The sequence below is a fragment of the Hyla sarda genome, chromosome 5 (assembly GCF_029499605.1).
Source record: "Hyla sarda isolate aHylSar1 chromosome 5, aHylSar1.hap1, whole genome shotgun sequence".
Classification (NCBI taxonomy): Eukaryota; Metazoa; Chordata; class Amphibia; order Anura; family Hylidae; genus Hyla; species Hyla sarda.
The window spans coordinates 146,957,858-147,102,036 of NC_079193.1; the positions used below are offsets into that span (position 1 = coordinate 146,957,858).

The 144,179-nt window shown below is 44.6% G+C and overlaps 1 protein-coding gene across 1 annotated transcript; it reads left to right on the plus strand.

Annotated features, from left to right (window-relative positions):
- Positions 1 to 29,131: 29,131 nt before the first annotated feature.
- Positions 29,132 to 103,085, plus strand: SFRP4 (secreted frizzled related protein 4). The gene is made up of 6 exons (XM_056518433.1): positions 29,132 to 29,912; positions 62,152 to 62,232; positions 63,134 to 63,199; positions 65,308 to 65,506; positions 80,139 to 80,202; positions 102,218 to 103,085. The coding sequence occupies exons 1-6, from the start codon at positions 29,471 to 29,473 to the stop codon at positions 102,395 to 102,397; spliced, it is 1,032 nt and encodes a 343-aa protein (XP_056374408.1). The 5' UTR covers positions 29,132 to 29,470; the 3' UTR covers positions 102,398 to 103,085.
- The last annotated feature ends 41,094 nt before the right edge of the window (positions 103,086 to 144,179 follow it).

Here is a 144,179-nt window from a genome sequence, read left to right on the forward strand (position 1 = left end):
AGTATCTGAAAATGTTCATAAGCTTTAAAATGTCAGTATCAGTAAAATAAGTGTTACGCCGAGCGCTCCGGGTCCCCGCTCCTCCCCGGAGCGCTCGCAACATCCTCGCATTTGCAGCGCACCGGTCAGACCTGCTGACCGGGTGCGCTGCAATACCTCTCTCAGCCGGGATGCGATTCGCGATGCGGGAGGCGCCCGCTCGCGATGCGCATCCCGGCTCCCGTACCTGACTCGCTCTCCGTCAGTCTTGTCCCGGCGCGCGCGGCCCCGCTCCTTAGGGCGCGCGCGCGCCGGGTCTCTGCTATTTAAAGGGCCACTGCGCCACTGATTGGCGCAGCAGGCTTAATTAGTGTGTTCACCTGTGCACTCCTTATTTATACCTCACTTCCCCTGCACTCCCTCGCCGGATCTTGTTGCCATTGTGCCAGTGAAAGCGTTTCCTTGTGTGTTCCTAGCCTGTGTTCCAGACCTCCTGCCGTTGCCCCTGACTACGATCCTTGCTGCCTGCCCTGACCTTCTGCTACGTCCAACCTTGCTCTTGTCTACTCCCTTGTACCGCGCCTATCTTCAGCAGTCAGAGAGGTTGAGCCGTTGCTGGTGGATACGACCTGGTTGCTACCGCCGCTGCAAGACCATCCCGCTTTGCGGCGGGCTCTGGTGAATACCAGTAGCAACTTAGAACCGGTCCACCAGCACGGTCCACGCCAATCCCTCTCTGGCACAGAGGATCCACCTCCAGCCAGCCGAATCGTGACAGTAGATCCGGCCATGGATCCCGCTGAAGTCCCACTGCCAGTTGTCGCCGACCTCACCACGGTGGTCGCCCAGCAGTCGCAACAGATAGCGCAACAAGGCCACCAGCTGTCTCAACTGACTGTGATGCTACAGCAGCTACTACCACAACTCCAGCAACAATCTCCTCCGCCAGCTCCTGCACCTCCTCCGCAGCGAGTGGCCGCTTCCGGCCTACGATTATCCTTGCCGGATAAATTTGATGGGGACTCTAAGTTTTGCCGTGGCTTTCTTTTGCAATGTTCCCTGCACTTGGAGATGATGTCGGACCAGTTTCCTATTGAAAGGTCTAAGGTGGCTTTCGTAGTCAGCCTTCTGTCTGGGAAAGCTCTGTCATGGGCCACACCGCTCTGGGACCGCAATGACCCCGTCACTACCTCTGTACACTCCTTCTTCACGGAGATTCGAAGTGTCTTTGAGGAACCTGCCCGAGCCTCTTCTGCTGAGACTGCCCTGCTGAACCTGGTCCAGGGTAATTCTTCTGTTGGCGAGTACGCCATCCAATTCCGTACTCTTGCCTCCGAATTATCCTGGAATAATGAGGCCCTCTGCGCGACCTTTAAAAAAGGCCTATCCAGCAACATTAAAGATGTGCTGGCCGCACGAGAAATTCCTGCTAACCTGCATGAACTTATTCATCTGGCCACCCGCATTGAAATGCGTTTTTCCGAAAGGCGTCAGGAGCTCCGCCAGGATATGGACTTTGTTCGCACGAGGCGTTTTTTCTCCCCGGCTCCTCTCTCCTCTGGTCCTCTGCAATCCGTTCCTGTGCCTCCCGCCGTGGAGGCTATGCAAGTTGACCGGTCTCGCTTGACACCTCAAGAGAGGACACGACGCCGCATGGAGAATCTGTGCCTGTACTGTGCCGGTACCGAACACTTCTTGAAGGATTGTCCTATCCGTCCTCCCCACCTGGAAAGACGTACGCTGACTCCGCACGAAGGTGAGACAGTTCTTGATGTCAACTCTGCCTCTCCACGCCTTACTGTGCCTGTGCGGATATCTTCCTCTACCTTCTCCTTCTCTACTATGGCCTTCTTGGATTCCGGATCTGCAGGAAATTTTATTTTGGCCTCTCTCATCAACAGGTTCAACATCCCGGTGACCAGTCTCGCCAGACCCCTCTACATCAATTCTGTTAACAATGAAAGATTGGACTGTACCGTGCGTTACCGCACGGAACCTCTCCTAATGTGCATCGGACCTCATCACGAAAAAATTGAATTTTTGGTCCTCTCCAAATGCACTTCCGAAATTCTTCTTGGATTACCGTGGCTTCAACGCCATTCCCCAACCCTTGATTGGTCCACAGAAGAAATCAAGAACTGGGGTACTTCTTGTCTCAAGGACTCTCAAGGTTCCCAGTACTCCCTGCCGTGACCCTGTGGTTACCTCTGTAACCGGTCTTCCTAAGGCTTATATGGACTATGCTGACGTGTTTTGCAAAAAGCAAGCTGAGACTTTACCTCCTCACAGGCCTTATGACTGTCCTATTGACCTCCTCCCGGGTACTACTCCACCCCGGGGCAGAATCTATCCTCTGTCTGCTCCAGAGACTCTTGCCATGTCAGAGTACATCCAGGAAAATTTAAAAAAGGGGTTTATCCGCAAATCCTCCTCTCCTGCCGGAGCTGGATTTTTTTTTGTGTCCAAAAAAGATGGCTCCCTACGTCCTTGCATTGATTACCGCGGACTTAATAAAATCACGGTAAAGAACCGCTACCCCCTACCTCTTATCTCGGAACTCTTTGATCGCCTACAAGGTGCCCACATCTTTACCAAACTGGACTTATGAGGTGCTTATAATCTCATCCGCATCAGGGAGGGGGATGAATGGAAGACTGCATTTAACACCAGAGATGGACACTTTGAGTATCTGGTCATGCCCTTTGGCCTGTGCAACGCCCCTGCCGTCTTCCAAGACTTTGTTAATGAAATTTTTCGTGATCTCTTATATTCCTGTGTTGTGGTTTATCTGGACGATATTCTGATCTTTTCTGCCAACTTAGAAGAACACCGCTAGCATGTCCGCATGGTTCTTCAGAGACTTCGAGACAATCAACTTTATGCCAAAATGGAGAAATGTCTCTTAGAATGTCAATCTCTTCCTTTCCTAGGATACTTGGTTTCTGGCCAGGGACTACAAATGGACCCAGATAAGCTAGCTGCTGTATTAGATTGGCCACGCCCCTCCGGACTCCGTGCTATCCAACGTTTTTTGGGGTTCGCCAATTATTACAGACAATTTATTCCACACTTTTCCACTATTGTGGCTCCTATCGTGGCTTTAACCAAGAAAAATGCCAATCCCAAGTCCTGGTCTCCCCAAGCGGAAGACGCATTTAAACATCTCAAGTCTGCCTTTTCTTCTGCTCCCGTGCTCTCCAGACCTGACCCATCTAAACCCTTCCTATTGGAGGTAGATGCCTCCTCAGTGGGAGCTGGAGCTGTCCTTCTACAAAAAAATTCTTCCGGGCATGCTGTTACTTGTGGTTTTTTTTCTAGGACCTTCTCTCCGGCGGAGAGAAACTACTCCATCGGGGATCGAGAACTACTGGCCATTAAATTGGCGCTTGAGGAATGGAGGCATCTGCTGGAGGAATCAAAATTTCCAGTTATCATATACACTGATCACAAGAATCTCTCCTATCTCCAGTCTGCCCAACGGCTGAACCCTCGCCAGGCCAGGTGGTCGTTGTTCTTTGCCCGTTTTAACTTTGAAATTCATTTTCGCCCTGCCGACAAGAACATTAGGGCCGATGCCCTCTCTCGTTCCTCGGATGCCTCTGAAGTAGAGCTCTCTCCGCAACACATCATTCCTCCTGACTGTCTGATCTCCACTTCTCCAGCCTCCATCAGGCAAACTCCTCCAGGGAAGACCTTCGTTTCTCCACGCCAGCGTCTCGGGATTCTCAAATGGGGACACTCCTCCCACCTCGCAGGCCATGCGGGCATCAAAAAATCCTAGCAACTCATCTCTCGTTTTTATTGGTGGCCGACTCTGGAGACGGATGTTGTTGATTTTGTGCGGGCCTGTACTGTCTGTGCCCGGGATAAGACTCCTCGCCAGAAGCCTGCTGGTCTCCTTCATCCTCTGCCTGTCCCCGAACAGCCTTGGTCACTAATTGGTATGGACTTTATTACAGACTTACCCCCATCCCGTGGCAACACAGTTGTTTGGGTGGTCGTTGATCGATTTTCCAAGATGGCACATTTTATTCCTCTTCCTGGTCTTCCTTCAGCGCCTCAGTTGGCAAAACAATTTTTTGTACACATTTTTCGTCTTCACGGTTTGCCCACGCAGATCGTCTCGGATAGAGGCGTCCAATTCGTGTCTAAATTCTGGAGGGCCCTCTGTAAACAGCTCAAGATTAAATTAAACTTCTCTTCTTCTTATCATCCCCAATCCAATGGGCAAGTAGAAAGAATTAATCAGGTCCTGGGTGACTATTTACGGCATTTTGTTTCCTCCCGCCAGGATGACTGGGCAGATCTTCTACCATGTGCCGAATTCTCATACAACTTCAGAATCTCCGAATCTTCTGCTAAGTCCCCATTTTTCGTGGTGTATGGCCGTCACCCTCTTCCCCCCCTCCCTACCCCCTTGCCCTCTGGTTTGCCCGCTGTGGATGAAGTGACTCGTGATCTTTCCACCATATGGAAAGAGACCCAAAATTCTCTTTTACAGGCTTCATCCCGGATGAAAAGATTTGCCGATAAGAAAAGAAGAACTCCCCCCATTTTTGCTCCCGGAGACAAGGTATGGCTCTCCGCTAAATATGTCCGCTTTCGTGTCCCCAGTTACAAACTGGGACCACGCTATCTTGGTCCTTTCAAAGTCTTGTGCCAGATTAACCCTGTCTCTTACAAACTCCTTCTTCCTCCTTCTCTTCGTATTCCCAATGCCTTCCATGTCTCTCTCCTTAAACCACTCATCATTAACCGCTTCTCTCCCAAACTTGTTTCTCCCACTCCTATTTCCGGTTCTTCTGACGTCTTCTCCGTGAAGGAGATTCTGGCCTCCAAGACGGTCAGAGGAAAAAAATTTTTTTGGGTGGATTGGGAAGGCTGTGGCCCAGAAGAGAGATCCTGGGAACCTGAGGACAACATCCTAGACAAAAGTCTTGTCCTCAGGTTCTCAGGCTCCAAGAAGAGGGGGAGACCCAAGGGGGGGGGGTACTGTTACGCCGAGCGCTCCGGGTCCCCGCTCCTCCCCGGAGCGCTCGCAACATCCTCGCATTTGCAGCGCCCCGGTCAGACCTGCTGACCGGGTGCGCTGCAATACCTCTCTCAGCCGGGATGCGATTCGCGATGCGGGAGGCGCCCGCTCGCGATGCGCATCCCGGCTCCCGTACCTGACTCGCTCTCCGTCAGTCTTGTCCCGGCGCGCGCGGCCCTGCTCCTTAGGGCGCGCGCGCGCCGGGTCTCTGCTATTTAAAGGGCCACTGCGCCACTGATTGGCGCAGCAGGCTTAATTAGTGTGTTCACCTGTGCACTCCTTATTTATACCTCACTTCCCCTGCACTCCCTCGCCGGATCTTGTTGCCATTGTGCCAGTGAAAGCGTTTCCTTGTGTGTTCCTAGCCTGTGTTCCAGACCTCCTGCCGTTGCCCCTGACTACGATCCTTGCTGCCTGCCCTGACCTTCTGCTACGTCCGACCTTGCTCTTGTCTACTCCCTTGTACCGCGCCTATCTTCAGCAGTCAGAGAGGTTGAGCCGTTGCTGGTGGATACAACCTGGTTGCTACCGCCGCTGCAAGACCATCCTGCTTTGCGGCGGGCTCTGGTGAATACCAGTAGCAACTTAGAACCGGTCCACCAGCACGGTCCACGCCAATCCCTCTCTGGCACAGAGGATCCACCTCCAGCCAGCCGAATCGTGACAATAAGGGTCAAGTGTTGGTACAAAGGTACAAATTACCCATGACAACAAACCGTTACAACAACCGTTCCTTCCCTACTTTGTTTACATTCTACTGGAGTATGTAAAGACATTAGTATAAATGCCACATGAACACTTGCCATTATTTATCACCCTGATGCCCCAGGAAAAATGCATATAGCCCTGTGAAGGACATTTTCATTAATGCCCCAGGAAAATTTCTATAGCCCTGTGCAGAACGTTTTCCCTAATGCCCCAGGAACTATTTTGTTTGTTCTAACCAATGTCCATTAGGCCATTTCATTACCATCTGCCCTCCAGGACGTCACGCCGAGGACGGCTTTACTCTAGAGGGGGAGTTTGTGGTGACCCTGTACAGAATCAGTACCACTGTGTGGCAGAGCCTGCTTCAATGTCCGTCTTGGGCCCACTCTCCTCAGGACTCTCTTTATTTCATAGTCTAATGCAATGTTATATAATGGTTAATGCATGAGTATTTTCTATGCACATGTTACTTTAAGAAACCTGTTGTTAAGGACCTGGTTGTTAGGGTAGTATGCGGAGGTTAACCAGGTGACTTGTCCGGTCAATGGGAACTCTCTATATTGCTCCCATATATAGTGAGGTCAGAGTTCAGTTCAGTCTCTCTTGGTTTCTCAAGCTGTGGTACAGTGTGAAGTCTGTTTGTGAGGTGATTCTGACGGAGGCCTGAGGCCTAGTCCAGCAACCATGCACCTGCAACCAGTTAACCCCACTACCCAGGGGAAAGTCAAAGCCTTGCGGTAAGCACTACAGTCCGATAATCAATTCAAATCAAGTTTGTCAAGTCCAAGTAAAGCATGGGTGGCCATACAAGTCAAGTCAGTCATATCCAGCACCTATATACATCAACTATATACATCATCTATAAGTCCCAGCAAGCCGATAAGCTTCCCAAAGTTCACCCTGCATCTCCTTGATGCTAATCTGAGGTGTAACGGATTATACAACCTTTCCAACCTCAGTAAAGCAAGCCAGGTATCCGTAACCTTGCATCGAAGTGATTATTTGCCCCGTGCCTGACACAAGAGAAGCTGGTCTACCTTGGATGGTGTATAGGTCAACCACGCCCTGCCACCACGAAACGGTTAATTACACATTACCCTCATCCGACACCCCACAACATTGAACACTGTTAAACAGCCTGTGCACTCACTACTTTACATTGTAGCAGAGAGTAATTTCTTTAGTGTTATCACATGAAAATACACAATAAAATATTTACAAAAAATGTGAGTGCTATACACACTTATGTGAGATACTGTAGATAATAAACAGATTATCAAATTATTCTTGCTTTCTTAACAAATTTGCTTGCCTGTTACCTTTTGGTTTGTCTTGTAATAGACACATGTTACTGCACTAATCATATACAATGAGCTACAGTATAACATTAAAGGGATTGTACAACTTACTGAAAGTTTTGTCAGAACTTGCTTCCAGCGCTGCTGTTTTGGTCCTCTTTGCTGGCTTTGTTTACAGCTGCAGTGATGATGTACCCTTATGCCATGTCACCACTGCAGCCAAAAGCCTAACTTTGATTGGTAGATTACTGGGTCTGAGCATCTACTAAAAATATTCCAGTATCATAACCCATATCATGACCCATATCACACAAGTGAATTCTAGCACATCCAGAGGAAGTACTGACCAAATCCTGTGTACTGAGACCAATATTACCAGTATACAAAGAGGAATATTATCACAATACATATTACAACCAGACTGTTACTAACCAAATCCTGTATACCGAGACCAATTACTGTATACCAGTATTTATATATATTTATTTAAATATATGGGGGATAATATTCCTCCATATATTAGTATAACTGGTAATATTGGTCTCAGTATATAGGATCTGGTCAGTAAAAGTATGCATTTGTATTCACTTCTTAGCAGATACTGCAAGAGAGGAGAGGAGGCTTTTAGATAACTTTTAAAGCAAACAAGGGACGTGAGTTTGAGAGCTTGTGGGTGTGTGTTTTCATACCAAATGTGTTTAAAGTGTGGGGATTTAAGATTAAGGGACATTAGTTTCTGGGAGTTTAGAGGGGAACCAATTGTATTAATTGTAATATTTACTGTCTGATTAAGTCTGTTTGATTTATGTGCTCTCCCTATTATTCAAATGTCCTCCTTGTTTGACAGTGCTGTTCAGTGTTCATCTGTCCATGTTAGGAACTGTCCAGAGGAGGAGCAAATCCCCATAGCAAACCTATCCTGCTCTGGAAAGTTCCTGACACGGACAGAGGTATCAACAGACAGCACTGTGGTCAGACAGAAAAGAAATTCAAAAAGAGAACTTCCTGTGGAGCATACAGCAGCTAATAAATACTGGAATGATTACGATTTTTAACTAGAAGTAATTTAAAAATCTGAAAAATAATTGAATACTAAGCGCTGTATTATACACACAAGTTACAAACTGATCTGTAGATAGTATGGTTGCTGATAAAAATCAGTGGTTGCGGTGTAAGTGTAATGATCCCACAGCAATGCTGTTACAGCGCGATCGCTGTGTATTGCGTTGAAGGAGGTGCCGCTCTGCAGATACGTGGGCTCCCTGAAGTGGTGTTCCAGAATTTGCAAGTGGTTCTTACTGAATTGACTCCCGGATGTAGCGGGTTACTTCTTTTAATGTTGTTTCCCAGAGTGTTACTTCATGAAGGGTTCGGTCTCTAGGAAGGAGCGTGGATTGCAGTGGGAGCGCGCCCCGGCTGGTGGCGCCTCTACCAACTTGCACGCACGCTACGATCAAGTTAAGGTTCCAACTGAGTGTGTTGTGAGTGAGGTCACTATGGTATCCTCAGCAGTCCACAAGGCTATCGATGTACGTTTCGGAAGTCTCGGCTTCCTTCGTCTGGATTGCCTTAATGGACCATTAGTTCTCTCTTATAGCTGTGCGCTCCTGGTGTTAACTCCTCCTTCCTCATCAATGAACCTGATGTTAACTCCTTCCTCGTCAATGATCCTGATGTTAACTCCTTCCTCGTCAATGAACCTGATGTTACCTCCTTCCTTGCCAGTTTTTTTCTCCACACATAGTTCAGAAAGTTATATTCCTATAGGAATGCAAATAGTTCTAGTTCGGCATTCAAGCCGTGGGGAGTCAGGGAATTTACATTAAAAATCCACTTAGTTTCACAGCGGGATAGTAATGAAATGTAGTCGCCTCCCCTCCAATGGGGGGCCACCATTTCTAATCCACAGAATGTCGAGGACTTCACAGATTGATGGTGCATTGTTTTATAATGTAAGGATAGAGGATGACCCTCATATCCTCTCTGAATATTATATATATGTTCTTTAATGCGAGTACCTATTTGCCTTTTGGTGCGCCCCACATAGATCTTCTCACAGGGGCATATTATGACATAAATTACCCCTTGTGACTTTGAGTGTATGTGGCTTTTTATTTTATATTCCGTTTGTTTTTTACTGTCCATTATGCTCAATTTTGGTTGTTTATTGTCCATAGCATTGCAAGCTTTAAACCTTTTGCACGGATAGAAGCCATTTTTTAAATGTAAAAAATTATTAGCACTGTTTACATTATTTTTATGCATTTCTGTTTTATTCTTTATGGTGGGTGCTATAAAGTTCCTTATGTTTTGGGCCTTTTTGTACATAAAAGATGGTGCTCTCGGAATCATTTCTCCCAAAATTTTGTCCTCCAATAAGATATCCCAGTGTTTTTTTTTTACAATTTTCTGGAGTTTGAAGCTGTGTTTGTTATATTGGGTTATTATAGGAATTTTTATATATCCATCTGAATCTGTCCCTTCTTTTTCCTTAATTTTTTTGTTTTTGGTGGTTATTCATTTTTCTCTATCAGTGTGTAATATTTGTTGTTGGATAAAGCTCAGGTTTTCTTCGTTATATCCTTTACTAATAAATGTCTTCTTTAGTTCCTCCGACTCATGGTTATATTTGGATTCCTACATGCAGTTCCTGCGGAGCCTTAGGAACTGGCTCCTGGGGATGTTCCTCAACCAGATGGGTAAATGACAACTATCCATCTGTATGAATGAGTTGCTGTCAGTAGGTTTCGAATATGTATGGGTAGTTATTTGATTATCTACAATATTTATGGTGAGATCTAAAAAATGGACTGTAGTCTGACTACAAGACGCTGTAAAGGTTAAAAAGAAAAGATTTTTATTAAGATCCGCTAAAAACGTAGACAGACTGTCAGGTCCTCCTTTCCATATAAATAAAATATAGTCAATAAACCTACGCCAGAGGACGAAATTTGGGCTCAAGCTACCCCCTGGGAAAATGGCCTCCTCCTCCCATAATCCCGCATATAGATTTGAATAGCTTGGCGCAAATCTCGTCCCCATAGTGGTCCCCAAGTTCTGGTTAAAAAACGTGTTTTCATACTTAAAATAATTATGGTTTAATATAAAATTGATACATTCACCAATAAAATTAATTTGACTTGGTGGCATGTTTTTTTTGTTTGTTTAAAAAATGTTCTGCTGCCTTCCTGCCTTGTTCGTGTTCTATCACTGTGTACAGCGATGTAATGTCCAAGGTCCCTATGATGTAATCTTCCTCCCATTCAATATCTTTAACCCCTTAAGGACCAGGCCATTTTACACCTTAAGGACCAGAGCGTTTTTTGCAATTCTGACCACTGTCACTTTAAACATTAATAACTCTGGAATGCTTTTAGTTATCATTCTGATTCCGAGATTGTTTTTTCGTGACATATTCTACTTTAATTTAGGGGTAAAATTTTATGGTAACTTGCATCCTTTCTTGGTGAAAAATCCCCAAATTTGATGAAAAAAATGAAAATTTTGCATTTTTCTAACTTTGAAGCTCTCTGCTTGTATGGAAAATGGATATTCAAAATAATTTTTTTTTGTTTATATATACAATATGTCTACTTTATGTTTGCATCATAAAATTGATGAGTTTTTACTTTTGGAAGACACCAGAGGGCTTCAAAGTTCAGCAGCAATTTTGAAATTTTTCACAAAATTTTCAAACTCGCTATTTTTCATGGACCAGTTCAGGTTTGAAGTGGATTTGAAGGGTCTTCATATTAGAAATACCTCATAAATTACCCCATTATAAAAACTACACCCCCCAAAGTATTCAAAATGACATTCAATAACTGTATTAACCCTTTAGGTGTTTCACAGGAATAGCAGCAAAGTGAAGGAGAAAATTCACAATCTTCATTTTTTACACTCACATGTTCTTGTAGACCCAATTTTTGAATTTTTGCAAGGGGTAAAAAGGAGAAAATTTTTACTTGTATTTGAAATCCAATTTCTCTCGAGTAAGCATATACCTCATATGTCTATTTTAATTGTTCGGCAGGCGCAGTAGAGGGCTCAGAAGGGAAGGAGTGACAAATGGTTTTTGTGGGGCATGTCACTTTTAGGAAGCCCCTATGGTGCCAGGACAGCAAAAAAAAACACATGGCATACCATTTTGGAAACTAGACCCCTCGGGGAACGTAACAAGGGGTAAAGTGAACCTTAATACACAGGTGATTCACGACTTTTGCATATGTAAAAAAAATAATATTTTTTTTACCTAAAATGCTTGGTTTCCCAAAAATTTTACATTTTTAAAAAGGATGATAGCAGAAAATACCCCCCAAAATTTGAAGCCCAATTTCTTCTGATTCAGAAAACACCCCATATGGGGGTGAAAAGTGCTCTGCTGGTGCACTACAGGTCTCAGAAGAGAAGGAGTCACATTTGGCTTTTTGAAAGCAAATTTTGCTCTGGGGGCATGCCACATTTAGGAAGCCCCTATGGTGCCAGAAGAGCAAAAATAACCCACATGGCATACCATTTTGGAAACTATACCCCTCGGGGAACGTAACAAGGGGTAAAGTGAACCTTAATACCCTACAGGTGTTTCATGACTTTTGCATATGTAAAAAAAAAGATTTTTTTACCTAAAATGCTTGGTTTCCCAAAATGTTTACATTTTTAAAAAGGGTAATAGCAGAAAATACCCCCCAAAATTTGAAGCCCAATTTCTCCCGATTCAGAAAACACCCCATATGGGGATGAAAAGTGCTCTGCTGGCGCACTACAGGTCTCAGAAGAGAAGGAGTCACATTTGGCTTTTTGAAAGCAAATTTTGCTCTGGGGGCATGCCGCATTTAGGAATCCCCTATGGTGCCAGAACAGCAAAAAAAAAAAAAACACATGGCATACCATTTTGGAAACTAGACCCCTCGGGGAACGTAACAAGGGGTAATGTGAACCTTAATACCCCTCAGGTGATTCACGACTTTTGCATATGTAAAAACATTTTTTTTTTTTTTACCTAAGATGCTTGGTTTCCCAAATATTTTAAATTTTTAAAAAGGGTAATAGCAGAAAATACCCTCCAAAATTTGTAACACAATTTCTCCCGAGTACGGCGATACCCCATATGTGGCCCTAAACTGTTGCCTTGAAAGACGACAGGGCTCCAAAGTGAGAGTGCCATGCGCATTTGAGGCCTAAATTAGGGACTTGCATAGGGGTGGACATAGGGGTATTCTACGCCAGTGATTCCCAAACAGGGTGCCTCCAGCTGTTGCAAACTCCCAGCATGCCTGGACAGTCAACGGCTATCTGGCAATACTGGGAGTAGTTGTTTTGCAACAGCTGGAGGCTCCGTTTTGGAAACAGTGGCGTACCAGACGTTTTTCATTTTTATTGGGGAGGGGGGCTGTGTAGGGGTATGTGTATATGTAGTGTTTTTTTACTTTTTATTTTATTTTTTGGTAGTGTAGTGTAGTGTTTTTAGGGTACAGTCACATGGGCGGGGGGTTCACAGTAGTTTCTCGCTGGCAGTTTGAGCTGCGGCAGAAAATTTGCCGCAGCTCAAACTTGCAGCCGGATACTTACTGTAAACCTCCGCCCATGTGAGTGTACCCTGTACGTTCACATTGGGGAGGGGGGAACTTCCAGCTGTTGCAAAACTACAACTCCCAGCATGTAGGGTCTATAATTTCATGCTGGGAGTTGTAGTTTTGCAACAGCTGGAGGCTCCGTTTTGGAAACAGTGGCGTACCAGACGTTTTTCATTTTTATTTATCCGTACATGCTGGGGGTTGTGGAGTGACACCCGCAGCAGGCGCCCTGATTGGTCGGCCGGGAAACCGGCCGACGAATCAGGGCGATTGTGAGGTGGCACCAGTGCCACCTCACCCCTGCTGGCTATGGCTGTCACTGGAGACCCGATTGACCCGGAATCGCCGCAGATCGCTGGACTGAATTGTCCAGCGTTCTGCGGCCATCGCCGACATGAGGGGGCATAATGACCCCCCTGGGCGATATGCTGCGATGTCTGCTGAACGATTTCAGCAGGCATCGGGCACCGGCTCCCCTCCGGCTAGCGGCGGGGGGGGCGGGAATGGACAGGACGTACTCCTACGTCCTCGGTCCTTAAGGACTCGGAAACGGGGGCGTAGGAGTACGTCCATTATCCTTAAGGGGTTAAAAAGTTGAAGTACATGGGCCGTGTCTTTAAGGTAGGCAGGTCATTCGCAAACACATGGCTGAAGGTGTGTATCAATGTATTTGGACAAATTGACCGTAATACAATCGATCCCTGAGATGATTGGTCTCCTCGGGGGGTTCTCTAATTGCTTGTGGATCTTCGATATTTGGTAAAATATGGGGATTCTGGGATTTGTGGTGTTTAAAAAATCCCATTCTTGTTTGGTTAAAATCCCCATAGTTGTTCCCCTCTCTATTAGTTCAATCAATTCCTTTTGGTATTTGCTGGTCAGGTCACTTTTTAGTTGTTGATAGGTTTTCTCATCTCCCAATATTCGGGTACATTCTTCGTGGTACATGTCATAGTTGAGTATCACTATACTTCCCCCTTTGTCCGCTGGGCGGATCACTATATTGTTGTTTCAATGCCTGTTGTTCTTTAAGGATTATGTTATTTTTTTGATATTTATGATTTATTTTGATTTTTCTGAGGTCTCTAGTGACCAGGCTTTCAAATGTTTGCATAGATTCTGAATATTTATGTTGTGGAAAGAATACAGATTTTTTTCTTTAATGATGTATGGATATATGGGGTAGTATTCGAGTTGGTGGATGTTGTTTCTGATATTTTTGGATTTTTTATAAAATACTTTTTAAGGGTTAGGTTTCTCATAAATTTCTTAATACCTATATATGCATCTAGTTTATTTATAGGAGCAGTTGGTGCAAATTTTAGGCCTTTTTGAATTAGCCTCTGTTCTCCAGGGGGGAGGTTATGGTCACTTAAATTGAAAACTTGCTGTTGTTGATCTTGATCCTGGTTCGTAAATATCTTTTTTTGGGAGCATTTCCCGCCCCTTTTACCTCTTTTTCTGTGGTGAGCCCCCTTCTTTGAAAAAAATCCTGTTTAATGATTATTTGTTTTGGTGGAACGTGGATTTTTTGTTTCGGTCTTGTGTCTCCTGTTTTGTCTTTATATTGTGTCATGTTCGTGCTTGTATTGATGTCTTCTTGGTAAAGTGGGGAATACCTATTTTCAGTATTCACATTATAGTGTGTTGGTTTTTGATGGGTATTGCTAACACTTGAAATTTCTGCTGACTTTTCTATTTCTCTTGTAGTTTCTATACTCTGAGAAGTGGGATTTTGACTCGCTATAGGGCCATGGATGGTAAGGATGGACAGATTCAGAACATCAGACTGTATCTATAGTTTCTAATTCTTCATAGTTGAAAGATTTTTCTGTTTCTTTATTATAATCCACACTTATATCCGTGATGTCTCTATTTATTTTACACAGTTTTTTTGTGATTATGTCATCTTCTTTCTGCCTAATTCTATGTTGTATATTCCTTGTTAATTGTTTAATTTCTTGGTGATCAGTATACGGTCTAATATTATCAAACAGTTGAGCTATTGTTTGTTTATTTTTCAATAGACCTTTTTTGCGCTTGTTAATAATGAAAAGATCAGCCTGTTTAGAGAATTCATGCATGAGGTTATCCCACTCTTCAAGAGTATCCGGATCCCCTAGATCTCCTGAGAGTGCTTTGTGTATGACTAGCCCCTTGGGTACTGTATCCTTGTCTAAGTATTGCTCCAATGTTGCTATTTCCCACATATATCTCATCTCTGTGATGAGTAATCTCTCTAGTTTTTTTAGATTCAATTTTGCCTCCACAATCTCATCTATTGTGGTGGTAGGAAATTGTGTATTGGTAGTGCTTAATTTATTTTTGTAATAGGTCTGTATGTGGGTGATTCGGTCTCTGCGATCAATCCAGAGATCCATCCTGCCGCTTGGTGAATATAAGAGATTATACAGGTATTAGAGAATAAAAAAGATAACTAGCGCTGGATGGGTCTGGTTTGATGTGTGATTGTACTGCTGCTTTACTATAAATGTGCTCCCCTATGGAAGCACACTGTGTAGAAAGTAATATACTGAAAAATAATTGAATAGTAAGTGCTGTATTATACACACAAGTTACAAACTGACCTGTAGATAGTACGGTTACTGATAAAAATCAGTGGTTGCGGTGTAAGTGTAATGATCCCACAGCAATGCTGTTACAGCGCGATCGCTGTGTATTGCAGTGAAGGAGGTTAAGGTTCCGACTGAGTGTGTTGTGAGTGACGTCACTATGGTATCCTCAGCAGTCCACAAGGCTACCGACGTACATTTACAAATCTGTTCCACTTTCTGGAGCCGGTTGATTTAACCCCTAAGGACTCAACCCATTTTCACCTTAACCCTTTAAGGACCCAGGGCATATGGGTACATCCTGGCTCCTTGGTACTTAAAGGAGCTCCAGAATATAAAAATTGTCTCCCATACTGCCGGCAGTAAAAAATTCGACATACCTTCCTTCACTCCCCCCGGGGCCTCGGGTTACCGACTCCGGTCTCCGCCGCGCTCCTCTTCCTGGTTGCTGGTGGTCGGCGAGTCATTCTGAGCACAGGCCAATCACCGGCCGCAGCAAAGTCCCGGCTCGGCCGGTGATAGGCTGAGTGATAGTGTGATGATTTTTTCGGCCCCGGCAGCAGGTGCCGGTGTAGTGAAGGGTTTTGTGTCTTCAAGCGTTCTCACACTGCCGCTCAGCCTATCGTCGGCCAAGTCGGGATTTTACTGCGGCTGATGATTAGCTAAACGCAGTATGACTCGCCAACCACCAGCAACCAGGAAAAGTATCGTGGCAGAGACCAGAGCCGGTTACCGGAGGCCTCGGGGGAGTGAAGGAAGGTATGTACATCTTTATTTTTTTTCTGCCGGCAGTATGGAGGACAATTTTTATATTCTTGAGTTCTCCTTGAAGGACCCAGGGCATACCTGTGGGAATTCCAGTCCCCGCCGCGCATCGGGCAAGAACCAGACCAGGATGCCTGCCGAAATCATTCAGCAGGCATCCCGTGCAAACCCCTGGGGGGGTCCCGAGACAACGACCATGTCAGCGATCGCCGCAAATCGGCGGTCAGTTCCGACCGGCGATCTGCGGCGATTTCGGGTCACATGGGTCTCCAATGACCTGATGACTCGAAAAATAAGGAGGATCGGGGGTGTCTTGGACACCCCCGATCCCCCTGAAGGGATAGGAGTGAGGTGGCAGGGGTGCCACACCCCCTCCCATTGACTTGCATTGAGGGGGCGGGTGTGACGTCACACTGGGGCGGAGTCGTGGCATCATGATCTTCCGTTCTCGTGGTCGGGATGGTATTAGCCTGAGGGCCTCCAGCTGTTCCGGAAGTCGTTACAGGTGGGTGCAGCATGGTAGAATGCGGGGGTAACCAGCGGCGGGACCCCCGCCATCAGACATCTTTATGTTTGCATTAAAGTTGACATGTTTTTACTTTTGGAAGACATCAGAGGGCTTGAAAGTTAAGCAGGAATTTTCCAATTTTTCACCAAATTTTCAAAATGTGAATTTTTCAGGGACCAGTTCAGTTTTGAAGTGGATTTGAGGGACCTTCATATTAGAAATACCCCAGAAATGACCCCATTATAAAATGACCCCAAAATAAAAAAAATCTTATCCCCTATCCAATGGATAGGGGATAAGATGTCTAGGGGTGGAGTACCCCTTTAACGAAAAGTCAAATACCTGTGGGGTGTTAAGGCTCACTGGACTCATTGGTTCCTTGAGGGGTGTAGTTTCCAAAATAGTATGCCTTGTGTTTTTTTTTTTTGTTTGTTTGTTTGCACCATAGGGGCTTCCTAAAAGTGACATGCCCCCAAAAATCATTTCAGAAAAACTCACTCTCCAAAATCCCATTGTCGCTCCTTCCCTTCTGAGCCCTCTAGTGCACCCACATAAAGTGAGATATTTCCTTACTCAAGAGAAATTAGGTTACAAATTGTAGGGTGATTTCTCTCCTTATACCCCTTGTAAAAATTCAAAAACTGGGTCCACAAGAACATGTGAGTGTAAAAAAATGAAGATTTTAAATTTTCTCCTTCACTTTGCTGCTATTCTTGTGAAACACCTAAAGGGTTAACACACTTACTGAATGTCATTTTGCATACTTCGAGGGGTGCAATTTTTATAATGGGGTCATTTGTGGGGTATTTCTAATATGAAGGTCCCTCAAATCCACTTCAAAACTGAACTGGTCCCTGAAAAATTCAGATTTTGAAAATTTGGTGAAAAATTTGAAAATTCCTGCTTAACTTTCAAGCCCTCTGATGTCGTCCAAAAGTAAAAACATGTCAACTTTATGATGCAAATGTAAAGTAGACATATTGTATATGCGAATCAATATATAATTTATTTGGTATGTCTATTTTCCTTACAAGCAGAGAGCTTCAAATTTAAAAAAAATGCTAAATTTTCAAATTTTTTCAGAAATTTTGGAATTTTTCACAAAGAAATAATGTAAGTATCGATGAAAATTTACCACTAACATAAAGTAGAATATGTCACGAAAAAACTATCTCTGAATCAGAATGAAAAGCACCCAAGAGTTATTAATACTTAAAGTGAAAGTGGTCAAATGGTGACTCAAAACAATCTTTGTTTTTGCATGGACATAGAAGAAGGATCGCACTCATCAGGAATTCAACTCTTTATTCTGTCACCAGTACACCAGGCGAAAACATAAGTGGAGGCGGGGGGGACAGGAGCTCCTGAACAAGTTGTTTCACGCCTGTTTGGCGCTTCCTCAAGCCGGTGAATGACTTCCGTCTCCGGGCGACACCTAAAATAGGCGTCACATCCGGAGACGTCACTCATCACGTGATACATGTAAACAGAGGATATCATGTGACTCCCAAAAGTAAGTCCTGGCTCCGCTCGTAAAACAAGCTAAAATACACATTAAACATAAATATGTAGACCATAACAGAATCATGTAAAGGCATTAATGATCTACACTAGCATTGAATAATGGCAAAATGTTCCCAATGATGATATATTATAACAAAGGTGCTAATTCTACCCGGTCATTAAAGCCCAAACTACCCGTAGCTTCCAATTTAAGGATCCAGTGAGCTTCACGACGTAAAAGGTAAGTCTGACGATCGCCACCTCCTGGGAGATCTCTCACCCTTTCTATACCCGCAAACTTAAGGACACTTGGATCCTTTTGGTGGGCTTCTTCCATGTGGGCAACTAACCTAGGGACACCAACTCCGGTCCGTATTGAACGCAAATGTTCACGGAATCTCACATGGAGGGGTCGATTGGTTTTGCCCATATAGAAGAAGCCGCAGGGACAAAAAATGCTGTAGACCACGAAAGAGGTACGACATGTGATTAAATCAGTTATTTCATACAAAAAAAAAAAGAAAGATTAGAACAGCAAAAATGGGGACAGAAAGACTCATTGCCAAACAGAGTAAAACTAACTCCAAAATGTTCTTAAACTATATAAATAGTAAAAAGGTGAACATTTGAAAGTGTTGGCTAAAAAGTGATGAGGACGAAATTATAGAAGGCGATGAGGAAAAAGTGCAGCTATTAAATAGTGATGAGCAGCAGGGCCATATTCAAATTTGCGATTTTCGCGAATATATTGACGATTATGACAAAATTCGCATATGCGTTAACTTTTTTTTTTTACAAGGCGAAAATTTGCATAAAAATTTGCATGTGAAAAAAAAAACAAATATTAATCATTACGAATATATAGCACTATATTTTAAATAGTCGCAAAATCACAAAGTGCTGATATTCGTGATAAAAATTTGGATTATGAATACTCGTGCTCTACACTAATATTAAACACATTGTAGGTGTAAGTGAAGCATTTTTCTACACCTTTTTTTGCGTGCTGGTAATGTGTAAGAGCAACAAAATTTATTAAATGGTCGCAGGGCAAAAATGGCTTAAGTTGCAGCACTGCACCAACTATGAACAAATCTACACACAAAACCACCTCTAAAGACAATGATAAATGCCTTCCATTCTTCTTCAATGTATTCAGTGAGGAAAATAAAATGCTAGGTAAGATACAGAGGTATAAGGTAAACATGTCCCATGTGTAACCCAAGAAGAAGTATAGGGCTGTATAAAAAAATATAAATGGACAAATCACCAGAACCAGATGGAATTCACCTCTGCAAGGGAGTAAAAGGGGTACTCCGCCACAAACATCTTGTCCTCTATCAAAAGGATCTGGGGACCCCCACGATCTCCGGCATGGAACCCCGTCATTCAGTGCAAGGAGCGAGCTCCATTCTGTGCCCGATGACGGGCAATGCACCCGCCATGCCCCCTCCATTCACTTCTATAGGAGGTGGTGAGATGTCATAGCCGTCACGCCTCCTCCCATTGATATGAATGAAGGGGGCGTGGTATAAAGTCTGACACCGCCGCTGCCGACATGGAGATCGCGGGGGTCCCCAAATGTAGCAAATGTGGTGCCAAAAGGTGACTCCGGGAATTATAGGTCTCCTAGTTTATCCTCCTTTGTATGTAAATTGTTTGAGGTTCTCTAAGAGATGCTATTTTGGAGTACCTTAATAAATGTATCACTCCTTATCAGCATGGGTTTATGAGAGATCGGTTCTGTGATACTAACTTGATCAGCTTTTATGAGGAGGTGAGCTCAAGACTGGAATGGATGTCACATATCTTGATTTTTCCAAAGCATTTGATATGGTGCCACATAAAAGGTTGGTAGACAAAATGTGAATGCTTGGGCTGGAGGATAATAATATGCATAAGCGGGTAAGTAACTGGCTCAGCGACAGGAAACAGAGGGTGGTCATTAATGGTACATAATCTGGGTGGTTGACGGTTACTATTGTGGAACCATAAGGATAATTTTTGGGTCTTTTGTTTTTTAATATATTTATTAATGACCTTGTGAAGGGATTGTATAGCAAAGTATGAATCTTTGAGATGACACAAAGCTCTGTAAAGTTGTTAACACAATAGAGGACCGTACACTGTTACAAATGGATCTGGATAGGTTGGAGGTTTGGGCTGGGAAGTTGGGGTTGAGGTTCAACATTGATAATTGTGAGGTGATGCACATGGGGAGCAAAAATCGAGGCTGGGAATATGTATCAAATGGCAAAATACTGGGGATGACTAACATGGAAAAGGACTTAGGAGTTTTAGTTAACAGTAAATTTTACTGTAGTGATCAATGTCAGGCAGCTGCTGCCAAGGCAAATAAAATCATGGGGTACGTCAATAGGGACATAGATGCCCATGACAAGGAAATAATTCTACCAATGTACAAATCACTAGTCAGACCACACAGGGAATACTGTGTACAGTACCAGTGTCCAAGAAAGATGTAGTGGAGCTGGAGAGGGTTCAAAGACGGGCAACCAGGGTAATACGGGGAATGGGAGGACTACAGTACCCAGAAAGATTAACAGAATTAGGGTAATTTAACCCCTTAACCCCTTAAGGACGCAGGACGTAAATGTACGTCCTGGTGAGGTGGTACTTAACGCACCAGGACGTACATTTACGTCCTAAGCATAACCGCGGGCATCGGAGCGATGCCCGTGTCATGCGCGGCTGATCCCGGCTGCTGATCGCAGCCAGGGAACCTCCGGCAATGGCCGACGCCTGCGATCTCGCGGGCGTCCGCCATTAACCCCTCAGGTGCCGGGATCAATACAGATCCCGGCATCTGCGGCAGTTCGCCATTTAAATGAACGATCGGATCGCCCGCAGCGCTGCTGCGGGGATCCGATCATTCATAACGCCGCACGGAGGTCCCCTCTCCTCCCTCCGTGCGGCTCCCGGCGTCTCCTGCTCTGGTCTGTGATCGAGCAGACCAGAACGGAAGATCGCCGATAACACTGATCTGTTCTATGTCCTATACATAGAACAGATCAGTATTAGCAATCATGGTATTGCTATGAATAGTCCCCTATGGGGACTATTCAAGTGTAAAAAAAAATGTAAAAAAATGTAAAAGTAAAAGTAAAAAAAAAGTGAAAAATCCCCTCCCCCAATAAAAAAGTTAAACGTCCGTTTTTTCCTATTTTACCCCCAAAAAGCGTAAAAAACATTTTTTATAGACATATTTGGTATCGCCGCGTGCGTAAATGTCCGAACTATTAAAATAAAATGTTAATGATCCCGTACGGTGAACGGCGTGAACGAAAAAAAATAAAAAAAGTCCAAAATTCCTACTTTTTTAATACATTTTATTTAAAAAAAAAATATTAAAAATGTATTAAAAGTTTTTTTATATGCAAATGTGGTATCAAAAAAAAGTACAGATCATGGCGCAAAAAATGAGCCCCCATACCGCCACTTATACGGAAAAATAAAAAAGTTAGAGGTCATCAAAATAAAGGGATTATAAACGTACTAATTTGGTTAAAAAGTTGGTGATTTTTTTTAAGCGCAACAATAATATAAAAGTATATAATAATGTGTATCATTTTAATCGTATTGACCCTCAGAATAAAGAACACATGTCATTTTTACCATAAATTGTACGGCGTGAAAGCAAAACCTTCCAAAATTAGCAAAATTGCGTTTTTCGTTTTAATTTCCCCACAAAAATAGTGTTTTTTGGTTGCGCCATACATTTTATGATATAATGAGTGATGGCATTACAAAGTACAACTGGTCGCGCAAAAAACAAGCCCTCATACTAGTCTGTGGATGAAAATATAAAAGAGTTATGATTTTTAGAAGGCGAGGAGGAAAAAATGAAAACGTAAAAATTAAATTGTCTGAGTCCTTAAGGCCAAAATGGGCTGAGTCCTTAAGGGGTTAAGGACTGAGGGCATACCCGTGGGAATTTCGGTCCCCGCGCTACCGGGATACCTGCTGAAATCATTCATCAGGCATCCCGTGACAACGAATGGGGGGGGGGGGGGGTCAATTCAGATCGTCGATTTGTGGTGATTCCGGGCTGATCGGGTCTCTGGTGACCAAATAACCTGGAAAATAGGGATGATTGGAGATGTCATTGGAGACATCTCCGATCATCCTGAAGGATAGGAGCGAGGTGGCAGTGGTGCCACCTCCTCCTATCCCTTGCCATTGGTCCGTTAGGACAAACCGACCAATGACAGTTGGGGGCAGGGGGTTAAAGTTGAAATTCCCGCTCTGCCTGCCCCTGGATGTTGGGGCAGAGTGGGGAGAAGATCACAGCGGGTACCGGAGTCCACGAGGTAGCGGCGGGACCGGTAATCGCGGTGGGCAACGGCGGGATCAGTGGCGAGATCGGTGGTGATAAGGAGGTGGCGGCCATAAGGAGGCTGCAGCGGAGGCAGCGGTGCAGGCAGCAGTGAAGTTTTGCAACATCTGGAGGGCCAGAGTTTGGAGGCCACTATACAGTGGTGCTCAAGCTGTAGCCCTCCAGATGTTGCAAAACTACAACTCCAAGCATGCTCAGGCTGTCCAGGTATGCAGGGAGTTATAGTTCTGTAACATCTGACCCTTCAGATGTTGCCAAACTACAACTCCCAGCATGCCTGGACAGTCTCAGCATGCTGAGAGTTGTAGTTTTGCAACATCTGGAAGAGCACAGTTTGGAGACCACTATACAGTGGTGTCCAAACTAGCCCTCCAGATGTTGTAAAATTACAACTCCAAGCATGCTTAGACTGCCCATGCATGCTGGGAGTTGTAGTTTGGCAACATCTGGCCCTTCAGATGTTGCCAAACTACAATTCCCAGCATTCCTGGGCAGTCTGAGCATGCTTGCAGTTGTAGTTTTGCAACATCTGGAGGGCTACAATTTGGACACTACTACACAGTGGTCTCCAAACTGTTTTCCTCCAGTTGTTGCATAACTACAACTCCCAACATGCCCTTTGGCTGTCTGGGCATGCTGGGAGCTGTAGTTTTGCAACAACTGGAGGCACACTGGTTGGGAAACATTGTCTGTTTCCTAACTCAGTGTTTCCCAACACGTGTCCCTCCAGCTGTTGTATAACTATAATTACTTGCTGTTCTGGCACCATGAGGGCTTCCTAAATGCAACATGGCCCCCAAAAACCATGACAGCAAAATTTGTTTAAAAAAATCCCACAGTTTCTCTTTCCCTCTTGAGCCATGTTGTGAGCCCGCAGAGCACTTTATGTGAACATATGAGGTATTTCCATACTCAAGAGAAATTGGGCTACATATTTTGGGGGGCTTTTTCTCCTTATACCACTTTAAAAAAAAAGGGGCTACCACAACAAGTTAGTGTAAAAAATGCAGATTTAGATTTTTCTCCTCCACTTTGCTGCTATTCTTGTAAAACACCTAAAGGGTTAACAAACTTTCTCAATGTCATTTTGAATACTTTGAGGGGTGTAGTTTCTATAATAGGGGCATTTATGAGGTATTTCTCACAGAAAGGCCTCTCAAATCCACTTCAAACTGAAAAATTCAGATTTAGAAATGTTCATGAAAATTTTGAAAATTGCTGCTATACTTTGAAAATTGCTGCTATGTCTTCAAAAAGTAAAAACATGTCAACTTAAAGTAGACATATCGTATTTGTGAATAAATATAAAATGTATTTGGAATATCCAAGCAGAGAGTTTCAAAGTTAGAAAAATGCAACATTTTCAAAATTTTCATGAAATTTGGGATTTTCCACCAAGAAAGGACGCAATTAACGACAAAAATTTACCACTATGTTAAAGTAGAATATGTTACGAAAAAACTATCTCAGAATCAGAATAAGTGGTAAAAGCATTCCAGAGTTATTAATGCATAAAGTGACAGTGGTCAGATGTGCAAAAAAGGGCTCAGTCCTTAACCTCTTAAAGACCAAGGACGTCCGGGGACGTCCTGGCACCCTGTGCCTTAAGGACCAAGGACGTCCCCGGACGTCCTGGTGTTTCCCCGGTCTCTGCCGCCTGCTGGGCAGAGATCGGAACGGCATTCCTGCTGAAATCCTTCAGCAGGCATGCCGTGCAAATGCCGAGGGGGTCATCAGACCACCCCATGTTGGCGATTGGCGCAAATCGCGAGAGAATTTACACTTTCGATTTGCAAAGATTCCAGGTCATACGGGTCTATGGTGACCCGGTGACCCGGAATAGAAGGGGGATCGCGGTTGTTCATGACACCCAGAATCCCCCTGTAGCGATAGGAGTGAGGTGGCAGGGGTGCCACCCCTTCTATCCCTGCTATTGGTGGTCTAGACGCGAGCACCAATAGCAGATCGGGGGCGGGGGCTTTACTTTCGGTTTCCTCGTTCTGCCCACTCAAAATAGGCGGGGCAGGATGGGGAAACCGACAGGCACGGGGCGCCGAAGTCCACTCACCCACCGGCGACGGCAGCGGGCGACGGCAGCGGGCGACGATCGGCGGCGGCAGCGGGCGACGATCGGCGGAAGAAGAGGGCGGCGACGCAGCTCCCTGGATCCTACAGAAGCCGGTGAGTTACTTAGCAACATCTGGAGGGCTACAGTCTGAGACCACTATAGTGGTCTCTAAACTGTAACCCTCCAGATGTTGCAAAACTACAACTCCCAGCATGCCCAGAGAGCTTTTAAGGCATGCTGGGATTTGCAGTTTTGCAACAGCTGGAGGTCTACAGTTTGAGACCACTGCACAGTGATCTCTATACTGTGCACCTCCAGATCTTGCAAAACTACAACTGATAGCATGCCCACTCAGCAGTTTGCTGTCCGGGCATGCTGGGATTTGCAGTTTTGCAACATCTGGAGGTCCACAGTTTGGAGACCACTGTGCAGTGGTCTCTAAACTATAGCTCTCCAGATGTTGCAAAACTGCAAATCCCAGCATGCCCAAACAGCAAACAGCTGTCTCGGCATGCTGGGAGTTGTAGTCGCGTACCTCCAGCTGTTGCATAACTACATCTCCCAGCATGCCTTTCAGCGATCAGTACATGCTGGGAGTTGAAGTTATGCAACAGCTGGAGGCACACTGGTTGGAAAATACTGAGTTAGGTAACTGAAGGTTTTCCAACCAGTGTGGCTCCAGCTGTTGCAAAAGTACAACTCCCACCATGCACGGTCTGTCAGAACATGCTGGGTGTTGTAGTTTTGAAACAGCTGGAGGTCCCCCCCCCCCCCCCCCCCCCCAGGGTACATTCACACAGGCAGTTTTACAGTTAGTTTTCTGCTTCAAGTTTGGGCTGCGGCAAATTTGTAGCACAAACTCCTAGCGGTAAATTCACTGTAAACGCCCGCCAGTGTGAATGTACCCTAAAAACACTACACTACACTAACACATAGTAAAGAGTAAAACCCTACATATACACCCCTTACACTGTCCCCCCCCCCAATAAAAATGAAAAACATATCGTACGGCAGTGTTTCCAAAACGGTGTCTCCAGCTGTTGCAAAACACTGTCTGGCATGACTGTCCAGGCATGCTGGGAGTTTAGCAACAGCTGGAGGCACCCTGTTTGGGAATCACTGGCGTAAAATCCCCCTTTGTCCACCCCTATGCAATCCCTATGAAATCCTCAAATGCGCATGGTGCTCTCTCACTTCAGAGCCCTATCGTATTTCAAGGAAACAGTTTAGGGCCACATATGGGGTATTTCCGTACTCGGGAGAAATTGCACTACAAATTTGGGGGGCTTTTTATCCTTTTACCCCGTTATGAAAAGGAAAAGTTGGGGGTCTATACCAGCCTGTTGATATAATTAAATTTTTGCCCCATACTTTTTATTTTCACAAGCGGTAAAAGCAAAAAAAGACCTCCAAATTTGTAACGCAATTTCTCCTGAGTACGGAAATACCCCAGATGTTGGCGTAAAATGTTCTGCAGGCGCACAACAAGGCTCAGGAGTGAGAGTGCACTATGTAAATTTGAGGTCTAAATAGGTGATTTGCACAGGGGTGGCTGATTTTACAGCGGTTCTGACATAAACGCAAAAAAAAAAATACCCACATGTGACCCCATTTTGGAAACTACAACCCTCACGGAATGTAACAAGGGGTATAGTGAGCCTTAACTCCTCACAGGTGTTTGACAGATTTTTGGAACAGTGATCCGTGAAAATGAAAAATTTTATTTTCCATTTGCACAGCTCACTGTTCCAAAGATCTGTCAAATGCCAGTGGGGTATAAATGCTCACTGCACCACTTATAAAATTTTGTGAGGGGTGTAGTTTCCAAAATAGGGTCACATGTGGGGGGTCCACTGTTCTGGCACCACGGGGGGCTTTGTAAATGCACATGGCCCCTGACTACCATTCAAAATGAATTCTCTTTCCAAAAGCTCAATGGCGCTCCTCCTCTTCTGAGCATTGTAGTCCGTCCGTAGTGCACTTCAGGCCAATTTATGGGGTACCTCCATACTCAGAAGAGATGGGGTTACAAATTTTGGGAGGTATTTTCTGCTATTAACCCTTGAAAAAATGTGAAATTTGGGGGAAACACACATTTTAGTGAAAAAAATGTTTTTTTACATATGCAAAAGTCATGAAACACCTGTGGGGTATTAAGGCTCACTTAATTCCTTGTTACGTTCCCCAAGGGGTCTAGTTTCAAAAATTGTATGGCATGTGTTTTTTTTTGCTGTTCTGGCACCATAGGGGCTTCCTAAATGCGACATGCCCCACAAAAACCATTTCTGAAAAACGTACTCTCCAAAATACCCTTGTCGCTCCTTCGCTTCTGAGCCCTCTACTGCGCCCGCTGAACACTTTACATAGACATATGAGGTATGTCCTTACTCAAGAGAAATTGGGCTACAAATTTAAGTATACATTTTCTCCTTTTACCCCTTGTAAAAATTCAGAAATTGGGTTTACAAGAACATGCGAGTGTAAAAATTTAAGATTGTGAATTTTCTCCTTCACATTGCTGCTACTCCTGTGAAACACCTAAAGGGTTAAAATGCTGACTGAATGTCATTTTGAATACTTTGGGGGGGTGCAGTTTTTATAATGGGGTCATTTGTGGGGTATTTCTAATATGAAGACCCTTCAAATCCATTTCCAACCTGAACTGGTCCCTGAAAAATTTAGAGTTTGAAAATTTTGTGAACAATTGGAAAATTGCTGCTGAACTTTGAAGCCCTCTGGTGTCTTCCAAAAGTAAAAGCACATCAATTTTATGATTCAAACATAAAGTAGACATATTGGAAATGTGAATGAAAAAAAACATTTTTTAGAATATCCATTTTCCTTACAAGCAGAGAGCTTCAAAGTTAGAAGAATGCAAAATTTTCAAATTTTTCATCAAATTTTCAAATTTTTCACCAAGAAAGGATGCAAGTTACCACAAAATTTTACCACTATGTTAAAGTAGAATATGTCACGAAAAAACTGTCTCGGAAGCAGAATGAGAACTAAAAGCATTCCAGAGTTATTAATGTTTAAAGTGACAGTGGTCAGATGTGCAAAAAACGCTCTGGTCCTAAGGTGTAAAATGGCCTGATCCTTAAGGGGTTAAAAAATAAATAAATAAATGATAAAACAAAAGATAGCTTAAGGGCCATCCTAATAACTTTGTGTAAATATATCGGGGAATAGTACAGAGATCTCTCCATCATTAAGTAATATCCAGGACTGTATCTATAACAATGGGGCATAGGGGAAAGAAGGCTAGAGGTTGGCCAGCGTAAATCTGGTGACAGGTTCTATTTAAGAGTTTTATGTACTACAGCTCAGACAAAAGACACAGGAAACCAACATAGTAATACAGTGGTCCCTCGACATACGATGGTAATCCGTTCCAAATGGACCATCGTTTTTTGAAACCATCGTATGTTGAGGGATCCGTGCAATGTAAAGTTTTGGACAGTGGTCTACAACCTGCGGACCTCCAGATGTTGCAAAACTACCACACCCAACAGCTGTCCGGGCATGCTGGGAGTTGTAGTTTTGCAACATCTGGAGGTCCGCAGGTTGAAGACCACTGGTATTGGAGGTTATACTCATGTGTCTCCGCCGCTCCGGACCGTCACCGCTCGTCACCGCTGCCCTGGATGTTGCCTTCTATCGCTGTCGCCGCATCCCCGAGGTGTCCCCAATGCTCCGGCAAGGTCTCTGCTTCCCCGGCATCCTCGCTCTCCGTCGCCGCCATCATGTCGCTACGCACGCCGCTCCTATTGGATGACGGGATGGCTTGTGCAGCGATGTGATGACGACGCTGGAGAGCGCCGACGTTGCAGGAGATCCCAAAGAGGACGCGCTGGAGCCCCGAGGACAGGTAAGTGATCATCAGTGGACCACACGGGGCTCCGTAAACGGCTATTCGGTGGCAACTGAAGCAGTCTGCGCTGCCGGATAGCTGTTATGCGATGGCCCCGACATACAAAAGCATCGTATGTTGATGTTGCCTTCAACATGTGATGGCCTCTGAGAGGCCATCGTATGTTAAAATGATCGTTTGTCGGGGCCATCGTAGGTCGGGGGGTCACTGTACTGTGCCATTTCTTTTGCAGGTTGGTAACCTCTAGTTTAACTTTTAATCTTGGTTACAACTAACATGTTCTGCAGCAGTTTACAAGTGGTCAAGTGGCAAAAAGAAAGTATCCAAAACAAATGAGAACGGTGCCTTCACGAAATAGGTCACTATGTGAGGGTATGGATTACAGTGATATATCACTTACAGAAAAAAAGTGCACCATAAAGCACTCCTCCCTATGCCCCACCAGTCCCTTATTGACAGGACTGCTGACTGCACGCACATAATGGGAAACCCTTCTTCTATGTGTCCTCGATATCAATGAGGATATCAGTGGAACGGCAGTATTACAAGATGAAAGTCATGTTACCAGCCTCTCTATCACTAGTTTTGATGCTCTCAGTGGGGTAGAATAAACCTACTGACATCCAGCCTATGTGTTATAAAGGCTGTAGGGAATCCAGCTGCAGAATAATGCCCATGGTTTAAAATAAGATATTCAGTAAGAACATTTTCCTGTCTATTAAGTGTAAAAACTGCAGAAAACAAGCTGTCCCTCTAGTGGTACATCACAGTATCACAGACAGTTCTCCACGCCAAGTCTAAGAAGGGAGGAGAGGACCTAAGAGCTGATCTTGGACATAATAGTCTCTGCTATTATAGGATCCTTATATTTTTCTTAGCTTTGTTCTGCTGCAAAATCTGGAACAGGTGAAACAGACTCTGGTTTCTTTGCTAATGCAGAAGTTCAAGAACAGAAGAGTTGGGAGGAGGAGACTGCAATTGAACTTGGATAAGAAGTGAAATGTAGTGATGTCGCCCTGGGATTAAACGAATAGGATGATGCTGCCATGTAAGAAATAGATGTGAAGCACGTCATTGTGGCACTGCTATAAAGGTGGTTACTTGTACAATGCACATGGGTATCTACAGTGCAGTGTGGACTGCTGGTGGGAAGAAGTTTTTCATCTACTAATTTACTGCTGAGAACAACCTGCAAGGGCAACAACTGGCTAAAGTGCATTACATCTTCTTCTACTATGATGCTGCTACTTACAGCTGCCCTCTGTCTACTAGAGCTAGGCACAGGGGTCCAACCAGCACCCTGTGAGACTGTCAGGATACCCATGTGTAAAGAGATGCCATGGAATATTACCAGGATGCCAAACCATCTCCACCACAGCACCCAGGAGAATGCTGTACTAGCTATTGAACAGTATCAGGAACTTGTAGACATTAACTGCAGCCCTGTCCTGAGCTTCTTTCTTTGTGCCATGTATGCACCAATCTGCACCCTGGAGTTCCTTCATGATCCTATTAAACCATGTAAGTCAGTGTGCCAGAGAGCCAAAGATGGATGTGAACCCATCATGAAAAGATACAATCACAGCTGGCCGGAGAACCTGGCATGTGATGACCTGCCAATATATGATCGAGGTGTGTGCATCTCCCCTGAAGCCATAGTCACTGACATCCCAGAAGGTAAGGAACCCCATATTCTCTTTGTAAAAAATTACATTTGTCAATTACTTGAAATAACTTTCTAAAGTTAGTGCACGCAGAAGACACAATAGTGCACATGTGCGACTAATGCAACTCCACAGTATAATTATTTATGTATTAAACCTAAAGCTTAATTTTTGTATTTCTTGTTAAGGTAGTATTGTGTATAAACAATTACCAAATTGCAACACGTGTGTCTTCCAATATAAAAATGTCAGGTTGTCAAATGTGAAAAGATCACTTCATGACCCATATCATATCTATGATCTGTAAAAACATAGCAATGATATACTGGTTAGTGGTTCATTTATTAAATGGGCACTGTCAGATCCAAAAACTTTCTTATGTTGTACATCTTGGCAAAACATTAGCATTTCTAATATACTTCATAAGAAAATATAATTTTCTTTTTTTACAGAAATGATGGCTTATAAAATCATGGCTTTGTCAAAGCTGAAGCACAGGTATAGACAAAGTCCAGAAGATGAGGGTGGACTATAACTCCTCTGTGCTCTCTCCTGTCCGATAGGACTCCTCTGTGCTCTCCCCTGTCTGATAGGACTCATCTGTGCTCTCTCCTGTTCGATAGGACTCCTCTGTGCTCTTTCCTGTCTGACAGTACTCCTCTGTGTCTGATAGTACTGCTCTGTGCTCTCTCCTATTCTATCAGACAGGAGAGAGCACAGAGGAGTCCTATCAGACAGTAGAGAGCACAGAGGAGTACTATCATACAGGAGAGAGCACAGAGGAGTCCTATCAGACAGGAGAGAGCACAGAGGAGTACTATCAGACAGGAGAGAGCAAAGAGGAGTACTATCAGACAGGAGAGAGCACAGAGGAGTACTATCAGACAGAAGAGAGCACATAGGAGTACTATCAGACAGGAGAGAGCACAGATGAGTACTATCAGACAGGAGAGAGCACAGAGGAGTGCTATCAGACAGGAGAGAGCATAGATGAGTGCTGTCGGACAGGAAAGAGCACAGAGGAGTCCTATCAGATAAGAGAAATCACAGATGAGTCCTATCAGACAGGAGAGAGCACAGAGGAGCCCTATCAGACAGGAGAGAGCACAGATGAGTCCTATTAGACAGGAGAGAGCACAGAGGAGTGCTTTCAGACAGGAGAAAGCACAGAGGAGTCCTATCAGACAGGAGCGATCACAGAGGAGTCCTATCAGACAGGAGAGAGCACAGAGGAGTACTATCAGACAGGAGAGCAGAGGAAGTACTATCAGACAGGAGAGATCACAGAGGAGTACTATCAGACAAGAGAGAGCACAGAGGAGTACTATCAGACAGGAGAGAGCACAGAGAAGTACTATCAGACAGGAGAGAGCACAGAGGAGTCTTATCAGACAGGAGAGAGAGCACAGAGGAGTCCTATCAGACAGGAGAGAGAGCACAGAGGAGTCCTATCAGACAGGAGAGAGCACAGAGGAGTACTATCAGACAGGAGAGAGCACAGAGGAGTCCTATCAGACAGGAGAGAGCACAGAGGAGTACTATCAGACAGGAGAGAGCCCAGAGGATTCCTATCATACAGGAGAGAGCACATAGGGGTACTATCAGACAGGCGAGAGCACAGAGGAGTACTATCAGACAGGAGAGAGCACAGAGGAGTGCTAGCCCACCCTCACTAACTGGATGTTGTCCATGCCTGTGCTTCAGCTTAGACAAAGCCATGATTTTATAATCCATGATTTCTATAAAAAGGAAATAGATTTTTCTTATGAAGTATATTCGAAAAGTCAATGTTTTTTTTAACAACATTTTTTTATTATTTATATCATCAATAAACATACAAATAAAGAATCAAATCAAGAAACTGTCAAAAAGAGACAGGCAAAATTAACAGTTAGCAAGTAACAGTTGCACAATTGAAAACATTGACAATCAGGAAGGGTACCACATGTAAAAGTCGAACATCCTGACAATTTTCCATACTCAAAGGGAGATATGTAACTACTTTACTGCATCAGTATCCCTGGGCAGGTAAGAGCCAAGAGAGAATGTGATGGTTGCTATGACATTCAACCTGAACATGGAACTATACACATATAAATATCATAGTTATATACTTAGGCAATCTTAGAACAGTAACAGTAGTCTAGTAGGGCGTGAGAGAACCATCGTAACCATCATGAAACTCTGGACAAAAAAAAGATTAAGGCTCAGAACAGTCTTAGAAAAGTTAATGTTTTGTCAAGATGTACAACAAAGTTTTTGAATCTGACAGTGCCCATTTAAAGTGCGGCAGTTAATACAATGACACACGTGTACACCATATCTATATATATAAAACTCAACGTGTGTGTGTGTATGTCCCAGCATCACGTCCAAACGGCTAAAGATATTAACATGAAACTTGGCACACGTTACTTATAACAAACATAGGCTTGGTGATTTAACCCTTACTGACCCCCATTTGCCAGGGGCGGGGTTTATGTTTAAAGTCCCATACAAGTCAATGAGAAATATATGTTACTGCATAACTTCCAAACGGCTGGAGATATTTTGATAACACTTGGTCACATGTTACTTATATGTCCACTTAAAATATAGGATGGTTAATTTAACCCTTAACTACCCCCATTTGTGAGGGTCTGAGTTTTTGTTTAAAGTCCCATGCAAATCAATTGGAAATGTATGTGTTCACATAACTTCTGTACGGCTGGAGATATTTCAATACCTGGTACACATGTTACGGGTTGGGATAGGAGGTCGACATAGGAGGTCGACATAAGAGGTCGGGATAGGAGGACGGGATAGGAGGACGGGATAGGAGGTCGGGATAGGAGGTTGGATAGGAGGACGGGATAGGAGGATCTATATGAAAAAAATGCCCTAGGGTAGTAAGGGGCCAAAATCAGATTCATTAACTAAACCCCAAGGCCGAAGCCCGGGGTGTAAACCCCTATTGCTTACCCCTTAAAAATTAGCTTTTATTAATGTTTATTAAAATATGATTCCCACAACAAAAACCATTAAAACTGACAACCATGTGATCCAAATAAGTCAGTAGATGCGTCTATAGGATCAATGTCCTCTCAGATACTAGGTAGCCCTGCAGTGGCTGCCTGTTAAGGGGATCACTCTGGTGTCGCTTAAAACATGAACACAATTGCCGCCTCTACATGTTTCGCCGCCTCCGCGGCTTTCTCAAGAGGCAATGGTGGCAATGGCTGTTGCCACCATTGCCTCTTGAGAAAGCCGCGGAGGCGGCGAAACATGTAGAGGCGGCAATTGTGTTCATGTTTTAAGCGACACCAGAGTGATCCCCTTAACAGGCAGCCACTGCAGGGCTACCTAGTATCTGAGAGGACATTGATCCTATAGACGCATCTACTGACTTATTTGGATCACATGGTTGTCAGTTTTAATGGTTTTTGTTGTGGGAATCATATTTTAATAAACATTAATAAAAGCTAATGTTTAAGGGGTAAGCAATAGGGGTTTACACCCCGGGCTTCGGCCTTGGGGTTTAGTTAATGAATGGGATAGGAGGATGGGATAGGAGGCCGGGATAGGAGGTCGGAATAGGAGGTCGAGATAGGAAGACGGGATATGAGGACGCGATAGGAGGACGCGATAGGGGGATGGTATAGGAGGTCGGGATAGATGGACGGGAAAGGAGGACGGGAAAGGAGGACGGGAAAGGAGGATGGGAAAGGAGGTCGAGATATGAGGACGGGATAGGAGGTGATGATGGGAGGACGGGATAGGAGGTTGGGATAGGAGGACGGAATAGATGGAATGGATAGGAGAAAGGGATAGGAGGATGGGAAAGGTGGACGGGAAAGGAGGTCGAGATATGAGGACGGGAAAGGAGGATGGGAAAGGAGGACGGGAAAGGAGGACGGGAAAGGAGGACGGGATAGGAGGATGGGATAGATGGACGGGATAGGAGGATGGGATAGGAGGACGGGAAAGGAGGACGGGAAAGGAGGATGGGAAAGGAGGTCGAGATAGGAGGACAGGAAAGGAGGTCGAGATATGAGGACGGGATAGGAGGACGGGATAGGAGGACGGGATAGGAGGTCGGGATAGGAGGTCGGGATAGGAGGTCGGGATATGACAACAATATATGAGGACCGGATATAAAGTCAAAAGCTTCCTCCTTTGTTGATTTTCGTCCCCAACAAGGATTAGGAAGGAAAAACCGGGCAACGCCGGGTACTCAGCTAGTTATGTATAAAATACAGAAACATTTATCTAGGAGAGAAATAATGTAGTCTATGGGGGAGATTTATCATTCAAAGTGTACCCTACTCTTTTTTTACCGCTATTTTGTCTGTCTAACTTTTTCCGTTGCAGCGTACAATTTATCATAAGTGTGTACTGTAGATGATGAATTCCCCACCGCTTTGCACGGGCAGAAAAAGCTCTAGCTTACGAGGTTTTGTACGTGAACTTTTGGTCGGCGTACTTTAGCACCAGGAAATAGGGGTTTGCGCAATTTTTAGCATCTTATTCTAAAAGTCATATATGAAAAATAAAGGTGCACTGCATATCTAAATGGGAAATAGGTGTACTGCTACTCAAAAACTTAGGAAACGTCTACTAGAAAAGTCGCACAAATGTGGCTAATATTATATGACTGCGCCATCACAGCGCCAATGATAGATGAAAAATAACGTCTATATTGAAAGATAAATCTCCCCCTGTATTTGTTATTGTAGAAATGTTTCACAGGTAACACAATAGATCTTGATGTCACTGGCTTTAAGGTCAGGCTAATACATGTAGATAAATTACATAACTGTCTAACACAAATAAATAATGACCTTTAACAAATAAATACACTAACGCGTCATTATCTTTTTTTATTAATGGGATTTTCCAAGATTCTAATATTTTCTTAAACCCTAGTCGATTAAAAGGCTTATCCAGGGTAAGAAAAACATTGCTGCTTTCTTCCAGAAACAGCGCCACACCTGTCCTCAGTCTGTGTGTGGTTTTGCATCTCAGCTTTATTCTCTTAGCTTAGCTGAGCTGCAATACTACACAAACTGTGGAAAAGAGTTGTGCTATTTTTGGAAGATAGCTAGATAGATAATAAAAAAAAAAAAAAAATTGCAATGTACAGTATAGGAATACTTGTCCTGTGCCCTTCCTGCCAGGCTCTGATCAAATGAATTGACTAGGTGTCAGTGAAGTTGTGTCTCCAGTGACATAACATAATTCATTAAAGTGTACCTGCCATTATCAAAAACTTTTTATATAATGTAGAAAATACCATTATATGTATATTTGCAATATACATTGGTTAAAAAATGTGCATATTTTTGTCCCTGCAGCTATTGTCTGCGTGTCTCTTCTCTGTGAGGAGACCAAATACAGGAAGTGTGGGTGGACAAGCAAGGCTCTGTGCAATGAGGACAAGTAGGGATCTGTGCAATGAGGACAAGCAGAGCTCTGTACACTGAGGTAAGCAGAGCTCTGTGCAGTGAGGACAAGAAGGGCTCTGTAAACGGAGGACAAGCAGGGCTCTGTACAATGAGAACAAGCAGGGCTCTGTACAATGAGAACAAGCAGGGCTCTGTGCACTGAGGGCAAGCAGGGATCTGTACAGTGAGGACAAGCAGGGCTCTGTACAATGAGAACAAGCAGGGCTCTGTGCACTGAGGACAAGCAGGGCTCTGTACACTGAGGACAAGCAGGGCTCTTTGCAGTGAGGCTCTATGACATGCTCCTAGCTCCCACAGCAGGATGATTGAAAAGCCAGGAGCCTGCACAGAGCCCTGCCTGTCTTGGTCAAGGACTTTCTTTTGTACATTATGATATATATATATATATATATATATATATATATATATATATATATAGTTATGGCTGTAAATGTTGGCACTCCTGAAATATTTCAAGAAGATTAAGTATTTCTCACAGAAAAGGATTGCAGTAATACATGTTTTGCTATACACATGTTTATTCCCTTTGTGTGTATTGGAACCAAACCAAAAAAGGGAGGAAAAAAAGCTAATTGAACATAATGTCACACCAAAAATGGGCAGGACAAAATTATTGGCACCCTTAACTTAATATTTCATTGCACACCCTTTGGAAAAAATTACTGAAATCAGTCGCTTCCTATAACCATCAATAAGCTTCTTACACCTCTCAGCCGGAATGTTGGACCACTCTTCCTTTGCAAACTGCTCCAGATCCCTCTTATTGGAAGGGCGCCTTTTCCCAACAGCAATTTTAAAATCTCTCCACAGGTGTTCAATGGGATTTAGAACTGGACTCATTGCTGGCCACTTCAGAACTCTCCAGCGCTTTGTTGCCATCCATTTCTGGATGCTTTTTGGCGTATGTTTGGGGTTATTGTCCTGCAGGAAGACCCAAGATCTCGGACTCAAACTTAGCTTTCTGACACCGGGTTGTACAGTGCGACCCAAAATCCATTGGTAATCCTCAGATTTCATGTTGCCTTGCACACATTCAAAGCACCCAGTGCCAGAGGCAATAACACAACCCCAAAACATCATTGAACCTCCACCATATTTCACTGTAGGTACTGTGTTCTTTTCTTTGTAGGCCACATTTAATTTTCGGTAAACAGTAGAATGATTTGCTTTACCAAAAAGCCCCATCGTGGTCTAATCTGTCCACAAGAAATTTTCCCAGAAAGATTTTGACTTACTTAAGTTAATTTTGGCAAAATGTAGTCTTGCTTTTTAATGTCTGTGTGTCCTCCTGGCTCTTCTGCCTGTTACTGAGCTGGATGTGGATCCTTAACCTGTGTGGCTGATGACTCGGATCGTATCGGGGAACGGAGTCTAAGGTGCCGCTGGTCTTCACCAGAGCCCACCGCAAGGCAGGATGGGCTTGCTGCGGCAGGCGACACCCAGGTTGCTACCCCTGACACGGCTTGATTACACAGGTAGCTGGGCAAGGTGAGGTACCGAAGGATAAGGCAGTAGCGTAGTCAGATGTAGCAGAAGGTCAAGGCAGGCTGCGAAGGTGCGAAGTCAAATAATGTAGCGGGAAGGTCTGGATACACGGATAAGGCAAACAGGCAAATGGAATGCTTAATCTCAGGCTAGGGGCATTGAAGATCGGGCAGGGAAGTGGGCGAATTTCAGAAAATGTATACTGTAGTGACAGTAATTATGGGCGTACTGGCCCTTTAAATTTCAGAGCTCTGGCGTGCGTGGGCCCTAGGAGATGGGGACGCATGCGCCGGAGCTGAGACTCAGAGGAGGAGGCGGCAGTGGAGCATGGTGAGTGACGGACTGGGATTCGCATGCGGGCGCGTCCCGTGATGCGAATCCCAGCCCCGCCAGCAGACGGGGACACAGGGACTCTGCACTCACGGCCGGTGCTTGCGGCCGGAGCACACAGTGTAACAGTACCCCCCTTTGGTCTCCCCCTCTTTTTGTAGGACAAGAACTTCTGCATTAGGTCACGGTCTAGAATATTATCTTGTGGCTCCCAAGACCTTTCCTCTGGTCCGAATCCTTCCCAATCTACAAGGAAGAAACATTTTCCTCTGATAAGTTTGGAATCCAGAATTTCCTTGACAGTAAAAACATCGGTACCTGAGATGGGAGTAAGAAAAATGTCCTTTTTAGAGAAGCGGTTATGGATGACAGGTTTCAAGAGGAAGTCATGAAAAGAATTCAGGATCCAGAGGGAGGAAGGCAGATGAAGAGAATGAGCCACTGGATTTAAACATTTCTTGACCTAGAAAGGACCCAAATAGCGAGGACCCAGTTTATAGAAGGGTACTTTGAATCGGATATATTTAGATGGCAACCACACTCGGATTCGGAGGGAGAACACCTTTTCTTGTCTGCTTGAGATTTCATTCGGGTCGTGGCATATACGAGTTTTCTTCAGATGGAGGTGAAATTCTGTACTAATTCATCTGCCATAGGGACACCGGAGGGAGAAGACAAGGGAAGGGGTGGACGTGGATGAAGTCAATAGACTACATGGAAAGGCGAGGTCCCAGTGGATTCGGAATCCCTATGGTTGTAAGAAAACTTGGCTCAGGGAAGTAAATTGGTCCAATCGTCCTGACGAGCCGAAACAAAATGGCGAATATAGTTTTCCAAGGCTTGGTTCACCCTTTGGACTTGTCCATTAGATTGAGGGATGTAAGGGGAAGATGTGGTGGAGAAAAAGTTTAGCAAGTTGCGGTGCCGATGGTAGTTCTGGCAGGGGTACAAAATTAGTCATTTTAGAGAATCGGTCTACTACAACCCAAATTACTGTATTGCCGCCAGAGGAAGGAAGGTCGGTAATAAAGTCCATGGCAATATCGGTCAGAGGTCGCTCTGGAACTGGCATAGGTTGTAAAAGTCCTGCAGGTTTGGAACGAAAGGTCTTGTCCCGGGCACAGACAGAACAGGAACAGACGAAGTCAACAACCTCCTGTTTTAAAGTTGGCCTTTAATACTGTCGGGATATGAGTTGTAAGGATTTACAGATACCGGCAAGACCGGCCAACAATCAGGAATGACCTCATTTCAAGACTCGAAGTCTGAGACTGGGAGTTATGAAAATCTTTCCAGGAGGCAGGTGCTGAAGAGTTGCTGGTGCTGCAGAAATGAGACGATTGGGAGTTGTAATATGTTGAAGATGTAATTCTTGGTCTTGTACATCAGAGGATCTAGACAGAGCATCCACCCGAAGATTCTTCTCTGCTGGACTGAAGTGAATAAAAAAGTCAAATCTGGAGAAAAACAGAGATCAGTGAGCCTAACAAGGTTTGGGAGGTAGGCATGTTGGGAGAATAAACTACCCTTGCTTTTACCTACCTTTGTTTGTCCTGTGACCTGTGCCATTTAAAGCCGGCACCCTTGTCGAAGCCTATCTCTGCAATACCTCTCGTTCAGTCGGATGGCTGCGGACACTATATGCGCTCACCATTGTTGTGTATGTGGGTACACAACACCATCAGGTGAGCCTCCTTCTCAGAGTATATTTGGCCATACAGGTTACTCTTATATTACACCATGGAGAGCTTTGTCTTTTGTCTTTTCTAACAAGGGTTGAGACAATGAGCAGTCTGTAGAGCAAGTTCTTGTGATCTGTAAAAATAATAATTGGCTGTACAGAGCCCTCTAAGAGATGATGCCCTTCTTCCAAGGCCAACTTTATAGCCAAGAGCTCGTGATCTCCTACGGTATAATTTCTCTCCGTAGAATAGAAGGTCTTAGAGAAAAAAATGCAAGTTACAGACTTTTGTGTCAAAACTGCACCTGCACCAACTGAAGATGCATCCACTTCCAGAATAAATGGCTTGCCTGGATCGGGTCTTGATAACACAGGAGCAAAAGTGAAGGCGAACTTTAATTGTTTGAAAACTTTTTCAGCCTCAGGAGTCCAGACTTTTGGATTAGCAGTCTTCTTGGTATGCGAAACAATGGGAGCTACCAGAGTGAAGTAGTGAGGAATTAATTACTGATAGTAATTGGCAAAGTCGAGGAAGCGCTGAATCGCTTTCAGACCAGTAGGTTGTGGCCAGTCTAGAACTGCAGATAACTTGTTGGGATCCATTTGAAGACCTTGACTGGTAACAATATAGCCCAAAAAAGGGAGGCTAGTCTTTTCAAAAGTACATTTCTCCAGCTTAGCATAGAGATGATTTTCACGGAGATGCTGTAACACTTGGCGGAGGTGAGAGTGATGAGACTGGACATTGGGCGAGTAGATAAGCATGTCATCCGAATAGACAACGACACAGGAGTACAGGAGGTCACAGAAAATATCATTGACGAACTCCTGAAAAACTGCTGGAGCATTACAGAGTCCAAATGGCATCACAAGATTCACGAGTATTAAACGCAGTATTCCATTCGTCCCCTTCACGTATACAAATCAAATTATAGGCTCCAGAAAATCCTGGCATCTTGCAGAAGATCAAATAACTCCAAGATTAAAGGAAGTGGGTAGCGGTTCTTTATTGTAATTTTATTCAAGCCTCGGTAGTCAATGCATGGTCGCAAAGACCCGTCTTTTTTTTTTTTACACAAAGAAGAACCTGGCTCCGGCAGGGGAAGAGGACTTCCTGATAAACCCCTTCTGAAGGTTCTCCTGGATATAATTAGACATGGCCAGAGTTTCAGGGACAGACAAAGGCTAAATTCTGCCCCTGGGAGGAGTGGTGCCAGGCAGAAAGTCAGTTGGACAATTGTAAGGACAATGTGGAGGCAAAACTTCAGCTTGCTTTTCACTGAAGACATCAGCAAAGTCCTGAAGGAACGAAGGCAAACTAGACAGAGGACAAGAAGATGATGGTTCCAACTTAGACAAACATATATGAGTACAGTGGCTGTTGCAATGCGGACCCCAGCGAAGAACTTATCGAGTTTTCCAATCCGTCTGCGGGGCATGGAGCTGCAACCACGGTAGGCCAAGCAGGAGAGGAGAAGTACAATAAGGTAGTACATAGAAGGACAAGTTCTACTTCTGCAAGAGTCCGACCTGCATTGACAATGGTATATAGCACGGTACAGGCCAGTTTTTCTCCATTGACCGTAGAGATGTACCGTAGAGTCCTCATCTCCCTACACTCTGTGGACCGGGCGCTAAGCATCCAACCCACAGAGTGGTACCCAGAAGACAGTGAAAAAACTGCCACAGGGTACAAAACTGGCTATTTCCACACACCAGGAAAAAAGCCAGAAAAAACAGATAAACTGCCAAAACGCAGAAAAATCCGTGGCAGTTTTCCTGGCAGTTTTTCCTGGTGTTTTTGCTGGTGGGAAAAAACCTCAGTGGAATCCTAGCCTTAGGGAGATATCTTGGACCTATGTTCCCGGTAGTAGTTCACAGGGTGCTTTTAAAAGTAGGGCCACTTTGTTCTTTATGGAATAACGCTTTGACAGAGCAAGGAGCTAAATTACTGAGATTTGGGCTTGTTTTAAGGTACATTAAAGGGGTACTCCAAAGGATAGGGGATAAGATGCCTGATCGCGGGGGTCCCGCTGCTGGGGACCCCCGTGATCTTTCACACCGCACCCCGTTAGAATCAGCCCCCAGAGCATGCTCGCTCCGGGTCTGATTACTGGTGATCACGGGGACGGAGCATAATGACGTCACTGCTCTGCCTCCGGGAGACGTCACGCTCCCTCAATGCAATCCTTTGGGAGGGGTAGTAAAGCCCCTATACTACAACCCCCATCATGAAACAGAGTCTGTTCCATGATGGGGGTTGTAGTACAAACACTAATGTAACCTCCCCAGCCACCGGCAGACTCCCACAGCCGGAGAACTACTACTCCCATCATGGAAACAAGTCTGTTCCATGATGGGAGTAGTAGTAGTAGTCCTGGCTGTGGGAGTCTGTAGGCAGAGGTGTTAAAACGGCCGTACATGAGGGATGTTATAACGGGTCGTAACGGATGAATATGCCCGTTATTTTGACAGATGTAATTCAGTCATTAGCACCCGTAATTTAATCCGTTATTATACATCTGCTTTTACACAGAAAACGGATGTTTAATAATGGATGAATGCTCATAGTTTGAAATGTGCCATACAAGGATTGTAATTATGGATGTAACAATTTAGCTCAAAAGCTTATTTATATGAAACGTGTCAATTTACAGATACAAGAGATACAGATTAAAAAAAGAACAAACAAACAAACAAAAACCTAAAACTATACGACTGTTTTCTTTAGAGTTACAGTATATTATCAAACAGAGGTTAGTTTTTGTGACAGGGCTAATTATTTAACATCTGGTCTACTATAAATGTAAAGTCCATGCATCACAAGCTCTGATTATAATTCTAATAACCAGGAACAGAATACTGCTAATCCATTGCTATTTAATGAAAGTATCATCTAGTTTTTCTTGAGTGGCCACACGTTCTCTTTAAACATGTTTACAGTTTTTTCACATAAACATACATCCTAGAAATGATGCAACACCTTACCAGTTGTTACGCCGAGCGCTCCGGGTCCCCGCTCCTCCCCGGAGCGCTCGCTACACTTCCCTCACTGCAGCGCCCCGGTCGGTTCCACGGACCCGGGGCGCTGCGTTACCACCTCCGGCCGGGATGCGATTCGCGATGCGGGTAGCGCCCGCTCGCGATGCGCACCCCGGCTCCCGTACCTTACTCGCTCCCCGTCAGTTCTGTCCCGGCGCGCGCGGCCCCGCTCCCTAGGGCGCGCGCGCGCCGGGTCTTTGCGATTTAAAGGGCCACTGCACCGCTGATTGGTGCAGTGGTTCCAATTAGTGTTTACACCTGTGCACTTCCCTATATCACCTCACTTCCCCTTCACTCCCTCGCCGGATCTTGTTGCCCTAGTGCCAGTGAAAGCGTTCCTTGTGTGTTCCTTGCCTGTGATTCCAGACCTTCTGCCGTTGCCCCTGACTACGATCCTTGCTGCCTGCCCCGACCTTCTGCTACGTCCGACCTTGCTTCTGTCTACTCCCTTGTACCGCGCCTATCTTCAGCAGCCAGAGAGGTTGAGCCGTTGCTAGGGGATACGACCTGGTCACTACCGCCGCAGCAAGACCATCCCGCTTTGCGGCGGGCTCTGGTGAAAACCAGTAGTGACTTAGAACCGATCCTCTAGCACGGTCCACGCCAATCCCTCTCTGGCACAGAGGATCCACTACCTGCCAGCCGGCATCGTGACAGTAGATCCGGCCATGGATCCCGCTGAAGTTCCTCTGCCAGTTGTCGCTGACCTCACCACGGTGGTCACCCAGCAGTCACAACAGATTGCGCAACAAGGCCAACAGCTGTCTCAACTGACTGTTATGCTACAACAGTTACTACCACAGCTCCAGCAATCATCTCCTCCGCCAGCTCCTGTACCTCCTCCGCAGCGAGTGGCCGCTTCTGGAATACGACTATCCTTGCCGGATAAATTTGATGGGGACTCTAAGTTTTGCCGTGGCTTTCTTTCCCAATGTTCATTACACTTGGAGATGATGTCGGACCAGTTCCCCACTGAAAGGTCTAAGGTGGCTTTCGTAGTCAGCCTGCTGTCTGGAAAAGCCCTGGCTTGGGCCACACCGCTCTGGGACCGCAATGACCCCGTCACTGCCTCTATACACTCCTTCTTCTCGGAAATTCGAAGTGTCTTTGAGGAACCTGCCCGAGCCTCTTCTGCTGAGACTGCCCTGTTGAACCTGGTCCAGGGTAATTCTTCCGTTGGCGAGTATGCCGTACAGTTCCGTACCCTTGCTTCAGAATTATCCTGGAATAATGAGGCACTCTGCGCGACCTTTAAAAAAGGCCTATCCAGCAACATTAAAGATGTTCTGGCCGCACGAGAAATCCCTGCTAACCTACATGAACTCATCCATCTTGCCACTCGCATTGACATGCGTTTTTCCGAACGGCGTCAGGAGCTCCGCCAGGATATGGACTCTGTTCGCACGAGGCGTTTCTTCTCCCCGGCTCCTCTCTCCTCTGGTCCCCTGCAATCTGTTCCTGTGCCTCCCGCCGTGGAGGCTATGCAGGTCGACCGGTCTCGCCTGACACCCCAAGAGAGGACACGACGCCGCATGGAGAATCTCTGCCTGTACTGTGCTAGTACCGAACACTTCCTGAAGGATTGTCCTATCCGTCCTCCCCGCCTGGAAAGACGTCCGCTGACTCCGCACAAAGGTGAGACAGTCCTTGATGTCTACTCTGCTTCTCCACGTCTTACTGTGCCTGTGCGGATGTCTGCCTCTGCCTTCTCCTTCTCTGCTGTGGCCTTCTTGGACTCTGGATCTGCAGGAAATTTCATCTTAGCCTCTCTCGTCAACAGGTTCAACATCCCGGTGACCAGTCTCGCCAGACCCCTCTACATCAATTGTGTAAACAATGAAAGATTGGACTGTACTATACGTTTCCGCACGGAGCCCCTTCTAATGTGCATCGGATCTCATCACGAGAGGATTGAACTGTTGGTCCTCCCCAATTGCACTTCTGAAATCCTTCTTGGACTTCCCTGGCTTCAACTCCATTCCCCAATCCTGGATTGGTCCACTGGGGAGATCAAGAGTTGGGGGCCCTCTTGTTCCAAGGACTGCTTAAAACCGGTTCCCAGTAAACCTTGCCGTGTCCCTGTGCTTCCTCATGTAACCGGTCTCCCTAAGGCCTATATGGACTTTGCGGACGTTTTTTGCAAAAAACAAGCTGAGACTCTACCTCCTCACAGGCCTTATGACTGTCCCATTGACCTCCTCCCGGGCACTACTCCACCCCGGGGCAGAATCTATCCTCTGTCCGTCCCAGAGACTCTTGCCATGTCTGAATACGTCCAAGAAAATTTAAAAAAGGGCTTTATCCGTAAATCCTCCTCTCCTGCCGGAGCCGGATTTTTCTTTGTGTCCAAAAAAGATGGCTCTCTACGTCCTTGCATTGACTACCGCGGTCTTAATAAAATCACGGTTAAGAACCGCTACCCCCTACCCCTCATCTCTGAACTCTTTGATCGTCTCCAAGGTGCCCATATTTTTACCAAACTGGACTTAAGAGGTGCTTATAATCTCATCCGCATCAGAGAGGGGGATGAATGGAAAACGGCATTTAACACCAGAGATGGACACTTTGAGTATCTGGTCATGCCCTTTGGTCTATGCAACGCCCCTGCCGTCTTCCAAGACTTTGTTAATGAAATTTTTCGTGATCTACTATACTCCTGTGTTGTTGTATATCTGGACGATATCCTGATTTTTTCTGCCAATCTTGAAGAACACCGCCAGCATGTCCGTATGGTTCTTCAGAGACTTCGTGATAATCAACTCTATGCCAAAATAGAGAAATGTCTGTTTGAATGCCAATCTCTTCCTTTTCTAGGATACTTGGTCTCTGGCCAGGGACTACAAATGGACCCAGATAAACTCTCTGCCGTCTTAGATTGGCCACGCCCCTCCGGACTCCGTGCCATCCAACGTTTTTTGGGGTTCGCCAATTATTACAGGCAATTTATTCCACATTTTTCTACCATTGTGGCTCCTATTGTGGCTTTAACAAAAAAAAATGCCGATCCCAAGTCTTGGCCTCCTCAAGCGGAAGACGCCTTTAAACGACTCAAGTCTGCCTTTTCTTCGGCTCCCGTGCTCTCCAGACCTGACCCATCTAAACCCTTCCTATTGGAGGTTGATGCCTCCTCAGTGGGAGCTGGAGCTGTCCTTCTACAAAAAAACTCTTCCGGGCATGCTGTTACTTGTGGTTTTTTTTCCAGGACCTTCTCTCCGGCGGAGAGGAACTACTCCATCGGGGATCGAGAGCTTCTAGCCATTAAATTAGCACTTGAGGAATGGAGGCATCTGCTGGAGGGATCAAGATTTCCAGTTATTATTTACACCGATCACAAGAACCTCTCCTACCTCCAGTCTGCCCAACGGCTGAATCCTCGTCAGGCCAGGTGGTCTCTGTTCTTTGCCCGATTTAATTTTGAAATTCACTTTCGGCCTGCTGATAAAAACATTAGGGCCGATGCTCTCTCTCGTTCCTCAGATGCCTCTGAAATTGAACTCTCTCCTCAACACATCATTCCTCCTGACTGCCTGATCTCCACTTCTCCAGCCTCCATCAGGCAAACTCCTCCAGGAAAGACCTTTGTTTCTCCACGCCAACGCCTTGGGATCCTCAAATGGGGTCACTCCTCCCATCTCGCAGGTCATGCGGGCATCAAGAAATCTGTGCAACTCATCTCTCGCTTCTATTGGTGGCCGACTCTAGAGACTGATGTGGTGGACTTTGTGCGAGCCTGCACTATCTGTGCCCGGGATAAGACTCCTCGCCAGAAGCCCGCTGGTTTTCTTCATCCTCTACCTGTCCCCGAACAACCTTGGTCTCTGATTGGTATGGATTTTATTACTGACTTACCCCCATCCCATGGCAACACTGTTATTTGGGTGGTCGTTGATCGATTCTCCAAAATGGCACATTTCATCCCTCTTCCTGGTCTTCCTTCAGCGCCTCAGTTGGCTAAACAATTTTTTGTACACATTTTTCGTCTTCACGGGTTGCCTACACAGATCGTCTCGGATAGAGGCGTCCAATTTGTGTCTAAATTCTGGAGGGCTCTCTGTAAACAACTCAAGATTAAATTAAATTTTTCTTCTGCATACCATCCTCAATCCAATGGACAAGTAGAGAGAATTAACCAGATCTTGGGTGACTATTTACGACATTTTGTTTCCTCCCGCCAGGATGACTGGGCAGATCTTCTACCTTGGGCCGAATTCTCGTATAATTTCAGAATCTCTGAATCTTCCTCCAAATCTCCGTTTTTCGTGGTGTACGGCCGTCACCCTCTTCCCCCCCTCCCTACCCCCTTGCCCTCTGGTCTGCCCGCTGTGGATGAAATTTCTCGTGATCTTTCCACCATATGGAAAGAGACCCAAAATTCTCTCTTACAGGCTTCTTCTCGCATGAAGAGATTCGCAGATAAGAAAAGAAGAGCTCCTCCCATTTTTTCCCCTGGAGACAAGGTATGGCTCTCCGCTAAATATGTCCGTTTCCGTGTCCCGAGCTATAAGTTGGGACCACGCTATCTTGGTCCTTTTAAAGTTTTGTGTCAAATTAATCCTGTCTCTTACAAACTTCTTCTTCCTCCTTCTCTTCGTATCCCTAATGCCTTTCACGTCTCTCTTCTTAAACCTCTCATCCTCAACCGTTTTTCTCCTAAATCTGTTCCTCCCACTCCTGTTTCCGGCTCCTCGGACATCTTCTCTGTCAAAGAGATTTTGGCCTCTAAAAAGGTCAGGGGAAGAACTTTTTTTTTAGTGGATTGGGAGGGTTGTGGTCCAGAAGAGAGGTCCTGGGAACCTGAGGACAATATCCTGGACAAAAGTCTGATCCTCAGGTTCTCAGGCCCCAAGAAGAGGGGGAGACCCAAGGGGGGGGGTACTGTTACGCCGAGCGCTCCGGGTCCCCGCTCCTCCCCGGAGCGCTCGCTACACTTCCCTCACTGCAGCGCCCCGGTCGGTTCCACGGACCCGGGGCGCTGCGTTACCACCTCCGGCCGGGATGCGATTCGCGATGCGGGTAGCGCCCGCTCGCGATGCGCACCCCGGCTCCCGTACCTTACTCGCTCCCCGTCAGTTCTGTCCCGGCGCGCGCGGCCCCGCTCCCTAGGGCGCGCGCGCGCCGGGTCTTTGCGATTTAAAGGGCCACTGCACCGCTGATTGGTGCAGTGGTTCCAATTAGTGTTTACACCTGTGCACTTCCCTATATCACCTCACTTCCCCTTCACTCCCTCGCCGGATCTTGTTGCCCTAGTGCCAGTGAAAGCGTTCCTTGTGTGTTCCTTGCCTGTGATTCCAGACCTTCTGCCGTTGCCCCTGACTACGATCCTTGCTGCCTGCCCCGACCTTCTGCTACGTCCGACCTTGCTTCTGTCTACTCCCTTGTACCGCGCCTATCTTCAGCAGCCAGAGAGGTTGAGCCGTTGCTAGGGGATACGACCTGGTCACTACCGCCGCAGCAAGACCATCCCGCTTTGCGGCGGGCTCTGGTGAAAACCAGTAGTGACTTAGAACCGATCCTCTAGCACGGTCCACGCCAATCCCTCTCTGGCACAGAGGATCCACTACCTGCCAGCCGGCATCGTGACACCAGTATTCCCTACCTGCATGACTAGTGGTATATTCACTATAGATGCCAAAGACATGAGGCCCCCCTATACTGTGGATTCTCATCTGGTGTCACATTTGTGTTCATGCATATCACCTCTTGCCAGGGGTACGCCAGGATATAGGGCTGTGAGCTACAAAATACGTTTACCACAGATCTCTGAGGAGTACTTCTGAACAGCATTATTCCACAGCCCAATTTTTCTTCTGATTGCAATACTATGTCTAGGCATTTTTCTACAGCCAGTAATAGGAGGATCTCCATGCATTGTACTCCTACCGTTGAGGTCAGTTGCTGTATAAATTTACATTTACAGAGCAACCCTGAGTAGTAGCCTCTAACAGTTTTATCTTGCACTATTCCCAGGGAAGCATTAGTTTTAAAGACGATACCAAATTTGGCCATGTGTAAGTCAAAATCAAGTACTGTATTACTGGAACAAAAGAATAAAAAAAAAGTTAAGTTTTCTACTCAGCAAAGTGTTAGAAAGGTCTGAAATGGCATTTTTAAAGTGTTACTGTCCTTTAAAATAGACTGTTGATATGTCATCCAGACATGTCTAAAGTTTTGATCAGTGCAGGTTTAGGCGCTGAGAGCCTAACCAATTACAAAAATGGGCATGAGATGGATTCTGTAGAAAGATTATGGAGCCTGTTTCTTGCAGTGAGCGGAGAAATGAAGCGAAAAGCTGAGCTAAGGGAGCTGATCACTTCTTCTCGTTCTTCTAGCGGTGATCTCAGCACAAAGATCCTACCAATCAAAACTTTTCATGTGTGTCGATCACAGGTAAACAGTAAAAGATAACTGTACTGTATTAATGTAGCTAAAAAATTTACATCTTTATGGAGTATTTCAGTGGGGGTTAATTTTGCTGTGGGGCAATGTGATTTATTGAAGGACCCTGTCTATAACTTTTATTTGCATAACCGCACCTACTAAATATTACATACGTTTAATATATCCATTTATTGCCATATTAAACATATTTATCCATCATAAGTTTACTTTTGTACTTACCTGTAAGACAGTAATGGACATGCTTAGGAAGGATCCCTGCTTGTCTTGGGGCTAAATGTTGTGAGTCCACCATAGCGTTGATGCTTTCTTTATGTGAAATGTCTATTTCCTGTTGTAATTCCCTCCCTTCAACTACAAGTCCCAGGATTCCTTGTTTGTAAGTGTGAGTTCACTTTTCTCCCTCCCACACACCAGCCACTGCACCCTTTAACCCCTTAAGGACCGGGGTTTTTTCCGTTTTTGCATTTTCGTTTTTTGCTCCTTGCCTTTAAAAAATCATAACTCTTTCAATTTTGCACCTAAAAATCCATATGATGGCTTATTCTTTGCGCCACCAATTCTACTTTGTAATGACGTCAGTCGTTTTGCCCAAAGATCTACGGCGAAACGGAAAAAAAATCATTGTGCGACAAAATTGACCAAAAAACGCCGTTTTGTAACTTTTGGGGGCTTCCGTTTCTACGTAGTACATTTTTCGGTAAAAATGACACCTTATCTTTATTCTGTAGGTCCATACGATTAAAATGATACCCTAATTATATAGGTTTGATTTTGTCGGACTTCTTGAAAAAATCATAACTACATGCAGGAAAATTAATATGTTTAAAATTGTCATCTTCTGACCCCTATAACTTTTTTATTTTTCCGTGTATGGGGCGGTATGAGGGCTCATTTTTTGCGCTGTGATCTGAAGTTTTTAACAGTTGCATTGATAGGACTTATTGATCGCTTTTTATTCATTTTTAAATGATATAAAAAGTGACCAAAAATGCACTATTTTGGACTTTGGAATTTTTTTGCGCGCACGCCATTGACCGAGCGGTTTAATTAATGATATATTTTTATAATTCGGACATTTCCGCACGTGGCGATACTATATATGTTTATTTTATTTACACTGTGTTTTTTTTTTATTGGAAAAGGGGGGTGATTCAAACTTTTAATAGGGGAGGAGTTAAATGATCTTTACTCACTTTTTTTTTCACATTTTTTTTGCAGTGTTATAGGTCCCATAGGGACCTATAACACTGCACACACTGATCTCCTATGCTGATCACTGGTTTCTCATAAGAAACCAGTGATCAACGATTCTGCCGCATGACTGCTCATGCCTGGATCTCAGGCACTGAGCAGTCATTCGGCAATCGGACAGCGAGGAGGCAGGTAGGGGCCTTCCCGCTGTCCTTTCAGCTGTTCGGGATGCCGCGATTAGCCGCGGCTATCCCGAACAGCCCAACTGAGCTAGCCGGCAACTTTCACTTTCACTTTTAGCCGCGCGGTTCAGTTCTTAACGCGCGGCTAAAGGGATAATAGCGCGCTGCGCCGCGATCGGCACTGCGCGCTATTAGAGGCGGGTCCCGGCTTCACTATGACGCCGGGCCTGCCGTGATATGACGCGGGGTTACTGTGTAACCCCGCGTTATATCGGGAGAGCAGGACCAAGGACGTACCGGTGTCACGATGCCGGCTGGCAGGTAGTGGATCCTCTGTGCCAGAGAGGGATTGGCGTGGACCGTGCTAGTGGATCGGTTCTAAGTCACTACTGGTTTTCACCAGAGCCCGCCGCAAAGCGGGATGGACTTGCTGCGGCGGTAGTGACCAGGTCGTATCCACTAGCAACGGCTCAACCTCTCTGACTGCTGAAGATAGGCGCGGTACAAGGGAGTAGACAGAAGCAAGGTCGGACGTAGCAGAAGGTCGGGGCAGGCAGCAAGGATCGTAGTCAGGGGCAACGGCAGGAGGTCTGGAACACAGGCTAGGAACACACAAGGAAACGCTTTCACTGGCACAATGGCAACAAGATCCGGCGAGGGAGTGCAGGGGAAGTGAGGTATAAATAAGGAGTGCACAGGTGAACACACTAATTAGAACCACTGCGCCAATCAGCGGCGCAGTGGCCCTTTAAATCGCAAAGACCCGGCGCGCGCGCGCCCTAGGGAGCGGGGCCGCGCGCGCCGGGACAGGACCGACGGAGAGCGAATCAGGTGCGGGAGCCGGGGTGCGCATCGCGAGCGGGCGCCACCCGCATCGCGAATCGCATCCCGGCTGGAGGCGGTATCGCAGCGCCCCGGGTCAGTGGATCTGACCGGAGCGCTGCAGTAACGAGAGTGTAGCGAGCGCTCCGGGGAGGAGCGGGGACCCGGAGCGCTCGGCGTAACAGTACCCCCCCCCTTGGGTCTCCCCCTCTTCTTAGAGCCTGAGAACCTGAGGAGCAGACTTTTGTCTAGAATATTGTCCTCAGGTTCCCAGGATCTCTCTTCAGGACCACAACCCTCCCAATCAACTAAAAAAAAGGTTTTCCCTCTGACCTTCTTGGATGCCAGAATCTCTTTAACGGAGAAGATGTCCGAGGAGCCGGAAACAGGAGTGGGGGAAACAAGTTTGGGAGAGAAACGGTTGATGATAAGTGGTTTAAGAAGAGAAACGTGAAAGGCATTAGGAATACGAAGAGAAGGAGGAAGAAGAAGTTTGTAAGAGACAGGATTAATCTGGCACAAAATTTTGAAAGGACCAAGATAGCGTGGTCCCAACTTGTAGCTAGGGACACGGAAGCGGACATATTTAGCGGAGAGCCATACCTTGTCTCCAGGAGAAAAAATGGGAGGAGCTCTTCTTTTCTTATCAGCAAACTTCTTCATGCGTGATGAAGCCTGTAAGAGAGAATTTTGGGTCTCTCTCCATATGATGGAAAGATCACGAGAAATTTCATCCACAGCGGGCAGACCAGAGGGCAAGGGGGTAGGGAGGGGAGGAAGAGGGTGACGGCCGTACACCACGAAAAATGGGGATTTGGAGGAAGATTCAGAGACTCTGAAGTTATACGAGAATTCGGCCCATGGTAGAAGATCTGCCCAATCATCCTGGCGGGAGGAAACAAAATGTCGTAAATAATCACCCAAGACCTGGTTAATTCTTTCTACTTGTCCATTGGATTGAGGATGATATGCAGAAGAAAAGTTTAATTTAATCTTGAGTTGTTTACAGAGAGCCCTCCAGAATTTTGACACGAATTGGACGCCTCTATCCGAGACGATCTGCGTGGGCAACCCGTGAAGACGAAAAATGTGTACAAAAAATTGTTTAGCCAACTGAGGCGCTGAAGGAAGACCAGGAAGAGGGATAAAATGTGCCATTTTGGAGAATCGATCAACGACCACCCAAACAACAGTGTTGCCACGGGATGGGGGTAAGTCTGTAATAAAATCCATACCAATCAGAGACCAAGGCTGTTCGGGGACAGGCAGAGGATGAAGAAAACCAGCGGGCTTCTGGCGAGGAGTCTTATCCCGGGCACAGACAGTGCAGGCTCGCACAAAGTCCACGACATCCGTCTCCAGAGTCGGCCACCAATAGAAGCGAGAGATGAGTTGCACAGATTTCTTGATGCCTGCATGACCTGCGAGATGGGAGGAGTGACCCCACTTGAGGACTCCGAGGCGTTGGCGTGGAGAGACGAAGGTCTTTCCTGGAGGAGTTTGCCTGATGGAGGCTGGAGAAGTGGAGATCAGGCAGTCAGGAGGAATGATGTGTTGCGGAGAGAGTTCAACCTCCAAGGCATCCGAGGAACGAGAGAGAGCATCGGCCCTAATGTTCTTATCGGCAGGCCGAAAGTGAATTTCAAAATTAAATCGGGCAAAGAACAGAGGCCACCTGGCCTGGCGAGGATTCAGCCGTTGGGCAGACTGGAGATAGGAGAGGTTCTTGTGATCAGTGTAAATAATAACTGGAAATCTTGATCCCTCCAGCAGATGCCTCCATTCCTCAAGTGCTAATTTAATGGCTAGAAGCTCTCGATCCCCGATGGAGTAGTTCCTCTCCGCCGGAGAGAAGGTCCTAGAAAAAAAAACACAAGTAACAGCATGCCCGGAAGAATTTTTTTGTAGAAGGACCGCTCCAGCTCCTACTGAGGAGGCATCAACCTCCAATAGGAAGGGTTTAGATGGGTCAGGTCTGGAGAGCACGGGAGCCGAAGAAAAGGCAGACTTGAGCCGTTTAAAGGCGTCTTCCGCTTGAGGAGGCCATGACTTGGGATTGGCATTTTTTTTGGTTAAAGCCACGATAGGAGCCACAACGGTAGAAAAATGTGGAATAAATTGCCTGTAATAATTGGCGAACCCCAAAAAACGTTGGATAGCCCGGAGTCCGGAGGGGCGTGGCCAATCTAAGACGGCAGAGAGTTTGTCTGGATCCATTTGTAGTCCCTGGCCAGAGACCAAGTATCCTAGGAAAGGAAGAGATTGGCATTCAAACAGACATTTCTCTATCTTGGCATAAAGTTGATTGTCACGAAGTCTCTGAAGAACCATGCGGACATGCTGGCGGTGTTCTTCTAGGTTGGCAGAAAAAATCAGGATATCGTCCAGATATACAACAACACAGGAGTATAAGAGATCACGAAAAATTTCATTAACAAAGTCTTGGAAGACGGCAGGGGCGTTGCACAGGCCAAAGGGCATGACCAGATACTCAAAGTGTCCATCTCTAGTGTTAAATGCCGTTTTCCATTCATCCCCCTCTCTGATGCGGATGAGATTATAAGCACCTCTTAAGTCCAGTTTGGTAAAGATGTGGGCACCTTGGAGGCGATCAAAGAGTTCAGAGATGAGAGGTAGGGGGTAGCGGTTCTTTATCGTGATTTTATTAAGACCGCGGTAGTCTATGCAAGGACGTAGAGAGCCATCTTTTTTGGACACAAAGAAAAATCCGGCTCCGGCAGGTGAGGAGAATTTACGAATAAAGCCCTTTTTTAAATTTTCCTGGATGTACTCAGACATAGCAAGAGTCTCTGGGGCGGACAGAGGATAAATTCTGCCCCGGGGTGGAGTAGTGCCCGGGAGGAGGTCAATAGGACAATCATAAGGCCTGTGAGGAGGTAGAGTCTCAGCTTGTTTTTTGCAAAAAACATCCGCAAAGTCCATATAGGCCTTAGGGAGACCGGTTACAGGGGGAACCACAGAGTCACGGCAAGGGGTACTGGGAACCGGTTTTAGGCAGTCCTTGAAACAAGAGGGCCCCCAACTCTTGATCTCCCCAGTGGACCAATCCAGGGTTGGGGAATGGAGTTGAAGCCAGGGTAGTCCAAGGAGAATTTCGGAAGTACAATTGGGGAGGACCAAAAATTCAATTTTCTCGTGATGAGGTCCGATGCACATTAGAAGGGGCTCCGTGCGGAAACGTATGGTACAGTCCAATCTTTCATTGTTTACACAATTGATGTAGAGGGGTCTGGCGAGACTGGTCCCCGGGATGTTGAACCTGTTGACGAGAGAGGCCAAAATAAAATTTCCTGCAGATCCGGAATCCAAGAAGGCCATAGTAGAGAAGAAGAAGGCAGAGGCAGATATCCGCACAGGCACAGTAAGGCGTGGAGAAGCAGAGTTGACATCAAGAACTGTCTCACCTTTGTGCGGAGTCAGCGTACGTCTTTCCAGGCGGGGAGGACGGATAGGACAATCCTTCAGGAAGTGTTCGGTACTGGCACAGTACAGGCAGAGATTCTCCATGCGGCGTCGTGTCCTCTCTTGAGGTGTCAGGCGAGACCGGTCGACCTGCATAGCCTCCACGGCGGGAGGCACAGGAACGGATTGCAGGGGACCAGAGGAGAGAGGAGCTGGGGAGAAAAAACGCCTCGTGCGAACAAAGTCCATATCCTGGCGGAGCTCCTGACGCCTTTCGGAAAAACGCATGTCAATGCGAGTGGCTAGATGAATGAGTTCATGTAGGTTAGCAGGGATTTCTCGTGCGGCCAGAACATCTTTAATGTTGCTGGATAGGCCTTTTTTAAAGGTCGCGCAGAGGGCCTCATTATTCCAGGATAGTTCTGAAGCAAGAGTACGGAATTGTACGGCGTACTCGCCAACGGAAGAATTACCCTGGACCAGGTTCAACAGGGCAGTCTCAGCAGAAGAGGCTCGGGCAGGTTCCTCAAAGACACTTCGAATTTCCGAGAAGAAGGAGTGTATAGAGGCAGTGACGGGGTCATTGCGGTCCCAGAGCGGTGTGGCCCATGACAGAGCTTTTCCAGACAGAAGGCTGACTACGAAAGCCACCTTAGACCTTTCAGTAGGAAACTGGTCCGACATCATCTCCAAGTGCAGGGAACATTGGGAAAGAAAGCCACGGCAGAATTTAGAGTCCCCATCAAATTTATCCGGCAAGGATAGTCGTAGACCAGAAGCGGCCACTCGCTGCGGAGGAGGTGCAGGAGCTGGCGGAGGAGATGATTGCTGAAGCTGTGGTAGTAGCTGCTGTAGCATCACGGTCAGTTGAGACAGCTGTTGGCCTTGTTGCGCTATCTGTTGTGACTGCTGGGCGACCACCGTGGTGAGGTCGGCGACAACTGGCAGAGGAACTTCAGCGGGATCCATGGCCGGATCTACTGTCACGATGCCGGCTGGCAGGTAGTGGATCCTCTGTGCCAGAGAGGGATTGGCGTGGACCGTGCTAGTGGATCGGTTCTAAGTCACTACTGGTTTTCACCAGAGCCCGCCGCAAAGCGGGATGGACTTGCTGCGGCGGTAGTGACCAGGTCGTATCCACTAGCAACGGCTCAACCTCTCTGACTGCTGAAGATAGGCGCGGTACAAGGGAGTAGACAGAAGCAAGGTCGGACGTAGCAGAAGGTCGGGGCAGGCAGCAAGGATCGTAGTCAGGGGCAACGGCAGGAGGTCTGGAACACAGGCTAGGAACACACAAGGAAACGCTTTCACTGGCACAATGGCAACAAGATCTGGCGAGGGAGTGCAGGGGAAGTGAGGTATAAATAAGGAGTGCACAGGTGAACACACTAATTAGAACCACTGCGCCAATCAGCGGCGCAGTGGCCCTTTAAATCGCAAAGACCCGGCGCGCGCGCGCCCTAGGGAGCGGGGCCGCGCGTGCCGGGACAGGACCGACGGAGAGCGAGTCAGGTACGGGAGCCGGGGTGCGCATCGCGAGCGGGCGCCACCCGCATCGCGAATCGCATCCCGGCTGGAGGCGGTATCGCAGCGCCCCGGGTCAGTGGATCTGACCGGAGCGCTGCAGTAACGAGAGTGTAGCGAGCGCTCCGGGGAGGAGCGGGGACCCGGAGCGCTCGGCGTAACAACCGGTACGTCATTGGTCCTTAAGGGGTTAAAGCACACCTGGGACAATTTTCTGCAGCCCTGTGAAGAATGATCTTCTTTCCACCCAGTGGTTGCTCCACCCATTGAAGCAGACAGGCTTCCTTTCAACATCTGATTTAATATCTTGGGCCTCACTGCAACCTGGGAAAAGCTGAGACAGCAGTCATTTTGTATGATATCATAAGAATTGTGGGTAAAGATCTCATAAGAATTGTGAGACCAACTATCAAACACAGATACATACACTATATTTTAAACCTCACTAACTTTACAGCCCCTGTAGCACAGTTAAATTAACCACTTAAGGACCTAGGGCGTATGGATATGCCTTGACGTCCTGGTACTTAAGGACCCAGGGCGTATCCATACGCCCGTGGGAATTTCGGTCCCCGCCGCGCGCCGGGCGGGGACCGGGCCGGGGTGACTGCTGATATCAATCAGCAGGCACCCCGTGCAAATGCCCAGGGGGGTCATCAGACCCCCCCCCGTCGGCGATCGGCGCAAATCGCAAGTGAATTCACACTTGCGATTTGCGCCGATTCCGGGTCATACGGGTCTATTGAAGGGGGATCGCGGTTGTCTAAGACACCCACGATCCCCCTGTAGGCATAGGAGTGAGGTGGCAGGGTTGCCACCCCTCCTATCCCTGCTATTGGTCTGCTATTGATCGTCAGAGGCGACGACCAATAGCAGACCGGGGGCGGGGGGGTTAACTTTCGTTTTCCCCGTCCTGCCCTCCCACAATAGGCGGGGCAGAACGGGGAACCGAAGGGGACCGGGCGCCGACGTCCACTTACCCGTCCGGAGGCTGCGGCGACGTTGATCGGCGGACGGCGTCACGTGCTTCTGAAGAGGACGGCTGCCGGGATCCTACGGAAGCCGGTAAGTAGATCTGGAAGGCTACAGTCTGAGACCGTGGTCTCTAACTGTAGCCCTCCAGATGTTGCAAAACTACAACTCCCAGCATGCCCAGACAGCTGTTTGGGCATGCTGGAATATGTAGTTTTGCAACAGCTGAAGGGCTGCAGTTTGAGACCACTATACAGTGGTCTCTAAACTATATCCCTCCAGATGTTGCAAAACTACAACTCCTAGCATACCCACATAGCTGTTTGTTGTCTGGACATGCTGGGAGTTGTAGTTTTGCAACATCTGGAGGTCCACAGTTTGGAGATCACTGTGCAGTGGTCTAAAAACTGTAGCTCTCCAGATGTTGCAAAACTGCAATTCCCAGCATGCCCAGAAAGAAAACAGCTGTCTCGGCATGCTGGGAGTTGTAGTTGGGTACCTCCAGCTATTGCATAACTACATCTCCCAGCATGCCCTTCGGTGATTAGTACATGCTGGGAGTTGTAGTTTTGCAACAGCTGGAGGCACACTGGTTGGAAAATATTGAGCTAGGTAACAGAACCTAACTGAAGGTTTTCCAACCAGTGTGCCTCCAGCTGTTGCAAAACTACAACTCCCAGCATGCATGGTCTGTCAGTACATGCTGGGAGTTGTAGTTTTGAAACAGCTGGAGGTTTGCCCCCCCATGTGAACGTACAGGGTACATTCACATAAGCGGGTTTACAGTAAATTTCCTGCTTCAAGTTTGGGCTGCGGCAAATTCTTTGCCGCAGTGCAAACTCCTAGCGGGAAATTCACCGTAACCCGCCAGTGTGAATGTACCCTAAAAACACTACACTACACTAACACCTAATAAAGGGTAAAACACTACATATACACCCCTTACACTGCCCCCCCCCCCCCCCCCAATAAACAATTTAAAACGTCTTGTACGGCAGGGTTTCCAAAACGGAGCCTCCAGCTGTTGCAAAACAACAACTCCCAGCATTTCTGGACAGCCACTGACTGTCCAGGCATGCTGGGAGTTTAGCAACAGCTGGAGGCACCCTGTTTGGGAATCACTGGCGTAGAATACCCCTATGTCCACCCCTATGCAATCCCTAATTTAGTCCTCAAATGCGCATGGTGCTCTCTTACTTCGGAGCCCTGTCGTATTTCAAGGAAACTGTTTAGGGCCACATATGGGGTATCTCCGTACTCGGGAGAAATTATACTACAAATTTTGGGGGTCTTTTTTTCCTTTTACCGCTTGTGGAAATAAAAAGTATGGGGCAACACAGCATGTTAGTGTAAAAAAATAAAAAAATGTTACACTAACAGGCTGGTGTTGCCCCATACTTTTTATTTCCACAAGCAGTAAAAGGAAAAAAAGACCCCCAAAATTTGTAACGCAATTTCTCCTGAGTACAGAAATACCCCAGATGTGGGCGTAAAATGCTCTGCGGGCACACAACAAGGCTCAGGAGTGAGAGTGCACCATGTACATTTGAGGCCTAAATTGGTGATTTGCACAGGGGTGGCTGATTTTACAGCGGTTCTGACAAACGCAAAAAAATATAAATACCCACATGTGACCCCATTTTGGAAACTACACCCCTCACCGAACGTGACAAGGGGTATAGTGAGCCTGAACACCCCACAGGTGTTTGACGAATTTTCATTAAAGTTGGATGGGAAAATGAAAAAAATTATATTTTTTCACACTGCTGGTGTTATTTTCACATCGGGAAATAGGAAAAAAGCCCCCCCAAATTTGTAAACCCATCTCTTCTGAGTAAGAACATACCCCATATGTGAATTTAAAGTGCTCTGCGGGCGAACTACAATGCTCAGAAGAGAAGGAGCGCCATTGGGATTTTGTAGAGAAAATTTGTCCGGAATTGAAGGCCACATGTGTTTACAAAGCCCCCATAGTGCCAGAACAATGGACCCCCGACACATGTGACCCCATTTTGGAAACTACACCCCTCACGTAATGTAATAAGGGGTACATTGAGAATTTACGCCCCACAGATGTCTGACAGATTTTTGGAACAGTGGTCCGTAAAAATGAAAAATAAACTTTTTCATTTGCACAGCCCACTGTTCCAAAGTTCTGTGGGGTGTAAATACTCACTGCACCCCTTATTAAATTCTGTGAGGGGTGTAGTTTCCAAAATGGGGTCACATGTGGGGGGTTCCACTGTTCTGGCACCACGGGGGGCTTTGTAAACGCACATGGCCCCTGACTACCATTCCAATTTAATTCTCTTTCCAAAAGCTCAATGGCGCTCCTCCTCTTCTGAGCATTGTAGTTCGCCAGCAGAGCATTTTACGTCCTAACATGGGGTATTTCCATACTCAGAAGAAATGGGGTTACACATTTTGGGGGTAATTTTCTCCTATTACCCCTTGTAAAAATGTAAAATTTTGGGGAAAAACTGCATTTTAGTAAAAAAAAAAAAAAATTTTTCATTTACACATCCAACTTTAACGAAAAGTCGTCAAACACCTGTGGGGTGTTAAGGCTCAGCGGACCCCTTGTTACGTTCCTTGAGGGGTGTAGTTTCCAAAATAGTATGCCATGTGGGTATTTTTTGCTGTTCTGGCACCACAAGGGCTTCCTAAATGCGACATGCCCCCAAAAAACAATTTCAGCAAAAGTTGCTTTCAAAAAGCCAAATGTGACTCCTTCTCTTCTGAGCATTGTAGTTTGCCCGCAAAGCATTTTACATCCTAACATGGGGTATTTCCATACTCAGAAGAGATGGGGTTACAAATTTGGGGGGGCATTACCCTTTGTAAAAATGGTAAATTTGGGGGAAAAACTGCACTTTAGTGAAAAATCTTTTTTTTTCATTTACACATCCGACTTTAACGAAAAGTCGTCAAACACCTGTGGGGTGTTAAGGCTCACTGGACCCCTTGTTACGTGCCTTGAGGGGTCTAGTTTCCAAAATGGTATGCCATGTTGGGGTTTTCTGCTGTTCTGGCACCATAGGGGCTTCCTAAATGTGACATGCCCCCCAAAAACCATTTCAGCAAAATTCCCTCTCCAAAATCCTATTGTCGCTCCTTCCCTTCTGAGCCCTCTAGTGCACCCGCCGAACACTTGACATACACATATGAGGTATTTTCTTACTCGAGAGAAATTGGGTTACAAATTTTGGGGGGATTTTTCATCTATTACCCCTTGTAAAAATTCAAAAACTGGGTCTACAAGAACATGCGAGTGTAAAAAATGAAGATTTTGAATTTTCTCCTTCACTTTGCTGCTATTCCTGTGAAACACCTAAAGGGTTAACACACTTACTGAATGTCATTTTGAATACTTTGAGGGGTGCAGTTTGGAAACTACACCCCTCACGTAATGTAATAAGGGGTACATTGAGAATTTACGCCCCACAGATGTCTGACAGATTTTTGGAACAGTGGTCCGTAAAAATGAAAAATAAACTTTTTCATTTGCACAGCCCACTGTTCCAAAGTTCTGTGGGGTGTAAATACTCACTGCACCCCTTATTAAATTCTGTGAGGGGTGTAGTTTCCAAAATGGGGTCACATGTGGGGGGTTCCACTGTTCTGGCACCACGGGGGGCTTTGTAAACGCACATGGCCCCTGACTACCATTCCAATTTAATTCTCTTTCCAAAAGCTCAATGGCGCTCCTCCTCTTCTGAGCATTGTAGTTCGCCAGCAGAGCATTTTACGTCCTAACATGGGGTATTTCCATACTCAGAAGAAATGGGGTTACACATTTTGGGGGTCATTTTCTCCTATTACCCCTTGTAAAAATGTAAAATTTTGGGGAAAAACTGCATTTTAGTAAAAAAAAAAAAAATTTTCATTTACACATCCAACTTTAACGAAAAGTCGTCAAACACCTGTGGGGTGTTAAGGCTCAGCGGACCCCTTGTTACGTTCCTTGATGGGTGTAGTTTCCAAAATAGTATGCCATGTGGGTATTTTTTGCTGTTCTGGCACCACAGGGGCTTCCTAAATGCGACATGCCCCCAAAAAACCATTTCAGCAAAAGTTGCTTTCAAAAAGCCAAATGTGACTCCTTCTCTTCTGAGCATTGTAGTTTGCCCGAAAAGCATTTTACATCCTAACATGGGGTATTTCCATACTCAGAAGAGATGGGGTTACAAATTTGGGGGGGCATTACCCTTTGTAAAAATGGTAAATTTGGGGGAAAAACTGCACTTTAGTGAAAAATCTTTTTTTTTCATTTACACATCCGACTTTAACGAAAAGTCGTCAAACACCTGTGGGGTGTTAAGGCTCACTGGACCCCTTGTTACGTGCCTTGAGGGGTCTAGTTTCCAAAATGGTATGCCATGTTGGGGTTTTCTGCTGTTCTGGCACCATAGGGGCTTCCTAAATGTGACATGCCCCCCAAAAACCATTTCAGCAAAATTCCCTCTCCAAAATCCTATTGTCGCTCCTTCCCTTCTGAGCCCTCTAGTGCACCCGCCGAACACTTGACATACACATATGAGGTATTTCCTTACTCGAGAGAAATTGGGTTACAAATTTTGGGGGGATTTTTCATCTATTACCCCTTGTAAAAATTCAAAAACTGGGTCTACAAGAACATGCGAGTGTAAAAAATGAAGATTTTGAATTTTCTCCTTCACTTTGCTGCTATTCCTGTGAAACACCTAAAGGGTTAACACACTTACTGAATGTCATTTTGAATACTTTGAGGGGTGCAGTTTTTATAATGGGGTCATTTGTGGGGTATTTCTAATATGAAGGCCCTTCAAATCCACTTCAAAACTGAACTGGTCCCTGAAAAATTCCGATTTTGAAAATTTTGTGAAAAATTGGAAAATTGCTGCTGAACCTTGAAGCCCTCTGATGTCTTCCAAAAGTAAAAACACGTCAATTTTATGATGCAAACATAAAGTAGACATATTGTATATGTGAATCAATGTATAATTTATTTGGAATATCCATTTTCCTTACAAGCAGTGAGCTTCAAAGTTAAAAAAATGCAAAATTTTCAATTTTTTCATAAAATTTTTGAATTTTTCACCAAGAAATGATGCAAGTATCGACAAAATTTTACCACTAACATAAAGTAGAATATGTCACGAAAAAACAATCTCGGAATCAGAATGAAAGGTAAAAGCATCCCAGAGTTATTAATGTTTAAAGTGACAGTGGTCAGATGTTCAAAAAATGGCCGGGTCCTTAAGGTATATTTGGGCTGGGTCCTTAAGGGGTTAAAAACAATCCTGGAATACCCCTTTAACCCTATAGTTGAACAGTAAGGTTCATCTGTACCGAATTTCAGTTGCGCAAGTCAAGTCACTTAACCTTTTGTAAATGTGCAAGTGTGTGATAATGAGAGGTAATGAGCGGAAATTACTTCAGCACCTGTTCAAATAACCGGACTGGTGAGAAAGGGGAAGTTGTTTGGTCCATCAGTTATTTTTTGTTTGGTTTGGACACCTCAGACACTTTCATGTAACTGAATCATTTCTATAGTTGAAACTTTATTAAAAGAAAAAAGACGTTATTAAAACAATAAAGTAATAGAGCCATCAAAAGCACACGTTTATTTAATACTACTAAAAGCATTTATACTGCAGATGTGGAAAGGCCGACTTAACCGGTTACAAGAGGTGTATTGAAAGACTCAAGTTTCTCCTGGTGTGTTTGGCACAGTGCAGTTATTTTCATTGGCAAATCCTGTCTTGTTCTTTTTAGATATAAAGTGGACAGAGTTTACACAAGATGTCATAGTCCCAGAAAGACCAAGAAAGAATCATTGCAAAAGTCTAAACATGGGTAAAGTCTGTATTTTTTTATGATATCTGATTCTGTAGAATTTCTTGTCCTTTGGAGGACGTGCAGAACGCTTATGTCATGTGATATATATATATATATATATATATATATATATATATATATATATATATATATATATATATATATTAGATTAGGGAGCCCTGATCATACACCTTTTCATAGTTTCTTGATATGTTCTTCCATTCTACCATGTTATAGGGACTATTTAATGAAAGTACCATCTAACTGCTGTTTTTTGAGTGGCCACAGATTCTCTTTAAAGGAGTACTCATGTGAATTTTTTTTTTATTTTTTTACATTAAATGGTTCCAGAAAGTTTAACAGATTTGTAAATTACTTCTATATCAAAATCGTAATCCTTCCAGTACTTCAGCTGCTTTATGCTCCACAGGAAGATGTATTTCTTTGTCCACCTCTGTCCATGTCAGGAACTGTCCAGAGTACAAGCAAATACTCATAGCAAACCTCTCCTGCTCTGGACAGTTCCTGATATGGACAGAGGTGTCAGCAGAGAGCACTGTGGTCAGACTGAAAAGAACTCCAGAAAGAAATACAGAACAACACAATTTCCTCTGTAGTATGCAGCAGTTGATAAGTACTGGAAGGATTAAGATTTTTATATAGAAGTAATTTACAAATCTGTTTAACTTTCTGGCACCAGTTGATTTGAAAAAAAATGTTTTCCACTGGAGTACCCCTTTAAACCTGTTTGCAGTTGTTTCACATAAACATCATAGAAATTATGCAATACCTTACCAGTACCAGTATTACTTGAATATATATTCAAGTAATATATATATATATATATATATATATATATATTACTTGAATTGCTTTTAATATAAAGTTTTGCTACTGTGTTTGTTTTCTTTCTTTACAGATCACTGCAAGTGTAAAACAATCAAACCTAGCCTAAATATGTACTTGACAAAAAATTACAGCTATGGTAAGCAATATTGTTCTTATAGCAATTCTTATTCACATGGCTATACTGGATATCTAATTGTTAAGTAGCCATTTTAGGGTAACCTAGAGGCTGATGAGCCTTCTGCTTTACTGTTCCTACATGCTCCTATAGACTTAAATTCCTATGTTGCTAGGGCTGGAGAAAAATAGAAAAAAAACTATGCTTGCTTGCTTACCCCCAGCCCCTTTAAGCTTCCCTTCATCTTTCTGCTTATGGAACTCCAATTTTCTGCCTGCTCCCAAGAGAAGCGCTCAGTGCAGGACCTGCCCACTCAGCCAATCACTGGTCTAGACAGGTCATTGTTGTGGCCAGTGATTGAGTAGGTAGTCCTGCCCTGTGTCTATATATGGTCCAGTCCTGCACTGAAGCAGGAAGACAGGCGGAAGCAGGAAGACAGGGGGACCAGAAAGAGATAAATGGAGGCTGCAGGGGACTACCAGGGGTAGGTAAGTATATAACACCTAAGGTATAGGTGTAAAACCATTCTATACCTTGGTAAATTAATTGTGAGCTGCACTGTCCCACTTTTTTTTTTAAATACATACTGTATATATATATATATATATATATATATATATATATATATATATATATGTATACACACACACCATTTTTGTCCTGGCCACAGTAACATATGAATTAATTCTAGACACTGAAATACCTCATTTAATGGACTAACCTATACTTAAAGGGTGTCCTTTCGGCTTTGCTTGACCAGTATCCTGTAACCCTTACTGTATTGGAAGATATAGTGACTGCATAAAGTTGCATAAATCTGAGCATACTTTAGTTTAAACCTTTTGTTTTTGGAAATTCTTGTACAGTTTGCACCCCTGGTACACAGGATAATTTTCATACTTTCATAAAAAAATAAAATAATTAAAAATACAGAATTCTCCTTCCAATATATTTTATGAAAGTGAACACTGTTAACATTTCACTGTAGCATATTATACACATAGAAACGTTATGCAATTTTGTGTCAAAGGTCTCAAAAATGCTGAAACAAAAAAATCCCTAAATCTAAAACAACAAAGGCAGCTTACAGACATCATAAAAAAGGTGCTTTATTGCACCTCTATTATGGATGAAACACACAAACCTCCAGTTTATGAATACCAGAGTTAGGGTAGGGTCACATAGAAGGGATCTGCAGCTTATTTTATGCTGCGGATCCGCTGATGACAGAGCCTACAGTGTGCCTCCAGTTGTGCCTGCCAACTTGTAGTGGCAATCTGTCGCTACGAGCAGACACACAGCAATCTGCGAATCACCACACTCATGCACAGTGTACTTGCAGACATTGCAACCACTCCCCCTGTTCCCTGAGCTAGGCCAAGAGCTGAAATGACTTGCAGAACATTGTGTGTCTGCTTGTTGCGGTGGATTGCGGCTACAAGCAGACTAGCTGGAGGTACACTGTAGGGTCCATCACCGGCAGATCCAAAGCGTAAAATACACTGGAAATTCCATGTGACCCTATCCTTAAAGAGGTTATCCACTGTTTTAACAAAAAATAATAAGGTTTTGGGGCAGGGGTAAAATTCAAATATAAACCATACATAACCTCAGTCCCCCTCTGGTCCACTTTTGAGACGAGCATTCAATGCAGAAACTGCTGGCTTACCCAAACAATGGCTGAGACTGGACACCACTGCGGCCAGTGATTGACTGAGCTGGGAGGTCCCGGGGACTAAGATAAATGGGAACAGCAGGAGACATTGGGGGACATGGGCTAAGTATGTTTTTTCTCTCTCCCCATCACAATATATATTTTTTCTAAAACAGTGGAAATAACCCTTTTAAGGGATTGATTTTATTAATTCAGTGATATATCATGCTGTACTATCTTAATGAACTATATAACGAAATGCACAGAATCTCTATGGCCCAGATTTCTCAAACTTTGTGAGAGAGAAAATGAAGTGATTTTTCCACAGCCACCAATCACAGCTCAGCTAACGAGCTCTGGTAACATGAAACCTTGAGCTGTGATTGGTTACTGTAGGAAAATCCCTCTATTTTTCTTTCACACAGTTTGGTAAATCAGTGCATTTAAATGTTTAATTTTACTTTTTATTTTCTAGTTATCCATGCAAAAGTAAAAAGTGTTACTAAAAGCAACTGCAATGAAATAACTACAGTGGTGGAAGTGAAAGAAACATTGAAATCTTCAACAACTATTCCTCGATCCCAGGTTCCGCTTATCACAAATTCATCTTGCCAGTGTCCACAGTTACTCCCTAACCAAGATGTACTTATCATGTGCTACCAGTGGCGTTCAAGGTGAGACATGTTATGTCACTTCATAAGTTATACACAGATGTCTTTACAACAAAGATTAACACTGCTCTGAATCAGTAATTAAAAAATGATTACGATGTCTATTTCAGATTGTTCATGTATTTACATCTCACCTAATGTTGTAGGACACAGCAAATATGTTTAATTCAGTAAATTTGCCTCCTCCTGATATTCCTGTTCCTTGCCTCCCCTTGTTGACAGCTCATTGCCTAGGTTACAGTCCACCGCTCTACTCCAGAAGAAGTGGTCGGGGCTGGTGTTTGTGTATATATTTTAAAACAGAAATGACTGTCAGTGTTCGCTCTATTTCTGTAAGATTTTTTTTTTTGTCTGTGGGACTTGAGGAAGTTCACATCTTGTCAAATGAAAGCTGTAAGACATGTGAAATTTAACCTTACATCCCTTTCCTGATCAGTCCAGGTTTTCAGTTTGGCCCCAAGGAAGCATAGTTGCTGAGGCTAATTTAGTACTGAGCTTTCAAAGAGAATAATTCAGTCTTTAGGCTCAGAGGCTGCAAGGAAAACGAGTTGTGCTGGGAGTTTGAATCCTGAAGTTTGCATCTTCTAATGGACACCTAACCCCTTAAGGACACAGCCTATTTTGGCCTTAGGACCCGGCCACTTTTAGTTTTTACACTTTAGTTTTTTCTTCCTCTTTTTCAAAATCCTAATGCTTTCAATTTTGCACCTATAGAACCATATAAGGGCTTGTTTTTTGTGTCACCAATTGTACTTTGTAACGACATCACTTATTTTATCATATAATTTGCAGCAAAACAAAAAAAATACTTTTGTGTGCTGAAATAGAAAACAAACTCCATTTTGTAACTTTTGGGGGCTTCCATTTCTAGACAGTGCACTTTTCGGTAAATATTGAACCTTATATTTATTCTGTAGATATAAGTAGAGATGAGCGAACTTTTGAAAAATTTGATTTGGCCGATTCGATTTTTTTTTTTAAATTTGGTGGGATCCATATTTATTTGCAGCTAATCTATATTAAAAACGGCTGTTTCTGGACCACAGAGAGCCTCAATAAGGATGTAGAACACTTTGCTTTGTTCTAACACGCATATGGAGTGTGCTGGGGTAGTGAAATAATACTGTTAGCATCGCTTTTAGAATCACTGTGGCAGAGCGGTACAATGACAAAGTCTAGAGGTGGCATCAGTATGAGGAGACCATATAGTGGCTGAATGACACAGCGTGGAGGTGTTGGCAGCATGAGGAGACCATACAGTGGCTAAATGACACAACGTGGTGGTATTGGCAGCATGAGGAGACCATATAGTGGCTGAATGACACAGCATGGAGGTGTTGACAGCATGAGGAGACCGTATAGTGGCTGAATGACACAGTGTGGAGGTGATGGCAGCATGAGGAGACCGTATAGTGGCTGAATGACACAGCGTGGAGGTGTTGGCAGCATGAGGAGACCATATGGTGGCTGAATGACAAAGCCTGGATGTGGCTGAAGCATCAGGAGACCATATAGTGTCTGAATGGCACAGCCTGGAGTTGGCAGCAGCATGAGTAGACAATAGGGCTTCACAATACCTAAGATTAACCCTAAAACGACGCAGGACGTAAATATACGCGTCGGTCCCGGTGCTCATCAACGGCCGGGACCCGCGGCTAATACCACACATCACCGATCGCGGCGATGTGCGGTATTAACCCTTTAGAAGCGGCAGTCAAAGCTGACCGCCGCTTCTAAAGGACAAGTGAAAGTATCCCGGCTAGTCAGTCGGGCTGTTCGGGACCGCCGCGGTGAAATCACGGCGTCCCAAACAGCTTGCGGGACACCGGGAGGGCCCTTACCTGCCTCCTCGGTGTCCAATTGACGAATGACTGCTCCGTGCCTGAGATCCAGGCAGGAGCAGTCAAGCGCCGATAACGCTGATCACAGGCGTGTTAATACACGCCAGTGATCAGCATAGGAGATCAGTGTGTGCAGTGTTATAGGTCCCTATGGGGAGAAGGAAAGTGGAATCCTGGTTCCACAAAGAAGCGGTGCTTGGTAGCGCTCGTTTCCAGCGAGAGGTGTAGAATTGTAATCCAAGGACTCGGGTATGGTATAAAGAAAAGAGTCTTTATTCGCACATGCAGTAACAAAGGGATAACGCGTTTCGAGGGGCGGGGACCCCCTCTTCGTCAGATCCAATCATCTGGATGATTGGATCTGACGAAGAGGGGGTCCCCGCCCCTCGAAACGCGTTATCTCTTTGTTACTGCATGTGCGAATAAAGACTCTTTTCTTTATACCATACCCGAGTCCGTGGATTACAATTCTACACCTCTCTCTGGAAACGAGCGCTACCAAGCACTGCTTCTTTGTGGAACCAGAATTCCACTTTCCTTCTCCTTATACAAGACGTCCAGGACCAGCTCCCGAGACGAACGGGTACCCAGCAGCTCTTCCACCACTACCTCCCAGAGATCTGGGATACAAGCCTTCGACGGTGTTGTGTCTGTAACACAACACCCCCAGGTGAGCGCACCAGTCTCTGTTCACCTGTGTATTTCTCATACATACAGAATCATGGCACATTAGTGCGCTCTCTTTTCTGTTTCCTTTTTTTACATACATAGGTCCCTATGGGATCTATAACACTGCAAAAAAAAAGTTAAAAAAAAAGTGTTAATAAAGGTCATTTAACCCCTTCCCTAATAAAAGTTTGAATCACCCCCCTTTTCCCATAAAAAAAAAATAAAACAGTGTAAATAAAAATAAAAATAAACCTATGTGGTATCGCCGCAAGAAATGAGTCCTCATACCGCCTTGTATGTGGAAAAATAAAAAAGTTATAGGGGTCAGAAGAGGACATTTTTAAACGTATAAATTTTCCTGCATGTAGTTATGATTTTTTCCAGAAGTACGACAAAATGAAACCTATATAACTAGGGTATCATTTTAACCGTATGGACCTACAGAATAATGATAAGGTGTCATTTTTACCGAAATATGCACTACGTAGAAACGGAAGCCCCCAAAAGTTACAAAACGGCGTTTTTTCTTCAATTTTGTCGCACAATGATTTTTTTTCCTGTTTCGTCGTGAATGTTTGGGTAAAATGACTGACACTGCAAAGTAGAATTGGTGATGCAAAAAAGAAGCGATAATATGGATTTTTAGGTGGAAAATTGAAAGGGTTATGATTTTTAAAAGGTAAGGAGGAAAAAACGAAAGTGCAAAAACGGAAAAACCCTGAGTCCTTAAGGGGTTAAAAGGCGAATATTGAAATTTAAATTGAAGATTTAGGGTAGCTAGAGCTACCATAAAATTTTTTAGGCCCTGACCCAGCAGTATCAGTAAACCATATATTGGCTGAATGACACAGCCTGGAGTTGGCTGAAGCATCAGGAGACCATATAGTGTCTAAATGGCACAGCCTGATGTTGGCCGCAGCATTAGTGGACACTTGTGCTTCACAATACCTAAGATTAAAAGACCAATTTTGAAATTTAAATTGAAGATTTAGGGTAGCTAGTGCTACCATAAAAAATTTCTATGCCCAGACCCAGGCCAACATTGTGACCCTGGCCACGCTTCACCTTTTGCCGACATATCTTGCATGTGGCTATGTAAATCTCCTCTGGATGCTTGATGAAAGACTGCCACACCGCCTAGTAGCTGATATTTTAATAAAACACCAGCTGGTGATTACTTTTGGCTGTTCTTTCACAGTATGAAGGCCCTTGACAAATTAACAGGCACAAAATAGTACACCACTTAGATGTAGGTATGTGGTATTTGCGGTGATATTCGCATTCGTTGTAAATTCATGAAATTTGTAACAAATTTGGGCTCGTCAGCTTCGATTCACTCATCTCTAGGTATAAGGATACCCAATTTATTTAGGTTTTATTTTACTACATTTTACTACATGCACCAAAATTAGTATGTGTAAAATTTTCATCTTCTGAACCCTATAACTTTTTTCTTTTTCGCCTAGCAGGCTATATAAGGGCTCATTTTTTGCGCTTTGGTCTGTAGTTTTTATCGGAACAATTTCAGACTTTGGTATTTTTTTACGTGTACGCCATCAATTGTACCGTTTAGCTAACATAACATTTTAATAGTTTGGACATTTACACACACGGCGGTTATTTTTATTTTTTATTACATTATTTTATTTAAAAAATGGGAAAGGGGGGATTCAAACTTTTATTAGGAAGGGATTAATTCAACTTTTTTTTTAACACTTTATTTATTTTTTTAATCCTCATAGTGGGCTATAACATGCAATCTCTTAATTGCATATACTGTTCAATGGTATGCCATAGCATAGCATTGATCAGTGTTATCAGTGTTCTGCTTCTCCAGTCTGCTGAGCCTGGCTGGACCAGCAGAGGACTGATCAGACGGCGAAGAAGCAGGTAAGGGCCCTCCCACTATTATCTCAGCTGATCGGGACATTGCGGTTTTACCTCAGCTCTGCTGAGCTGCCAAGCTCATTTTACTTTCAATTTAGATGCCGCAATCAACTTTGATCGTGGCACCTAAAGGGTTAATGCTGGGCATCAGCCTGATTGGCGGTGCCCGGCATTAACTCTACTTCTTGGCTGCTGATATCAGTCGGGACCCACTGGGTTTGAAGCGTGCTCTGTGGACAGATGAGACCAAGATAGAGCTTTTTGGTAAAGCACTTCCTTCTACTGTTTACTGAAAACAGAATGAGGCCTACAAAGAAAAGAACACACTACCTACAGTGAAAAATGCTTGAGGTTCAATGATGTTTTGCGGTTGTTTTGCTGCCTCTGGCACTGAATGCCTTGAATGTGTGCAAGGCATCATGAAATCTGAGAATTACCAACCAATTTTGGGTCGCACTGTACAGCCCAGTGTCAGAAAGCTGGGTTTGCGTTGGAGATCTTGGGTCTTCCAGCAGGGCAATGACCACAACATACGTCAAAAAGCACCCAAAAACGGATGGCAACAAAGCGCTGGAGAGTTCTGAAGTGGCCAGTAATGAGTCCAGATCTAAATTTCATTGAACACCTGTGGAGAGATCTTAAAATTACTGTTGGGAAAAGGCGCACTTCCACTAAGAGAGACCTGGAACAGTTGGCAAAGGAAGAGTGGTCCAACAATCCGGCTGAGAGGTGTAAGAAGCTTATTGATGGTTATAGGAAGCGCCTGATTTCAGTTATTTTTTCCAAAGGGTGTGTGACAAAGTATTAAAGGGGTTCTCCGGTGCTTACACATCTTATCCCCTATCCAAAGGATAGGGGATAAGATGCCTGATCGCGGGAGTCCCGCAGCTGGGGACGCCCGTGATCATGCATGCAGCACCCCGTTTGCAATCAGTCCCCGGAGCGTGTTCGCTCTGGGTCTCATTACGGGTGACTACAGGGCCAGCGGCATGTGACGTCACGCTCCACCCCTCAATGCAAGCCTACGGAAGGGGGCGTGATCGCTCCGGGGACTGAATGCAGACGGGGTGCCGTGTGCATGATCACGGGTGTCCCTAGCTGCGGGACTCCCGCGATCAAGCATCTTATCCCCTATCCTTTGGATAGGTGATAAGATGTGTAAGCACCGGAGAACCCCTTTAAGTTAAGGGGTTTGTCCAGCACATTTTTGGAGTTTGGTGTGATGTCCAATTTGCTTCTTTCCTCCCTTTTTTGGTTTAGTTCCAATTCAAACAAAGGGAATAAACATGTGTATAGCAGAACATGTGTTACTGCAATCCTTTTCTGTGAGAAATATAATCAGGTCCATAAATATTGGGACATCGACACAATTCTAAAATTTTTGTCTCTATACACCACCACAATGGATTTGAAATGAAACAAACAAAATGTGCTTAACTCCAGACTGTCAGCTTTAATTTTAGGGTATTTACATCAAAATCAGGTGAATGGTGTAGGAATTACAACAGTTTGAATATGTTCCTCCGATTTGCTAAGGGACCAAAAGTAATGGGACAATTGGCTTCTCAGCTGTTCCATGTCCAGGTGTGTGTTATTCCCTCATTATCCCAATTACAATGAGCAGATAAATGGTCCAGAATTCATTTCAAGTGTGCTATTTGCATTTGGAATATGTTGCTGTCAACTGTCAAGATGAGATCCAAAGAGTTGTCACTATCAGTGAAGCAAGCCATCATTTGGCTGAAAAAACAAAACAAACCCATCATAGAGATAGCCAAAACATTAGGCATGGCCAAAACAACAGTTTGGAACATTCTTAAAAAGAAGGAACGCACCAGTGAGCTTAGCAGCACCAAAAGACCTGGAAGACCAAGGAAAACAACTGTGGCGGATGACCAAAGAATTCTTTCCCAGAGGAGAAAACCCCTTTCACAACAGTTGGCCAGATCAAGAACACTCTCCAGGAGGTAGGCGTATGTGTTTAAAAGTCACCAATCAATAGAAGACTTCACCAGAGTGAATACAGAGGGTTCACCACAAGATGTAAACCATTGGTGAGCCTCAAAAACATATTAGAGTTTGCCAAATGACATCTAAAAAAGCCTTCACAGTTCTGGAACAACTTCCTCTGTACAGATGAGACCAAGATCAACTTGCACCAGAGTGATGGGAAGAGAAGAGTATGGAGAAGGAAAGGAACATGATCCTAAGCATACCACCATATCAGTGAAGCATGGTGGTGGTAGTGTCATGGCAGGGGCATGTATGGCTGCCAGTGGAATTGCTTCTCTTGTATTTATTGATGATGTGACTGCTGAAAAAAGCAGCAGGATGAATTCTGAAGCGTTTCAGGCAATATTATCTACTTATATTCATCAAAATGCTTCAGAACTCATTGGACAGTCCTTCACAGTGCAGATGGACAATGTCCGAAGGCATACTGCAAAAGCAACCAAAGAGTTTTTTAAGTGAAAGAAGCGAAATGTTATGCAATGGCCAAGTCAATCACCTGATCTGAATCCGATTGAGCATGCATTTCACTTGCTGAAGACAAAATTGAAGGGAAAATTCCCCAAGAACAAGCAGGAACTGAAGACAGTTGCAGTAGAGGCCTGGCAGAGCATTACCAGGGATGAAACCCAGCAATGTCTGGTGATGTCTATGTGTTCCAGACTTCAGGCTGTAATTGACTGCAAAGAATTTGCAACCAAGTATTAAAAAGTTAAAGTTTGATTTATGATTATTATTCTGTCCCATTACTTTTGGTCCCTTAACAAAAGGGATGCACATATGCATCATTTTTTATGTTTTATGCAGTTAACTTTGCTGTAAATCTATGTAAACTGTTATTTCTGTTTCTCATTCTCCGGCCATTATACTCAGTTGGTTAATAAAACTGGTTTCTGCTTCAGCCTCATTGTCTGCTGTACCGTACTTGAATCCTGCACTGCGGTCCCCTACTCCTCTGATCGCTACAAGTGGCGCTGCGAGCAGGGTACGGTTACAGAGATGGATGCGGCTGAAGGAAATGTGCATGATGCTAATGTGAGTATTTCAGGCAATGGTGGAACCCCTGCAAGGGCCCTCCCTATGGGCATGCTGTTTAACTTGCTGCCAAAATTTTATGGCAAGAACATGTTACTGTCAGACTGGGTGACAAGATTACAGAGCGCTGCAAGAATTTACAATGTCAGCCCAGAGCTACAGGTAGAAATTGCTTTGGCTGCCCTGGAGGGTGAGGCCCGTAAGAATGCGTTTCTACAATCAGAAGCCACACGCAGCACTTTGCAAGCGATCGTGTGATTTCTTGAAGAAATATACGGTGAAACAGCTAGTGCAGGCCACCTCCGGGCGAAATTCTTCTACCGGGTTCAGCAAGAAAATGAAGGGGTCTCACAATATGCGATGGCTCTTCAACAAGTATTGGCCGAGGTACAGAAAAAGGAGGCAGACGGAGTATCTGGCATGGGATCTGCAGACTGGATATTGCGGGAACAGTTTATTCTGGAACTCTTCAGCTCTCCCCTGAGACAGGTCCTGCAGGTGTGAGTTAGGGTGGACCCTACTCTGAACTTTAGGCAAATATTGGTGGAGGCTGTGGCACGCAGTAAAGAAGAAAGTTATGCCTCCAGAGTGATACGGACCCAGACCGCCACACCCTTTGGGGTTGTGGGGAAGGAAGAGGTCCTAGTTAAAGACCTACAAAGGTCCCTGAGTGCTATGCACGAAAAATTGACACTAATGGAAAGGCGGATGGAGTGGAGCTATTCCCCTGGGGCTGCCCATCCGGCCCAACAACCACCCTATCAGATTGCCCCACTGTTTCCTACACCACAGCATCCTTAATCGAGTTCACCGTCACACCAAGTGCCTCAATATCTTCCAATAAGGCCAGCCAGGGTGACTACCATCCAGGGACAGTGCGGAGCAGAAGGACACTTCGCCAGAGAGTGTCAGAGTGATCTATCTGGATGCTCAGAGGTGGCGTTAAACTACCGGTCCCCGCAGTAGTGGGGCACACTGTGGGGGAGGTGGAGAGTCAAGACACCCAGCACAGCTCTGAACACCTGGTCGCAGGGTGCCCCGTCATACAAGCTGAATTTGAAGGAATCCCGGTCAACTGCTTAGTAGATACCAGATCACAGGTGACGACCATGCCTGAGTCATACTTTAATCGTTACTTCCAAGCACTGGCTAAGCAAGAACGAGAGACATTGGTCCGAGTTACAGATGCGAACCATCAGCAAATCCCGGTCACGGGAGTCGTGTGGATGAACGTACGGCTGTGTGGACAGGAAGTGGGAAGAAAAGGCATTCTGCTGGTCCCCGAGACGTTCAATGAGGATGTACCGGTGATAATGGGCATGAATATTCTACGAGAGTTGGACCAGATCATGTTCACTAAACAGGGACCAGACTATTGGAAACAAGCCACCCCACACAAACCCACGCAAAAAGCTTTCCAACGGTTGATCTGGTTCTGTGGGACACAGAAGAGTGTCCCAGTACACCAGTCCGTGGGAACCATCCGAGTGCCGGGAAAGGCTACCCTCACTCTTCCCCTTGGTCGGGAGACTATACTGACACTGACTGTGGGAACCTTCCGCAGCCTTGAAGGTATGGAGGTGATCATCGAACCAGGGGGTCTAGGAGAACTAGGTCAGGACACTGGCACTGGTTCAGAATGGACAAGTACCCATGAGAGCTGTGAATGTGGGACATCTGGAAGTTGCTTTGGCACCTGGAGTTGAACTGGCCCGTGTGTACTTACAACGGGGAGAAGTGCTGAGTCGGGAAGAAGTGACTCTAGCTCTGATAGGCAATGCTGCGTGGACACTGGCAGTTACTGCCAGACCCGAAGCGGCGCTGACCCCTGAATGGAATGGGAGAACCATTGTGGACCAAATGGAGATAGGTGTGAAGAATCTCGGTCCGGACTGTTTGCGGGCGGTTGAAGCCATGCTGTGGGTGCCCCGTCATACAAGCTGAATTTGAAGGATTCCCGGTGAACTGCTTAGTAGATACCGGATCACAGGTGACAACCATACCTGAGTCGTACTTTAATCGTTACTTCCAAGCACTGGCTAAGCAAGAGTGGGAAGTGGGAAGAAAAGGCATTCTGCTGGTCCCCGAGACGTTCAAGGAGGATGTACCGGTGATAATGGGCATGAATATTCTATGAGAGTTGGACCAGATCATGTTCACTAAACGGGGACCAGGCTATTGGAAACAAGCCACCCCACACAAACCCAAGCAAAAAGCTTTCCAACGGTTGATCCGGTTCTGTGGGACACAGAAGAGTGTCCCAGTACACCAGTCCGTGGGAACCATCCGAGTGTCGGGAAAGGCTACCCTCACTCTTCTCCCTGGTCGGGAGACTATACTGACACTGCCTGTGGGAACCTTCCGCAACCTTGAAGGTATGGAGGTGATCATCGAACCAGGGGGTCTAGGAGAACTAGGTCAGGATGCCCTAGTGGCCCGGACACTGGCAGTGGTTCAGAATGGATGAGTACGCATCAGAGCTGTGAATGTGGGACATCTGGAAGTTGCTTTGGTGCCTGGAGTGGAACTGGCCCGTGTGTACTTACATCGGGGAGAAGTGCTGAGTCGGGAAGAAGTGACTCTAGCTTCGATAGGCAATGCTGCGTGGACACTGGCAGTTACTGCCAGACCCGAAGAGGCGCCAACCCCCGAATGGAATGGGAGAACCATTGTGGATCAAATGGAGATAGATGTGAAGAATCTCGGTCCGGACCGTTTGCGGGCGGTTGAAGCCATGCTGTGGGAGAATCAGGCTGTGTTTGCCCGCCATGCCGATGACTTTGGCTGCACAGATGCTATCACACATGAGATACCGACCGGAGACGCTGCCCCAATCCGGGAGAGGTATCGACAGATTCCGCCCAAGTTGTACCAGGAAGTGAAGACATTGTTGAAACAGATGATAGATTAAGGAGTGGTACGGGGTAGTCAAAGTCCTTGGGTAGCCCCAGTGGTGCTTGCCAAGAAGAAGGACGGCACTATTAGATTTTGCATGGATTAAGGGCAGTTGAATACATGCACCACACGAGACTCATACCCTCTGCCTTGCATCGAGGAGTCCCTGACAGCCCTAGGATGGGCTAAGTACTTCTCCACCCTGGATCTAGCAAGCGGGTACTGGCAAGTACCGGTGGCCGAGAAGGACCAGGCTAAGACTGCATTCATACTCCCCATGGGTCTATTCGAATTTAACAGAATGCCATTCGGGCTTACCAATGCCCCAAGCACCTTCCAGCGGCTGATGGAGAAGTGTTTGGGAGACCTGAATTTTGAAGCAACCCTGATATACTTGGATGATATCATTGTATATCAGCTACTTTTCAAGAATACCTAGACCGACTAGGACAGGTACTCAAGCGGTTGCGATCCCATGGCCTGAAGATAAAGCCAAAGAAGTGTCATCTCTTCAAGAGGAAGATAGAGTACCTAGGCCATACGGTGTCCCAAGCTTGGGTGCTGCCATCACAAGACAAAGTGGCTGCAATAAGACAATGGCCAGAGCCCAGAACACTGCAGGAGTTGAAGGCTTTCCTCGGTCTGACCAGATATAATCGGCGATTCGTCAAAGACTACGGCAAGATAGCGGGCCCTCTGAATGAGCTGCAGAGAGGAACAGCTGGGAGGACCAAGGGTCAAAGTGTCCCCTGGGGAGAGAAGCAGGAAGAGGCCTTCCAGGCCCTGAAAGAAGCCCTAACATCGGCCGCCAGCTTGGCTTATGCTGACTTTGACAAACCATTCCTCTTATCGACTGATGGCAGCCTCTATGGACTTGGGGCGGTACTGTCACAGGTACACTTATTTCAGTCGGTCGTTGCGGGATACTGAGCGAAACCCTCATAACTATAGTTCCTTCCGGCTGGAGCTCCTTGCCCTGGTGTGGGCCATGACAGAAAAATTTGCGGGCTACCTGACAGGGGCTAAGATCTTTGTACAGACCGATAATAACCCCCTGGCCCATCTGGATACTGCCAAGCTGGGAACCCTGGAGCAGCGTTGGGCAGCTCGCCTTGCCAAATATGACTTCTCAATCCACTACCACTCTGCTACAGAGAACACTACTGCCGAGGGTCTGTCGAGGGTTACTTTTGAGACCCCAGTAGGGGATCTGGAAGAACAAAAAGAAGAGGATGAAACTCCAGACTTCCGCAGGTTCACACCTCCAGCAGTTGCAGCACAGACAAGTGGAGAGGCCCAAGTGCTACCCAAGCCATTAGGAAGAACCAATGAAGAATGGGGTCAAATACAGGATGAAGATTTCGGACTGCGGCAGATGAAAGGTTGAGTATCCCAGCGAAGAAAACCTGACAGAGCAGAAAGGACTGAGCTTAATGCCGAGATGAAGTCCATTCTACACCAATGGGATAGACTGGAAATTCATGGAGCTGTTTTGTACCGCAAGTGGCAGCAGCCTGCTGATATAGAGGCAAGGTAGCAGGTAGTAATACCCAGAAGCATGCCACGAGAGGTAGCCAAGGAGGCTCATGAATTTGGAGGTCACTTCGGGCCAGTTAAGACCTTCCAGTGGCTGCAACGCTATGTATATTTTCCACGACTGGAGGCCACGGTTGAGGAAGTCTGCCGGCAGTGTCGAATGTGTGAACTCACCAAAAGCACTGAACAGAGGGCACCCATGCACCCCATACAGACCAAAGAACCGCTGGAAGTATTGATGATAGACTATCTTCTCGTGGGACAATCCGCCAGAGGTCCACAACACTGCCTGGTCATGATTGACCACTTCTCTAAATTTGCAGTGGTCACCCCAACTCGAGACCAGACGGCTGAGTCTGCAGCTCGGGCCATTTGCCAAGATTTCATCCGAGTCTACGGGTGTCCGAAGCGAATCCATTCAGATCAAGGAGCGTGCTTTCAAGGGAAAGTGATGGAGGAGCTACATCGACTGTATGGCATTGAAAAATCCAGGACAACTCCACATAATGCCCAAGGTAATGGGGCCTGCGAGCGCTTCAACCGGACCCTGCTTCAGATGTTGAGGACATTAGAGGAAGACAAAAGGATGCACTGGCCAGACTACCTCCATGAATTAGTCTGGGCTTACAATAATCGGGTTCACAACACAACCAGGTATACTCCGTACATGCTATTGTTCGGCAGAGTTGGCCGGTAAATTGTTGAACTGAATTTAGAACAACCAGAGGACTTAATAGAACGATCGACCACCTCATGGGTGAAAGAACATCGTCAGCAGCTTCGGACCATCCGCCGGTTAGCAGGCCAGCATTTGCAAGAGAGAACTCATACTGACCGTCCTCCCCTCCAGGAGGTTCCGCTGCAACCTGGGGACCGGGTACTGGTGCTGGAGAAACGTCCCAGAGGCAAGTTGAGTGAGCGTTGGGAGGTACAACCTTATAAAGTGATCAGGAGAGTGTACCCCAATGGCCCGGTCTACGAAGTACGGGTTGAAAATGAGGAGTGTGCCTCAAGGATCTTACATAGGAATATGCTACGGCCATGTCGGTCTGAAGATCCCAAACCTACTGAGGAGACAACACTTCCTGTCCTGTCCTCAGAACATATATTGCTTTAAGAGAAGAGATCTTTCTTGAGAGGAGGAGGAGCAGGAAGTTCTTTGGACGGTGTGGGGTTCGGCTCTCTATGGCTGTGCAGAGCTGAGGAAAGAGATTGTACAAAGTGGCCTTGAAAGGGCATATAGACGGAGTAATCCAGGGACTGAGTAACAGGATCCTGCCAGAGGAGACAGAGCTGGACTGTGATGCTACAAACTGCAGCTGAGAACCAAAGAAAGAGAGGAGAACATCCCAGAACACATCAAGCAAGTTACAGAGCAAGGGACCAGACTGCAGTGACCTCCAAGTGACAGAACAAGATAAGCAACCTGCAAAAAAAAATAGACCAGTGCATAAGAGACTGCAGCTGTAGACAGCAAGGGAGAGATCCAGAGACCTGACTGCAACCACCATCACAGAGACTAAGATAAAGCAGCTGTACCTACAGAACTGTGAGTGTGCACCGGTGCTTACCTGTGGTAGGGCATAGAGCAGGTTCCCTTAGACAGAACATTGCAGCAACGTGTCCCGGTTAGCGGGAATCAGATAGGGTCATATAGCAGAGTAGCCTGTATTTCTGTGTGTGTGTTGGCGGGAGCGTCAGTTTATGTATCACATTGCAGTTAACTTTGCTGTAAATCTATGTAAACTGTTATTTCTGTTAACATCATTCTCCGGCCATTATACTCAATTGGTTCATAAAACCGGTTTCTGCTTCAGCCTCATTGTCTGCTGTACCGTACTTGAATCCTGCACTGCGGTCCCCTACTCCTCTGATCGCTACACTCCTGTCAGCATACCCACCTGTTTTACTCCTGTATCCTTCCTATTGCTGGATGTTTTTATACAAGAACTTGCAATAGCAGAACACCATCACTAACTGAACAGCACAGGGATTGGATAAAAGTCCATGCCTCAGTATGGCAAGAGCTCAGTGTTAGCCAGCCTATCTCCTTTTATTCCAAGTCTTGTGCCCACTGTCAGCCAAAGGGTGGTAAGGCCTATAAAAATGGGAACAAAGGCGCTGGCAGTGAATAGTGAAGAGGAGAGGGTTTGGCTATACAAACCTCTAAAAAAAATGTATCTGTTGTTGTTCCTTTTTTTGACCTTCTCAATTTCATGTATTTAGAGGTTGCTTAAAGGGGTACTCCGATGGAAAACATTTTCTTTTAAATCAACTGGTGCCAGAAAGTTAAACAGATTTGTAAGTTCCTTCTATTAAAAAATGTTAATCTTTCCAGCGCTTATCAGCTGCTGTATACTTTAGAGGAAGTTATTTTCTTTTTAAATTTCCTTTCTGTCTGGCCACAAGTGCTCTCTGCTGACACCTCTGTCCATGTCAGGAACTGTCCAAAGCAAAAGAGGCTTGTTATGGGGATTTTCTCCTACTCTGGACAGTTCCTAAAATGGACTATGGTGTCAGCAGAGAGCAGTGTGGTCAGGCAGAAAGGAAAATAAAAAAGAAAATAACTTCCTCTGTAGCAGACAGCAGCTGTTAAGTACTGGAAGGGTTAATATTTTTAAATAGAAGTAATTTACAAATCTGTTTAACTTCATGGCACCAGTTGATTTCAAAAAATGTTTTCCAGGGGAGTACCCCTTAAAAAAAATTATATATATATGTAATATACTTACTGTATGTCAATCATTATATTTAATTCCTAGGATGATGCTTCTTGATGGCTGTTTGGTTGAAAAATGGAAAGACCAATTAAACAAGAGATTCAAGGTAATGTTATAAATTTTCATATTGTGAGGATAAACCTGATATTTTGCATTAGATATCAGTTGGTATGTTATTACAAAAATATCTGCAATAGCAGGTCTGATTCCAGAAACTGTGGCTACAGACGCAATAGCATTTTTCTACCATTAAAGCTCACAGTACAGGCGGAGGCAGATTAAATAGGCCATAGGCCCTGTGCTGCCCCCCAAACTTGGATCTCTCGGCCGAATGGGGAGCATAGAGCAATGCCGCCCACTTCCCTGGCTTATAACTCACGATCGCAGCAGGTCACAGCAGTGACACCTGGAGCGATCAACAACTTTTGACATGTCTGAATTTGACGACAGTAGTGCTTTAATGCCTAACTCCCTGGTGGTCTAGTGTAGTAAAAGTGTTAATGCCTGAAGGGGCTGTCCTAAAATGAAACCTATTTTCCACAGTGTAATAAATTAGAATACATACATTGGTAAATAGAGTTAATTTATTATCCTTCTGTGGTCACTTTTCACCTGCTTTTGATGCAAACTATTTGCTATGTTGTCTTCATTAGCCCAAGTTCCTATCTGATGTTTATCCTGTAATTGACTTCCTGTCTAGTCTGTACATCTTAGCCAGGAATTCAACCAACTCTATCTCCCTTCCACTATGTGGGAGGAGCTATAGTCAAGAATATGTAGTGGGATGGAGTTAGAGTTGGATGAATTCCTGGATAGAGTGTCCTCTCCAAACAAGAAGTTGAGCTAATAAAGAAAGGAGAGCGGACAGTTTGTATCAGAAACAGAAAAAAAAAAACAGAAAACCCAAAAAAGACCACAGAAAGGTAGTTAAATAACTTAATTTACTAATTTATGTTTATTCATTTGACAGTAGGTTTTATAATCAGACAACCCCTTTAATGTCAAAATTACTGGTGACCTTCGGCAGTGTTTTTTTTTTATGTTGTTTTTGACATTTCCCAGTATTTCATATGGCCAGAGACAATGGCCCTGATTTACTATTGTAAATCCAATCTATTTTGTCGGGTTGTGCGCCAGATTCTGTCTGTACCAGAATTTGCGGCAGAATTGGAAAAAACCATACCAACTCGCCATTTTACTGAGAATACCAGAAAAAAGTGGCGTGGTCACCATGAAAGTGGGCATGGTCACAGAAAAGGAGGCGTGTCCCCGACATTTTCACAAAACCCAACATATTTACTAAGGTTTTCACAGAAAACGTGTTGGATTTGAGATGAGGAAAACCTGACAGGTCAGAGCATGTGTAAAAAAAAAAGCAAAATGTAGGGAAAAGTGCAAAATGTAGGTAAATATTAATAAATTCCATTAAAAAATAAGTTGTAGGAAATTAAAACCCACAAAAAAAAATACACTCCTCACTTGGTAAATCAGGGCCAAAATGTAAGTCACATGATCTTCAAGGGTCGTAGCTATGTTGTGTGCTATTTGCTAAGGATGTGCTATCCACTTAGCCACTACAGCATATCCACACTCTCCTGGATAGATCATGGAAGAAATAAGATGGGTCTGCAATGGTGCTACCCACAATGGATGAGTAGTCAACTTCGTTGTAGTAAATTTATTGTACAGAATATACATGGTGGGCATATAAAAATACAAACATTGGGGCCAAAAGTCATGAAATAGGATATAACCAATTGGCGCAATGAAACAGCTTTCCATAAAACATAAACATAAAAATGTATGTGAAGCTGTTTCATTGCGTCTATTGGTTATGCCCTTTTCCGTAACTTTTGGCTTCAATGCTTGTATTTTTCTCTGACCACTATGTATGTTCTGCATACATCATTTTGCAATTGAAAAACGGAGAGCTACTTGATAAAACGTATCTTGCCAGTTTACTATGTTTTATTGTTTTATTTTGATGACAGGTTCTGCCAGAACCTGTAGGGTTAATGCGTTCTAGCCCTGCTGTTTATTTTGGTTGCTTGTGTGGTGTCCCAATACCGTATTGTATACGTTACCTGTATAGAGGTCCCCATAGTCAGAGTCCCTAGGACATCGGGGTTCCCTCTTTTGTAGTTTTTCCCCTTGTCACCTCTCACTTAGTCGATGACTATATAGTAGTTCTATTTGAGACTGAGACTGAGTATGTCAGACTTCACCTTGTTTGTAGCTTACCGGGTTTTGACTTTCACCTGTGGGGCAGTAGACTTGTGGCTCCGTGGCTGCGTGGTAGACTTTGGACATTTTTAGGACACCAGACACTCTCTCAGGACTTGACCTCACTGTAGCTCAGCAAAGAATCAAAGAGAGAAGAGCCTGAGCTAGCTCCACCCAGGGTTTATAATGGGGAGACTCTGGAGGGGTCCCATAGGTCACCCTGTAGGTCACATGGTCACCGGTACCTTCCCTGGTTATATAAACAGACAATACACAGAGATCTTTCTAGTGATCTTTTTGTACCTAGGCTGGTAACCATGACAAGGAGGCATCCTCTACATCTAGAGGAAAGAAGGTTTCACCATCATCACAGACAGAGATTATTTACTGCAAGAGCAGTGAGACCATGGAATTCTCTACCATATGATGTTATGATGTCTGACTCAATAAACAAGTTCAAGGGGGGCCTGGATGTCTTTCTAGAAAGCTATAATGTTACAGGTTTTGTATACTAGATTCACAGGGAACAGACGTTGATCCAGGGATTTATTCTGATTATGCCATATTGGAGTCAGGAAGGAATTTTTCCTCTGTCATGGGGCAATTGGCATCAGCCTCATGGGAGTTTTTGCCTTCCTCTGGATCAACACAGTAGGGCTTTTGGTTGAACTTGATGGACTCTTGTCTTTTTTCAACCTTATAAACTAAACTTTGTAACTATAATACTACTCCTATGTGTGGTGGCCCAGTACAGGATAAACCACCCTGTACCCTAGCTGCTCAGGCAGACTCCATTCCATGACCCCTGCCCCCCCCTGTACTTATACTCCGTGTTTAGTATTAAACATCCATGTTATCTAATGTAATGTGCATCATTTGCCATATGCCTTTAAGCTTTACTGTCATTTAATTGTAACCAGGGAAGGTACCGGTGACCATGTGACCTACAGGGTGACCTATGGGACCCCTCCAGAGTCTCCCCATTATAAACCCTGGGTGGAGCTATCTCAGGCTCTTCTCTCTTTGATTCTTTGCTGAGCTACAGTGAGGTCAAGTCCTGAGAGAGTGTCTGGTGTCCTAAAAATGTCCAAAGTCTACCACGCAGCCACGGAGCCACAAGTCTACTACCCCACAGGTGAAAGTCAAAACCCGGTAAGCTACAAACAAGGTGAAGTCTGACATACTCAGTCTCAGTCAGGTCAGTCCAAGTCAAGTCTGTCTTAAGTTTGCGTAGCCCTGCATCAAATTGTCCAAGTCCACTATTAGTCCCAGCAAGCCCTGTGGTCTTTAAAGTCATTGGTCACCTCCTTTGGCCTTGCCAAGCTGTATAGAATGTTACATCTGTTTGACTCAGTAAAGCTGCCGTTGTTCTGTAACTTGACGTTGGAGTCATTATTTGCCCTCGTGCATAGCCCAGGATCAAGCGGTATACCTTTGGGTGGTGTAGAGGATAAACCACGATCTGGCTTCACAAACACAAGGTGTTAATGCCATCTGCCCCTAGGGTAATTCCATCTTCCCTCATCACACCCTCACCACATATCTACAAGAATATACCTACTATACATTTCAAAAGGTTTTATTGAAAATTTTCAAAACATTTTCCAAGAGCAAATTCAGTATGTAACAATTGTCAGTAATTGGATACATTGACCTTGTATACAAGCAGGATGTACTGACCAAACAATAAGCAATGATGTTACGCTCATGGATATACAGCAATAATAAGTCAGTGACACTGAATCCATCTTGCAGTGGAGTCAGCATGCAAACAGCATTACAGGTCAGCAGAAATCGGACAGAGCCCAGAATCACTTCATCGTTCTTTGTAATTAAAAGAAAGAATAGGAACATAACTCTTAACCAAGAACAGAACCAAACCATGTGGTAGATCCATGAAATATAAATCTATGTAAATCAATTTGTCAATCCATTCGTTACTCTATTTGTCAGTTTATCAATGTGTGTCACATGAGCCCCAAGCCCCTATTAGGGAGCCACTCTCGAGGAAATATGTTTTAAGAGAAAATCCAATCTAGCTTCCCCATGTATGTAGGCCCACACTTATCCCAATTCCATGTCCAAAGTGCTTGTGAACCATGCTACATTAAGGTCTAGGGGGAGCTCTGTAATGCCACAAAGCCCAGATGAAGTTGTGCTTGTGTGATTGACCTCTCCCAACCGCCCATATCCCCTCCAAGGTATAAATATGATGGATAAGAGATGTGAGTTCTGCAATGTCTGGGACCTGAGGCCGTTTCCAGTATCTGGTAAGGACCAATTAAGCTAAAACCACTATTTTGCATATAAGGGGATGCTCTGAGGCCGGAAGCAACTGCAGGTTCATCAACAATAAAGCTCGATGCGGCTTAAGGGCAAAAGGCATTCCAATAACCATACTAATTACTTTCTCCACCCCTCCCCAATATCTGGCAAGTAGTGGACAATCCCACAGTAAATGTGTCAGGGTACCCTTGTGCGAACATCCTTTTCAACACAAGTCCGAACTCAAAGGATACATAGCCCGCAGTCTCACTGGGGTGTAATACCATTAAAGGAGAACTCCAGAATATAAAAATTGTCCCCCATACTGCTGGCAGTAAAAAAATAAAGATGTACATACCTTCCTCCGCTCCGTTGGGGCCTCCGGTAACCGGCACCGGTCTCCGCCGCGATCCTCTTCCTGGTTGCCGTTGGTCGGGGAATCATACTGCGCTCAACCAATCACCAGCCGCAGCGAAATCTGACTCGGCCGGCGATAGGCTGAGCGGCAGTGTGAGAATGCTTCAGGACACAAAATTCTTCAGTACACCGGCACCTGCTGCCGGAGCCGAAAACGTCACACTGCCACTCAGCCTATCGCCGGCCGAGTCGGGACTTCACTGCAGCTAATGATTGGCTGAGCGCAGTAAGACTCACCGACCACCGGCAACCAGGAAGAGGATTGCGGCGGAAGCCGGTTACCGGAGGCCCGGGGGGAGCGGAGGAAGGTATGTACATCTTTATTTTTTTACTGCAGTATGGGAGACAATTTTTATATTCTGGAGTTCTCCTTTACAATAGACTTGACAATAGCCTCTACCTGTGATATGGATTTCAGGGATACACATGCGTACCTACCCACTGGTCCAATGTGAATGTGTGGTTCATATGGTTCATCCATATACCCAGCTAGGGCTTCATATATAGGTTTGGTTTAAATTATTTTTATTGGATTTTTTTTTGAGAAATTTACAACAAAGGAAAGATTGGCCAAAGAAAACAACGTGGCCAAGGAACAATACATAACAAATATAACACAGTTATATAAATATTACTAAAGCAATCACTCAGCTGTATGTAGAAATATTAATTTGCAGAATCATGTCTTTGAATGTTATTATAGACATATCCGGTAGATCATTATAGGCCATCTTGAAAAATAAAAATGTCCCATAAGCAGTTTTAAAGTATTTTATAGTCATACCTATAACTCTGTAGCGAAGAATAGGATTTTTCATGACTAGATCCCGTAGTCCTCCCCTCTCTCGTCACTCGTCAATATGTGCAAAGTGTGACACCCAGTAATCATAAGTAGTAATGGGTAGTTAGAGTAGTACCATTTAATAATATAGGATGAACATAATTTAATGGAATGGATCCCAGAACAGCATGAAATCTAATAAAACCGTGATAGAAGTGATGTGCATGGTTAATTAGCAACACCTACGCCAGTGGATAGTGCTTTGTCCAGGTCTTCCATCTTGACCCGCAGGTCCGTCTGTTGTTAAGCTTCCAAGCGTACGTCGTTTCGTAAAAACAATTGGACTTGACTGCTTCTATAATGTCGGCTGTAGAAGGGACAGAAGAGGATTTCCACCTAGCTGCAAGGTGGGACCTGTAGGCTATTAGGATATGGCATAAAGGTGTTCTATAAGTGGCGTCTGCTGTGTGAAGGCCTATGTTTAAAAGTACAAGTTTGCTGGATATGTATAATGACTTGTGTGAAACCAGTTGTACTAATTCCTCCACACCTTTTTTCAATGTGTAAAGTGCAGGACACGACCAGAAAATGTGAATTATGGTGCCTGTCAACCCGCATCCCCTCCAACATAGTTGGGAACATGAGGGGGATCATGTAATGCAATTTGGCCGGGGTATAATACCCCATGGATACCATCTTGAAAAATTGTTCTCTATGGCCTAAACACGATGTGTGTTTATTTAAAGATTTAAGAGCCTGAGCCCATTCATAGTTAGAGATTGTCAGGTTTAATTATTTTTCCCACTTAGAATGCTTTGGCCCATTATTTATATATAGGTCGTTATTGTAGAACTGATATAATGGCTTAAGGGTAATTTTCAAGATGGAGTCAGAGGATAGGTTCATGAGGTCTACAAGTGTTTGAGGAATGGATACTGTGGATTGGGGAAATTGTTTCAAATGTTTGACAATGGTGTTATATGATCTTCTCTCTGCATCTGGTAAACCGTATATCGATTGGAGTTCTTCAAAAGATATTAGTTTATTGTCTCTGTTCAAATGTTTTAGTGAAGTAATGCCTCTATCTGTCCAAGTTTGAAGGTCGGAGAGTGGAGTATAGAGTAGAACAGATTGTATGGTCAGGTTGATTGAGCAATCAGTAGCAGTATCATTGTTTGCAGTGGGCCTTATATTCCACATTTTTTATGTTGTCCGAGACTATTTTGTTTATTCTAAGTTTAGTTTTGTTTATTTTATGAGAGTTTAATAATAATGGTGTCCAGTCTTCAATACAGCATAAAGATTCCTCTAGAAGGACCCATGGCTTTTTGTCAATGGGATTCTTCAGCCACTCTAATGACTGTTTCAGTAGTGTGGCTTGAAGATATGCCGACAAGTTAGGTAGCCCAGTTCCTCCGTTTTCAGCTTTTTTAGTCATAAGTGATGCTGACAATCTCGGTTTAGATTTTTGCCATACAAAGTCTGACATTTGTCTTCTAAATTTATTCAGTAAGCTCACGGGTAATGCCAGAGGAATGGTTCGCATAAGGTACAGAAGCTTTGTGAGGATGAACATCTTGTAGACGCTAATCCTTCCAAACCAACTCCAAGATTATCTACCTAATGATGTTAAGTCTTTCTGGATGGAAGAATAAAGCTCATGGTAATTTTCCGGTATCAAATTATTGATGTCTATTGTTAGGTTAATGCCTAAATAGGAAAGAGAAGTTGTTTCCCATTTATACGGAAATGATTGTTGGATGTGCAAAGTGAGTTGTTTGGGAAGCCAGATCTTGAGGATGTGAGATTTGGTAACGTTAACTTTGTAATAGGATACTGTACTGTAATTTTGAAGTTCTATAGAAAGTTCAGGAAGGTAATGTTGTGGGTCAAAGAGTAATAGTAGGATGTCGTCTGCGAAAAGGCTGATTTTATTGATCCCGTGTTCTAATGCTAAACCATATATTGAATTGTTATTTCTAATTTTAATAGCAAGGGGTTCTATGACAAGTGCAAATAGAAGCGGAGAAAGTGGGCAACCTTGCCTAGTCCCATTGGTTATGGGGAAGGGGTCGGAAAAATAGTTGTTTATGAACACCCTAGCAGACGGGTTAGTATATAGAGCGAAAACTGAATGTATAAATTCTTCAGGGAACCCGTTATGGTGCAGGACTCTACTCATGAACGCCCAATTGACTCTGTCGAAGGCCTTCTCTGCGTCCAGTGATAGGAGCAGAGAAGGCTTCCGGTGACCTCTGGTCCATGAAATAAGGTCTATAACTCTACGATTCCCATCACTAGCCTGACGCCCAGTAGTGAATCATACCTGGTCAGGGTGTAGCAACTCTGGTAGCATATTTTTTATACGGTTGGCCAAAATTTTTGCGTAAATTTTTATGTCCAAATTTATAAGGGAAATGGGTCTGAAGTTAGCTGGGGTGGTCGGATCTTTGCCTGGTTTAGGCAGGGCAACTATATTTGTTGCTAGCATATCTTTCGAGAACGAACCTATAGTGGCTGCATAGTTAAATACGTTACATATGTGTGGGGATAGGGTGGTCATGAATGCGCTGTAGTATTCTGCCGAGTATCCATCCGGCCCCGGGGCCTTCCTACATTTAAGTCGCTTAATGACATTTTCAACCTCTGTGATGGTGAATGGATTTTTTAAAGCAAAGATGTTTTCTGGTTTTAATTTAGGTAGTGGACATGAAGACAAGTATTTATCTATGTTGTCGATTTCTGGATGGGACGTGTCGGGATCATCTTTAAGATTATATAGGGATTTATAAAATTTAGCTATTTCATTTGCAATTTGTTTGGGGTGGATTATTTTCAAATTATCTTTTGCATTAATCAGGAATGGGATTCTACTCTTTTTCCTAGGGCCTTTAGCAAGGGTGCTTTATTGATTTGGTGATAACCATTGCATTGAAGGTTCCTGAAATGTCTGTCGAATTCGTTAGATAGAGGGCCATACAACAGCAGTCTTTTTTCTCTTAGTGTTTGTAAGGTTATTAAATCTCTAGACTTCTTGTGTGTTTTCTCTAAAGTGGCTTCATATATAGGTTTAATGCCTTTGCGATGACAGGAGAAGCAGCAAAATAGAGTCGGACAAGAGAGTGAGGCATTAGGGAAATAGGAAGTTAAGAAGTGTTTGACCCTCAGGTAAGTAAATAGCTTTTTAAGCGGTAAGCAATATTTGGAGACCAGAGCAGGAAAAGGTAACAGAGTGCCATCCTCATATAAGCGTGAGATGAGGGAGATGCCACAAGCTGTCCACGTAGACACATCCAAGTCAGGGACCCCAACGCCAAGCAGAGACAAAGGGGCATCCAACCTACACCTCTCAGATGAGGATGTACCTAAGGTGTGGCCATAAGCCCAGCAAGCCAATCCAGCCCTAGCATAGCCAAGTCCCACCCATGCAGGAACAGTAGACTTTGAGGATCAGACAATGACATAAGGTGACATTCCATCTGGACCCATGGTACATCCAGCAGCCTGTCCCAAAGGGGGTGCAATGAAGATATTGAAGTGGCCATGTGATACCTACGCATGTCAGGAACCCCTAAACCCCTGACACTTTTATGTTTAGTGATTACAGAGTACGCCACCCTGGGCCTACGGCCCGCCCATACATATGTCAAAAGTAGCCTGCGCATCCTAGTAAAGAAAGACAGAGGGGGCCTGATAGGCAATGTGCGAAATAAATACAATAGTTTCGGAAGTGTAGTCATTTTAAGAGCAGCTACCCTCCCTAGCCAGGAAACCTCGACTTTCCTCATGGATGCCAGCTCCTTTTCTATGAGGGCTAGGAAAGGGGTATAGTTAGCAGAGGATAACTGATTTGTAGCAGGCATCAGGGTAATTCCCAAATACTTAATTCCCTTAGGCTGCCAGTCCAAAGGGAACCTGTGCTGAAGGTCCACTAATGCAGGGCCAGGTACACGAAGGGAGAGTACTTCTGACTTAAGTTAATTTAGTTTATAATAGGAGGTCGTGCCAAAGCGAGCCAGGAGAGACAGGGCAGCAGGTAGGGAGATGGAAGGGTTAGTTAAATATAAAATAATATTGTCAACGTATAAAGAAATGACATGTTCCTCAGGCCCTATGCGAACCCCCGATATCTCATCGCCTGAGCCAATGGTTCCAAGAATACAATAAAGAGGAGCAGGGATAATGGACACCCCTGTCGAGTAACGTTGGACAGGTGAAATGGATCCGACAAGGTACCATTTACAATGACCCGAGTAGAGGGGCAGGAATACAAGGCACGAATGGCACTAAGGATTGGCCCCTCAACTCCCATTTTATCTAGCACTGAAAAATTGTAATCCCAATGGAGGTGATCAAACGCTTTTTCAGTGTCCAACGCAACTATCATTGCTGAGGTACGTGATGTATCCACATAGTGGATCAGAATTAAGTATTCTGTGGGAGTTATCTGACGAGTGGCGTCCTCTCAAAAACCCTGCTTGGTCACTTTTAATTAGGGAAGGTAACACTGTCGCTAATCTGGCAGCCATCAATTTAGCATATATTTTAACGTCACAATTGAGAAGCGATATGGGTTTGAAATTTTGCGGCACATCTGCCTCCTTTCCGGATTTTGGTAAAATAACAATTAACGCTTCCTGATTTTCAGCAGGGAAGGAGCCAGAAGCACAAGCCCTCTGAAAAAACTCAAGCATGGGGGGGTCCAAGAACATCCGCAAACTTTTTATAATATTCATTAGTCAGGCCATCAGGACCTGGGGACTTTCCCGCCGGGAGGGACTTGAGAGTTGTGGCTAGCTTATCCCATCTCAAATGCTCATTTAGCACATTCAACTGTGAGGTAGAGAGAATACAGAAGACAGGAAGGAATTTATAGTGGAGAGAGAAAGTTGAGTAGTAGAAGGGTCATCTTTCAGATTATATAAGGATACGTAAAAGCTCTTAAACCTATTAGCAATCGCCATAGGATCCGTCAGTTTCCCACTTTTGTTTTCATTCCAAACTAACTGGATAGCAGACTTACTGTGTCGTATTTTAAACCTAGAAGCTAACAGCTTTTCAGCTTTGAATGAGCATGCATAATACAATGCCTTCATTTTCTTGCTTTCCTCTCATAGTCCACAAAAAGATGTTCCCTTAATGCTTCCCTCAATCTTTTTTAAAAAGACGCAACGGTATCTTATGGGGAATTCTTATTAAGAGTCTCCTGCTGTTTGATATCTGCTAATAGAGCACTCAAGGTCGCCTCTCTTTCTCACTTAACCCTAGCACCCAATTTAATAAAGGTCCCCCATATAAACGCTTTGTGAGCATTCCAAATGGAACATATACCAGAGAGGTCATCTGTATGGTTGTGAAAGAATTCCTTTAAATCCCTTAGAAGAGTAGCACACAAACCATTTCTTGCTCAACCATACTGACCACCATCAGTATGGTTGAGCAAGAAATGGTTTGTGTGCCAGAAGTATGTGAGGGGCAATCGGTCCTGTTCTCGTATTGACAGAGTGATAGCTGCATGGTCAAACCACTTAATTAAATCAATAGAGGAGGAAGCAGCATCTAAGAGAACCGCTCTGCCAACCAAGAACATATCCAACCTCGCATAGGTGTTGTGTGCAGAGGAGTGATAAGAGTAATCCCTCTCAGAGGGATGCATGGCTCTCCACACATGATACATCTTAGAAGATAATATAACCTCCCCTATGTCAGCAGAGCCCGCATGTGAGCCTGGCATACAGTCCCATCCCTTATCAGCAACAATATTAAAGTCACCGCAAATGACTAGGCGCCCTTTCTTCACTTTCTCAACCTTCTTCAGAACTTTGTGAATAAAGAAAATCTGTCCGCGGTTGGGAGCATATAAGGTAACTAGCGTGTACAGGAGATTGTTAAAGTGACCCACTACTATAAGGAACCTTCCCTGGGGGTCTGTATAGGAGTCAAGCAATTGGAATGCCACCGTATTCTTAATAGCAATTAACACTCCCCGAACCTTGGTGGCAGCATGTACTTGGAATATGTGAGGGAAGAGGCTATTCTTCATTCTATGTGCGTCAGTAGGTAATGAATGTGTCTCTTGGGCACAAACAATTGCGCTCCCCAAAGCTTTAGCCTCCCTCCATAGAGAGTCCCTTTTCTGAGGGCAGTTAAACCCATTAATAGAGGTGAACAAGAGCACCATTATGACCCCACATATTGATCATATACATAATGAGCTATCCAAAATAATACAGTGCAATGACCCATGTGACAAGGACAGTGAAAATGACACAATCTACGCAAAACTGAAAATAACAAAAAAAAAAAAGAACAAAACACAGTTCAACACAAGAGTGTAGGTTAGGAAAACCTGCAATATGTAGCAGATAGCACATAGGTGGTATAGGAGCATAGTTCACCTGAGCCACAGCAGCCACTCAATTGGGGCCAGCACTGCCAATACATAGGCCCTCAGGTAGCGGAGCCAGCCACCTGCCAGTCCGGAGCAACACGAGTGTCACGCTTCGGCTGGCTGGAGGTGGATCCTCTGTGCCAGAGAGGGATTGGCGTGGACCGTGTTGGTGGACCGGTTCAAAGTTGCTACTGGTATTCACCAGAGCCCGCCGCAAAGCGGGATGGTCTTGCAGCGGCGGTAGCAACCAGGTCGTATCCACCAGCAACGGCTCAACCTCTCTGACTGCTGAAGATAGGCGCGGTACAAGGGAGTAGACAAGATCGAGGTCGGACGTAGCAGAAGGTCAGGGCAGGCAGCAAGGATCGTAGTCAGGGGCAACGGCAGGAGGTCTGGAACACAGGCTAGGAACACACAAGGGAACGCTTTTACTGGCACAATGGCAACAAGATCCGGCAAGGGAGTGCAGGGGAAGTGATGTATAAATAGGGAGTGCACAGGTGAACACACTAATTAAGCCTGCTGCGCCTATCAGTGGCGCAGTGGCCCTTTAAATTGCAGAGACCCGGCGCGCGCGCGCCTTAAGGAGCGGGGCCGCGCGCGCCGGGACAAGACCGACGGGGAGCGAGTCAGGTACGGGAGCCGGGATGCGCATCGCGAGCGGGCGCCTCCCGCATCGCGAATCGCATCCCGGCTGAGAGAGACATTGCAGCGCACCCGGTCAGCAGGTCTGACCGGGGCGCTGCAAATGCAAGGAAGTTGCGAGCACTCCGGGGAGGAGCGGGGACCCGGAGCGCTCGGCGTAACAACGAGCAGGAGGTCTGTTACCAGCAGGCAGGTCTCTAGGCGGCGGCAAGTCCCATTTCAAGAGAAGCCTTGAGCCTTCTTCCATGTCCCGGAAAATATGCATAACATTGTCCTCCTGGATAAGAAGACGAACGGGGAACCCCCATCTGCATAGGATATTATGCTCTTGCAGCACAGCGGTTATGGGTGTGAGCAAGCGTCTCTATTGTATGGTCACAGCAGACAGATCTGTAAATAGCAGAACATCTTGGAACTTGTCAGGTAATTATGGCAATTTCCTAGCAGCAGCCATCAGCTCCTCTTTAATATGGAAATAGTGGATCCGAGCAAGGACATCCCGGTGCACGTCATCTGCCAAGTGTTTCGATCTGGGGACCCTGTGGGCCCTATCAATAACCATATCCACAGGTGTGCAGCATAGAAGGACTATCTGAATAAAATCCTGCAGATACTGTTTAAGGGCAGAAGGTGCTACTGACTCGGGGATGCCCCGAGAACTTAATGTTGTTCCTACGTGACCGATCCTCCAGGTCCGCGATTTTAGCCTTGATAGTGGTAACCTTCTACGTCATAATAAGAATCCACCAAGTCATTGTGAGATGGAACCAGTTCACCCATCTTGTTTTCAATGTGGGTGACCCTAGATTGGACCTCAGTGAGGTCTTCACGCACCGGGTGTAGCAGGCGGGCAACATTGCAGTGGAGAGATTGTTGGAGTGCTAAAAGCATGTTCTTGAGAGTCAGTTCAGTTACTGGGGCATTTGAGGATGGCTGGTTAGCTAAACAATCAGCTATAGCACAGAAGGAGTCGCTCACCTCGGAAGTTGCACTGGGTTCCTCGTCATCCCTTTGCAGGTGCTGTTTCTGCTTTGCCCGGCTGCAGCCGGGGACGAAGCAGAGTTACAGCCACCGGCCCTCCACCATCAGAGGAATGCGGTTCACGCAGACCATCCGCTGGTAAGAGAGGTGAAGGCGGCATAGAAGCGCTCTGCTGCCGGCCGCCCACCGTAGCATGTAGATCATCTTGCGATGAAGGAGAATCAGGGCCTGCCGAGGAGCGCACGCCAGCGCCTTCTTGAAATCCTCCCTGGCCCATTTGGGCATAAAAATCAGTCAGACCTTGCTGCCAGCTTTCGCCCTCCTGCGGGATCTAGAGGACATTACGGACCGGCTGGTGTCGGTGAAAGCCAATCCAATGAAGTAAGCGAGCTGTATATCGCTTTAGTTGCTAGGTTCGAGATCAAGCGACCATCTCCGGCAAGCGCTAAGCCACGCCCCCCAAGAATATGCCTACTATAACTACTGATTCATTGCAGGTAGTGCATCCACACAAGGTGCACTCCAGGTGATAGTCGATTTTTGTGCGGGTCTCTCAGGGGCACCCACAGCCCACAGAATTACACAAGGCACTGTCATCTTTTTGCATCTTCTTCTTTTCATACTCTCCTGGAGACTATTGGGGTTATTTATCAATAATGGTCTTGGCTAGTTGATTTTTGTAGTTTGTCTAGAAGCGTTTTTTTTGGCAGTGCTGCTCCAAATTTATCATATTGTTGCAGTAACCATGATAAATTTTGTGCAGATCTGCACCTAGATCATTTTCTATCCTGCTTTCAGATCATGTCTATCCTGCTTCTAAGGCTAGGATTCCATTGCAATCCAGTGCAATTTCCTGCAATTTTTTGCTGGCGTTTTTGCAGTTGAGTGGAAATAGCATTTTTAGGGAAAAAAAAAAAAAGGATGCAGTGGGGGTGGTAAAAAAAATTAACTACATTTTTATTGTTTTTTATAATGACATTTTAATACATTTTTAATAAAGTGTGTGTGTTTCATTTTTTTTTTCTCTAAATTTTTTTACATTTTTTGGTAGTACTACTACTCCCAGCATGGAATAGACTGTTCCATGATGGGAGTAGTAGTACCTGTGCTAATAGACAGGTCGCCCCTGGTGCAGTGACATACAAACATAGAATGTGTCGGCAGATAAGAACCATTTGGCCCATCTAGTCTGCCCAAAATTCTATTCTATCAATAGTCCCTGGCCCTATCTCATATGAAGGATAGCCTTATGCTTATCCCATGCATGTTTAAACTCCTTCACTGTATTTGCAGTGACCACTTCTGCAGGAAGGTTATTTCATGCATCCACTACTCTCTCAGTAAAGTAATACTTCCTGATATTACTTTTAAACCTTTGCCCCTCTAATTTAAAACGATGTCCTCTTGTGGTAGTTTTTCTTCTTTTAAATATGCTCTCCTCCTTTACCGTGTTGATTCCCTTTATGTATTTAAAAGTCTCTATCATATCCCCTCTGTCTCTTCTTTCTTCCAAGCTATACATGTTAAGGTCCTTTAACCTTTCCTGGTACGTTTTATCCTGCAATCCATGTACTAGTTTAGCAGCTCTTCTTTGAACTCTCTCTAGAGTATCTATATCCTTTTGGAGATATGGCCTCCAGTACTGCGCACAATACTCCAAGTGAGGTCTCACCAGTGTTCTGTACAGCGGCATGAGTACTTCTCTCTTTCTACTGCTTATACCTCTCCCTATACATCCAAGCATTCTGCTAGCATTTCCTGCTGCTGTATTACATTGTCTTCCTACCTTTAAGTTTTCTGAAATAATTACTCCTAAATCCCTTTCCTCAGATACTGAGCTCAGGGCTGTGTCAAATATTCTATATTCTGCCTGAGGGTTTTTACGCCCCAGGTGCATTATTTTGCACTTATCCACATTTAATTTCAGTTGCCAGAGTTCTGACCATTCTTCTAGTTTTCCTAAATCCTTTCCCTGTTACATATCTCTGTGTCATCAGCAAAAAGACATACCTTACCATCGAGACCTTTTGCGATATCACTAATGAAGATATTAAACATTATCGGTCCCAGTACAGATCCCTGAGGTACCCCATTGGAGACAAGACCTTGCTCTGAAAATTCTCCATTGACTACAACCCTCTGTTGTCTGTCACTCAGCCACTGCCTAAACCACTCAACAATATGGGAGTCCAAGCTCAATGACTGGAGTTTATTGATAAGTCTTCTATGTGGGACAGTGTCAAAAGCCTTACTAAAATCTAGATATGCAATGTCTACTGCCCCTCCGCCATCTATAATTTTAGTCACCCAATCAAAAAAATCAATCAGATTTGTTTGACATGATCTCCCTGAAGTAAACCCATGTTGTTTTTCATCTAGCAATCCATGGGATTTTAGATGTTCCACAATCCTATCCTTTAGTAGGGTTTCCAATAAAGGAGAACTCCGGAATATAAAAATTGTCCCCCATACTGCCGGCAGTAAAAAAAATAAAGACGTACATACCTTCCTCCGCTCCCCCCGGGGCCTCCGGTAACCGTCTCCGGTCTCCGCCACGATCCTCTTCCTGGTTGCCGGTGGTCGGAGAGTCTTACTGCACTCAGCCAATCACCAGCCGCAGTGAAGTCCCGACTCGGCCGGCGATAGGCTGAGCGGCATTGTGACTTTTTTGGCCCCGGCAGCAGGTGCTGGTGTAGTGAAGAATTTTGTGTCCAGAAGCGTTCTCACACTGCTGCTCAGCCTATCGCGGGCTGAGTCAGACTTCGCTGCGGCTGGTGATTGGCTGAGCGCAGTATGATTCTCCGACCACTGGCAACCAGGAAGAGGATCGTGGCAGAGACCGGAGCCGGTTACCGGAGGCCCCGGGGGAGTGGAGGAAGGTATGTACATCTCTATTTTTTTACTGCCGGCAGTATGGGGGACAGTTTTTATATTCCGGAGTTCTCCTTTAATTTCCCCACTATTGATGTCAGACTTACTGGCCTATAGTTGCTTGATTCCTCCCTACTACCTTTCTTGTGAATGGGCACGACATTCGCTAATTTCCAATCTTCCGGGACGACTTCTGTTACCAGTGATTGGTTAAATAAATCTGTTAACGGTTTTGCTAGCTCACCACTAAGCTCTCTTAATAATTTTGGGTGTATCCCAACAGGCTCCTGTGATTTATTTGTCTTCAAACGTAGAACCTCTTCCTCTGTAAAGACACATGCATCGATTCCTTAGTTTTCCTCTCTAATGGAGGTCCTTTTCTTTCTTTTTCTTCTGTAAAAACTGAACAGAAGTATTCATTAAGGCAGTCGGCTAGCCCTTTATTCTCTTCAACATACCTTCCTTCCTTTGTTTTTTATTTAGTTATTCCTTGTTTTAATTTCCTTTTTTCATTTATATATCTGAAGAATGTCTTATCCCCTTTTTTCACAGACTGAGCTAGTTTTTCTTCTGCCTGCGCTTTAGAAGTTCTTATAACTTGCTTGGCCTCTTTCTGCCTAGTCTTGTAGATTTCCCTATATTCATTGCTTTGGGTTGTTTTATAATTACTAAATGCTATTTTTTTGTGATTTTGGACACTTCTGCTGAGTACCACAGTGGTCTCTTCCTTTTTCTGCTTTTACTGACAAGTCTAATGCAATTTTCTGTTGCCTTCAATAATGTGTCTTTTAAGTAGTCCCATTTCTCCTGAACTCCATGTAATTTGTTCCAGTATGATAGGGACTCATTTATGAATAATCTCATTTTTGAAAAGTCGGTTTTTCTAAAATCTAAAACTTTTGTTTTTATGTGGTGTGGCTCCTTCACTGTTCTTATATTAAACCACACTGATTGGTGATCACTAGATCCCAAGCTTTCGCCAACAATAACATCATATACCAAATCCCCATTTGTGAATACCAAATCCAAAATGGCCTCCCTCCGGGTTGGCTCCTCAACCTCTTGTTGTAGAGATAATCCCAGGAGGGAATTTAGAATATCTGTACTCCTGGCAGAACTAGCTATTTTTGTTTTCCAGTTCATATCCGGAAGATTGAAGTCTCCCGTAATGATAACTTCTCCTTTCATTGTCATATTAGATATTTCTTCAACTAGTAGATCATCTACTTCTTTAACTTGGCCAGGTGGTCTATATGTCACACCTACACGAGTTACTGTCTGATTACCAAACTGCAACGTAACCCAAACTGACTCTATTTTGGCCTCACTAAATGTATTAGGTTAGATTTTATGCTATTTTTCACATATAGGGCCACTCCTCCTCCTGTCTTGCCTTCTCTGTCTCTTCTGTATAAAGAGTACCCTGGTATGGATATGTCCCAGTCATTCCTTTCATTAAACCATGTCTCAATAACAGCCACTAAATCTACATTCTCAGATGCCATTATTGACCCAAGTTCATTGATTTTATTATCTAAACTGCGGGCATTTGTAGAAACAGACGCACTTTAATACAGCAGCTAATGACACCAGATGCAATCGTCCATAATATAGCAGAGATGCGGAGCAGCTCTTTACAGCACTTCGCATCTCTGCACTATACTCCGGCCAGTGATAACAATAGAAATTCACATCATATTTTCTGCTCAGAGTGGGGATTGGCCGGATGGTTGCAGCCAATCACAGCTCTGAGGGAAATATGAATGAGTGAGTGGCTAGTTGGAGTACAGAGCAGAGATGCATCTCTGCAATAGATTGGACGATCACAGCGGATGTCAGGAGTGACACCCGCTGTAATCTGTTCTTACCTGCAGGTACTTCTACTCCCAACATGGAGCACACTCTGCTCCATGCTGGGAGCTGCTGTACCTGCATTAATAGACAGATCGCAGCAAGTGTAAATTCTGACACCTGTTGCGATCTGTCTATAAATGCAGGTACTACAGCTCCCAGCATAGAGCAGAGTGTGCTCCATGTTGGGAGTAGTAGTAACTGCAGTTAAGGAAAGATCACAGCAGATGTCACTCCTGACACCCGCAGTGATCCTCCTGAATAATGTATAGATGCGGCCGGCTGCTCTTCTATGGTCCCCTGTACTGCCATATATATATATATATATATACACACCTATTTATATTTTCCACAGAGAGTTGTGATTGGCTGGAACCATCTGGCCAATCACAGCTCTCTGCAGGAAATATGAATAGGTGTATATATACGGCAGTACAGGGGACCATAGAAGAGCGGCCGCCCGCATCTATACATTATACAGGAGGATCGCAACGGACCCGGGTGATCTGTCAATTAGTACAGGTACTACTACTCACATCATGGAACAGTGTGTTCTATGCTGGGAGTAGTAGTACTACCTAAAAAATGTAAAAAATAAAGAAAAAAAGTGAAAAACACACACACTACATTTTTAGTGCCCTGCCCGCCCACATAAATTGATCCCTGTTTAAAAAATAATAAAAATTTCGTTATTAAAAAGATACATTTCGTTAAAGACAATTTTTTCCATCACTACTGTATCTTTTTTATTTATTTATTTTTTAATGGTACCCTACGAAATTTTTGTAAAAAAGGTATCTCCATCACTTTTTTTGGATCGCTAAAGTCTCTATCTCCTTCTCTTTCACTTTGGCTGATGTTTATTGATTTTTGGCAAACAAACAGGAGTAGTGATTTTTTTTTTAGACCTGGTCAAGAGGTGGTCTGGATTTGTGGATTTTTTTGTACCATTTGCAGGAATTTTGCGACAAAATTAAAAACATGCAGATAATAAATACGTTACCACTGCATCCGTCACTATAAAAACTGGTCTAGCAACACCAAAAGGTCAAAATGATGGAATTTAGAAGTTGAAAAAAGAAGCACAATAAAAACCTGAAAATAAACAAAAATCGCAGATTTAGACCAAAAACAAGAATAGAACACAATGATAAATCTCCCCATATGTGACTTATGACATTTTGTGCCTGGTCACATGGAATGCTGGGAAAGGTCAGAGACAATAGTAAAATAAAAAGGAACAATTGTAGAAAGCAGACAAGCGCACTCACCACATCGGTTGTTCATCTGTGTTTTAATCAACACGAATACAGAGGTAATGGTGCCCAGACGCACCTCCCTCCTTCTGTATCCCCCTGCCCTGTTACCTCTGTATTTGTGTTGATTAAAACACAGTTGAAGCAACCGATGTGGTGAGTGCACTTGTCTGCTTTCTACAATTGTTCATATATACATTGACTGTATCATTTACAAGTCCAGCACCACCACTATATGTGCAATCGCAGAGAAACTGCATGAATATGTCAGAGTGAAAAAGTTCCATTAGGTGTGTGAAGAGCAGTGTCAGGTGAATCTCTTATTAATACGTTCAGTAAAATAAAAAGACTTGCAATACAGCACTTCCAGTTGCAGGTCATGTGCAAAAAAATGGGACTATGCAGTAGGAAAAAGCGGTGCAAGTAGGTAATAGGAGAAAAAAAAAATCCTAAAATACCCCTGTAAGGTATGGTTATAGTGAAGAAATTATCCAAAATCAGCTCTCATGTTGGCTGTCAACTCTGCAGAGATAAGCGCCATTACATTGACAAATGGCACCTCTCTGATGGATTCTGCTAAAACGGCCCCACTGCTGCACAGCTTAAAGGGGTTATCCAGGAAAAAACTTTTTTTTCCATATATCAACTGGCTCCAGAAAGTTAAACAGATTTGTAAATTACTTCTATTAAAACAGTACTTATGAGCTGCTGAAGTTGAGTTCTTTTCTGTCTAAGTGCTTTCTGATGACACCTATCTCAGGAATTGTTCATAGAAGAAGCAAATCCCCGTAGCTAACCTCTTCTACTCTGTGCAGTTCCTTAGACAAGCAGATATGTCAGCAGAGAGCACTGTCGCCAGACAGAAAAGAACAACTAAATTTCAGCAGCTGATAATTATTGGAAGGATTAAGATTTTTTAATAGAAGTCATTTACAAATCTGTTTAACTTTCTGGAGCCAGTTGATATAAAAAAAAGTTTTTTCCTGGAATACCCCTTTAATGTAGACAGTTGCAGATTGAACAAGTGGCCATGGGCCTTCTTAAAGGGGTATTCTAGGATTTTTTTTGTATTTGAATATGCTACAGTGGCTGTAAAATTGGTGTTGTTTAAAATAGTGTCTGCACCTGTGTTTTTCCTATGTGATCTTTGCTCCAATGTTTATTTTTAACAGCATACAAAATGAACGTCGTCTCAGGTTTTCTCAGGTTGCATTGCAGTCCGAGACATTACATCACTAGTCAGGTGATCAGAGGGAGCCTGTCTTTGCCTCTCAATGGGTGGAGCGACTGCTGGGTGGAAGGGAGATCATTCTGCAGTGAATTGTAGTTTTGCAACAGTTGGAAATCCCTGGTTAGAAACCACTGGTCTATTGTTTACAGCATAGCATGAGAGCTCAGGTATGCTTTAATTGGTGGGGTACCTGATGTGTGGGAGGGAGAAAAGTGACCTCACACTTTCAAACAAGGTATCCTGGGAGTAGGAAGAAGGAAATTCCAACAGGAAATAGCCAGTTCACAAAATGATAGCCACAGTGTTATGGTAACCTCACAACTGTAAGCCAAAAGACAAGCACAGATCCTTCCTAAGCATGTCCATTACTGTCTTACAGGTAAGTACTAAAATCACCTCATGGTGGATAACCCCTTTAAACGTTGAGCCCCCTAAAGTGCCTATGTTATAAATCACCAAAAAGTACAGGTAGATACACATGAATTATAATAAACATTGAGCAGGATTTTCTAATTGAAGATCCTTTCATTCTAAACCTGCTCTCTTTAGTGTTGAGCGGCATAGGCCATATTCGAATTCGCGATATTTCGCGAATATATGGACAAATATTCGTCATATATTTGCTAAATTCGCATATTCGTAATATTCGCAAATTATTTTCGCATATGCGAAAATTAGCATATAACAAAATTAGCATATGCGAAAATCCGCATATGCAAATTTTTGCATATGCAAATTTTCGCATTTATACGAAAATTCGCAGGCCAGTCTTACACAGTAGTATTAGAGCCTTCTTTACACCACACAAGCTGGAAGCAGAGAGGGATGATCACTGTGATGTGTACTGTAAAAAAAAAAAACGAATATTCGTAATTGCGAATATATAGTGCTATATTCGCGAATATTCGCAAATAAAATTTGCATTGCGAATATTCGCGAGCAACACTACTCTCTTATAACAAGAAAATAACCTTAACCCTGCCAGACTAGGATTTTCCTAACATGGTCAGTCAGTTGGGTCAGTCAGGTGCCATTGTCTTCATCTTTTTGTTATTAAAGATCTCCATTATTTCACAACTTGCTAGATATTTTATAATAATACATGTGTTTTACTATTCTAAAACAAAGGTAAAGTTTTATTTAGATTTGTTAGCTTTCAGTGTGATATCTACAATATTACTTTTTATTAATTATTTTATTATTTTGAAGAGATGGGAGCAAACCTTACAAGAGAAGAACGTGAAAACTACACAGGATAAGATCAAGAATGTGGGGCGAACTGGTCGCAGTGGGACACCAAAGACAAGCCCAAAGAACTATAACCCTCCTCCTGGAATCTCCAAAAAGAATGTTAAAACCAAGATAAACCAGAAAGATAAGCGAGCATAAGTTGCTCTATGTTTTCACAAAAGGACATTTCATTTGCATGAGAGTCCGTAGCTGGCTACAGTGGCAGAACATATTATTCCTAAATTCATCCACCAGGAAATAATTCTGCAGGATTCTGCATTGACTTTTTCTTTACTGCACTTTACTTACCAATGTTTGCTTTTTATACTTTGACCACTACAACCCTAAGGCTGTGTTCACATGGTGCATTTTTCTCTATTTTTTTTTCATGCATTCTTCTTCTTAGGATTTAGCCCTGATTGTGGCAAACTTCTCGCAAAAATGGCGCTGTATTACCACAGTTTACAACACTACAATAAATAGCTCAATTTTTGCTGTGTTTTTTCACTAAAATCCAAACAAGATTAAAGGAAAACCACAGTAAAATGCAGAAAAATCACGTTGTGTGAAAACTGCCTTAAAATTAGGGTTTGTTTTCAAAAAATTTAGACTTTTGGTGCAATTGTAGGATGAAACCGTTTGCACCATATTTATGAATAAAGTATTGTTATTCTACATATTTTCTTTGATATTTATGGTGCAAAGATGTCAGTTTCTTTCTTTGACATTGCCTTGTATAAGCCTTTTTACGTTGAATGAATGAGTTTATTGCACTTGTGCTTAAGCATGTTGATATGTTCACACAAGAATTGTGATGTTTGTCAAACACTTGAGTATGCTTTAGCCTTTTATTGTGTCCTTTATGATAGGTTTATCACTTCAGGCTGGACTCTGTTGTTTAAATATATTTAACAATTATGATAATAAAAATCTCAAATTGAAAAATGACTTCATTATTAGACTGGCATAGATAGGCTTTTTACACGCCAAAACGCATCATTGGATCTTTATAAAAATAAACATAGTGCTATCTGGCACTTTTCTTCAGCATCTTGCTTGATATTCTTGGAACGAAGAACAGTGCCTGCAGACAAGATTTCTTTTTTTCTGGTGTTTCTATCTACACAGAGATATTGAAAGAAGCAATGGCTTTCTCCAAGTGGTCCAAAAATTATCCCTTTTTTAGGAGTAGCAACAGGTTTTGTGTCTGGAAAGTAAAGAAGCAATGGCTTTTCACAAGCTTCCAAGAAAGTGCACAAAAGTGATACAATACGCTGTATGCATGTTGTTTTGTAAAACAAAGAAAAAAGGCAAACTTACCTTCTAATTAAAACTGATTTTCCACTAACAAATCAGATGCAGAAAACTCTCTGCAGTTCTGCTTTACTACAATTATATATATATATATATATATATATATATATATATATATATATGTAGGTATATGTGGTCCTACTGTCTGTGTTTTTCACTGCGTAGTGTCCCTAACAGAGATCTTCACCTAACACCTGCTATCTCTAAAATGGCTACTGAAGCATAGGCTTTTATAGTGACTTTGACATTACCCATATACTGTCTCCTGATTAGCTGGGAGAGCTGTTTGTAAGGCATTATAGGATTCCTTGAGGTCATGTGATCCTTCCTCCTTCTTCCTGACATGTGGTTAATGTTATATTAGCATGTTTTGCTGAACCAAACCGCCTGAAGTTCAAGTTCTAACCAGGCCAAATGTTTAGCAAAGTTCTGATCAAACTCTAGGGCAGGAAGAGGCAACATTCGGCTCTGCAGATGTTTTGGACTACATCTTCCATTACAGCCAAAATGCTGACAAAGCATCATGGGAGATGTAGTCCAAAACATCTGCAGTGCCGAAGGTTGCCTATGCTGGCTCTAGGGGTTCGGTTTCCTCATCTCTATTTATGGTCATAGCATCTGTTAGCATCTGCTCCCCCACAGGATCCATTTCCTGCCTCACCGTGTGCCTCATTTGATGTATGAATAAAAGCGTCTTCTCGGCATGATCTCCTTGATCCCTGGTGAGTGCTCTGTATGTACTTTCTTTTTTGTGTGCATGTATTGGACTTAGGTCGCAGGACTATCACTGGGAGGCCGTCAGCATGTCACAATTAGGTAAAGTGTTTTGAGATATTGTCCTATTATACGCTGACTGAACCTATATTGTAGGATTGTGTTATTGGCAACATTGTGATCTTTGTACTTATCCCAGAGATATCCTGCTCAGCTTTTTGTTGTTTTTTTTTTAAGGGTGGGTCATTTTAAGGGTGTTTTTTCTACCTGTTTTGTATACATAATAAAGATTAAATTTTTGAACATTATTTTGGGCTAATTTTGTAGGTTGTTTGATTATTATTAGCCTTTTGGGCTTTGTAGGTAATATATGTATTGGACTTACCTGCTTCACATAGTAGCACCACCTTTTGAGCCTATCAACCTCCTAGCATTGCCGATATACGGTGACAGCAAACTCAAGCTGTGAAGCTGCATTACCCCCTATTGTACTCAGTGCCAAATTTATTTCTTCCCTGACTGTTACATCTATTTATGGCCTGTTTCTGGATTTGAATTCAATGCTTGCAGTTAAAAACCTGAATGTGTGAACACACCCTTAAAGGGGTACTCCAGCCCTAAGACATCTTATCCCCTATCCAAAAGATAGGGGATAAGATGTCTGACCGCGGGGGCCCCGCCGCTGGGGACCCCCGCAATCTTGCATTCGGCACTCTCCTCTTTGAGCTGCACGCCGCGCTGCCAGCTCACAAACTGCCGGGGGCCGACCACGGGGCCAGAGTATCGTGATGTCACGACTCCATCCCGTGTAACATCACGCCCCGGCTCCGCTAAGCAAGTCTATGGGAGGGGGCGTGACGGCGTGCAGCTCGAAGAGGTGAGTGCCAAATGCAAGATTGCGGGGGTCTCCAGTTGCATGTCCCTTTGGATAGGGGATAAGATGTCTTAGGGCCGGAGTACGCCTTTAAAGAAAGGGTCTTCCTGTTTAAAATTAACTAACACTGTAGAACTAGAACCAGCTACATCTAAGACGCTTGAAAAAGAAAGTACACTTAAACACTAAGGGGGAGATTTATCAATATGTGTCTGGTTGCAGCCAATTCACAGCTTTTTTTTGTTGTTGTGTTTTTGACTTATGTGCGCCAAATTTATCAAATGGCGCATAGACTTTGATAGATTGTGCACAAATAAAAATCATATCAGAACTTGCTGTGGGATGTCATTTTTCTAGGTCAAGGCGGAGGTGGTATGAATTTGCATTTTTTAACATTTGCGCATTATTTTTGCACTTTTTAACCCCTTGGGGACTGAGGGTTTTTCAGTGTTTGCACTTTCGTTTTTTCATCCTTACGTTTTTAAAATCATAACCCTTTCAATTTTGCAGCTAAAAGTCCATATGATGGCTTATTTTTTGCGCCACCAATTCTACTTTGTAATGACATCAGTCATTTTACCCAAAAATGTACGGCGAAATGGCAAAAAAAAATAATTGTGCGACAAAATTGAAGAAAAAATGCCATTTTGAAAATTTTGGGGGCTTCCGTTTCTATGCAGTACATTTTTTGGTAAAAATTACACCTTATCTTTATTCTGTAGGTCTATATGGTTAAAATGATACCCTACTTATATAGGTTTGATTTTGTCGTACTTCTGGAGAAAATCATAACATTATGCAGGAAAGTTTATACGTTTAAAATTGTCATCTTCTGACCCCTATAACTTTTTTATTTTTCCATTATTTATTGATCTGACTTTTTGATCGCCTTTTGTAAAATTTTTTATGGTGTGAAAAGTGACCAAAAATGCACTATTTTGGACTTTGGATTTTTTTGCGCGTACGCCATTTACTGTGCGGTTTAATTAACGATATATTTTTATAATTTGGACATTTCTGCACATGGCACAGCGATACCACTTATGTTTATTTTTCTTTACACAGTTTTTTTTTAATTGGGAAAAGGGGGGTGATTCAAACTTTTATTAGGGAAGGGGTTAAATGATCTTTATTCATTTGTTTTCACTTTTTTTTTGCAATGTTATAGCTCCCATAGGGGGCTATAACACTGCACACACTGATCTTTTACATTTTTCAATGGTTTCTAATAGAAAACCATTGATCAATGATTCTGCCGCTTGACTGCTCATGCCTGGATCTCAGGCACTGAGCAGTCATTCGGCGATCGGACAGCGAGGAGGCAGGTAGGGACCTTCCAGCTGTCCTGTAAGCTGTTCTGGATGCCGCAATTTCACTGCGGCAATCCCGACCAGCTCCCTGAGCTAACCGGCACTCCTTTACTTTAGACGCGGTGTTCAACTTTGAACGCCGTGTCTAAAGGGTTAATAGCGCGCGGCACAGTGATCAATGCTGCGCGCTATTAGCCAAGTGTCCCGGCCGGGATGACCTGTTATAGACAGGGAGCGGGCTGAGGGCGTATAGGTACGCCATCCGTCCCCAAGGAGTTAAAAAAGACGCAGTTAATAAATCTCGTCTACTGCATAGTCAAGAATGAAGCACTGCATCTCACGGTCAATTTTGCCAAAGTTGTCTTTTTTAAAATTGTGCAAATTTTTTGCCTAAAAACAAACTTTGCACCAAATTTCAGCCAATAAAATCTCAGTAAGGCAATGATTAATCTAAAACAAAAATAGAGAAAAAGAAACACAGCCGCACATCCACAATTTGTATTTTGATCTACAGTACATGCTTCTCAGCATAAATTCAAACACTAACAGGATGTTAGTATACATTTTGATCAAAAAAGTACAAGCCCACTCGCCACGTCAAGGCCACTTATTTAGAGTGGGTCCCTAACCCAACATTGACAAAACGCCGGGCGGCGGCCACCATCACTGCAACACCATGCCCACAGGGGAAGCGACACAGTGGCCAGGCAGCCCCATTGCTGCCTGACTAAGCCCCTGGCTCCAGGCCACACCACCCCACAGACAAAGCATCACAGTATTAATGACCGCCGCAGTGCAACCACACCAATGTGAATACCTACCAAGTGCTCCCTGCCAGAGAGCTGGGAGAATGCTACCCTTATGCAGTCTCCTGCTAATTAAAAATGCCTGGGCGGAATGGGTGGAGCAGAGTGCTAGCTATGAAAGAGGGGACGGACTACAATTGTAAATCTACCTCAAAGAGAATTTATTTTACAACTCCCCTTCCAGATAAAACTGAATATTAAAGATAAAACATTACAAAAACACTTGTACACAAAACAACAATTTTGCAACCTTAAAGGACATCTGCAGTGCTGGGCAAAAAAACTTTTTTATCTCATTTAATAGGTCTTTGAAAGACCTTTCCAACGATGTCTCCCCCATCAAAATTGGCCCAGTCTTTCTCCCGTTATCAGCACACGAATTACGGAGGAGAAGTGAAAGAAAAACTACATCTCCCATCATGCCTTGTGCTTACTTCCTGTAAGCTGCTGCCCTCCCCCTGTTCTATCCCCCCAGCAAATTATTATATTGTAACGCCCACATCTCCCTTCCCTATGCATACACCCTCCCCTTCTGCTCATCTCCCCCTCCCCATGCTGGCTCCTGTCCAGTGATGAAGCAGCTGCCTCCGTGCTCACTGTAGTGTGGACACTGGAGAGGGGATAGTGAAAGTAAAAATGGTAAAAAAAAACATAATTGTTTGTCTATAAAACTGTCCTGATAGGGGTCCCTCCATCTTTTTCACAACTACAACTCCAACCATGCCCAGTTATTTTATATGCTGTTCGGGCATGCTGGGAATTCCAGTGGTGCCTCCAGCTGTTGCAAGACTACAAATCCCAGCATGCCCTGTCAGCTTTCTGCTGTATGTGCATGCTTGGAGTTGCAGAGGTGACTCCAGCTGTTGTAAGACTATACATCCAAGCATGCCGTGTCAGCTTTCTGCTGTTTGAGTGTATAAAGGAGTTGTAGTTCACCAACACCTCTACTGTATCAGGAGACTCCTGGGAGTTGTAGTTCACCAACACCTCTATTGTATCTCTGTAGTCTCCTGGGAGTTGTAGTTCACCAACACCTCTATTGTATCTCTGTAGTCTCCTGGGAGTTGTAGTTCACCAACACCTCTATTGTATCTCTGTAGTCTCCTGGGAGTTGTAGTTCACCAACACCTCTATTGTACCTCTGTAGTCTCCTGGGTGTTGTAGTTCACCAACACCTCTATTGTATCAGGAGTCTCCTGGGAGTTGTAGTTCACCAACACCTCTATTGTATCTCTGTAGTCTCCTGGGAGTTGTAGTTCACCAACACCTCTATTGTATCTCTGTAGTCTCCTGGGTGTTGTAGTTCACCAACACCTCTATTGTATCTCTGTAGTTTCCTGGGGGTTGTAGTTCACCAACACCTCTATTGTATCAGGAGTCTCCTGGGAGTTGTAGTTCACCAACACCTCTATTGTATCTCTGTAGTCTCCTGGGAGTTGTAGATCACCAACACCTATATTGTATCTCTGTAGTCTCCTGGGGGTTGTAGTTCAGCAACACCTATATTGTATCTCTGTAGTCTCCTGGGTGTTGTAGTTCACCAACACCTATATTGTATCTCTGTAGTCTCCTGGGGGTTGTAGTTCACCAACACCTATATTGTATCTCTGTAGTCTCCTGGGAGTTGTAGTTCACCAACACCTCTATTGTATCTCTGTAGTTTCCTGGGGGTTGTAGTTCACCAACACCTCTATTATATCAGGAGTCTCCTGGGAGTTGTAGTTCACCAACACCTCTATTGTATCTCTGTAGTTTCCTGGGGGTTGTAGTTCACCAACACCTCTATTGTATCAGGAGTCGCCTGGGAGTTGTAGATCACCAACACCTCTATTGTATCTCTGTAGTCTCCTGGGAGTTGTAGTTCACCAACACCTATATTGTATCTCTGTAGTCTCCTGGGGGTTGTAGTTCAGCAACACCTATATTGTATCTCTGTAGTCTCCTGGGTGTTGTAGTTCACCAACACCTCTATTGTATCTCTGTAATCTCCTGGGAGTTGTAGTTCATACACCAGTGTTTCCCAACCAGGGTGCCTCCAGATGTTGCAAAACTACTACTCCCAGCATTCCCTGGTTGGGAAACACTGGCATATACACACACATAACAGGGACTACAACTCCCAGCATGTGTCATTCAGTAGTCCCCCCCCCCCCCTCACACACAGAATCAGTATGATATTTATTCCCTGTAGTCTATACACCACCAGCCCGTGCAGTGTAATATGTCTCCTTCACACACACGTCCTCCCCCCTCCCTCCCTGCTCTGTGGTTTGCTCTGTGTTTCCCCCATGAAAACTTGAATCCTCCCCGTGATAAGTGAGGTCCTATGTAGACAGAGCAGGGGAGGGGGGAGGAGCTGTGGACGTCCTCATTCTCCCCCTGATTGAATCTTACAGATAGGGGCGTTTCTGAGGATGAGCCTATGGCTGCCTCACAAAGCACCCGCTCATGCATATGTATAAGCAGGGAGGAGCTGACAGAGGCTAGGGGGAGCACAAACACTGCTGGGAGGAAGAGATCTCCGTCCCCAAGATGGCGGCTGCAATGTAATGAATAGGGGACGGACGCAGGACTACTGGGCTATGCTGGCAACTCTAATATCTCAGAAACTGCTGCATATAGGTAAATAGAACTAATTGACTGAATTGTATAACTTTTGTTTGGGGAACATTTGGGCAGGGATTTCTGACCACTACAGTTGTCCTTTAAGGTCAATGTGATCAAAAACTAATAAAGTTTGCATATTGATATTTCAGTAAAATATGTGAGTTTACCAACTTTATGAACTCTAAAGATGTTTCTCCGACAACCTCAGATACTGTCCAAGAAGATTTGGCCACAAGTTTGTCTCAAAATTGAGAAGATTTTGTTGGATGCTTAAAAACAAGCAATAGATTTTACAGTCGTCCAAATCTCAGTATCATATCAAAGATGCTTTGTGCACGTGAAGAATGCAGCTGCAGTTATGCTTGTCACACAAGATTTATAAAGATATAGGGGGAGATTTATCAAACAGTTTAGACCAGTTTAGACGGTCTATGGGGGACATGTATCATTGCCTTTAGACTGCTTTTCATGTCTACAGATTTTGCGCAATTGCGCTTTTTTTTGCATTTGAGCTGCGTTTTTTTTTTTGGGTGGATGATTTTCTAAAGTTGTCACCTGTTCGGTGTACCGTAGACAACTTAATCCAGAGGACTGGTATGTATCATTTGCGCAAAAAAAATGTGATTTATTTTTTTGCTCAATTGCGCTTTTTTTTGCAAACATAAACTAAAAATGTACAAGTGGTAGCAAGGACACGTAGAAAAGTGTTGGACGCTGGACGATGCAGGAGCCAGCCCTCAGCACTGCAATACTACAACTACTCCCATCATGGGACAGAATCTATCCCATGATTGGAGTAGTTGTAGTACCGCAGTGCTGAGAGCTGGCTCCTGCACATCCCCAGCTGCGGGACTCTATTGGGACTGTTAGTACTACTACTCCCATCATGGACAGACTCCGTCCATGATGGGAGTTGTAGTCCTGGGGCTTAGGTGCAGATCGCAGCAGGTCATTATGCAGAGACCCACAGCGATCCGCATTTATTAACTTAAAAAGTTGGCGGTGCATTCGGCTTCACTACGCTGCTGCTGACTCCTGTATACAATGTCATAATTCATGATCCCCGCCGCCGGAACACGGGAGCTCTGATTGGTTTATAACTATTCACCAATCAGAGCTCCCGTGTTTTGGCAGGGATTGTAAATTTTGACAGCTGTAGCGCAGTGAAGCCGCATGTGCCGCCGGCTCCTGTATACAGCTGTCATAATTCATAATCCCCACCGGAACACGGGAGCTCTGATTGGTTAGTGAATAGTTTTGAACCAATCAGAGCTCCCGTGTTCCAGCGGCGGGGATTATGAATCATGACAGTGTATACAGGAGCCGGCAGCGCAGCAAAGCCGCATGTGCCGCCGGCTTTTTAAGTTAATAAATGCGGATCTCTGCGGGTCTCTGCAGAATGATCTGCTGCAATCTGCACCTCAGCCCCAGGACTACAACTCCCATCATGGACGGAGTCTGTCCATAATGAGAGTAGTAGTCCTAACAGTCCCAATAGAGTCCCGCAGTCGGGGGATGTGCAGGAGCCAGCCCTCAGCACTGCGGTACTAAAACTACTCCCATCATGGGACACAGAATGTCCCATGATGGGAGTAGTAGTCCAAGGGACAGATCAGACTGGGTCTCATTCCTGAGACCCCCTGTGACCTTTACTACTCCGCCCCCTAGTGATTACATCATTAGGGGCGGAGCTACACAGTCCAGGCTTGAAGCCAGGGTGGTAAGTATGGCTCTGTTCTCATTATGCGTTTTGCATAATGGAAACATAGCCTTTCTGGCAGTGTGTTCCCAAACAGGGAGACTCCAGCTGTTGTTTAACTACAGCCCCCATGATGGGAGTTGTATTTTAGCAACAATTGGAGGCTCCCTGTTTGGGAACAAGTTGCACTATGTGCAAAAAAAATACAAACCCATTTTTAGTGTTTCTTTTTTTCTCATTTCAGATGCATGATGCGGAGGACTATGTCAGATTCTGTGGACTGCGACGATGACCAGTGTTTTTTTTCTGTCAATAAAATGGTTAATGAGGGCCGTGGGGGAGTATTTTCTTTTTCAATGTGTCGTGTTTTTTATAATTGAATTTTCAGGCTTAGTAGTGGAAGGTGTCTTGTAGACGGAAATCATTACTAAGCCGGGGCTTAGCGTTAGCACCAAAAACAGCTAGTGCTAACCTCCAATTATTACCCTGGTACCCACTGCCACAGGATGTGCCAGGAAGAGCCTGTACCAACATGCCCGGAGGATCAAAAATGAGGCTCCTGGGCCTAGGTGGTAACAGGCTGGCGTTATTTAGGCTGGGGAGGGCCAGTAACAATGGTCCTCGCCCACCCTGGTAACGTCAGGCTGTTGCTGCTTGGTTAGTATCTGGCTAATACTGAAAAAATTAGGGGACCACACACTTTTTTATTTATTTTAAAAAATACGCATAGGGTTCCCCCTTGCCCACAGCCTGACGTTACCAGGGTGGGCAAGGACCATTGTTACTGGCTCTCCACAACCTAAATAACGCCTGTTACCACCTAGGCCCAGGAGTGCCATTGTTGACGCTCCGGGCCTGTTGGTACCAGCTCTTCCCGGCATCCCTGTGGCGGTGGGTACCAGATTAATGATTGGAGGTTAGCGCTAGCTGATTTTGGGGCTAACGCTAAGCCCCGGCTTAGTAATGGATTCTGTCTATAAGACGGCTTCCACTACTAAGCCTGAAAATTCAATTCTAAAAAACACGACACATTGAAAAAAAAATGTTATAAAAAAAAACAGTCCCCCACAACCCTCGTTAACCATTTTACTGAAAAAAAAAAGCTGGTCATCGTCGCAGTCCACCGAATTTGGCGTAGTCCTCCGCATTCACATATCTGAAATGAGAAGAAAAGAAAAACAAAAAATATGGGTTAGTAAATTTTTTGCGCTCACCCCTGTGGAGAGCGCACATAATGCAGCGTGTTCCTAAACAGGATGCCTCCAATTGCTACTCAACTACAACTCCCATCATGGGGGGCTGTAGTTAAGCAACAGCTGGAGTCTCCCTGTTTGGGAACACACTGCAAGAAAGGCTCTGTTCCCATTATGCAAAACACATAATGTGAACAGAGTCAGGCCTGGACCGTGTAGCTTCGTCCCCTAATGACATCATCACTAGGGGGCGGAGCAGTAAAGGTCGCAGGGGGTCTCAGGAGTGAGACCCCCTTTCGATTTGTCCCTCTGCCCTTGGACTACTACTCCTATCATGGGACAGAGTCTGTCCCATGATGGGAGTAGTTGTAGTACCGCAGTGCTGCTGAGGGATGGCACTTGCACATCCCCCGGCTGCGGGACTTTTAGGACTACTACCCCCATCATGGACAGACTCTGCCCATGATGGAAGTAATAGTCCAGGGGCTGAGGTGCAGATCGCAGCAGGTCATTCTGCAGAGACCTGCTGCGATCCGCATTTAAGGTAACAAGCCGGCGGCACAAGCGGTCACAATTCATAATCCCCACCGCCGGGAGAGGGGAGCTCTGATTGGTGAAAAGCTATTCACCAACCAGAGCTCCCGTCTCCCGGCGGCGGGGATAAGGAATTATGACAGTGTATATAGGAGCCGGCGGGGAGCGCAGTGGAAACGCATGTGCTGCCGGCTTGTATAGTTAATAAATGCGGATCTCCAGAGAATGGTCTGCTGCGATCCGCATTTATTAAGTTAACAAGCTGGCGGCACATGCGTCTATACTGCGCTCCCCGCCAGCTCCTATATACAGCTCTTATAATTCATAATCCCCGCCGCTGGAAAACGGGAGCTCTGATTGGTGAATCAGAGCTCCTGTGTTTCAGCGGCGAAGATTATGAATGATGACAGTGTATACAGGAGCCTGAAGCCGGCGGGCAACGCAGTGTAGCCGCATGTACCGGCGGCTTGTTAACTTAATAAATGCGGATCGCAGGGGGTCTCTGCAGAATGACCTGCTGCGATCTGCACCTCAGCCCCTGGACTATAACTCCCATCATGGGCAGAGTCTGCCCATGATGGGAGTAGTAGTCCTAAAAGTCCCACAGCCAGGGGATGTGCAAGTCCCATCCCTCAGGAGCGCTCCGGTACTAAAACTACTTCCATCATGGGACAGACTCTGTCCCATGATAGGAGTAGTAGTCCAAGGGCAGAAGGGCAGATCGCAGCAGATAATTCTCCGGAGATCCGCTGCAATCTGCATTTATTAACTGTAAAAGCCGGCGGCACATGCGGCTACACTGCGCCACCCGCCGGCTCCTACATACAGTTCTTTTAATTCATAATCCCCATTGGGAGACGGGAGCTCTGATTGGTGGATAGTGGCGATTATGAATTATGACAGTGTATACAGGAGCCGGCGACAGCGCAGTGTAGCCGTATGTGCTGCCGGCTTTTACAGTTAATAAATGCGGATAGAAGCGGGTCTCTGGAGAATGACCCGGTGTGATCTGCACCTCAGGTCCTGGGGCTACTATTCCCATCATGGGCAGAGTCTGTCCATGATGGGAGTAGTAGTCCTAACTGTCCCAAAATAGACACTTTGGTACGTGTCCTCCAAGGTGGTGTATATTTGCGCAAGAAAAGTGCTTTTGCACATTTTTTTTGCGTAAAAAAAAAAACCTGCAGTTAATAAATTCGATTTTACAGTAGAAAGTGCTCTATGGTAAACTTAGACGTAGACATGGCTATGAAGAATTCTATCAGATTTTGCACAAAAAAAATGTGCAAAAAAGCTCTATATACAATGATAAATTCTCCTCTATGTCCTTAAGGGGTTAATTGTGGTCCCAGTGGCAGAATATAGCCCAAAAATAGTGGGGCCACTTCTGATTCTGTGATTTGAGCAGCAGCTTCCTCAATATTTTCAACATATCCTGCCAACAGGAGCACCATTAGAAATACCCTTTAAACTATGATTGTTGTATATTATGTATTCTGGAGACTCACCAGCCATTTGCATCAGACGAGGAGACAGTGTTACAGATCACATGTAACACAAGGGGTTTTAAGGTTATGTTTATATTGTCATCATGGTTTCGGTTAAATCCTTTCTGACCCAAACATGTATGTCATAGGTCAAGTGGCGAAGTATAACTTAAACTCAATAGCGGAGACTGCTTCATACACAACAGCCGACACTCACTGTCCATGACTGGTATTGCCAGAATCAAGAGCAATGGCAGCATCTAGTGAGTTGACAGGGAATGTGCCTGTCCTAGCATCCCCACAATGCAAGTATTGGGTGCTGATCAGCTGTCATGCTAACCTGGGACTTTCTGAAGGTTTCCATGGCTGCCATGTAAGTTCTACTTTTATGGCTTGGCACAGGCAGCTGTACTAGTAGATTGCAGATTTTAAAGTTCACTGCAATACATTAGTACTGCAGTGAATTGTTTAAAGGGGTACTCCAGTGGAAAACTCTTTTTATTAAATGAACTGGTGCCAGAAAGTTAAACAGATTTATAAATTACTTATATTAAAAAATCTTAATCCTTTCAGTACTTTTTAGCAGCTGTTTGTACAGAGAAAAATCTATATTTTTTAAAATTTATTTTTTGTGTTGTCCACAGTGCTCTCTGCTGACACCTGATGCCTGTATCAGGAACTGTCCAGAGCAGGAGAAAATCCCCATAGCCAACCTATGCTGCTCTGGACAGTTCCTGACACGGACAGAGGTGTCAGCAGAGAGCACTGTGGACAACACAAAAAAGAAATTCAAAAAGTGAAGGATTTCCTCTGTAGCATAGAGCTGCTAAAAAGTACTAAAATGATTAAGATTTTTTAATAGAAGTAATTTACAAATCTGTTTAACTTTCTGGCAGCAGTTCATTTAAAAAAAAAAAAAAAAGTACCCCTTTAAGCAACACAATGTTTGCATATACAAGTCTCCCAGAGGACCAATAAAGTAGAAAAAAGTGTAAAATGTGAAACTTTAATTTCTAATTTTTAAGTTAAAAAAACTAAACTCCAAACAAAAAATAAAAAAATAAATAAATATATATATATATATATATATATATATATATATATATTGTAATGTTGTTTGCAGAATGTTGTAAATATTAAAATATAATGTTATTCATTCAGAACTCATGTAAACTAAACGAAAATCAACCAACAATTAAAAAGTTATAGTGTCAGAACATGGCAATGCAAAGCAAATAAAAAAAAATATATATTTTAAATAATTTTTTAAAGTAGTAAAATAGAACAAAAGGTATATAAATTTAGTATCGCAGTAATCATACTGACCATAAAATAAAGTTAAATTTTTATTCATTTATTAATTCATTTTTTTTTTCCTCACAAATGTTTTTTTTTTTTTCTAGTTTTGCAATACATTATATGGTAAAGTAAATGGTACCAATAAAAAGTACATCTTGTCCTACAAAATATAAGCCCTAATTTGAAAAGAAATAACATTTATTTGGTAGGACTTGAAGGGATTACTAACAGAAGACATGACGTAGTGTCAGATCCATTGTACAGTGGATTCATACAGTATATGGAATCAATGGACCTCTAACTGTTCCAGTAGTTTTGATGGCAAGTATAGCACTTCATTCTGCTACTTCATATACTTTACTTTTTTCTGGATAAAACTCTATGATAGTTGGAAAAAAATATTTCAGCTCGCTTAGTTATGTAACTGATTGGATAACTATGTGACCTATAGAGAGTTGGACAATGCTGTAAGCATTGCTTTTAGGGTCATTTATTAGGTATGGTCATTTATTAGGTATACGTTTTGAATGATAAGATATATATATATATATATATATATATATATATATATATATATATATATGAACTGTACAGAATATCAGTTTATACAAAGTACATTGATGGAGATTGTCCACGGTAGGGTGGTTTTTACAGAGATTTTCACCTTGGGAATTATTACTGCTGTATTTAAAGGGGTACCAAATTTATCAGACACTTACCGTATCTTCTATCAATAGGATGGGGCATAAGTGTATGATCTCCTTTATGGTGCCCGCCCTACATCCCTTTTCGGCATGCTCTGGCCCCCACCTTCCTGGACATAAGCAAGTGACGGCCCACTCAGCTATTCACCAGCCACAGTGATGTCCCACCTCAGCAAGTGATTGACTGAGTGGGCCATCACTTGTTCACATCTAGGAAGGGGGAGGGGGCGTAGCGTGCTGAGGATGGGTAAGTGGGATGGGCCCCAAACAGAAAATTGCGTGAATAGGGAAGTCTGATAAGTTCAGTTCTTTGGAGTACCCCTTTAAAGCATTGCGTAAGTAAAAAGATTGCGATGACACATCCATATGGCTCCATTTGCAAGTGTCAGGCTGGGTTTCCACTTGGCAGTCTTTTTAAAAATTGCCACTACAGTTTTGAGCCAAAGCCAGAAGTGGATTCAGCAGTTAGGAGAAGTATAAGTCTCTCTTTTATATTTCACATTCCATTTTGCTTTGGCTCAAAAACTTCAGTGGTAGTTTTCCCCTAAAAAATCTGCCTAATGAAAACCGAGCCTCATAGAATTTTTGAAAAGTATTGTTTGTAAGCAAAGCATCCCAGGGTAAATAGTCCAAAACTCTGACCAAGTATTATTTTTAGACTATGCACAATTCAGCAATTGGACTCAGCACTTCATGCTGCATGGAGGAAAAAGTATTGATAAATCTCCCCATGTGTAATTTGACAAAGATTTCCCAATCTTGACAAGGGCTTCCCAATGATTGATACATCAAAAGTCAGATTTGCTAATCAGCACCTTGGGAAAACTGAATTATAATGCCTTTGATAGCTCACTGCTGTTAACCATGCTATATTTCACAATTTTACCCACAGACAGACTAAAATGTCTGTGTGTATATATATATATATATATATATATATATATATATATATACATATATATAGTCAAAAAAAGAAGAAGCGGCACTCCAGAATAAGTAGAAACAAGTGGTGGTTTATTCACCCATCATGTGAATGGTGCTACGTTTTGGTTTTCTCAATGAGACCTTGAAAAAGGTCTCATTGAGAAGACCGAAACATAGCACCATTCACATGATGGGTGAATAAACCACCACTTTTTTCTACTTATTCTGGAGTGCCGCTTCTTCTTTTTTTGACTGGATATTCAAGGGATACTGAGTCCTATCCTAGGCAGCAGAGCACCCACTTGGACCTGGAGTCCTGAACACAGTGCAGGTTCCTTCCTGACTATAGTATATATATATCTGTTGCTATATATATATATATATATATATATATATATATATATATAAAACTCAACGTGTGTGTGTGTGTGTGTATGTATGTGTGTATGTTCCAGCATCACGTCCAAATGGCTAAAGATATTATCATGAAACTTGGCACACATGTTACTTATATGTCAACAACAAACATAGAATAGGTGATTTACCCCTTACTTACCCCCATTTGCCAGGGACGGGGTTTATGTATAAAGTCCCATACAAGTCAATGGGAAATATATGTTACTGCATAACTTCCAAACGGCGTGAGATATTTTGATAATACTTGGCCACATGTTACTTATATATCCACTTAAAATATAGGGTAGTTAATTTAACCCTTAACTACCCCCACTTGTGAGGGTCGGGGTTTTTGTTTAAAGTCCCATGCAAATCAATGGGAAATGTATGTTCCCACATAACTTCCGTACGGTTGAAGATATTTCAATAACTGGTACACATATTACGGGTCGGTATAGGAGGTCGGGATAGGAGGTCGGGATAGGAGGACGGGATAGGAGGACGGGATAGGAGGACCGGGATAGGAGGACCGGGATAGGAGGTCGGGATAGGAGGACGCCATAGGAGGTCGGAATAGGAGGTCGGGATAGGAGGTCGGGATAGGAGGACGGGATAGGAGGTCGGGATAGGAGGTCGGGATAGGAGGTCAAGATATGAGGATGGGATAGGAGGTCGAGATATGAGGACGGGATAGGAGGTCGTGATAGGAGGTCGGGATAGGAGGACGGGATAGGAGGACAGGATAGGAGGACGGGATAGGAGGATGGGATAGGAGGACGGGAAAGGAGGACGGGAAAGGTGGACGGGAAAGGAGGTCGAGATAGGAGGACGGGAAAGGAGGATGGGATAGGAGGACGGGAAAGGAGGACGGGAAAGGAGGACGGGAACGGACGACGGGATAGGAGGACGGGATAGATGGACGGGATAGATGGACGGGATAGGAGGACGGGAAAGGAGCACGGGAAAGGAGGTCGAGATAGGAGGACGAAAAGGAGTTTGAGACAGGAGGACGGGAAAGGAGGACGGGAAAGGGGGTCGAGATATGAGGACGGGAAAGGAGGACGGGATAGGAGGTCGGGATAGGAGGTCGGGATATGATGACGGGATAGGAGGTCGGGCAGCACTTTCTTTAATGTGAAGTTCTTCAAACGACCCCAAGGCACATGTGCAAGCAGAGAGATAGGGATAAGGACAGAGATTCATCATTGCATTTATGGCATTTTTTTCCATACATTTGTCACACAGAATGTCGTCATATGTGTGCCTGGGTTTTTTCTTATTTTTTTTTATTTTTTTTTGCAACTTTTGTGTCAGCTATGCATAAATGGCAAAACTTCCAAACCCCCATATGTAGGGCTTTTTTCATTTTCAACTTGCAGTGGTTACGAATTTATCAACATGTGAATTTCACAAAAAAAAAGTTGCACAAGCAAAAACACACTTTAAAGCTACACTAGCTCAGGGCAGTCTTGGAAAATGGAGTTTATTGGGGATTTCCCTTACTTTGCCATACGTGCAACAAATTTATTAGCACAGTGTGATTTTTTTTTTAGAAATTTTTCGCATCTAAAGCAAAAAGAGAGAATAAATACCCTTAAAAAAAAGTATACCAAAGATGACAGTCAGGCAAATTGTACTAAGAGGATCCGATTCTACTGATTAATTTAGTGCGCAAGCATTTATTTTTTAACTGGCATACTTATATCAGTGCTTATTTTTTGTGGGACAAGTTGTACTTTTTATTTTTAATATTATACTGTATGTAGGGCATAATAAAAAAAATATATATAGAAATCCCACATTTTGTGGGGCATTATATTCTGAGTTCCCACTACAGTAAAGCTGACATGCAAAATTTATTCTATGAGTCAATACAATTCCAATGATACCAAACTTGGGTAATTTTTTTTTAGTTTTATGGTGAGAAAGAAAAAAATGCTCTGTTCTGACCCCATAAAGTTTTTATTTTTCCTCCTACGAAGCTGAGTTAGGATTCATTTTTTGCTCCATGATTACTCCATTACTCCATGATTGCTCCATGGTACTACTTGTGTAGTTCTGGCTTTTTGATAAGTTTTATTACATTTTTTCTGGCATGCGATGTGACCAAAAATTGGAAATTTTGGCATTTGGAATTTTTTTGCATTTATGCCAGTGACCGCGCAGGATCAGAATTTTTTTTGTTATAGTGTTTTCTTTTTTAAATAGAAAAAGGGGGTGATTAAAATTTTTGTTGGGGGGGTTATATTTTTAAAGTTTTTAAAGTTTTTTTTACACATGTGTACAATAAATATGGTGCTAAATCAAGTGTATTAAAAGTTTAAAAAGTTTAACATAAGAACAAGAGAGGAGGCGCTTACCAACTCTGCAATGTTCTAATGGCGTCCGTAGCGTGGGGGAAAAACGCAACTGTGCCTGTGCAGCTTGCTACTGTGGAGCATTGTCACATGATCTAGACCACATGACTCACCACCTGACCCGGTCACATGATCCGCTGGTGGCCACATCATCCGTTGCCTAGGCTACACAGACATTATACAACGTCAGCGCAGCCCAGGTGCCGAAGACCCGATCACCAGCAGAGTCCTGCAGCAGAGACATCGCTCTAGGAGAGTTTATAATAAATCATTATTCAATCCATCAACAGAGATACTTGATCAGCAGGTGTAGCAGATTATAATAAGAAAATAAATATAGAATGTCAGTACTGCTGTTATTTGACCTCTTGGGGACGCAGGGCATATGCCTACGCCCTGCAACCCCGATCCTTAAGGACTCAGGGCATACCTGTACGCCCTGGTCCAGTTTAAAGGATTTAAACCATTCTCACCGGTGGAAAATGCAGCGTTGCAACGGGCAGCCAGGACCCACGGCTAATGCCGGGAATGGCCGATCAGCCGATGCTCGGCATTATCCTTTCGGACGCCACGATCGAAGTTAATCGCGGCATCCAAAGCGAAAGTAAAAGAATCCTGGCAGCTCATGCGGAGCTGATCAGGACTATTACAACAAAATCGTGATGTCCCAATCAGCTTACCGTACAACGGGAAGCTCCTCACCTTCCTCTACATCAGCGATCTACTGCTCCATGCCTTCGCAGCAGGCTAGAGCTGCTGATCGCTTGTTACACTGATCCGTGCTTTGCAATGGCAGAATACTGATCAGTGTATTCAATCAAAAGATTGCATGTTGTAGCTAAAAAAATAAATGTGAACATTTTTTATAAAAGTTCACTAACCTGTTGGGGACGGAGAGCGTATGGATATGCCCTCCCATCCCGTCACTTAACGGAGGGCTTACCTGTACGGTCCAAGGCAAGTGGTCGGCACTACAAAAAAACAGGTGCACGAGGATAAATGGTAAGGCCTGCGCAGCTGGCCTGTAATTGTGGGAGGAGCGGGATGACCATAAAAACCCACGGCTCTCCCCCCTTCAATGACGCTGTGGGTTCTTCGCTTGAGGGTTTGTCACATGGTGTCGGCAGGAGGTGGAGTCACGTTCCCACCGGTCAGCTGACTGCACGAGTCAGCTGACTGGAAGGTCGCTTCAGCCGGCATGGTGGTGGTAAGTGGCCGTGGCTGACTGGGGGTAACGCTGGCTGTTCCCAGACTCAGGAGGTGAGCCGGAGTTCAGGGAAACCCTTGGTCAGCCCGGCCCCAGGTTATTGTATTACATATCGGCATTCGGCTTCTCGCACATGCATATCATTACCGCACTATGTGAACGGCTTGCTGCGCATGTATATGATTACTGCACTATGTGAACAGCCTCCTGCACATGCATATCATTACCGCACTATGTGAACAGCCTCCTGCACATGCATATCATTACCGCACTATGTGTTAGGCTTCTTGCGCATGTATATGATTACCGCACTATGTGATAGGCTTCTTGCGCATGTATATGATTACCGCACTATGTGAACAGCCTCCTGCACATGCATATCATTACCGCACCATGTGTTAGGCTTCTTGCACATGCATATCATTACCGCTCTATGTGTTAGGCTTCTTGCACATGTATATGATTACTGCATTATGTGAACAGCCTCCTGCACATGCATATCATTACCGCACTATGTGATAGGCTTGCTGCGCATGTATATGATTACCGCACTGTGTGAACAGTCTCCTGCACATGCATATCATTACCGCACTATGTGAACAGTCTCCTGCACATGCATATCATTACCGCACTATGTGATAGGCTTCTTGCACATGTATATGATTACTGCACTATGTGAACAGTCTCCTGCACATGCATATCATTACCGCACTATGTGATAGGCTTCTTGCACATGTATATGATTACTGCATTATGTGAACAGTCTCCTGCACATGCATATCATTACCGAACTATGTGATAGGCTTCTTGCACATGTATATGATTACTGCATTATGTGAACAGTCTCCTGCACATGCATATCATTACCGCACTATGTGATAGGCTTTTTGCACATGTATATGATTACTGCATTATGTGAACAGTCTCCTGCACATGCATATCATTACCGCACTATGTGTTAGGCTTCTTGCACATGCATATCATTACCGCACTATGTGTTAGGCTTCTTGCTCATGCATATCATTACCGCACTATGTGATAGGCTTCTTGCACATGCATATCATTACCGCACTATGTGTTAGGCTTCTTGCTCATGCATATCATTACCGCACTATGTGATCAGTCTCCTGCATATTTTATCATTTCCGCACCACGTGAACAGCCTCCTGCACATATATGTCATTATCACATTTTGTAGCTCTGTGCCGCTGGGAGGATCTATATGTGTCTCCGGTATACTGAGACTCGCACACCTTTACACTCAATCGGACTCACCGCTCCGCCCCACCCTGTGGGCTTATGCTTCACCCCCACAGCTGCCAATCTGGTCAGTCTAAGGCATGCTACACCAACAGCTGCGCTCACCTCCAACCTTTGTCTCTTAACTAACTTCCTCACAGTTTTCTTTTCATTTATTTTATATTTATACTTCTGTGTTTCCGGGCGGTGTGCCTCCAGCTGTTGTGGAGCTACGATTCTCACTTATAGGAATCATGCCGTAGGGTTCATGCTGTACACATCCTGGTACCCATACACGTTGGTAGGATTCATGCCGGTAACATTTATACGCCACACACGCTTATAGGGTTAATTCGTTCTCTACGCGCTTGTAGTTTTATACCGTACACACGCTTTTAGGGTCATACTGTACACCCCCTTTGTAAGGTTTATACTGCACACACGCTTGTAAGATTCATACAGTACACACTTGTAGAGTTTATGCCGTTTACTTGCCTACAGGTTTCATACTGTACACTCGCTTGTAGGATTATGTTGTACATTCGCCCTTAGGATTCATGCTGAACGCTTGCTTGTAGCATTCATACCGCACTCACGCTTGAGCATATTTGTGGGGTGCATGCTTGTAGCATCTACTCTATACACACGCTTGTACATACTTGTAGCATTATGCTGCATACATACTTATAAGATTCATGCCGTACACAGTACACACTGGTAGGATATCCTGTACACACGCTTGTTGGATTCTTACTTTACACGCGTTAGGATTATGCAGTACATTCGCGGTAGCATTTATACGGTACACTCGCTTGCATAATTCATAAAGTTCATGCGGTGCATACCAATGTAGCATTCATACTGTACACTTGCTCGTAGGTTTACGTGGTATACACGCTTGTACTCGCTTGCAAGGTTCATACTACACACGCTCTTGTAGGAGTCATGTTGTACACACTAATAGGAATCATACTATGTACACGCTCATACGAGTCACACTGTACGCACGTTTATAGTATTACATGGCCCCCACGCTCGTAGGATTACTACTGAATATGCACTCATAAGGATTGTGCTGCACACCCGCTCGCAGGACTTATATCACGCATGTTTGTAGGGTTATATTACTCGGGTGCACGCGGGAATCAGGCTGCGTGTGCACTCGTGGCATGTGTTCTGTACATGCGCTTGCGCTATTTGTGAAGTTCGTACGCCCGCAGTTTTGTGCAGCACACATGCTCATACAGCACATGGGGTGTGGCCCCGTACGCAGGTATGTGGTCACAATAGTTACTACTTGCCGGCATAATCTCTGCCATCGGTCGTGGTTAGCTTCAGGCGTTCACTGGTGGTCTATACGCGTATATGGTTGGCCCGAGTATAGGTTCATCAAGTTGGTGGTACAGCCATGCATAGCGGTTCACGACAGTTTCACACGTAGTCGTTCTGCACGCATCTTTATATAGGCAGGGTGATACATAGCAGTTGTCGCTGCTGACACATATTCAGAACGACAATTACACGACGCACAGGCGGGGCTTACCCAGGAAACCGTTGCAGACGGGGTATGTTTCATTATTGTTGGTACTGACATGCCTTCTGAACGACACTGACATTACGCATAGGTGGTGTTTACCTGTTAAGCCTGTCATGTCGCAGAAAGGGTACGTCGCATAATTGTTGTTCCTGACACGCCTTCAGAACAGCAATAACACCACACATATGTGATGTATACCCATCATGCCTGCCACGCCTGCAGGGGGTACGTTGCACGGTTGTTACTGACACGCCTTCAGAACAGCAATAACGCCACACATAGGTGATAAGATTTGTTTTATTATCCAAGTAATCACCTCATGAACCTGACACGTCTTCAGGTTGTGTTTACTCGTGTTGTCGGTGCACCTCTTTTACGATATAGTCACATTCTCAAAAAACGGAATTCACGATGTTTTGGGTTGTCATGGTACTCGTATGAACTTTCGCACTTACCACTGGGCACACACTTATCTAGACTCAGTTACGCATACAATTCTCGTCCGACACGCCTTCGGATACTTTCCCTCTGTCCTGGTTTAAAGAGTTGTTTATTGTTGTCCAAGTAATCACCTCATGAACCTGACACGCTTTCAGGTTGTGATTGCTTGCGTTGTCGATGCGCTCCTTTCTCTGTGTAGTCATGTCCCAAAAATGTACTTCATGGTGTTCTAGGTTGATATGGTACTCGTATAACGCTTCGCACTTGTCACCGGGCGCATACTCGTCTAGGCCCGGTTACGCATACGATTCTCGTCTGACACATCTTCGGATACTTTCCCTCTGTTCTGGTTTAAAGTGTCGTACATTGTTCTCCAAGTAATCACCTCATGAACCTGACACGTTTTCAGGTTGTGATTGCTTGCGTTGTCGATGCACTCCTTTCTCTGTGTAGTCTCGTTCCTAAAGATGTTCTTCAGGGTGTTCTAGGTTGTTAAGGTACTTGTATAACGTTCCATACTTGTCTAGGTCCAGTCAGGTATACAATTCTCATCCGACACGTCTTCGGATACTCTCTCTCTGTCCTGGTGTTAGACGGTCAGCTATGTTTTAGATAAATGAGCTTGGCTAGATGGTTAGTTTGGCTGTCCCTACAACATACATTTACTTTCACATGTGCTCACATTGAAGCAGTCCAGAATATTGCAGCAGATGCCTTATCTAGGAACAACCTGTCACAATTCTTTCAGGTGATGCCAGAAGCCGATTCCATAGGGGCGCAAGTTCCCCCATTCCATTCACTAGTCATGAACTGAACCAGCACCTTCGGATAGCCAAACGTTTGGTCAGTGATTCCTTGTCCGCAAATACACGAAAAATTTATGGTACGGCGTGGAACTCATTCTCCAAATTCAGATCCAAGCACGCCGAAGGCGACAAGATTTCAGTTCCCTTCCTATTAGCATATGTCGGGTTTTGCCATACCACACTGCATTTATCCCACAATACTATTAAGAGTTATCTAGCCGGTATCCAACACCATTTATCCTTGACCAATACCCGTAGTTACTCTATACTCTCTTCTCGCTTGGTGAAGTCCGCTCTGAAGGGCATCCTTAAGAAGGAAGTCCCTCGCAGCCCAGTCAGACAACCAATCACAGGCAACATGTTCAGGCAGTTGTCCGACTTGTTAGACTTCGCACCATTGGGTATTCGTGATAGCCTCACATTGATAGCGGCCATGTATCTTGCCTATTATGGGTTTCTCAGACCGGGTGAGTGTACTGCTCGGACTGTCAACGCGCCCTTTCTTAAGGTCAGTCAGCTGTCACATGTCTCTGATCATTTCGAGCTGTCCCTCAGTCAGACCAAGACCTCGTCTCCGGGTCAAACTGTGATTGTCCGGTTTTCCCCACCGCGCACAAATGGTGTCCTGTCACAGTCCTCCGTGAATTGTTGAATGCCTGTGTTAACCTATCAGCTGACGACCCTTTACTCCATTTCAGATCCAACCCGCTAACTACTTCTCAATTCATCAAACATTTACGCATTTCGGTCAGGTCGCTGGGAGGAGTCCCGACTTCATTATCCGGTCACTCCTTCCGTATTGGCGCAGCTACAGCCACTTCTAAGCACGGGGTCCCAGCCCACATAATCATGAAATTAGGATGTTGGAAATGCGGATGCTACATGCAGTATATCCCTAACCCTCGCAAAGAAATGGCTAGCGCATTCCAGTCTCTTGTGTTGTAATCTGCAATAAACAAATGTTTGTTTAAATCCGGGTTTTGCCCTCTTTTCCAGGCATATTCTTTATGCCGCAGTTATGGCACACTTCAGACTGCTTAGTTGAGGTTGATAGGTTATTGGTTACAGTTGGTTGTTAGGTTAGTACTAGGGTTGTACGCATATCAGTCATGTAGCAACGACCACAATGTAGAAACGTAATAAAGTAGGAGTCCCAGCACTCAAATGAATCTTTCTTTTTTCTTATTTATTTTATATTTGCAATATCACATAGAGCAAATATAAAATAAATAAGAAGAAAGAAGGATTCATTTGACTGCCGGGACTCCTACTTTATTAGGCTCACCTGTACTCACTCCACATTTCCGATCACTGCCGCTCACCGGGCGGTGATCGGACTGAGATGACTGCTGATATCTATCAGCAGGCATCCCGTGGCAATGCCTAGGAGGGTCCTGAGACACCCCCCCCCCCTGCCTAATGTCAGCGATCGCCCCCCTTGTAAAAATGAAAAAAATGGGGCTACAATAAAATTTTAGTGTAAAAAACTTTAGATTTTTCTCCTCCATTTTGCTGCTATTCCTGTGACACACCTAAAGGGTTAGTAAACTTTTTGAATGTCATTTTGAATACCTTGAGGGGTGCAGTTTTCATAATGGGGTCCTTTATAGGAGATTTCCAACATAAAGACCCTCAAATTCAATTCTAAACTTAACAGGTCCCTGAAAAATTCAGATTTTGAAATTTTTGGGAAAAACTGGAAAATTGCTGCTATACTTTGAAGCCCTCTGATGTCTTCAAAACGTAAAAACATGTCAACTTTATGATGCAAACATAAAGTAGACATATTTTATATGTAAATCAATATGTAATTTATTTGACATGTCCCTTTTCCTTACAAGCAGAGAACTTCAAAGTTAGAAAAATGCAAAATTTTCAAATTTTTCCTGAAATTTTAGAATTTTTCACCAAGAAATGATGCAAGTATCGACGTAAATTTACCACTAACATAAAGTAGAATATGTCAGGAAAAAACAATCTCGGAATAAAATTTTAAAGTAAAAGCATCCCAGAGTTATTAATGCTTAACCCCTTAACGACGCAGGACGTATATTTACCGCGCCGCGATCCTGCATCATATCGCGTCGGTCCCGGCGCTCATCAACGGCCGGGACCCGCGGCTAATGCCACACATCGCCGATCGCGGCGATGTGCGGTATTAACCCTTTAGAAGCGGCGGTCAAAGCTGACCGCCGCTTCTAAAGTGAAACTGAAAGTGACCCGGCTGCTCAGTCGGGCTGTTCGGGACCACCGCGTGAAATCGCGGCGTCCCGAGCAGCTGATCGGACACCGGGAGGGCCCTTACCTGCCTCCTCGGTGTTCGATCGACGAATGACTGCTCCGTGCCTGAGATCCAGGCAGGAGCAGTCAAGCGCCGATAATGCTGATCACAGGCGTGTTAATACACTCCAGTGATCAGCATAGGAGATCAGTGTGTGCAGTGTTATAGGTCCCTATGGAACCTATAACACTGCAAAAAAAATGTAAAAAAAAAGTGTTAATAAAGGTCATTTAACCCCTTCCCTAATAAAAGTTTGAATCACCCCCCTTTTCCCATAAAAAAAATAAAGCAGTGTAAAAAAAAAAATAAACATATGTGGTATCGCCGCGTGCGTAAATGTCCGAACTATAAAAATATATCATTAATTAAAACGCACGGTCAATGGCGTACGCGCAAAAAAAATTCCAAAGTACAAAAAAGCGTATTTTGGTCACTTTTTATACCATTAATAAAAATGAATAAAAAGTGATCAAAAAGTCCGATCAAAACAAAAATCATACCGATAAATACTTCAGATCACGGCGCAAAAAATGAGTCCTCATACCGCCCTGTACGTGGAAAAATAAAAAGTTATAGGGGTCAGAAGATGACATTTTTAAACGTATAAATTTTCCTGCATGTAGTTATGATTTTTTCCAGAAGTGCGACAAAATCAAACCTATATAAGTAGGGTATCATTTTAATCATATGGACCTACAGAATAATGATAAGGTGTCATTTTTACCGAAATATGCACTGCGTAGAAACGGAAGCCCCCAAAAGTTACAAAATGGCGTTTTTTTTTTTCGATTTTGTCGCACAATGATTTTTTTTTCCGTTTCGCCGTGCAGTTTTGGGTAAAATGACTAATGTCACTGCAAAGTAGAATTGGCAACACAAAAAATAAGCCATAATATGGATTTTTAGGTGGAAAATTGAAAGGGTTATGATTTTAATAGGTAAGGAGGAAAAAACGAAAGTGCAAAAACGGAAAAACCCTGAGTCCTTAAGGGGTTAAAGTGACAGTGGTCTGATTTGCAAAAAAAGCTCTGGTCCTTAGGGTTATAATGGGCTTTGTCCCAACGGGGTTAACCACTTCCCTATTAACCCCTTAAGGACCAAGGACGTCCTGGGATGTCCTGGCACCCTGGGCTTTAAGGACCAAGGACGTCCCCGGACGTCCTGGTGTTTTCGGGCGTTTCAGGGATCGGAAGCGGATGCCTGCTGAAACGCTTCAGCAGGCATCCAGGGTGAATGCTGAGGGGGGGCCATGTCGGCCCCCCATGTTGGCGATCGTCGCAAATCGCGAGGGAAATCGCCCCTGAGATCTGCGGCGTTACCGGGCTAATCGGGTCTCTGGGCCCCGACCGCCCGGTAATTTTGCATGATCCCGGTTGTCACAGACAGCCAGGATTATGCTGAAGTAGAGGAGCGAGGTGGCAAGCCTGCCACCTCCTCCTATCCCCTGCGATTCCTAACCGACCAATCACAGGGGGGGGCGGTTACTTCCTCCTGCCCGGCCCCTGGAAGTCCGGAGAGAACGAGAGGAAGACCGGAGGACGCGGCGGGGGACGGGAGAGTGCTTACCTCATCCCTGAAGACCCGGATCCCGGCGGCAGAGACGGCGGCAGTGTCGACTGGTGAGTGGATCTTCGGCGGCATTGCGGGACCTTTGCAGCAGTCCAGACCGTCGTAAAGCGATCTGGACTGCTCCATCTGGTCCCCTTACACTACAACTCCCAGCATGCCGAGACAGCCCTTGGCGTCTGGGCATGCTGGGAGTTGCAGTTTTGCAACATCTGCAGGTCCACAGTTTGGAGACCACTGTGCCCTTCCAGATGTTGCAAAACTACACATCCTCAGCATGCTCTTACTGTCCAGGCATGCTGGGAGTTGTAGTTCTGTAGCATCTGACCCTTCAGATGTTGCAGAAATACAACTCCTAGCATGCCTGGACAGTTTTGGCATACTGGGAGTTGTAGTTTTGCAACATCTGGAAGGGCACAGATTGGGAACCACTGTATTAGTGGTCTGCAAACTGTAGTCCTCCAGATGTTGCAAAACTACAACTCCAAGCATGCTGGGAGCTGTAGTTCGGCAACATCTGACTCTAAAGATGTTACCGAACTACTACTTCCAGCATGCATGAAAATGCTTGGAGTTGTAGTTATGCAACATCTGGAGGGCTACAGCTTGGACACCACTACACAGTGGTCCCCAAACTGTTCTCCTCCAGCTGTTGCGTAACTTCTACTCCCAATATGCCCTTTGGCTGTCTGGGCATGCTGGGAGTTGTGGTTTTGCAACAACTGGAGGCACACTGGTTGGGAAACATTGTCTGTTTCCTAACTCAGTGTTTCCCAACCCGTGTGCCTCCAGCTGTTGCAAAACTATAACTACCAGCATGCACTGATAGACCGTGCATGCTGGGAGTTGTAGTTTTGCAACAGCTAGAGGACCCCCCCTGTGAATGTACAGGGTACATTCACATGGGCAGGGGGCTTACAGTGAGTATCAGGCTGCAAGTTTGCGATGCAGCAAATTTTGCGCGGCAGCTCAAACTCGCAGTGGGAAACTCGCTGTAATCCCACGCCCGTGTGACTGTACCCTAAAAACACTACACTACACTACACTAACACAAAATAAAATGAAAAGTAAAAAACACTACATATACACATACCCCTACACAGCCCCCCTCCTCTCCCCAATAAAAATGAAAAACGTCTGGTACGCCACTGTTTGCAAAATGGAGCCTCCAGCTGTTGCAAAACAACAACTCCCAGTATTGCCGGACAGCCATTGGCTGTCCAAGCATGCTGGGAGTTTTGCAACAGCTGGAGGCACCCTGTTTGGGAATCACTGGCGTAGAATACCCCTATGTCCACCCCTATGCAAATCACTAATTCAGGCCTCATATGCGCATGGCGCTCTCTCACTTTGGAGCCCTGTCGTATTTCAAGGAAACAGTTTAGGGCCACATGTGTTGTATCTCAGTACTTGGGAGAAATTGCCTAACAAATTTTGTGGGGCTTTTTCTCCTTTCACCCCTTATGAAAAGGTGAAGTTGGGGTCTACACCAGCATGTTAGTGTATAAAAAATAATTTTTTACACTAACATGCTGGTGTTGCCCTATCCTTTTCATTTTGACAAGAGGTAAAAGGGAAAAAAGCCCCGCAAAATTTGTAATGTCATTTCTTCCGACTACGGAGATACCCCATATTTGGGCGCAAAGTGCTTTGGGGGCGCACAACAAGGCCCAGAAGGGAGAGTGCACCATGTACATTTGAGGTGATTTGCACAGGGGTTGCTGATTGTTACAGCGGTTTTGACAAACGCAAAAAAAACAAAACCCCACATGTTACCCCATTTCTGAAACTACACCCCTCACGGAATGTAATGAGGGGTGCAATGAGAATTTACACCCCACTCTTGTCTGACAGATCTTTTGAACAGTGGGCTGTGCAAATTAAAATTTTTGTACAGCCCACTGTTCCAAATATCTGACAGACACCAGTGGGGGGGGGGGGGGGTAAATGCTCACTGTACCCCTTGTTACGTTCCTCAAGGGGTCTAGTTTCCGAAATGGTATGTCATGTGGGGGTTATTTTTCTGTCCTGGCACCATAGGGGCTTCCTAAATGAGACATGCCCACCGAGCAAAATTTGCTCTAAAAAAGCCAAATATGACTCCTTCTCTTCTGAACATTGTAGTTCGCCCGTGGTGCACTTCAGGTCAACTTATGGGGTACCTTCATACTCAGAAGAGATGGGGTTACAAATTTTGGGGGGGTATTTTCTGCCATTAACTCTTGAAAAAATGTGAAATTTGGGGGGAACACAAATTTTAGTGAAAAATTTTTTTTTTACATATGCAAAAGTCGTGAAACCCCTATGGGGTATTAAGGCTCACTTTATTCCTTGTTACATTCCTCAAGGGGTCTAGTTTCCAAAATGGTATGCCACGTTTTTTTTTTTTTTTTTTTTTTTTTTGCTGTCCTGGCACCATAGGGGCTTCCTAAATGTGACATGCCCCCGAGCAAAATTTGCTCTCAAAAAGCCAAATATGACACATTCTCTTCTGAGCATTGTAGTTCGCACGTAGTGCACTTCAGGCCAACTTATGGGGTACCTCCTTACTCAGAAGAGATGGGGTTACAATTTTTGCTATTAACCCTTGCAAAAATGTGAAATTTGGGGGGAAACACACATTTTAGTGAAAACAAAATTTTTTTTTTTACATATGCAAAAGTCGTGGAACACCTGTGGGGTATTAAGGCTCACTTAAATCCTTGTTACGTTCCTCAAGGGGTCTAGTTTCCAAAATGGTATGCCATGTGTTTTTTTTTTTGCTGTTCTGGCACCATAGGGGCTTCCTAAATGCAACATGCCCCCCAAAAACCATTTCAGAAAAACGAACTCTCCAAAATCCCCTTGTCGCTCCTTCGCTTCTGAGCCCTCTACTGCACCCGCCGAACACTTTACATAGACATATGAGGTCTGTGCTTACTTGAGAGAAATGGGCTACAAATATAAGTATACATTTTCTCCTTTTACCCCTTGTAAAAATTCAAAAATTGGGTCTACAAGAACATGCGAGTGTAAAAAATTAAGATTGTGAATTTTCTCTTTCACTTTGCTGCTATTCCTGTGAAACACCTAAAAGGTTAAAACGCTGACTGAATGTAATTTTTAATACTTTTGGGGGTGCAGTTTTTATAATGGGGTCATTTGTGGGGTAATTCTAAGATGAAGACCCTTCAAATCCACTTCAAACCTGAACTTGTCCCTGAAAAATAGTGAGTTTGAACATTTTGTGAAAAATTGGAAAATTGCTGCTGAACTTCATGTGAAGAGAAGGGGAGGGGGAGGGGCAGGAAGACTACTGCCGGGCTCTCACTGATGTCTGCTGTGTGAGAGAGCCAGAAACATTGCATTGCAGATGAAAAAGTAAGTGTCCCTGCATGTATGTGTGTGTGTGGATATATGTGCATGTGTGTATATCAGTGTGTCTATCTAATGTGTATGTGTAAGAATATATGAAGCCTGTGTGTGTGTGTAATAAAGGGGGACTACAATCATGTGCCTCTAGCTGTTGCAAAACTTAGACTCTTAGCATGCCTGCACAGCCAAATGATGTGTGGGCATGCAGGGAGCTGTAGTTTTGCAACAGCTGGAGGCACCCTGGTTGGGAAGCACTGGACTGAGATGAGGGAGGAGGTGGAGGGGGAGTGGTTATCACAGTGAGGGACCCGCTCCGGGGACTGATTACAATCGGGGTGCCGCGTGCAAGATCACGGGGGTCCCCAGCTGCGGGACTCCAGCGATCAGGCATCTTATCCCCTATCCTTTGGATAGGGGATAAGATGTCTAAGCACCGGAGAACCCCTTTAAAGGGAACCTGTCACATGTTCACTCCCGCACTAACCACAGCTACTGACGGATAGTGCGGGGGATGCTGATTCATATAATCCCTACCTTGCCCGGATCCATCCAGCCGTTTGCCTGCAATCTTAGTTTTTCTTTACATGCAAATGTGGCTGTAACTGGCACGGGCAGGGTTTTCAGGAGCCTAGTTGCACTGTGACATCAGTGTCGGCCGTAGCATTGCCAACTTATGAGTATTCATCCCCCCTCCCTCCGGCTCTCTCTCTACCCCCAGCCCCTCCTAACTGGTCTTCACTGCGCATGTGCCGCTTCCTGACATGCGCAGTGAAGACCAGTTAGGAGCAGCGGGGAGAGGGAGAGCCGGAGGGAGGGGTGATGAATATTCATAAGTGGGTGACGCTGTGGATGTGCCAGTTACAGCCACATTTGTATATATATATAGAAAAACTAAGATTGCAGGCGAAAAGCTGGACGGATCTGGGCAAGGTAGGGATAATTTGAATCAGCGTCCCATGCACTATCCGTCAGTACCTGTGGTTAGTGCGGGAGTGAACATGTGACAGTTTTCCTTTAACATACTGTGAAAGTCCAAACAATAGTACTCACCGGCTGGTGTTTTACAAAAATACAGATTTTTTCTGCGTATTGTTGCGCATTTTTCTGCCCTCATCAATGCATACCGCATACGTACATCCAAGTAGTGTACCATTTTGTACCTGTTAATCTGTCAAGGGCCTACATACTGTGAAAGTCCAAACAATAGTAGTGCCCGGCTGGTGTTATACAAAAATACTGATTTTTATCTGCGTATTGTGGCACATTTTTCTGCCCTCATCAGTGCATACCGCATACGTACATGCAAGTAGTGTACCATTTTGTACCTGTTAATCTTTCAAGGGCCTACATACTGTGAAAGTTAGACTTGTGCACTAGAAAAATTTTCGTTTAATTTCGTTTCGTTTTTTCGTTCTGGAAAAAAATTTCGGTTCGGCAATATTTTCGGTTTAGATTTTTCGGATACATTCGGTATTCGGGTATTCGTGTAGTTTTTTTCGGATACATTCGGTATTCGGATACATTCGGTAAATCTTTTTAGTCTTTTTTTGGACTTTAGCGATCCTAATAAATTATGGAGATACCTTTTTTATTAAAATTTCGCAGGGTATCATAAAAAAATCATAATAAAAAAGATACAGTGGTGATGAAAAAAATTGTATCTAACGAAATGTATCTTTTTTATTATGAAATGTTTATTCATTTTTAAACAGGGATCAATTTATGTGAGCGGGTAAAGCACTAAAAATGTAGCCGACAATAATGAAAATGTAGTGTGTGCGTGTTTTTCACTTTTTTTTAAAACATTTTTTAGGTAGTACTACTACTCCCAGCATGGAACACACTCTTCCATGATGGGAGTAGTAGTTACCTGTACTAATTGACAGATTGCAGGGGTCCCTTGCGATCCTCTTGTATAATGTATAGATGCGCCGGCTGCTCTTCTATGGTCCCTGCACTCACGTATATGTACACATATTCATATTTCCCGCAGAGCTGTGATTGGCCAGATGGTTCCAGCCAATCACAGCTCTCTGTGAGAAATAGAAATATGTGTATATATACGGCCGTGCAGGGGACCATAGGAGAGCGGCCGCCGCATTCATACATTATACTGGAGGATCGCAGCGGGTGTCAGGAGTGATACCTGCAGTGATCTTCCCTTTACTACAAGTACTACCACTCCCAACATGGAGTACACTCTGCTCCATGCTGGGAACTGTAGTACCTGTATTAATAGACAGATCGCAGTGGGTGTCAGAAGTTACACTCGCTGCCATATGTCTATTAATGCAGGTACTACAGCTCCCAGCATGGAGCAGAGTGTGCTCCATGTTGGGAGTATTAGTACCTGCAGTAAGGGACAGATCCCAGGGATGTCACTCCTCCTGACACCCGCTGCGATCGTCCTTATGTGAATGTCGGGATCAGCTGTTCTCAGGGCTACAGAGCCAGGAGAACAGCTGACGCTGAGCCGTAGGTATACATCGTATATCTACTGCCCAGCAAGAACTTACAGTGAGCCTGCAATGTGTATACAGTATACACATTGCTGGCTCACTTAACCCCTTGCTGAGCTGTGCGCTATGCGCAAGCCCAGCAAGGGAAGAGTTAACTTACACTGCTGGACAGTGTAGGTTAACCCTTTGGGCGGTATACACTTTATACAGCTATCTATAGATAGCTGTATACAGTGTATACAGAAGACGAAGTCCAGCTTACTTCCCTCGAGTCCCGGGCCGGGTTCGTGTAGCTCCGCCCCCTAGTGGTGACGTCATTAGGGGGCGGAGCTACAGAAGGGAACAAGGCTAGTTTATCTGAAGCTCTGTTCACATTGTACGTTTTGTATAATGTGAACAGACCCTTCTGGCAGTGTCTACCCAGACAGGGAGACTCCAGCTGTTGCTAAACTACAACTCCCAGCATGCCCAGACAGCCAAATGCTGTCTGGGCATGCTGGGAGTTGTAGTTTTGCACCAATTGGTGGCTCCCTGTTTGGGTAGACATTGCATCATGGGTGCTCTCCCCAGCGGACAGCGCCAAAAATGTCATAACCAATTTTTTGTGTTTTTTTTTCTTCTCGTTTCAGATCCGTGTATGCAGAGGATTACTGCGGATTCGATGGATTACGGCGGATAATTTTTTTTCCCTTTAATAAAATGGTTAACGAGGGCTGTGGGGGAGTGTTTTTTTAAATAAAATAATTTTTCCAATGTGTTGTGTTTTTTTTTTATTTTTATTGAATTTTCAGGGTTAGTAGCGGAAGCTGTCTTATTGACGGAATCCATTACTAGGCCAGGGCTTAGTGCTAGCCCCAAAAACAGCTAGCGCTAACCCCCAATTATTACCCCGGTACCCACCGCCACAGGGGTGCCGGGAAGAGCCGGTACCAACAGGCCCGGAGCGTCAAAAATGGCGCTCCTGGACCTAGGCGGTAACAGGCTGGCGTTATTTAGGCTGGGGAGGGCCAGTAACAATGGTCCTCGCCCACCCTGGTAACGTCAGGCTGTTGCTGTTTGGTTGGTATTGTGCTGAGAATGAAAATACGGGGAACCCTATGCGTTTTTTTTTTTAAATTTAAATAAAAAAAAAAAAAAAACGCATAGGGTTCCCCGTATTTTCATTCTCAGCCAGATACCAACCAAACAGCAACAGCCTGACGTTACCAGGGTGGGCGAGGACCATTGTTACTGGCCCTCCCCAGCCTAAATAACGCCAGCCTGTTACCGCCTAGGCCCAGGAGCGCCATTTTGACGCTCCGGGCCTGTTGGTACCGGCTCTTCCCGGCACCCCTGTGGCGGTGGGTACCGGGGTAATAATTGGGGGTTAGCGCTAGCTGTTTTTGGGGCTAGCACTAAGCCCTGGCCTAGTAATGGATTCCGCCAATAAGACAGCGTCCACTACTAACCTTGAAAATTCAATAAAAAAAAAAAACACAACACATTGGAAAAATTATTTTATTTAAAAAAACACTCCCCCACAGCCCTCGTTAACCATTTTATTAAAGGAAAAAATAAATAATCCGCCGTAATCCATCGAATCCGCAGTAATCCTCTGCATACACGGATCTGAAACGAGAAGAAAAAAACACAAAAAATTGGTTATGACATTTTTGGCGCTGTCCGCTGGGGAGAGCACCCATGATGCAATGTCTACCCAAACAGGGAGCCACCAATTGGTGCAAAACTATAACTCCCAGCATGCCCAGACAGTCTTTGGCTGTCTGGGCATGCTGGGAGTTGTAGTTTAGCAACAGCTGGAGTCTCCCTGTCTGGGTAGACACTGCCAGAAGGGTCTGTTCACATTATACATAACGTACAATGTGAACAGAGCTTCAGATTAATTAGCCTTGTTCCCTTCTGTAGCTCCGCCCCCTAATGACGTCATCACTAGGGGGCGGAGCTACACGAACCCGGCCCGGGACTCGAGGGAAGTAAGCTGGACTTCGTCGTCTGTATACACTGTATACAGCTATCTATAGATAGCTGTATATAGTGTATACCGCCCAAAGGGTTAACCTACACTGTCCAACAGTGTAAGTTAACTCTTCCCTTGCTGGGCTTGCGCATAGCGCACAGCTCAGCAAGGGGTTAAGTGAGCCAGCAATGTGTATACTGTATACACATTGCAAGCTCACTGTAAGTTCTTGCTGGGCAGTAGATATACGATGTATACCTACGGCTCAGCGTCAGCTGTTCTCCTGGCTCTGTAGCCCTGAGAACAGCTGATCCCGACATTCACATAAGGACGATCGCAGCGGGTGTCAGGAGGAGTGACATCCCCGGGATCTGTCCCTTACTGCAGGTACTAATACTCCCAACATGGAGCACACTCTGCTCCATGCTGGTAGCTGTAGTACCTGCATTAATAGACATATGGCAGCCAGTGTAACCGCTGCGATCTGTCTATTAATACAGGTACTACAGTTCCCAGCATGGAGCAGAGTGTGCTACATGTTGGGAGTATTAGTACTTGTAGTAAAGGAAAGATCACTGCGGGTATCACTCCTGACAGCCGCTGCGATCCTCCAGTATAATGTATGAATGCGGCGGCCGCTCTCCTATGGTCCCCTGCACGGCCGTATATATACACATATTCCTATTTCTCATAGAGAGCTGTGATTGGCTGGAACCATCTGGCCAATCACAGCTCTGCGGGAAATATGAATATGTGTACATATACGTGAGTGCAGGGACCATAGAAGAGCAGCCGGCGCATCTATACATTATACAAGATGATCGCAAGGGACCCCTGCAATCTGTCAATTAGTACAGGTAACTACTACTCCCATCATGGAAGAGTGTGTTCCATGCTAGGAGTAGTAGTACTACCTAAAAAATGTTTTAAAAAAAAGTGAAAAACACGCACACAATACATTTTCATTATTGTCGGCTACATTTTTAGTGCTTTACCCGCTCACATAAATTGATCCCTGTTTAAAAATGAATAAACATTTCATAATAAAAATGATACATTTAATTAGATACATTTTTTTCCATCACCACTGTATCTTTTTTATTATGATTTTTTTATGATACCCTACGAAATTTTTATAAAAAAGGTATCTCCATAATTTTTTAGGATCGCTAAAGTCCCAAAGAAGAATAAAAAGATTTACCGAATGTACCCGAATACCGAATGTATCCGAAAAATCAAACTATCTATATCCTTTTTTATTATATTTGTTATCAGAATGAATTCACGTTCGTTTACAGATAACGAATGCATTCGTTATTTACAGCATTATGGTCGGGAAACAACGAATGTATTCGTTACTTTGCTATTCGTATTATCGTGTCTATTCGGGAATGTTCAAAATATGTTTTCGTGCATTCGGATCGGTCCGAATGCACGAAAACGGTAAAATTCGTTAATTTAGACATTCGTGCCGAACCGAATTGCACATGTCTAGTGAAAGTCAAAACAATAGTACTCACCGGCTGGGGTTTTCCAAAAATACAGATTTTTTTCTGCATATTGTTGCGCATTTTTCTGCCCTCATCAGTGCATACTGCATACGTACATCCAAGTAGTGTACCATTTTGTACCTGTTAATCTGGCAAGGGCCTACATACTGTGAAAGTCCAAACAATAGTACTCACCGGCTGGTGTTTTACAAAAATACAGATTTTTTTCTGCATATTGTTGCGCATTTTACTGCCCTCATCAGTGCATACCGCATACGTACATCCAAGTAGTGTACCATTTTCTACCTGTTAATCTGTCAAGGGCCTACATACTGTCAATGGACAGCCATAAGTAATCACCAGCTGCTGTTCTAGACAAATACTGTTTAAAGAGTAGTGTAGCATATTGTATTACCCTCATATACGCACTAAGTATGTCAGGCAGAGAAGTGCCAGGACGTGCACAGAGGAGTGGCAGAGGCCTAAGTACTTCAGACAGAGTTGGCAGCAGACTAGGGGCGAGTGGCAGCAGGAGTCGCAGCGAGAGGCCTGAGCTCCCGTTCTCAGCCAGCGGTCGTGTCTCGACCAGCAACCCATCTGCAGTCGTGGATTGGTTAACACGCTCATCCACATCATCACAAGTGACATCTGACACCCCCAGTCAACAGTCGGTGGGTTCCTCAGACACAACCCTCAGTTGGCATGGCCCGGGAGCAGTCCCTGTCCTCCCATTGCCTTTGTCTTATGCTGTTCCCTCTCCTAGAGAAGTATCTTATGCTGTGGGTTCAGCTCCACTATTCACTGAGGACGATCTAATAGAGGACAGTCAGCAGCTACTGCCCAGCCAAGAAGGGGAGGAGACATGCGCCGCTTGCTCCGCTAGGCGGCCAAGTAGTGATGCGGAGAGGGACGTGGGAGGCGGTGTTGCAAGGGTTCATGGTCCTGATGCAGACACTGTTGGGGAACCTGAGGAGGACATCAGTGACGTGCAAACACTTGATGATGATGAAGCCGATCGCAATTGGGAGCCGGGTGCAGAAGGGGCTTCATCATCATCATCAGGAGAAGAGAGTTGCAGGTTGCCCTTGAGGCAGCAAGGCGGTAGCACGGTTGGCAGTCAGCATGGTGGCAGGAGTGGAAATTCTGGAGCCAAACGTGCCCGAGGGAGACCACCTGCTTCACGGCAGCCTACCTTTCCGGGAGGTAGTGGAACAGGGGTTCCTGGAGACGGCGCCAGTAGCAGTCAATTAGTGCGGACTGTAGGTGGGAAAATCAGCTACTCGGCGGTGTGGCAGTTTTTCATCAGGCATCCGGAGGAGGTTCACGTAGCCACAGGCAAGATATGTCGGCAGAAGGTAAAGCGTGGCCAGGGTCCCAATGTCGGCACCACGGCCCTGCGTCAACACATGCTTCACCACCATAAAGCGGCCTGGGAGAACTGATGTAGTGGTCCAGGCTGATGCATCACCCAGTGGCCATCCACTCCCTCCTTCATCCAGCCAAGGCTCCACCACCTCAGCTGAAGGGAGCTGTGTGTCAAACCCTCCTTCTGTCGCTCCAGATGCTCCTACTTCTCCCGCTTTTAGTCAGCCATTCTGCCAACAATCCATCGGCGAAGCCATGTCCAAGAGACAACAGTATGGGCCCACTCATCCAACGGCACAAAAGTTGAATGTGCTCCTGTCAAAGTTGCTGGTGCTGCAGTCCCTCCCTTTTCAAGCGGTGGACTCTGCACCTTTCAGAGAATTGATGGCTTGTGCCAAGCCGAGGTGGAGAGTCCCAAGTCGTCATTTCGTTGCGAAGAAGGCAGTACCAGCCCTGCATAAGTTGGTACAAGAGTAGGTGGGCCAGTCCTTGAGCCTGTCGGTGTGTTCAAAAGTGCACAGCAGTGCCTACATGTGGAGCTGTAACTACGGGCAGGGTCAATACTTTTACGGCCCACTGGGTAAATGTGGTTCCTGCACAGCCACAACAGCAACTTGGACAGGTCACACCGCTTCCTCCTCCACGCTCTTGCTCTCAGGCAGTTGGTCTTGTGACAGTGTGCGACTCCACCTCCTCAACCTCCATCGTGTCCTCGGCCTCCACTGCACGTAGAGATCTCGGTGGCCCTTCATCGTACCATGTGTGTAGGGCACGGCAGTGTCAAGCTGTTCTTCACATGGTTTGCCTTGGCGAACGAAGTCACACAGGGGAGAAACTGCTAATATTCCTTCGTAAAGAAATCTGAGTATGTTTACTCCACGAAATCTGGAAATGGGAACCATGGTGACCGACAACGGGAAGAACATTGTGTCCGCGCTGCGACAAGGAAATGTGAAACATGCGCCCTGCATGGCACACGTGTTGAATCTGGTTGTCAAGCACTTCCTTAAGTCTTCACCCCAATTGCAAAACATCCTGACAATGGCAAGGAAACTGTGCAAGCACTTCAGCCACTCGTACACCTCAAACCACACCCTCCCTGAACGGAAGCGTCAGAATGGCATCCCACAACATAGTCTTATTTGTGACGTTGCCACACGTTGGAATTCCACCCTCCATATGTTGGACAGACTATACGAACAAAGAAAAGCCATCACCAATTTCATGATGATCCAAGCAGATAGGAGTACTCCCCTGTGTAACTTCAATGTGAACCAGTGGCAGCTCATACGTGACACCTGCCGTTTGCTGAGGCCCTTTGAGGAAGCCACATTATTTGTAAGTTGCCTGGATTACGGCATGAACGACGTAATTCCACTCCTACATTTCCTACAACAAATTATTGAAACAATGACTGGTCACGGCAATGGAGATGTTGCTCCTACATATCAAGGTTACATGAGCCCTGTGGGGGCTGAACTGGAGGAGGAGGATGAGGGGCAGAGTGGAGCACAGTTTAGGTTGGATAAGATAGCCGGTGATTCTAATCATCGGACGGGGAGGAGGGGCAGGAGCAGCCAGAGGAGCTAGAGGGTTAGGAGGAAGGCGAGACAGATGACCCAGACACACCGTGGCAGTATGCAGTGGATATGGAGGCAGGTAGTCCCTCCGAGTCACTGGCGCAAATGGCACGATGCATGCTCAGTTGCTTGCGTAGTGACCCCCGAATTGTCAAAATTCATCAGCGGGATGACCGTCCCAGAATGGGGGCCTTTTTTATCCCCACTGAGAGGGAGGACAAACTGACCTACTACAGAGAGATCCTATGTAGTCAGTTGGCCGATGCCTATCGGCGACATGGTACCAGCTCAATCAGCAGCAGCCTAAGTCTAGAGTTGATGATGAGTAGCTTTCTTCACCCGCATAGTGAAGCAACTCTCCAGCAGAAGGTAGACATGGAGCAGGACCTGAACCAGCAGGTGGTGGCATACCTTGACATGGCCATGCCAACAAAGATTGAAGATCCGCTGGACTTCTGGGCAGCTTTACTTGATTTATGGCCGCAACTAGCAGAGTTTGCCCTGGAAAAGCTGTCCTGCCCGGCCAGTAGTGTGCCATCAGAGCAGGTGTTTAGTGCGGCATAGTCACCCCAAGGCAAACTCGTCTGTCCACGGAAAATGTGGAGAGACTGACGTTTGTCAAGATGAATCAGGGATGGATCAGCCAGGATTTCCAGCCACCAATGCCAGATGCCTCAGAGTAGATTGACCGTGCTGCTACACCAACACTTCCCAATTATGGTTATGAAACTCTCTTGGGTTATCAATTAGGGTTATGAAACCCTCTTGGGTACTACTAATGCCTGCTCCTGACTCATCCTGTGTCTTTTAGGAACTTCTTGCCTCACTGACGCTTCTGGCCTTGGGCCTTTAATTTTTGGATGTTTAGCAGTAGCTAAATACAAGCTTAATGCAAATTTCAACATTGATTAAATGTAAGAGGTTATGAAACCCTCTTGGGCACTGCGAATGCCTGCTCCTGACTCATCCTGTGTCTTTCAGGAACTACTTGCCTTCATGATGCTTCTGGGCTTGGGCCTATAATTTTAGGATTTTTGAAATAGATACATACATTCTTAATTTAAATTTCAACATTTATGGTGCAATGTATGGGGTTATGAAACCCTCTTGGGTACTGTTTTTTTCAAGTTTTCTGATAATTTTCTCAGTAATAAACTTGAATTTTCCAGAATAATAACCATTACACCATTGAACGCATGTTGTGTGATTTTTTTATTACATTTTTCATAAATAATACAGAGATGGATGAACTCTGCTTCTTTATTTCAGAAAACATTACTTTAGAGAAGAATGTCTTTTTGTGGTCTACCGTCCTGCATTATAGAGTCTTCTGTACTCTTGGATATGCGCTTGTTCTTAAAAAAAGGTTAAAAAAATAATAATGGCCAGTCAGGGCAATGGAGACGTTGCACCTACATCTCACGGCCACATGAGCCCTGTGGGGGCTTGTTGGATTTGGTCCTTTGTACCCACATGCTGGGGTCAGGGACACTCAAGGGTTGATTAAAATTTCAAATAAAAAAATCTGACATTTCAATGGTCTCCTCATGCATCAGCCAACTCCAGGCTGTGTCCTTCAGACAATGTATGGTTTACTGATAGCGCTGCTGGGCCTGGGAATTTCAAATTTTCTCATAGGTAGCACCCGCTATTCAAAATCTTTTTCAAAAATTTCACTTTTTTTTTTGGGGGGGGGGGGGGGATTGTGAAGCCCTGGTGTGTACTCGTGCATCAGCCAAGTCCAGGCTGTGTCAATCAGGCAATATATGGTTTACTGATGCCGCTGCTGGGTTTGGGTCTGGGAATTTCAAATTTTCTCATAGGTAGCACCCGCTATCCAAAATCTTCTTCATAAATTTCTAAAATTGTTGTGTTTTTTGGGGGGGATTGTGAAGCCCTGGTGTGTACTCATGCATCAGCCAGCTCCAGGCTGTGTCATTCAGGCAATATATGGTTTACTGATCCCGCTGCAAGGCCTGGGTCTGGGAATTAAACATTTTCTCATAGGTAGCACCTGCTATCCAAAATCTTTTTCAAAAATGTCTAAAATTGTTGTGTTTTTGGGGGGGGGATTGTGAAGCCCTGGTGTGTACTCATGCATCAGCTAACTCCAGGCTGTGTCATTCAAGCAATATATGGTTTACTGATGCTGCTGCTGGGCCTGGGTCTGGGAAATTCAAATAGATAGCACCCGCTATGCAAAATCTTCGGTTTAAATTTCTAAATTCATATTTTAATCTTAGGGATTGTGAAGGCCTAGTGCCTACTCATGCTGCCAACACCTCCACGCTGTGTCATTCAGCCACTATAATGGGTCCTCATGCTTCAGCCTCATCCAAGCTGTGTCAGTCAGCCACTATATGGTGTCCTCATGCTGCCAACACCTCCACGCTGTGCCCTTCAGCCACTATATGGTATCCTCATGCTGCCAACATCTCCAC

Bases quoted from the DNA above. Each gene is read 5' to 3' on its own strand.
- SFRP4 (XM_056518433.1), top strand. From the start codon at position 29,471: ATGATGCTGCTACTTACAGCTGCCCTCTGTCTACTAGAGCTAGGCACA. The intron at 62,233-63,133 runs GTAAAGTCTGTA...CTTTCTTTACAG, and splicing joins TTGCAAAAGTCTAAACATGG to ATCACTGCAAGTGTAAAACA. The intron at 80,203-102,217 runs GTAATGTTATAA...ATTATTTTGAAG, and splicing joins AATTAAACAAGAGATTCAAG to AGATGGGAGCAAACCTTACA.